General features: G+C 52.6%; 1 protein-coding gene across 1 annotated transcript; it reads right to left on the bottom strand.

Moving 5' to 3' along the window:
• Positions 1 to 41,321: 41,321 nt before the first annotated feature.
• On the bottom strand, positions 41,322 to 121,267 carry LOC140410139 (serine protease FAM111A-like). Its single transcript, XM_072498092.1, has 3 exons — positions 121,188 to 121,267; positions 106,079 to 106,206; positions 41,322 to 47,747 (listed from the first exon to the last, which is right to left on the bottom strand). The coding sequence occupies exons 2-3, from the start codon at positions 106,157 to 106,159 to the stop codon at positions 46,002 to 46,004; spliced, it is 1,827 nt and encodes a 608-aa protein (XP_072354193.1). The 5' UTR covers positions 106,160 to 106,206; positions 121,188 to 121,267; the 3' UTR covers positions 41,322 to 46,001.
• Positions 121,268 to 127,793: the final 6,526 nt, after the last annotated feature.

Genomic DNA, 127,793 nt, shown 5'->3' with positions numbered 1-127,793 from the left:
GGGATGCAGGTGGATATAGCAATGGGCAGGGTTGCAGAAAATTGAGGAGGTTACAGAGATAGGGAGGGGAGTAGGGGCTGGAGGAGGTTACATAGATAGGGAGGGTTGTAGGGGCTGGAGGAGGTTACATAGATAGGGAGGGTGTATGGGCTGGAGGAGGTTACAGAGATAGGGAGGGCTGTAGGGGCTGGAGGAGGTCACAGAGATAGGGAGGGTTGTAGGGGCTGGAGGAGGTTACATAGATAGGGAGGGTTGTAGGGGCTGGAGGAGGTCACAGAGATAGGGAGGGGTGTAGGGGCTGGAGGAGGTCACAGAGATAGGGAGGGTTGTAGGGGCTGGAGGAGGTTACAGAGATAGGGAGGGTTGTAGGGGCTGGAGGAGGTTACATAGATAGGGAGGGGTGTAGGGGCTGGAGGAGGTTACAGAGATAGGGAGGGTTGTAGGGGCTGGAGGAGGATACAGAGATAGGGAGGGTTGTAGGGGCTGGAGGAGGTCACAGAGATAGGGAGGGTTGTAGGGGCTGGAGCAGTTCACAGAGATAGGGAGGGTTGTAGGGGCTGGAGGAGGTTACAGAGAGAGGGAGGGTTGTAGGGGCTGGAGGAGGTCACAGAGATAGGGAGGGTTGTAGGGGCTGGAGGAGGTCACAGGAATAGGGGGTGTTGTAGGGGCTGGAGGAGGTTACAGAGATAGGGAGGGTTGTAGGGGCTGGAGGAGGATACAGAGATAGGGAGGGTTGTAGGGGCTGGAGGAGGTCACAGAGATAGGGAGGGTTTTAGGGGCTGGAGCAGTTCACAGAGATAGGGAGGGTTGTAGGGGCTGGAGGAGGTTACAGAGAAAGGGAGGGGGTGTAGGGGCTTGAGGGGGTTACAGAGATAGGGAGGTTTGTAGGGACTGGAACTAGGGAGCCAAATTGCAGCAGGGGTTAGCCAGCAGATTGAGAGCATTAACAATCCCAGAATAATGGACGATTGATTGAGTTGCGATTTGGATCGTCTTATGTTCCAACAGGCTTGAGGGCCGCCTCCTGTTCCTGTGTAACAGGCTGGAGAAGGGGCTGAATGGGGCCTCCTCTTGTTCCTGTGTAACAGGCTGGATAAGGTGCTGAATGGGGCCTCCTCCTGATCCTGTGTAACAGGCTGGAGAAGGGGCTGAATGGGGCCTCCTCCTGTTCCTGTGTAACAGGCTGGAGAAGGGGCTGAATGGGGCCTCCTGGTCCTGTGTAACAGGCTGGAGAAGGGGCTGAATGGCGTCTCCTCCTGTTCCTGTGTAACAGGCTGGAGAAGGGGCTGAATGGGGCCTCCTCTTCCTGTGTAACAGGCTGGAGAAGGGGCTGAATGGGGCCTCCTGTTCCTGTGTAACAGGCTGGAGAAGGGGCTGAATGGCGTCGCCTCCTGTTCCTGTGTAACAGGCTGGAGAAGGGGCTGAATGGCGTCGCCTCCTGTTCCTGTGTAACAGGCTGGAGAAGGGGCTGAATGGGGCCTCCTCCTGTTCCTGTGTAACAGGCTGGAGAAGGGGCTGAATGGGGCCTCCTCTTCCTGTGTAACAGGCTGGAGAAGGGGCTGAATGGGGCCTCCTCCTGTTCCTGTGTAACAGGCTGGAGAAGGGGCTGAATGGGGCCTCCTCTTCCTGTGTAACAGGCTGGAGAAGGGGCTGAATGGGGCCTCCTCTTGTTCCTGTGTAACAGGCTGGAGAAGGGGCTGAATGGGGCCTCCCCCTGTTCCTGTGTAACAGGCTGGAGAAGGGTCTGAATGGGGCCTCCTCCTGTTCCTGTGTAACAGGCTGGAGAAGGGGCTGAATGGGGCCTCCTCCTGTTCCTGTGTAACAGGCTGGAGAGGGTCTGAATGGGGCCTCCTCCTGTTCCTGTGTAACAGGCTGGAGAAGGGGCTGAATGGGGCCTCCTCCTGTTCCTGTGTAACAGGCTGGAGAAGGGGCTGAATGGGGCCTCCTCCTGTTCCTGTGTAACAGGCTGGAGAAGGGGCTGAATGGCGTCGCCTCCTGTTCCTGTGTAACAGGCTGGAGAAGGGGCTGAATGGGGCCTCCTCCTGTTCCTGTGTAACAGGCTGGAGAAGGGGCTGAATGGGGCCTCCTCCTGTTCCTGTGTAACAGGCTGGAGAAGGGGCTGAATGGCGTCGCCTCCTGCGCCTGTGTAACAGGCTGGAGAAGGGGCTGAATGGGGCCTTCTCCTGTTCCTGTGTAACAGGCTGGAGAAGGGGCTGAATGGGGCCTCCTCCTGTTCCTGTGTAACAGGCTGGAGAAGGGGCTGAATGGCGTCGCCTCCTGCGCCTGTGTAACAGGCTGGAGAAGGGGCTGAATGGGGCCTCCTCCTGTTCCTGTGTAACAGGCTGGAGAAGGGGCTGAATGGGGCCTCCTCCTGTTCCTGTGTAACAGGCTGGAGAAGGGGCTGAATGGCGTCGCCTCCTGCGCCTGTGTAACAGGCTGGAGAAGGGGCTGAATGGGGCCTCCTCCTGTTCCTGTGTAACAGGCTGGAGAAGGGGCTGAATGGGGCAACCTCCTTTTCATGTGAAACAGGCTGGAGAAGGGGCTGAATGGGGCCTCCTCCTGTCCCTGTGTAACAGGCTGGAGAAGGGGCTGAATGGGGCCTCCTCCTGTTCCTGAGTAATAGGCTGGAGAAGGGGCTGAATGGGGCCTCCTCCTGTTCCTGTGTAACAGGCTGGAGAAGGGGCTGAATGGGTAATCCTCCTCTTCCTGAGTAACAGGCTGGGGAAGGGGCTGAATGGGGCCTGCAAGACGTGCCAGATCATCGACATGGATACCACTATTACACGTGAGAACACCACCCACCAGGTACGCGGTACATACTCGTGCGACTCGGCCAACGTCGTCTACCTCATACGCTGCAGGAAAGGATGTCCCGAAGCGTGGTACATTGGCGAGACCATGCAGACGCTGCAACAACGAATGAACGGACATCGCGCAACAATCACCAGGCAGGAATGTTCCCTTCCAGTCGGGGAACACTTCAGCAGTCAAGGGCATTCAGCCTCTGATCTCCGGGTAAGCGTTCTCCAAGACGGCCTTCAGGACCCGCGACAACGCAGAATCGCCGAACAGAAACTTATAGCCAAGTTCCGCACACATGAGTGCGGCCTCAACTGGGACCTGGGATTCATGTCGCATTACATTCATCCCCCACCATCTGGCCTGTGAAATCCTACCAACTGTCCTGGCTTGATACAATTCACACCTCTTTAACCTGGGGTTACCCCATCTCTGGATCTGTAAAGATTTAATCACCTGCTAATGCTCGCATTCCTAGCATTGTTTGGCATCTTTGAATTTGTCTATATATGTGTTTCTGGAGCAGACCTCTTCATTCACCTGAGGAAGGAGCAGCGCTCCGAAAGCTAGTGACATCGAAACAAACCTGTTGGACTTTAACCTGGTGTTGTAAGACTTCGTACTGTTCCTGAGTAACAGGCTGGAGATGGGGCACTATGGGGCCTCCTGTTCCTGAGTAACAGGCTGGAGAAGGGGCTGAATGGGGCCTCCTCCTGTTCCTGTGTAACAGGCTGGAGAAGAGGCTGAATGGAGCCTCCTGATCCTGAGTAACAGGCTGGAGAAGGGGCTGAATGGGGCCTCCTGTTCCTGAGTAACAGGCTGGAGAAGGGGCTGAATGGGGCCTCCTCCTGTTCCTGTGTAACAGGCTGGAGAAGGGGCTGAATGGGGCCTTCTGTTCCTGAGTAACAGGCTGGAGAAGGGGCTGAATGGGGCCTCCTCCTGTTCCTGTGTAACAGGCTGGAGAAGGGGCTGAATGGGATCTCCTCCTGTTCCTGTGTAACAGGCTGGAGAAGGGGCTGAATGGAGCCTCCTCCTGTTAGTGTGTAACAGGCTGGAGAAGGGGCTGAATGGGGCCTCCTCCTGTTCCTGTGTAACAGGCTGGAGAAGGGGCTGAATGGGGCCTCCTCCTGTTCCTGTGTAACAGGCTGGAGAAGGGGCTGAATGGGGCCTCCTCCTGTTAGTGTGTAACAGGCTGGAGAAGGGGCCTCCTGTCCCTGAGTAACAGGCTGGAGAAGGGGCAGAGTAGTCACTCATCGTTTTGAAATCTGCTCGCCTTTATCCTGAGATTATGATCTCTCTTCTAGATTTCCCCACAAGAGGGAACATCCGCTCCACATCGACTTTATCAATCTCTTTATTCATAGAATCCCAGAATGCCTCCAGTGCCTGCAATGCAACTACATCTCTCCTCTCATAATGGGACTAAAACTGTCCACCAGGTCTCACCAATGCCTCGTACAGTTCAAAATCACAGAATAATACACTGCAGTGCGTTCCAGATCGTCACCACTCCCTGGGTGAATAAAGCTTTTCCTCAAATCCCCCCGAACCTCCCACCCCTCACCTTGAACCGTGTCCTCTCGTAACTAACCCTTCATCTAAGGTTCCCCTATCCCCTAAGTTACTCCCTATCCACCTTCTCCATGCCCCTCATAATCTTGTCCACCTCGGTCAGGTCGCCCCTCGGTCTTCTGTGCTCCAGCGAAAACAAGCCAAGCCTATCCAACCTCTTCATAGCTTAAATGTTCCATCCCAGGCAACATCCTGGTGAATCTCCTCTGCACCCCCTCCAGTAAAACCACATCCTTCCTAATAATGGTATCTTTGTTGTCACAAGTCGGCTGACATTAACACTGCAATTAAGTCACTGTGAAAAGCCCCTAGTCGCCACATTCCGGCGCCTGTTCGGGTACACACAGAGGGAGAATTCAGAATGTCCAATTCACCTAACGAGCACGTCTTTCGGGATTTGTGGGAGGAAACCGGAGCGCCCGGAGGAAACCCACCCAGACACAGGGAGAACATGCAGACTCCGCACAGACAGTGACCCAGGCCGGGAATCGAACCTGGGACCCTGGCGCTGTGAAGCAACAGTGCTAACCGCTGTGCTACCCTGCCGCCCTCTAATGTGACGACCGGAATTGCACACATTACTCCAGCTGTGGCCTCACCAAACTTCTATATAACTCCACCGTGACCTCCCTGCTTTTGTAGTCTGTGCCTCGTCTGATAAAGGCCTACTCCTGCTCCTAGTTCTTATATGCCCTTTTCACCACCCTATTAACCTGCTCTCCTGCCTTCAGAGATTTATAGACAAGCATGCCAAGTTTCCTTTGTTCCTCGGAACTTCCCAGTGTCAGGCCATTCAATAAATACTTCCTCATCAAATTACTCCTTCCGAAGTGTATCATCCCACTTTCAGGGTGAAATTCCATCTGCCACTTTTCTACCCATGAAGATTGAACGGACATCGTGCGACAATCACCAGGCAGGAATGTTCCCTTCCAGTCGGGGAACACTTCAGCAGTCAAGGGCATTCAGCCTCTGATCTCCGGGTAAGCGTTCTCCAAGGCGGCCTTCAGGAGGCGCGACCACGCAGAATCGCCGAGCAGAAACTTATAGCCAAGTTCCGCACACATGAGTGCGGCCTCAACCGAGACCTGGGATTCATGTCGCATTACATTCATCCCCCACCATCTGGCCTGCAAAATCCTACCAACTGTCCTGGCTTGACACAATTCACACATCTTTAACCTGGGGTTACCCCATCTCTGGATCTGTAAAGATTTAATCACCTGCTAATGCTCGCATTCCAAGCATTGTCTGGCAGCTTTAAATCTGTCTATATATGTGTTTCTGGAACAGACCTCTTCATTCACCTGAGGAAGGAGCAGCGCTCCGAAAGCGAGTGACATCAAAACAAACCTGTTGGACTTTAACCTGGTGTTGTAAGACTTTGTACTTTTCTACCCATTTGACCGTCCCATTTATATCTCCCTGTAACCTGTCGATGTGTTTACATTGTGCATTTATGTGAGCCCTGTTTCATGTATGGATCGATCTGTCTGGACTGTACCCAGAACAATACTTTTCACTGTTCCTCAGTGCATGTGACAATAAAACACATCCAAAACCAGCTATCTAATGTGGGTCATTTACGATCAGCTGATGGCGTAATGCCTGATCTGGACTAGACAATGGCTATAAGATTGATGACCAAGCCAGGGGACAAGCAGGCTTTACAGAACTTCCTTGTCACCTTTCCAAGTTCAAACCTTTTTACTGTGAGGACTGGACCGCTCCCCTCTGTGACTACACGACTGTAACACGTGATGTTAAAGCTGCAATCTCCGTGTCGTCCACAAACGTGGTCAGGGGCTGTACTTGGCGGATGCTCTTTCCAGAGCCTTCCCACCCACTCCAGACCAGGCAGATCGTGAGGGAGACATCGACAGCATGGCAATAGAGGTGCGGTCCTCTGGCAGGATCCAGGAACGCAAAGATGCCGCACAAACGGGCGTCAGGGGCGACGCAGCGGGTTGGCCCTGCTGCCTCACGGCGCCGAGGACCCGGGTTCGATCCCGGCCCTGGGTCAGTGTCCGTGTAGAGTTTGCACATTCTCCCCGCGTCTGCGCGGGTCTCGCCCCCACAACCCAAAGGATGTGCAGGGTAGGTGAACTGGCCACTCACTTGAGGTCCACCAACACCACAGAAGGAAGGAAGGCAAGAAACGGAGGGGCAACGGCAAAAAAAAAAAAAAGGGCCGCTCCCGTAAGCGACACTGCCCGAACATAACAAAGTCCGACGGAAACCTAAAACCATCAACGGAGACTGCAATTAAAGGGGCCAACCGCGCGGCCACCAGGCGGGGTGAGCGCCATCGGGTCCGAGCACGACCGTTTTGAGGTCTTGGATGGCTTTGGGCGCGAGTCGCACGTCCACCGCCGCACGTCGTGCCGACACGTGGGGTGTCACCCAGCCCACCCCTCCGCCACCCAGCCCGTCCCCGATCCTGGTCACCCCGGCAGCCACAGCTCGCTCCTCCGCCAGCCACTCGATATGGTATTGGTGGGGGTGCGGATCCCTGACGACAGCCACCCCTCCTGCCGGGGGGGGGGGGAGCTGCGGCGCGAGGCGACCATGTCCCAGACTTTGAGCAGGTGCTGGTAAAAGGCGGGCAGCCCCTGCAGAGGGGGGAACGAGGACCCTGCAGATCTGCGAACGGGAGCTGCACGTCATAATTCAGGCCGTGCACCTGGCGGAAGAAATGCGTCGCCTCCCTAAGCGGGAGACTCAGAACCTCCCTAAGCGGGAGACTCAGAACCTCAGCAGCGACCCACGGCAGCCTCCTGTCCCAGAAGAACTCGACAAGCATCCTCTGGATCTTTTTGACACAGTCAGGGGGAGGGGTGAAAGTGACCAGCCGGTACCGCAACATGGAGGCGATCAGCTGGTTTATGACGAGGAATCGACCCCTGTGGGACAGCACTCGGAGCAGTCCTGTCCAGCGTCTCAAGCGAGCGGCGACCTGGGCCTCCAGCTCCTGCCAGTTCGCCGGCCAGGCTTCCTCAGCCGGGCAAAGGTGGACTCCCAAGCAGAGGAGGCCGGACCTGCTCCAGGTGAAAGGCCTGAGCTCCTCCGGGAGGGGGTCCATCTGCCGCTGACCGACCAGGAGTCCGGAACATTTGGCCCAGTCGATCCCGGCAGAGGACGCGGCTGAGTACAGAGCCTGGCACTCTCGCAGCCTCCGCAGGTCAGCTTGAGGAGCGGGGCATCAGCGTAAGCCGAGAGGACCACCCCAATGCCCGGCCCTCCCAGAAGCAGTCCCGACAATCTCCTCCGCAGGAAAGGCACCACGCAAATAGAATAAAGTTGGCCAGACAAGGGGCAGTCCTGACGCACTCCTCGCCCAAAGAAAAGGGGGGGCTGTCAGGAACCCGTCAGCCTTAACGGGACGCTCGGCAGCAATGTACAAAATCCGGATCCGGGCGGCAAAATACATCCCGAACCCAAATGCTTGCAGAGTCCCGAATAAATATTTGTGATCCACCCTGTCGAACGCCTTCTCCTGAACAAGGGACAGGAAGGCGCTCGACACACCAGCCCTCTGGGAAAAATGGATAAGATCACGGACCGGGTGGATGTTGTCGTGGATTGTGCAGCCCGGGACCGTGAAGGACTGATCAGGGAGGATCATGTGGTCCAGCACGGTGCCAAGGTGCAAACGCATCGCCTTGGCGAAAACATTGTAATCCGTGCTGAGGAGGGAGTCCAGACGCCAGTTTGTAAGGTGGCAGAGATCCCCCCTCTTTGGCAGCAGAGTGATGCGACCATTAATTCACACGAGACGGAGAGTTGAAGTGAACAGTGGTTGTAATCGGCTAGAACTGTGCCTGCCTGCGACTGCTCTGCACTGAGTGCAGGCTGCAGATCTATATACCTCCCCCGAGGGGCGGAGCCCACAAGGGCACCAACATAATACAGTGTAATGTAGTGTCATACAATGGTGAATGGTAGCAGCAATACATTCGCCACACAGGGTAATGGTGCCTCTGCACCGTGAGGGGACATCTCCCCGGTTGTGATACTTTCCCCCAGGCACAGTCGCTCCCCCCGGAAGTCCCAGCACGCCCTGAAGAACTCCACGGCCAGCCCGTCCAGCCCTGGGGCTTTGCCCCTGGACAGGCCGTCGAGGGCGCCGTCCCGCTCCCCCAGGCTTATCGGGGTATCAAGCCTCCCGGCGCCCTCCGGGCCGACCTGCGGCTGGTCCTCCTCTGCCAGCATCCTCGCCGGACGGATCCGGAGAGAAGAGGGCGCCGCAGAAGCTGCAAATTTGGGCCCGAACCTCCTCCACATCCGAGGCGAGGGACCCGCCATCGGCCAGCAGCTAAGGGTCCGCTGACCGACTCTGAAGGCGGAGCCGCGGTCCACGGCCGTGAGGATCTGCATCCGCCACCTCACATCCGCGCCCCGGGACCCAACAAGGTCCCGCAGCGCGCCCTTCTTCTCTCCGTACACCAGCCGCAGGGCCTGGTCCCCTTCGGGCTGCGCGAGATGTGACTCCAGGGCGAGCACCTCCTTCTCCATCTCCTCGACCCTGGATTTGTCCACCCCTCGCATACTCCTGACAGAAGGTACGCGTGAGTCTTGCCCATGTCCCACCAAGGGTTGTTGAAATGGCAGTTCGCGAACCGTGACTGAGCGAGAGACAGGGCGAGCCCCACCCACACCAGACGGGTGGTCCGAGCACGGCACCTGCTGCAGAGGCTGTCGGGGCCCTTGGAATGTCGAGGCGGTCAATTCTGGTTGAATGGGTAAAAGAGTTTACAGAGGGAATGAGGATAACAAAACACTGGAACGTGAGGATACAGCATTTTAAAATAGAGATGGTTCTGGGACATGGGCCGACATTGTTGACCGAGTAGTTTCTGTTTCATTCCTCCCTGGCTTAGCACACTGGGCTAAATCGCTGGCTTTGAAAGCAGACCAAGGCAGGCCAGCAGCACGGTTCCATTCCCGTGCCAGCCTCCCCGAACAGGCGCCGGAATGTGACTAGGGGCTTTTCACAGTCACTTCATTTGAAGCCGACTTGTGACAATAAGCGATTTTCATTTCTTTCAAACCCAATATTCAGGAGGGAAACTCTGATGAATATTTGTAAGAACGAAGCAAAACCAATTCCAAACTGGGGAAACCGATGGTCACTTTCAAAGAACAAAGAACAAAGAAATGTACAGCACAGGAACAGGCCCTTCGGCCCTCCAAGCCCGTGCCGACCATGCTGCCCGACTAAACTACAATCTTCTACACTTCCTGGGTCCGTATCCCTCTATTCCCATCCGATTCATATATTTGTCAAGATGCCCCTTAAATGTCCCTATCGTCCCTGCCTCCACTACCTCCTCCGGTAGTGAGTTCCAGGCACCCACTACCCTCTGCGTAAAAAACTTGCCTCGTACATCTACTCTAAACCTTGCCCCTCTCACCTTAAACCTATGCCCCCTAGTAATTGATCCCTCTACCCTGGGGAAAAGCCTCTGACTATCCACTCTGTCTATGCCCCTCATAATTTTGTATACCTCTATCAGGTCTCCCCTCAACCTCCGTCGTTCCAGTGAGAACAAACCGAGTTTAGTCAATCGCTCCTCATAGCTAATGCCCTCCATACCAGGCAACATTCTGGTAAATCTCTTCTGCACCCTCTCTAAAGCCTCCACATCCTTCTGGTAGTGTGGCGACCAGAATTGAACACTATACTCCAAGTGTGGCCTAACTAAGCTTCTATACAGATGCAACATGACTTGCCAATTCTTATACTCAATGCCCCGGCCAATGAAGGCAAGCATGCCGTATGCCTTCTTGACTACCTTCTCCACCTGTGTTGCCCCTTTCAATGATCTGTGGACCTGTACTCCTAGATCTCTCTGACTGTCAATACTCTTGAGGGTTCTACCATTCACTGTATATTCCCTACCTGCATTAGACCTTCCAAAATGCATTACCTCACATTTGTCCGGATTAAACTCCATCTGCCATCTCTCCGCCCAAGTCTCCAGACAATCTAAATCCTGCTGTATCCTCCGACAGTCCTCATCGCTATCCGCAATTCCACCAACCTTTGTGTCGTCTGCAAACTTACTAATCAGACCAGTTACATTTTCCTCCAAATCATTTATATATACTACAAAGAGCAAAGGTCCCAGCACTGATCCCTGTGGAACACCACTGGTCACAGCCCTCCAATTAGAAAAGCATCCCTCCATTGCTACCCTCTGCCTTCTATGGCCTAGCCGGTTCTGTATCCACCTTGCCAGCTCACCCCTGATCCCGTGTGACTTCACCTTTTGTACTAGTCTACCATGAGGGACCTTGTCAAAGGCCTTACTGAAGTCCATATAGACAACATCTACTGCCCTACCTGCCCTTTCCTGAAAACTACACTGCCATTCGGCCCGTCGAGTCTGCACCCACCCATTTAAGCCCTCACTTCCACCTTACCCCCCCTAACCCAATGACCCCTCCGAACCTTTTTGGACACTAAGGGCAATTTGTCACGGCCGATCCACCTAACCTGCAGGTCGTTGGACCGTGGGAGGAAACCGGAGCACCCGGAGGAAACCCACGCAGACACGGGGAGAACGCGCAGACTCCGCACAGACAGGGACCCAAGCCGGGAATCGAACCGGGGACCCTGGAGCTGTGAAGGAACAGTGCTACTCACTGTGATACCGTGCTGCACTAAACCTTAGTCGGTAGGGTTCGAACCTGCCTGGGGCCATCGCCTTAACCACTCGGCCACGACTACACTGCGATGAAGTCACTGTGAAAATCCCCTAGTCGCCACATTCCGGCGCCTGTTCGGGTACACGGAGGGAGAATTCAGAATGTCCAAACTACCTCAGCGTACTTCTTTCGGGACTTGTGGGCGGAAAGCGGAGCGCCCGGAGGAAACCCACGCAGGCACGGGGGAGAACGTGCAGACTCCGCTCAGACAGGGACCCCAGCCGGGAATCGAACCTGGGACCCTGACGTGGTGCAGCAACAGTGCTAACCACTGTGCCGCCCCGGCACAACAGGGTCACATGATGGGTGAGCTGCACAAAGACGGGATTTGTGATCCCCTGAATATTGAAGATTCAATGCAGTCGTGGTGTTCCAGGATCCATTGGGAATGTCCGAGAAATAATTTCCTCTGGTGGGGGGAGTCCAGAGCAAGAAGGTAAAACCTTGAAATTAGGAGTGATGTCAGGCAGCTCATCTTCACACAAAGCGAAGAGGGAATCTGGAACACTACCCCCCAAATACTGAGGGTGAAGTAAAGGGTATTAACAGTTTCAGAATAAAGGCAAATTGATTGAGTTCAGATGCATAAGGAACAAATTAGAGAGGCTGAATGGGCACCTCCTGTTCCTGTGTAACAGGCTGGAGAAGGGGCTGAATGGGGCCTCCTCCTGTTCCTGTGTAACAGGCTGGAGAAGGGGCTGAATGGGGTCTCCTCCTGTTCCTGTGTAACTGGCTGGAGAAGGGGCTGAATGGGGCCTCCTCCTGTTCCTGTGTAACTGGCTGGAGAAGGGGCTGAATGGGGCCTCCTCCTGTTCCTGTGTAACGGGCTGGAGAAGGGGCTGAATGGGGCCTCCTCCTGTTCCTGTGTAACTGGCTGGAGAAGGGGCTGAATGGGGCCTCCTCCTGTTCCTGTGTAACTGGCTGGAGAAGGGGCAGAATGGGGCCTCCTCCTGTTCCTGTGTAACAGGCTGGAGAAGGGGCTGAATGGGGCCTCCTCCTGTTCCTGTGTAACGGGCTGGAGAAGGGGCTGAATGGGGCCTCCTCCTGTTCCTGTGTAACTGGCTGGAGAAGGGGCTGAATGGGGCCTCCTCCTGTTCCTGTGTAACTGGCTGGAGAAGGGGCTGAATGGGGCCTCCTCCTGTTCCTGTGTAACAGGCTGGAGAAGGGGCAGAATGGGGCCTCCTCCTGTTCCTGTGTAACAGGCTGGAGAAGGGGCTGAATGGGGCCTCCTCCTGTTCCTGTGTAACGGGCTGGAGAAGGGGCTGAATGGGGCCTCCTCCTGTTCCTGTGTAACAGGCTGGAGAAGGGGCTGAATGGGGCCTCCTCCTGTTCCTGTGTAACAGGCTGGAGAAGGGGCAGAATGGGGCCTCCTCCTGTTCCTGTGTAACAGGCTGGAGAAGGGGCTGAATGGGGCCTCCTCCTGTTCCTGTGTAACAGGCTGGAGAAGGGGCTGAATGGGGCCTCCTCCTGTTCCTGTGTAACAGTCTGGAGAAGGGGCTGAATGGGGCCTCCTCCTGTTCGTGTGTAACAGGCTGGAGAAGGGGCTGAATGGGGCCTCCTCCTGTTCTTTCGAACCAGGCCTGTGGCTCTGACAGATTTGCAATGTTACAAAATTGACTGCACGCTGAGGGCCGCAACAATTTGTACTTTTTAAAACACAAACAGCAAAAAAACTGTGTCCGCCAGGAAAAGGGACGCATAAAGTGCCGAGAAATGATTAACAACTGTGCAAAGAGCAGTGATGTTTCCTTTTCTTGAACGGAAGAGCTCCCGGGACACATTCCGGTGCCCTGTGTTTCGACCTGACAGCTGGTGAGGTCTGAACACGGGCCTGCAGCAGGGGCCTCAATTAGAACAACGCCCCCAGGCTGAGTGCTCCACTCCTGGGGATGCTAACTCTGGGCTCTAGGTTGGACAGATGTGTCCAGACAGATTTTCACAATGAATTGACAACTGATTGGGGGTTCAAACACTGCAGTGTGCTATTTGCACACAATATATCTAAAATAGCACAGAGAGAGAGAGTGTACAAACTCAGACTGAGACAGACCCACCATCTCGAGACTCCACACATTGTCAGAGTAGCTTCTGGGAACATGGTTCGAAACGTAAAGGAGGGTCGAGAGCAGAGACTTACCTTCCTGCCACAATTCAGCCCTGTTTCTCTGTCTTTCCCTCCGTCAGCTGCACAGCCGAGACAGATCAGGCCTCCACAGCCCCACACAGTGGCCAGGAGAGTTTGAACCGAACAGGAAGAAATCCCCAACAACAACAACAACAGCTTGCATTCACACGGCACCTTCAGCACAGAGAAAATGTCCCACGCTGGGGGAACGTCCAACAGCAACGAGGGACCGTGCCACCTGGAGGAAATGCGAGCCCGGAGCTTTGTCCATGACTTAACTTTTGAAGGAAAATCCGAAAGCAGGAGAGGTTTAGACAGGAAATTCCAGAATGTGAGGCCCCATCAGCGTAGGACACCGCCGCCAATGGTGGAGGGTTTCATTGCGTTGGGAGGGAGGGCTGGATTTGAGGGACAGCCGGGATCTCAGTGGGTGGACCGGGGACGCAGGAGGTGATGATAATTGAGAGGTTTGTACGGCTGCGGAAGGTTATTGTGGTTGGAAGGTTTGAAGTGTCAGTGTGTGGAGGTATTGCAACGCAGAGATGGAGTGTATGGAAATCAAGGGGCCATCAGTTCCGAATGCAATAGTGCTGGAGGGTCTGTACTGAGGGAGTGCTGCACTGTCAGAGGGACCGTACTGAGGAAGTGCTGCACTGTCAGAGGGTCAGTACTGAGGGAGTGCTGCACTGTCAGAGAGACGGTCAGTACTGAGGGAGTGCTGCACTGTCAGAGGGCCAGTACTGAGGGAGTGCTGCACTGTCAAAGGGTCATTACTGAGGGAGTGCAGCACTGTCAGAGGGTCAGTACTGAGGGAGTGCTGCGCTGTCAGAGGGTCAGTACTGAGGGATGCTGCACTGTCAGAGGATCAGTACTGAGGGAGAGCTGCACTGTCAGAGGATCAGTACTGAGGGAGTGCTGCACTGTCAAAGGGTCATTACTGAGGGAGTGCAGCACTGTCAGAGGGTCAGTACTGAGGGAGAGCTGCACTGTCAGAGGGTCAGTACTGAGGGAGTGCTGCGCTGTCAGAGGGTCACTATTGAGGATGTGCTGCACTGTCAGAGGCTCAGTACTTAGGGATGCTGCGCTGTCAGAGGGTCAGTACTGAGGGAGTGCTGCATTGTCAGAGGGTCAGTACTGAGGGAATGCTGCACTGTCAGAGGGTCAGTATTGAGGGAGAGCTGCACTGTCAGAGAGTCAGGACTGAGGGAGTGCTGCGCTGTCGGAGGTTCTGTACTGAGGGAGTGCTGCACTGTCAGAGGGTCAGTACTGAGGGAATGCTGCACTGTCAGAGGGTCAGTATTGAGGGAGAGCTGCACTTTCAGAGGCTCAGTACTGAGGGAGTGCTGCCCTGTCAGAGGGTCAGTACTGAGGGAATGCTGCACTGTCAGAGGGTCAGTATTGAGGGAGTGCTGCACTGTCGGAGGATCAGTACTGAGGGAGTGCTGCACTGTCAGAGAGTCAGTACAGAGGGCGTGCTGCACTGTCAGAGGGTCAGTACTGAGGGAGAGCTGCACTGTCAGAGGGTCAGTACTGAGGGAATGCTGCACTGTCAGAGGGTAAGTACTGAGGGAATGCTGCACTGTCAGAGGGTCAGTACTGAGGGAGTGCTGCACTGTCAGAGGGTCAGTATTGAGGGAGAGTTGCACTGTCAGAGGATCAGTACTGAGGGAGTGCTGCACTGTCAGAGGGTCAGTCCTGAGGGAGTGCTGCACTGTCAGAGGGTCAGTACTGAGGGAGTGCTGCACTGTCAGAGTGTCAGTACTGAGGGAGTGCTGCACTGTCAGAGGGTCAGTACTGAGGGAGTGCTGCACTGTCAGAGGGTCAGTACGGAGGGAGTGCTGCACTGTCAGAGGGTCAGTACTGAGGGAGTGCTGCACTGTCAGAGGGTCAGTACTGAGGGAGTGCTGTACTGTCAGAGGGTCATTACTGAGGGAGTGCTGCACTGTCAGAGGGTCAGTACTGAGGGAGTGCTGCACTGTCAGAGGGTCAGTACTGAGGGAGTGCTGCACTGTCAGAGGGTCAGTACTGAGGGACTGCTGCACTGTCAGAGGGTCAGTACTGAGGGAGTGCTGCACTGTCAGAGGGTCAGTACTGAAGGAGTCCTGCACTGTCAGAGGGCCAGTACTGAGGGAGTGCTGCACTGTCAGAGGGCCAGTACTGCGGGAGTGCTGCACTGTCAGAGGGTCAGTGCTGAGGGTGTGCTGCACTGTCAGAGGGTCAGTACTGAGGGAGTGCTGCACTGTCAGAGGGTCAGTACTGAGTGAGTGCTGCACTGTCAGAGGGCCAGTACTGCGGGAGTGCTGCACTGTCAGAGGGTCAGTGCTGAGGGTGTGCTGCACTGTCAGAGGGACAGTACTGAGGGTGTGCTGCACTGTCAGAGGGTCAGTACTGAGGGAGTGCTGCACTGTCAGAGGGTTAGTACTGAGGGGGTGCTGCACTGTGTGAGGGTCAGTACTGAGGGAGTGCTGCACTGTCAGAGGGCCAGTACTGCGGGAGTGCTGCACTGTCAGAGGGTCAGTACTGAGGGTGTGCTGCACTGTCAGAGGGTCAGTACTGAAGGAGTGCTGCACTGTCAGAGGGTTAGTACTGAGGGGGTGCTGAACTGTGTGAGGGTCAGTACTGAGGGAGTGCTGCACTGTCAGAGGGTCAGTACTGAGGGAGCGCTGCACTGTCAGAGGGTCAGTACTGAGCGAGTGCTGCACTGTCAGAGGGCCAGTACTGCGGGAGTGCTGCACTGTCAGAGGGTCAGTACTGAGGGAGTGCTGCACTGTCAGAGGGTTAGTACTGAGGGGGTGCTGCACTGTGTGAGAGTCAGTACTGAGGGAGTGCTGCACTGTCAGTGGGTCAGTACTGAGGGTGTGCTGCACTGTCAGAGGGTCAGTACTGAGGGAGTGCTGCACTGTCAGAGGGTCAGTACTGAGGGAGTGCTGCACTGTCAGAGGGCCAGTACTGCGGGAGTGCTGCACTGTCAGAGGGTCAGTACTGAGGGTGTGCTGCACTGTCAGAGGGTCAGTACTGAAGGAGTGCTGCACTGTCAGAGAGTCAGTACTGAGGGAGTGCTGCACTGTGTGAGGGTCAGTACTGAGGGAGTGCTGCACTGTCAGAGGGTCAGTACTGAGGGAGCGCTGCACTGTCAGAGGGTCAGTACTGAGGGAGTGCTGCACTGTGTGAGGGTCAGTACTGAGGGAGTGCTGCACTGTCAGAGGGTCAGTACTGAGGGAGTGCTGCACTGTCAGAGGGCCAGTACTGCGGGAGTGCTGCACTGTCAGAGGGTCAGTACTGAGGGAGTGCTGCACTGTCAGAGGGTTAGTACTGAGGGGGTGCTGCACTGTGTGAGAGTCAGTACTGAGGGAGTGCTGCACTGTCAGTGGGTCAGTACTGAGGGAGTGCTGCACTGTCAGAGGGCCAGTACTGCGGGAGTGCTGCACTGTCAGAGGGTCAGTACTGAGGGAGTGCTGCACTGTCAGAGGGTTAGTACTGAGGGGGTGCTGCACTGTGTGAGAGTCAGTACTGAGGGAGTGCTGCACTGTCAGTGGGTCAGTACTGAGGGTGTGCTGCACTGTCAGAGGGTCAGTACTGAGGGAGTGCTGCACTGTCAGAGGGTTAGTACTGAGGGGGTGCTGCACTGCGTGAGAGTCAGTACTGAGGGAGTGCTGCACTGTCAGAGGGTCAGTGCTGAGGGAGTGCTGCACTGTCAGAGGGTCAGTACTGAGGGAGTGCTGCACTGTCAGAGGGTCAGTACTGAGGGAGTGCCGCACTGTCAGAGAGTCAGTACTGAGGGAGTGCTGCACTGTCAGAGGGTCAGTACTGAGGGAGTGCTGCACTGTCAGAGGGTCAGTACTGAGGGAGTGCTGCACTGTCAGAGGGTTAGTACTGAGGGAGTGCTGCACTGTCAGAGGGTCAGTACTGAGGGTGTGCTGCACTGTCAGAGGGTCAGTACTGAGGGAGTGCTGCACTGTCAGAGGGTTAGTACTGAGGGAGTGCTGCACTGTCAGAGGGTCAGTACTGAGGGAGTGCTGCACTGTCAGAGGGTCAGTACTGAGGGAGTGCTGCACTGTCAGAGGGTCAGTACTGAGGGAGTGCTGCACTGTCAGAGGGTTAGTACTGAGGGAGTGCTGCACTGTCAGAGGGTCAGTACTGAGGGTGTGCTGCACTGTCAGAGGGTCAGTACTGAGGGACTGCTGCACTGTCAGAGGGTCAGTACTGAGGGAGTGCTGCACTGTCAGAGGGTCAGTACTGAGGGAGTGCAGCACTGTCAGAGGGTTAGTACTGAGGGGGTGCTGCACTGTCAGAGGGTCAGTACTGAGGGAATGCTGCACTGTCAGAGGGTCAGTACTGAAGGAGTCCTGCACTGTCAGAGGGCCAGTACTGAGGGAGTGCTGCACTGTCAGAGGGCCAGTAGTGCGGGAGTGCTGCACTGTCAGAGGGTCAGTGCTGAGGGTGTGCTGCACTGTCAGAGGGTCAGTACTGAGGGAGTGCTGCACTGTCAGAGGGTCAGTACTGAGTGAGTGCTGCACTGTCAGAGGGCCAGTACTGCGGGAGTGCTGCACTGTCAGAGGGTCAGTGCTGAGGGTGTGCTGCACTGTCAGAGGGACAGTACTGAGGGTGTGCTGCACTGTCAGAGGGTCAGTACTGAGGGAGTGCTGCACTGTCAGAGGGTTAGTACTGAGGGGGTGCTGCACTGTGTGAGGGTCAGTACTGAGGGAGTGCTGCACTGTCAGAGGGCCAGTACTGCGGGAGTGCTGCACTGTCAGAGGGTCAGTACTGAGGGTGTGCTGCACTGTCAGAGGGTCAGTACTGAAGGAGTGCTGCACTGTCAGAGGGTTAGTACTGAGGGGGTGCTGCACTGTGTGAGGGTCAGTACTGAGGGAGTGCTGCACTGTCAGAGGGTCAGTACTGAGGGAGCGCTGCACTGTCAGAGGGTCAGTACTGAGCGAGTGCTGCACTGTCAGAGGGCCAGTACTGCGGGAGTGCTGCACTGTCAGAGGGTCAGTACTGAGGGAGTGCTGCACTGTCAGAGGGTTAGTACTGAGGGGGTGCTGCACTGTGTGAGAGTCAGTACTGAGGGAGTGCTGCACTGTCAGTGGGTCAGTACTGAGGGTGTGCTGCACTGTCAGAGGGTCAGTACTGAGGGAGTGCTGCACTGTCAGAGGGTCAGTACTGAGGGAGTGCTGTACTGTCAGAGGGACAGTACTGAGGGTGTGCTGCACTGTCAGAGGGTCAGTACTGAGGGAGTGCTGCACTGTCAGAGGGTTAGTACTGAGGGGGTGCTGCACTGTGTGAGGGTCAGTACTGAGGGAGTGCTGCACTGTCAGAGGGCCAGTACTGCGGGAGTGCTGCACTGTCAGAGGGTCAGTACTGAGGGTGTGCTGCACTGTCAGAGGGTCAGTACTGAAGGAGTGCTGCACTGTCAGAGAGTCAGTACTGAGGGAGTGCTGCACTGTGTGAGGGTCAGTACTGAGGGAGTGCTGCACTGTCAGAGGGTCAGTACTGAGGGAGCGCTGCACTGTCAGAGGGTCAGTACTGAGGGAGTGCTGCACTGTGTGAGGGTCAGTACTGAGGGAGTGCTGCACTGTCAGAGGGTCAGTACTGAGGGAGTGCTGCACTGTCAGAGGGCCAGTACTGCGGGAGTGCTGCACTGTCAGAGGGTCAGTACTGAGGGAGTGCTGCACTGTCAGAGGGTTAGTACTGAGGGGGTGCTGCACTGTGTGAGAGTCAGTACTGAGGGAGTGCTGCACTGTCAGTGGGTCAGTACTGAGGGAGTGCTGCACTGTCAGAGGGCCAGTACTGCGGGAGTGCTGCACTGTCAGAGGGTCAGTACTGAGGGAGTGCTGCACTGTCAGAGGGTTAGTACTGAGGGGGTGCTGCACTGTGTGAGAGTCAGTACTGAGGGAGTGCTGCACTGTCAGTGGGTCAGTACTGAGGGTGTGCTGCACTGTCAGAGGGTCAGTACTGAGGGAGTGCTGCACTGTCAGAGGGTTAGTACTGAGGGGGTGCTGCACTGTGTGAGAGTCAGTACTGAGGGAGTGCTGCACTGTCAGAGGGTCAGTGCTGAGGGAGTGCTGCACTGTCAGAGGGTCAGTACTGAGGGAGTGCTGCACTGTCAGAGGGTCAGTACTGAGGGAGTGCCGCACTGTCAGAGAGTCAGTACTGAGGGAGTGCTGCACTGTCAGAGGGTCAGTACTGAGGGAGTGCTGCACTGTCAGAGGGTCAGTACTGAGGGAGTGCTGCACTGTCAGAGGGTCAGTACTGAGGGAGTGCTGCACTGTCAGAGGGTTAGTACTGAGGGAGTGCTGCACTGTCAGAGGGTCTGTACTGAGGGAGTGCTGCACTGTCAGAGGGTCAGTACTGAGGGAGTGCTGCACTGTCAGAGGGTCAGTACTGAGGGAGTGCTGCACTGTCAGAGGGTTAGTACTGAGGGAGTGCTGCACTGTCAGAGGGTCAGTACTGAGGGTGTGCTGCACTGTCAGAGGGTCAGTACTGAGGGACTGCTGCACTGTCAGAGGGTCAGTACTGAGGGAGTGCTGCACTGTCAGAGGGTCAGTACTGAGGGAGTGCTGCACTGTCAGAGGGTCAGTACTGAGGGAGTGCTGCACTGTCAGTGGGTTAGTACTGAGGGAGTGCTGCACTGTGTGAGAGTCAGTACTGAGGGAGTGCTGCACTGTGTGAGAGTCAGTACTGAGGGAGTGCTGCACTGTCAGAGGGTCAGTACTGAGGGAGTGCTGCACTGTGTGAGAGTCAGTACTGAGGGAGTGCTGCACTGTCAGTGGGTCAGTACTGAGGGAGTGCTGCACTGTCAGAGGGTCAGTACTGAGGGAGTGCAGCACTGTCAGAGGGTTAGTACTGAGGGGGTGCTGCACTGTGTGAGAGTCAGTACTGAGGGAGTGCTGCACTGTCAGTGGGTTAGTACTGAGGGAGTGCTGCACTGTCAGAGGGTCAGTACTGAGGGAGTGCTGCACTGTCAGAGGGTCAGTACTGAGGGAGTGCTGCACTGTCAGAGGGTCAGTACTGAGGGAGTGCTGCACTGTCAGAGGGTCAGTACTGAGGGAGTACTGCATTGTCAGAGGGTCAGTACTGAGGGAGTGCTGCACTGTCAGAGGGTCAATACTGAGGGAGTGCTGCACTGTCAGGGGGTCAGTACTGAGGGAGTGCTGCACTGTCAGAGTGTCAATACTGCGGAAATGCTGCACTGTCAGAGGGTCACTATTGAGGAAGTGCTGCACTGTCAGAGGGTCAGTACTGAGGGAGTGCTGCACTGTCAGAGGTTCTGTACTGAGGGAGAGCTGCAATGTCAGAGGGTCAGTACTGAGGAAGTGCTGCACTGTCAGAGGGTCAGTACTGAAGGAATGCTGCACTGTCAGAGGGTCAGTACTGAGGGAGTGCTGCACTGTCAGAGGGTCAGTACTGAGGGAGTGCTGCACTGTCAGGGTCAGTACTGAGGGAGTGCTGCACTGTCAGAGGGTCAGTACTGAGGGAGAGCTGCACTGTCAGAGGGTCAGTACTGAGGGAGTGCTGCACTGTCAGAGGGTCAGTACTGAGGGAGTGCTGCACTGTCAGAGGGTCAGTACTGAGGGAATGCTGCACTGTCAGAGGGTCAGTACTGAGGGAGTGCTGCACTGTCAGAGGGTCAGTACTGAGGGAATGCTGCACTGTCAGAGAGTCAGTACAGAGGGCGTGCTGCACTGTCAGAGGGTCAGTACTGAGGGAGTGCTGCACTGTCAGAGCGGTCAATACTGAGGGAGTGCAGCACTGTCAGAGGGGTCAGTACTGAGGGAGTGCAGCACTGTCAGTGGCGTCAGTACTGAGGGAGCGCAGAACTGTCAGAGGGGCCAATACTGAGGGAGTGCAGCACTGTCAGAGGGTCAGTACTGAGGGAGTGCTGCACTGTCAGAGGGTCAGTACTGAGGGAGTGCGGCACTGTCAGAGGGTCAGTACTGAGGGAGTGCTGCACTATCAGAGGGACCGTACTGAGGAAGTGCTGCACTGTCAGAGGGTCACTACTGAGGGAGTGCTGCACTGTCAGAGGGTCAGTACTGAGGGAGTGCTGCACTGTCAGAGGGTCAGTACTGAAGGAGTCCTGCACTGTCAGAGGGCCAGTACTGAGGGAGTGCTGCACTGTCAGAGGGCCAGTACTGCGGGAGTGCTGCACTGTCAGAGGGTCAGTGCTGAGGGTGTGCTGCACTGTCAGAGGGTCAGTACTGAGGGAGTGCTGCACTGTCAGAGGGTCAGTACTGAGGGAGTGCTGCACTGTCAGAGGGTCAGTACTGAGGGAGTGCTGCACTGTCAGAGGGTCAGTACTGAGGGAGTGCTGTACTGTCAGAGGGACAGTACTGAGGGTGTGCTGCACTGTCAGAGGGTCAGTACTGAGGGAGTGCTGCACTGTCAGAGGGTTAGTACTGAGGGGGTGCTGCACTGTGTGAGGGTCAGTACTGAGGGAGTGCTGCACTGTCAGAGGGCCAGTACTGCGGGAGTGCTGCACTGTCAGAGGGTCAGTACTGAGGGTGTGCTGCACTGTCAGAGGGTCAGTACTGAAGGAGTGCTGCACTGTCAGAGAGTCAGTACTGAGGGAGTGCTGCACTGTGTGAGGGTCAGTACTGAGGGAGTGCTGCACTGTCAGAGGGTCAGTACTGAGGGAGCGCTGCACTGTCAGAGGGTCAGTACTGAGGGAGTGCTGCACTGTGTGAGGGTCAGTACTGAGGGAGTGCTGCACTGTCAGAGGGTCAGTACTGAGGGAGTGCTGCACTGTCAGAGGGCCAGTACTGCGGGAGTGCTGCACTGTCAGAGGGTCAGTACTGAGGGAGTGCTGCACTGTCAGAGGGTTAGTACTGAGGGGTTGCTGCACTGTGTGAGAGTCAGTACTGAGGGAGTGCTGCACTGTCAGTGGGTCAGTACTGAGGGAGTGCTGCACTGTCAGAGGGCCAGTACTGCGGGAGTGCTGCACTGTCAGAGGGTCAGTACTGAGGGAGTGCTGCACTGTCAGAGGGTTAGTACTGAGGGGGTGCTGCACTGTGTGAGAGTCAGTACTGAGGGAGTGCTGCACTGTCAGTGGGTCAGTACTGAGGGTGTGCTGCACTGTCAGAGGGTCAGTACTGAGGGAGTGCTGCACTGTCAGAGGGTTAGTACTGAGGGGGTGCTGCACTGTGTGAGAGTCAGTACTGAGGGAGTGCTGCACTGTCAGAGGGTCAGTGCTGAGGGAGTGCTGCACTGTCAGAGGGTCAGTACTGAGGGAGTGCTGCACTGTCAGAGGGTCAGTACTGAGGGAGTGCCGCACTGTCAGAGAGTCAGTACTGAGGGAGTGCTGCACTGTCAGAGGGTCAGTACTGAGGGAGTGCTGCACTGTCAGAGGGTCAGTACTGAGGGAGTGCTGCACTGTCAGAGGGTTAGTACTGAGGGAGTGCTGCACTGTCAGAGGGTCAGTACTGAGGGTGTGCTGCACTGTCAGAGGGTCAGTACTGAGGGAGTGCTGCACTGTCAGAGGGTTAGTACTGAGGGAGTGCTGCACTGTCAGAGGGTCAGTACTGAGGGAGTGCTGCACTGTCAGAGGGTCAGTACTGAGGGAGTGCTGCACTGTCAGAGGGTCAGTACTGAGGGAGTGCTGCACTGTCAGAGGGTTAGTACTGAGGGAGTGCTGCACTGTCAGAGGGTCAGTACTGAGGGTGTGCTGCACTGTCAGAGGGTCAGTACTGAGGGACTGCTGCACTGTCAGAGGGTCAGTACTGAGGGAGTGCTGCACTGTCAGAGGGTCAGTACTGAGGGAGTGCAGCACTGTCAGAGGGTTAGTACTGAGGGGGTGCTGCACTGTCAGAGGGTCAGTACTGAGGGAATGCTGCACTGTCAGAGGGTCAGTACTGAAGGAGTCCTGCACTGTCAGAGGGCCAGTACTGAGGGAGTGCTGCACTGTCAGAGGGCCAGTACTGCGGGAGTGCTGCACTGTCAGAGGGTCAGTGCTGAGGGTGTGCTGCACTGTCAGAGGGTCAGTACTGAGGGAGTGCTGCACTGTCAGAGGGTCAGTACTGAGTGAGTGCTGCACTGTCAGAGGGCCAGTACTGCGGGAGTGCTGCACTGTCAGAGGGTCAGTGCTGAGGGTGTGCTGCACTGTCAGAGGGACAGTACTGAGGGTGTGCTGCACTGTCAGAGGGTCAGTACTGAGGGAGTGCTGCACTGTCAGAGGGTTAGTACTGAGGGGGTGCTGCACTGTGTGAGGGTCAGTACTGAGGGAGTGCTGCACTGTCAGAGGGCCAGTACTGCGGGAGTGCTGCACTGTCAGAGGGTCAGTACTGAGGGTGTGCTGCACTGTCAGAGGGTCAGTACTGAAGGAGTGCTGCACTGTCATAGGGTTAGTACTGAGGGGGTGCTGCACTGTGTGAGGGTCAGTACTGAGGGAGTGCTGCACTGTCAGAGGGTCAGTACTGAGGGAGCGCTGCACTGTCAGAGGGTCAGTACTGAGCGAGTGCTGCACTGTCAGAGGGCCAGTACTGCGGGAGTGCTGCACTGTCAGAGGGTCAGTACTGAGGGAGTGCTGCACTGTCAGAGGGTTAGTACTGAGGGGGTGCTGCACTGTGTGAGAGTCAGTACTGAGGGAGTGCTGCACTGTCAGTGGGTCAGTACTGAGGGTGTGCTGCACTGTCAGAGGGTCAGTACTGAGGGAGTGCTGCACTGTCAGAGGGTCAGTACTGAGGGAGTGCTGCACTGTCAGAGGGTCAGTACTGAGGGAGTGCTGTACTGTCAGAGGGACAGTACTGAGGGTGTGCTGCACTGTCAGAGGGTCAGTACTGAGGGAGTGCTGCACTGTCAGAGGGTTAGTACTGAGGGGGTGCTGCACTGTGTGAGGGTCAGTACTGAGGGAGTGCTGCACTGTCAGAGGGCCAGTACTGCGGGAGTGCTGCACTGTCAGAGGGTCAGTACTGAGGGTGTGCTGCACTGTCAGAGGGTCAGTACTGAAGGAGTGCTGCACTGTCAGAGAGTCAGTACTGAGGGAGTGCTGCACTGTGTGAGGGTCAGTACTGAGGGAGTGCTGCACTGTCAGAGGGTCAGTACTGAGGGAGCGCTGCACTGTCAGAGGGTCAGTACTGAGGGAGTGCTGCACTGTGTGAGGGTCAGTACTGAGGGAGTGCTGCACTGTCAGAGGGTCAGTACTGAGGGAGTGCTGCACTGTCAGAGGGCCAGTACTGCGGGAGTGCTGCACTGTCAGAGGGTCAGTACTGAGGGAGTGCTGCACTGTCAGAGGGTTAGTACTGAGGGGGTGCTGCACTGTGTGAGAGTCAGTACTGAGGGAGTGCTGCACTGTCAGTGGGTCAGTACTGAGGGAGTGCTGCACTGTCAGAGGGCCAGTACTGCGGGAGTGCTGCACTGTCAGAGGGTCAGTACTGAGGGAGTGCTGCACTGTCAGAGGGTTAGTACTGAGGGGGTGCTGCACTGTGTGAGAGTCAGTACTGAGGGAGTGCTGCACTGTCAGTGGGTCAGTACTGAGGGTGTGCTGCACTGTCAGAGGGTCAGTACTGAGGGAGTGCTGCACTGTCAGAGGGTTAGTACTGAGGGGGTGCTGCACTGTGTGAGAGTCAGTACTGAGGGAGTGCTGCACTGTCAGAGGGTCAGTGCTGAGGGAGTGCTGCACTGTCAGAGGGTCAGTACTGAGGGAGTGCTGCACTGTCAGAGGGTCAGTACTGAGGGAGTGCCGCACTGTCAGAGAGTCAGTACTGAGGGAGTGCTGCACTGTCAGAGGGTCAGTACTGAGGGAGTGCTGCACTGTCAGAGGGTCAGTACTGAGGGAGTGCTGCACTGTCAGAGGGTCAGTACTGAGGGAGTGCTGCACTGTCAGAGGGTTAGTACTGAGGGAGTGCTGCACTGTCAGAGGGTCAGTACTGAGGGAGTGCTGCACTGTCAGAGGGTCAGTACTGAGGGAGTGCTGCACTGTCAGAGGGTCAGTACTGAGGGAGTGCTGCACTGTCAGAGGGTTAGTACTGAGGGAGTGCTGCACTGTCAGAGGGTCAGTACTGAGGGTGTGCTGCACTGTCAGAGGGTCAGTACTGAGGGACTGCTGCACTGTCAGAGGGTCAGTACTGAGGGAGTGCTGCACTGTCAGAGGGTCAGTACTGAGGGAGAGCTGCACTGTCAGAGGGTCAGTACTGAGGGAGTGCTGCACTGTCAGAGAGTCAGTACTGAGGGGGTGCTGCACTGTGTGAGAGTCAGTACTGAGGGAGTGCTGCACTGTCAGTGGGTTAGTACTGAGGGAGTGCTGCACTGTGTGAGAGTCAGTACTGAGGGAGTGCTGCACTGTGTGAGAGTCAGTACTGAGGGAGTGCTGCACTGTCAGAGGGTCAGTACTGAGGGAGTGCTGCACTGTGTGAGAGTCAGTACTGAGGGAGTGCTGCACTGTCAGTGGGTCAGTACTGAGGGAGTGCTGCACTGTCAGAGGGTCAGTACTGAGGGAGTGCAGCACTGTCAGAGGGTTAGTACTGAGGGGGTGCTGCACTGTGTGAGAGTCAGTACTGAGGGAGTGCTGCACTGTCAGTGGGTTAGTACTGAGGGAGTGCTGCACTGTCAGAGGGTCAGTACTGAGGGAGTGCTGCACTGTCAGAGGGTCAGTACTGAGGGAGTGCTGCACTGTCAGAGGGTCAGTACTGAGGGAGTGCTGCACTGTCAGAGGGTCAGTACTGAGGGAGTACTGCATTGTCAGAGGGTCAGTACTGAGGGAGTGCTGCACTGTCAGAGGGTCAATACTGAGGGAGTGCTGCACTGTCAGGGGGTCAGTACTGAGGGAGTGCTGCACTGTCAGAGGATCAGTACTGAGGGAGTGCTGCACTGTCAAAGGGTCATTACTGAGGGAGTGCTGCACTGTCAGAGTGTCAATACTGCGGAAATGCTGCACTGTCAGAGGGTCACTATTGAGGAAGTGCTGCACTGTCAGAGGCTCAGTACAGAGGGAGTGCTGCACTGTCAGAGGTTCTGTACTGAGGGAGAGCTGCAATGTCAGAGGGTCAGTCCTGAGGAAGTGCTGCACTGTCAGAGGGTCAGTACTGAAGGAATGCTGCACTGTCAGAGGGTCAGTACTGAGGGAGTGCTGCACTGTCAGAGGGTCAGTACTGAGGGAGTGCTGCACTGTCAGGGTCAGTACTGAGGGAGTGCTGCACTGTCAGAGGGTCAGTACTGAGGGAGAGCTGCACTGTCAGAGGGTCAGTACTGAGGGAGTGCTGCACTGTCAGAGGGTCAGTACTGAGGGAGTGCTGCACTGTCAGAGGGTCAGTACTGAGGGAATGCTGCACTGTCAGAGGGTCAGTACTGAGGGAGTGCTGCACTGTCAGAGGGTCAGTACTGAAGGAGTGCTGCACTGTCAGAGGGTTAGTACTGAGGGGGTGCTGCACTGTGTGAGGGTCAGTACTGAGGGAGTGCTGCACTGTCAGAGGGTCAGTACTGAGGGAGCGCTGCACTGTCAGAGGGTCAGTACTGAGCGAGTGCTGCACTGTCAGAGGGCCAGTACTGCGGGAGTGCTGCACTGTCAGAGGGTCAGTACTGAGGGAGTGCTGCACTGTCAGAGGGTTAGTACTGAGGGGGTGCTGCACTGTGTGAGAGTCAGTACTGAGGGAGTGCTGCACTGTCAGTGGGTCAGTACTGAGGGTGTGCTGCACTGTCAGAGGGTCAGTACTGAGGGAGTGCTGCACTGTCAGAGGGTCAGTACTGAGGGAGTGCTGCACTGTCAGAGGGTCAGTACTGAGGGAGTGCTGTACTGTCAGAGGGACAGTACTGAGGGTGTGCTGCACTGTCAGAGGGTCAGTACTGAGGGAGTGCTGCACTGTCAGAGGGTTAGTACTGAGGGGGTGCTGCACTGTGTGAGGGTCAGTACTGAGGGAGTGCTGCACTGTCAGAGGGCCAGTACTGCGGGAGTGCTGCACTGTCAGAGGGTCAGTACTGAGGGTGTGCTGCACTGTCAGAGGGTCAGTACTGAAGGAGTGCTGCACTGTCAGAGAGTCAGTACTGAGGGAGTGCTGCACTGTGTGAGGGTCAGTACTGAGGGAGTGCTGCACTGTCAGAGGGTCAGTACTGAGGGAGCGCTGCACTGTCAGAGGGTCAGTACTGAGGGAGTGCTGCACTGTGTGAGGGTCAGTACTGAGGGAGTGCTGCACTGTCAGAGGGTCAGTACTGAGGGAGTGCTGCACTGTCAGAGGGCCAGTACTGCGGGAGTGCTGCACTGTCAGAGGGTCAGTACTGAGGGAGTGCTGCACTGTCAGAGGGTTAGTACTGAGGGGGTGCTGCACTGTGTGAGAGTCAGTACTGAGGGAGTGCTGCACTGTCAGTGGGTCAGTACTGAGGGAGTGCTGCACTGTCAGAGGGCCAGTACTGCGGGAGTGCTGCACTGTCAGAGGGTCAGTACTGAGGGAGTGCTGCACTGTCAGAGGGTTAGTACTGAGGGGGTGCTGCACTGTGTGAGAGTCAGTACTGAGGGAGTGCTGCACTGTCAGTGGGTCAGTACTGAGGGTGTGCTGCACTGTCAGAGGGTCAGTACTGAGGGAGTGCTGCACTGTCAGAGGGTTAGTACTGAGGGGGTGCTGCACTGTGTGAGAGTCAGTACTGAGGGAGTGCTGCACTGTCAGAGGGTCAGTGCTGAGGGAGTGCTGCACTGTCAGAGGGTCAGTACTGAGGGAGTGCTGCACTGTCAGAGGGTCAGTACTGAGGGAGTGCCGCACTGTCAGAGAGTCAGTACTGAGGGAGTGCTGCACTGTCAGAGGGTCAGTACTGAGGGAGTGCTGCACTGTCAGAGGGTCAGTACTGAGGGAGTGCTGCACTGTCAGAGGGTCAGTACTGAGGGAGTGCTGCACTGTCAGAGGGTTAGTACTGAGGGAGTGCTGCACTGTCAGAGGGTCAGTACTGAGGGAGTGCTGCACTGTCAGAGGGTCAGCACTGAGGGAGTGCTGCACTGTCAGAGGGTCAGTACTGAGGGAGTGCTGCACTGTCAGAGGGTTAGTACTGAGGGAGTGCTGCACTGTCAGAGGGTCAGTACTGAGGGTGTGCTGCACTGTCAGAGGGTCAGTACTTAGGGACTGCTGCACTGTCAGAGGGTCAGTACTGAGGGAGTGCTGCACTGTCAGAGGGTCAGTACTGAGGGAGAGCTGCACTGTCAGAGGGTCAGTACTGAGGGAGTGCTGCACTGTCAGAGAGTCAGTACTGAGGGGGTGCTGCACTGTGTGAGAGTCAGTACTGAGGGAGTGCTGCACTGTCAGTGGGTTAGTACTGAGGGAGTGCTGCACTGTGTGAGAGTCAGTACTGAGGGAGTGCTGCACTGTGTGAGAGTCAGTACTGAGGGAGTGCTGCACTGTCAGAGGGTCAGTACTGAGGGAGTGCTGCACTGTGTGAGAGTCAGTACTGAGGGAGTGCTGCACTGTCAGTGGGTCAGTACTGAGGGAGTGCTGCACTGTCAGAGGGTCAGTACTGAGGGAGTGCAGCACTGTCAGAGGGTTAGTACTGAGGGGGTGCTGCACTGTGTGAGAGTCAGTACTGAGGGAGTGCTGCACTGTCAGTGGGTTAGTACTGAGGGAGTGCTGCACTGTCAGAGGGTCAGTACTGAGGGAGTGCTGCACTGTCAGAGGGTCAGTACTGAGGGAGTGCTGCACTGTCAGAGGGTCAGTACTGAGGGAGTGCTGCACTGTCAGAGGGTCAGTACTGAGGGAGTACTGCATTGTCAGAGGGTCAGTACTGAGGGAGTGCTGCACTGTCAGAGGGTCAATACTGAGGGAGTGCTGCACTGTCAGGGGGTCAGTACTGAGGGAGTGCTGCACTGTCAGAGGATCAGTACTGAGGGAGTGCTGCACTGTCAAAGGGTCATTACTGAGGGAGTGCTGCACTGTCAGAGTGTCAATACTGCGGAAATGCTGCACTGTCAGAGGGTCACTATTGAGGAAGTGCTGCACTGTCAGAGGCTCAGTACTGAGGGAGTGCTGCACTGTCAGAGGTTCTGTACTGAGGGAGAGCTGCAATGTCAGAGGGTCAGTACTGAGGAAGTGCTGCACTGTCAGAGGGTCAGTACTGAAGGAATGCTGCACTGTCAGAGGGTCAGTACTGAGGGAGTGCTGCACTGTCAGAGGGTCAGTACTGAGGGAGTGCTGCACTGTCAGGGTCAGTACTGAGGGAGTGCTGCACTGTCAGAGGGTCAGTACTGAGGGAGAGCTGCACTGTCAGAGGGTCAGTACTGAGGGAGTGCTGCACTGTCAGAGGGTCAGTACTGAGGGAGTGCTGCACTGTCAGAGGGTCAGTACTGAGGGAATGCTGCACTGTCAGAGGGTCAGTACTGAGGGAGTGCTGCACTGTCAGAGGGTCAGTACTGAGGGAATGCTGCACTGTCAGAGAGTCAGTACAGAGGGCGTGCTGCACTGTCAGAGGGTCAGTACTGAGGGAGTGCTGCACTGTCAGAGCGGTCAATACTGAGGGAGTGCAGCACTGTCAGAGGGGTCAGTACTGAGGGAGTGCAGCACTGTCAGTGGGGTCAGTACTGAGGGAGCGCAGAACTGTCAGAGGGGCCAATACTGAGGGAGTGCAGCACTGTCAGAGGGTCAGTACTGAGGGAGTGCTGCACTGTCAGAGGGTCAGTACTGAGGGAGTGCGGCACTGTCAGAGGGTCAGTACTGAGGGAGTGCTGCACTATCAGAGGGACCGTACTGAGGAAGTGCTGCACTGTCAGAGGGTCACTACTGAGGGAGTGCTGCACTGTCAGAGGGTCAGTACTGAGGGAGTGCTGCACTGTCAGAGGGTCATTACTGCGGGAGTGCTGCACTGTCAGAGGGTCAGTACTGAGGAAGTGCTGCACTGTCAGAGGGTCACTACTGAGGGAGTGCTGCACTGTCAGAGGGTCAGTACTGAGGGAGTGCTGCACTGTCAGAGGGTCATTACTGCGGGAGTGCTGCACTGTCAGAGGGTCAGTACTGAGGGAGTGCTGCACTGTCAGAGGGTCAGTACTGAGGGAGTGCTGCACTGTCAGAGGGTCAGTACTGAGGGACTGCTGCACTGTCAGAGAGTCAGTACTGAGGGAGTGCTGCACTGTCAGAGGGTCAGTACTGAGGGAGTGCTGCACTGTCAGAGGGTCAGTACTGAGGGAGTGCTGCACTGTCAGAGGGTCAGTACTGAGGGACTGCTGCACTGTCAGAGGGTCAGTACTGAGGGACTGCTGCACTGTCAGAGGGTCAGTACTGAGGGAGTGCTGCACTGTCAGAGGGTCAGTACTGAGGGACTGCTGCACTGTCAGAGGGTCAGTACTGAAGGAGTGCTGCACTGTCAGAGGGTTAGTACTGAGGGGGTGCTGCACTGTCAGAGGGTCAGTACTGAGGGAGTGCTGCACTGTCAGAGGGTCAGTACTGAGGGAGTGCTGCACTGTCAGAGGGTCAGTACTGAAGGAGTGCTGCACTGTCAGAGGGTTAGTACTGAGGGGGTGCTGCACTGTGTGAGGGTCAGTACTGAGGGAGTGCTGCACTGTCAGAGGGTCAGTACTGAGGGAGTGCTGCACTGTCAGAGGGTCAGTACTGAAGGAATGCTGCACTGTCAGAGGGTCAGTACTGAGGGAGTGCTGCACTGTCAGAGGGTCAGTACTGAGCAAATGCTGCACTGTCAGAGGGTCAGTACTGAGGGTGTGCTGCACTGTCAGAGGGTCAGTACTGAGGGAGTGCGGCACTGTCAGAGGGTTAGTACTGAGGGGGTGCTGCACTGTGTGAGAGTCAGTACTGAGGGAGTGCTGCACTGTCAGAGGGTCAGTACTGAGGGAGTGCTGCACTGTCAGAGGGTCAGTACTGAGGGAGTGCTGCACTGTCAGAGTGTCAGTACTGAGGGAGTGCTGCACTGTCAGAGGGTCAGTACTGAGGGAGTACTGCATTGTCAGAGGGTCAGTCCTGAGGGAGTGCTGCACTGTCAGAGGGTTAATACTGAGGGAGTGCTGCACTGTCAGAGGGTCAGTACTGAGGGAGTGCTGCACTGTCAGAGGATCAGTACTGAGGGAGTGCTGCACTGTCAAAGGGTCATTACTGAGGGAGTGCTGCACTGTCAGAGCGTCAGTGCTGAGGGAGAGCTGCAAATTCAGAGTGTCAATACTGCGGAAATGCTGCACTGTCAGAGGGTGTAGAGGGTGCCATCTCTGCTACTCCACTACTGGGCCGATATCTGGGGTTTGAGTATCTGTGTGTGTCTCTCTCCAGCTGGCACTGAAACTTCAGAGGCCAGGGGATGCCGCACTGGGACACCTCCACGGAAGAGAGCACTGAATCAAGCCTGCCGTTTATCCCTAACCGGAAGCCTGAGGCTTATATCACACAGATATCCAGACCCCCACCAATGCCCAGGTGATTCTCTCTCTTGCCGGTGGTGCAACACCCACCCGGTTTCTACTTCGCTGGAGTAGCTTTCCCAAGAGAGAGAATAGGACACTGCTGTTTATTACCTAACCAGCAGCCTGTCCTGAGTGAATCGTTCAAGATGACCCTAGATTCTCGAACCCGGAATAGGTGAGGAATATCTTAACAATGACTTGGTCAGAGATCGCTGGTGAGAGATTGAAGAATTTAAACGACTCCAATTATCAGCAAATCAAGGTTTATTGCAAAACCCAGGTCAAAATCATCAAACAGAAGAAATTATAATAAAATCTTAAACTCTAACACAAACTAAGTCTATTCAGAAAGTACTATAACGGACACAACGTAAAATCTTATTGTTACACAGTTTTAGCAATGGCACAAAACACAAATCAAGTCCCCTTCCCCAGAGCCTCAACCACTATCAAGGTCAAGGGAGTTTCGCAAGCTGCTGCAGGGTACTTACAGTCACAGGCTGCAGGAGGTCAAGTCAAAGGTGGAGAGGTCAAGCCAAGAGACCCTCAATCGAAACACAGCCCCTTTTATATCCGTTTTACCTGGCCTTTTCCTGTGTTCGGCCAGCCCCCTTTGCATTGAATTGGTAAGGTTTAAAGTTCCCGCTGGTTCCGCCCCCTTTGAGCCGGTCAGAGCTGTCGACTTCCGGGTTTTCCTCCCCCTTTGCGTTGTATCGGTCCAAGTTTAAAGTTCCCGCTGGTCCCGCCCCCTTTGAGCCGGTCAGAGCTGTTCGCTTCCGGGTTTTCCTCGCAGGTCCGCTCCTTCCAGCCAGGCAGACCTGCCGCGATTTGAATTTGGCGCCGACTCCGCCCCCTCCACCCAGTGAGTTCCTGCCGGTGGCTTCTGTCAGGATTGGAGTACCTCCCCCAGGTCCGCCTCCAACTTGGTTTTTTCTACCGTTTATCTTCAAGGGGCTTTTCCAGCGCAATATACTGAGCCCAGACAGTCTGCTTTTTGGGATAACAAGGTTAAGCTCTCTTGTGAAGATTTTCAAAGTCTTCCAGCTGCTCCGGAGATGGCTGCTATTCTCACCTTGCTATGTTGATGGGGTGTTAATTGGATTCTGCTCTGGTGGAGGCCAAGTCATTTACATCTGCATGGGGCTATGACCATCCCATTGTCCTGCTTGCAGGCAGGCCCCCTGTGTATTCCCGTGCCCCTTTGTCTGTGTTTTAATCTCATCTAGTTGTCTGGCTCCTTCTTCCTTGTAGCTCCTGGGGGGGTTTGTAAATACCTATGCCCCTACTCAGCTCAGCGGACCAAGCCTGCTGGGAAATTTGGTTACGTTCCCTTGGCTGAAAAGTGTCCAGTTTACAGTCTCTGGGTTTTATCCTTGGGCAGTCCAAAAAGGGCCGAATTGCCCGAAAACCTTACAGAGGGTCAGTACTGAGGGATGCTGCACTGTCAGAGGGTCACTATTGAGGAAGTGCTGCACTGTCAGAGGGTCAGTACTGAGGGAGAGCTGCACTGTCAGAGTGTCAGTACTGAGGGATGCTGCACTGTCAGAGAGTCACTATTGAGGAAGTGCTGCACTGTCAGAGGGTCAGTACTGAGGGAGTGCTGCACTGTCAGAGGGTCAGTACTGAGGGAGTGCTGCACTGTCAGAGGGTCAGTACTGAGGAAGTGCTGCACTGTCAGAGGGTCAGTACTGAGGGAATGCTGCACTGTCAGAGGGTCAGTACTGAGGGAGTGCTGCACTGTCAGAGGGTCAGTACTGAGGGAATGCTGCACTGTCAGAGGGTCAGTACTGAGGGAGAGCTGCACTGTCAGAGGGTCAGTACTGAGGGAATGCTGCACTGCCAGTGGGTCAGTACTGAGGGAGTGCTGCACTGTCAGAGGGTCAGTACTGAGGGAGTGCTGCACTGTCAGAGGGTCAGTACTGAGGGAGTGCTGCACTGTCAGCGGGACAGTATTGAGGAAGTGCTGCTCTGTCAGAGGCTCAGTACTGAGGGAGTGCTGCACTGTGAGAGAGTCAGTACAGAGGGCGTGCTGCACTGTCAGAGGGTCAGTACTGAGGGAGTGCTGCACTGTCAGAGCGGTCAATACTGAGGGAGTGCAGCACTGTCAGTGGGGTCAGTACTGAGGGAGCGCAGAACTGTCAGAGGGGCCAATACAGAGGGAGTGCAGCACTGTCAGAGGGTCAGTACTGAGGGAGTGCTGCACTGTCAGAGGGCCAGTACTGCGGGAGTGCTGCACTGTCAGAGGGTCAGTACTGAGGGAGTGCTGCACTGTCAGAGGGCCAGTACTGAGGGAGTGCTGCACTGTCAGAGGGTCAGTACTGAGGGAGTGCTGCACTGTCAGAGAGTCAGTACAGAGGGCGTGCTGCACTGTCAGAGGGTCAGTACTGAGGGAGAGCTGCACTATCAGAGGGTCAGTACTGAGGGAGTGCAGCACTGTCAGAGGGTCAGTACTGAGGGAATGCTGCACTGTCAGAGGGTCAGTACTGAGGGAGTGCTGCACTGTCAGAGGGTCAGTATTGAGGGAGAGTTGCACTTTCAGAGGATCAGTACTGAGGGAGTGCTGCACTGTCAGAGTGTCAGTACTGAGGGAGTGCTGCACTGTCAGAGGGTCAGTACTGAGGGAGTGCTGCACTGTCAGAGGGTCAGTACTGAGGGAGTGCTGCACTGTCAGAGGGTCAGTACTGAGGGAGTGCTGCACTGTCAGAGGGTCAGTACTAAGGGAGTGCTGCACTGTCAGAGGGCCAGTACTGAGGGACTGCTGCACTGTCAGAGGGTCAGTACTGAGGGACTGCTGCACTGTCAGAGGGTCAGTACTGAGGGAGTGCTGCACTGTCAGAGAGTCAGTACTGAGGGACTGCTGCACTGTCAGAGAGTCAGTACTGAGGGACTGCTGCACTGTCAGAGGGTCAGTACTGAGGGAGTGCTGCACTGTCAGAGGGCCAGTACTGAGGGAGTGCTGCACTGTCAGAGGGCCAGTACTGCGGGAGTGCTGCACTGTCAGAGGGTCAGTGCTGAGGGTGTGCTGCACTGTCAGAGGGTCAGTACTGAGGGAGAGCTGCACTATCAGAGGGTCAGTACTGAGGGAGTGCTGCACTGTCAGAGGGTCAGTACTGAGAGAATGCTGCACTGTCAGAGGGTCAGTACTGAGGGAATGCTGCACTGTCAGAGAGTCAGTACTGCGGGAGTGCTGCACTGTCAGAGGGTCAGTGCTGAGGGTGTGCTGCACTGTCAGAGGGCCAGTACTGCGGGAATGCTGCACTGTCAGAGGGTCAGTACTGAGGGAGTGCTGCACTGTCAGAGGGTCAGTATTGAGGGAGAGTTGCACTGTCAGAGGATCAGTACTGAGGGAGTGCTGCACTGTCAGAGGGTCAGTACTGAGGGAGTGCTGCACTGTCAGAGGGTCAGTACTGAGGGAGTGCTGCACTGTCAGAGGGTCATTACTGAGGGAGTGCTGCACTGTCAGAGGGTCAGTACTGAGGGAGTGCTGCACTGTCAGAGGGTCAGTACTGAGGGAGTGCTGCACTGTCAGAGGGTCAGTACTGAGGGAGTGCTGCACTGTCAGAGGGTCAGTACTGAGGGAGTGCTGCACTGTCAGAGGGTCAGTACTGAAGGAGTCCTGCACTGTCAGAGGGTCAGTACTGAAGGAGTCCTGCACTGTCAGAGGGCCAGTACTGCGGGAGTGCTGCACTGTCAGAGGGCCAGTACTGCGGGAGTGCTGCACTGTCAGAGGGTCAGTGCTGAGGGTGTGCTGCACTGTCAGAGGGTCAGTACTGAGGGAGTGCTGCACTGTCAGAGGGTCAGTACTGAGTGAGTGCTGCACTGTCAGAGGGCCAGTACTGCGGGAGTGCTGCACTGTCAGAGGGTCAGTGCTGAGGGTGTGCTGCACTGTCAGAGGGACAGTACTGAGGGTGTGCTGCACTGTCAGAGGGTCAGTACTGAGGGAGTGCTACACTGTCAGAGGGTTAGTTCTGAGGGGGTGCTGCACTGTGTGAGGGTCAGTACTGAGGGAGTGCTGCACTGTCAGAGGGTCAGTACTGAGGGAGTGCTGCACTGTCAGAGGGTCAGTACTGAGGGAGTGCTGCACTGTCAGAGGGCCAGTACTGCGGGAGTGCTGCACTGTCAGAGGGTCAGTACTGAAGGTGTGCTGCACTGTCAGAGGGTCAGTACTGAAGGAGTGCTGCACTGTCAGAGGGTTAGTACTGAGGGGGTGCTGCACTGTCCGAGGGTCAGTACTGAGGGAGTGCTGCACTGTCAGAGGGTCAGTACTGAGGGAGTGCTGCACTGTCAGAGGGTCAGTACTGAGGGAGTGCTGCACTGTCAGAGGGCCAGTACTGTGGGAGTGCTGCACTGTCAGAGGGTCAGGACTGAGGGTGTGCTGCACTGTCAGAGGGTCAGTACTGAGGGAGTGCTGCACTGTCAGAGGGTCAGTACTAAGGGGGTGCTGCACTGTGTGAGAGTCAGTACTGAGGGAGTGCTGCACTGTCAGAGGATCAGTACTGAGGGAGTGCTGCACTGTCAGAGGGTCAGTACTGAGGGAGTGCTGCACTGTCAGAGGGTCAGTACTGAGGGAGTGCTGCACTGTCAGAGGGTCAGTACTGAGGGAGTGCTGCACTGTCAGAGGGTCAGTACTGAGGGAGTGCTGCACTGTCAGAGGGTCAGTACTGAGGGAGTGCTGCACTGTCAGAGGGTCAGTACTGAGGGAGTACTGCATTGTCAGATGGTCAGTACTGAGGGAGTGCTGCACTGTCAGAGGGTCAATACTGAGGGAGTGCTGCACTGTCAGAGGGTCAGTACTGAGGGAGTGCTGCACTGTCAGAGGGTCAGTACTGAGGGAGTGCTGCACTGTCAGAGGGTCAGTACTGAGGGAGTGCTGCACTGTCAGAGGGTCAGTACTGAGGGAGTGCTGCACTGTCAGAGGGTCAGTACTGAGGGAGAACTGCACTGTCAGAGGGTCAGTACTGAGGGAGTGCTGCACTGTCAGAGGGTCAGTACTGAGGGAGTGCTGCACTGTCAGAGGGTCAGTACTGAGGGAGTGCTGCACTGTCAGAGGGTCAGTACTGAGGGAGAACTGCACTGTCAGAGGGTCAGTACTGAGGGAGTGCTGCACTGTCAGAGGGTCAGTACTGAGGGAATGCTGCACTGTCAGAGGGTCAGTGCTGAGGGAGTGCTGCACTGTCAGGGTCAGTCCTGAGGGAGTGCTGCACTGTCAGAGAGTCAGTACTGAGGGAGTGCTGCACTGTCAGAGGGTCAGTACTGAGGGAGTGCTGCACTGTCAGAGGGTCAGTACTGAGGGAGTGCTGCACTGTCTGAGGGTCAGTACTGAGGGAGTGCTGCAGTGTGTGAGGGTCAGTACTGAGGGAGTGCTGCAGTGTGTGAGGGTCAGTTTTGAGGGCGTGCTTTGCGGGGGGCGGGGGGGAGTTGGGGGGGGGGAGAGGGGGCAGGGGGCTAACCCTGCGCATTTGACTGACAGGATCGTTCCCATGGTGAAGCACCCGCCGCCTTGAGTCCCCTCGGGCACCTGCCCAGTGGCGGTTTGGATTGGAACCGCTCCGCGCCCCGCGCACGTGCGCTAACTGCCGCTGGCGGCTGTTTTAGACGAGCATTCCGGGGGTGGGGGGGGGGGGGGGTGGTTTCATATGCCGGCTTCAGCGATTGCCGCCCGATGTGACGGGAGGCGGTCCTTCCGCTCTCTGCTTGCGCTGATAGGTTGGATGGTGGCCCGCTCCGCGCGGCTGCCCCGCCGCCATTTTGTGGACTCGTTTTCCGCGCCTTGACCACAAGAGACTGACGCTGCGCGAACGTCTGCGGGCACGTCTTTGCTTCTTGATGCGAGATCGACGGGCAGCCTTCTTGCTGCAACCTTCGCGAAACCCTGGGCTTTTGGCTCGGGCTGCACGTCGACGCCTGGAGTTCGTGTGTTAAAGTTGCTCCCCACGTTTCCACGTGCCTATTTTTCCTGGAAAGTGCTTTTGAATTATGAAGAATTCTGACGGGACAGTGACAGAGTAACGCGAGGGGGCGGGGGGGGGGGAATAAACCTCTATTACGAGTGGAATTGCCAACCCTCCAGCATTGACCTGGAGCCACCAGGGGTTGGAGGTCAATCCCCAGGTCGTTGCTGGGTGCAACCCCCCCAGAGCACGTTAAAAAAGATGGACCTTCTGTCATTCTCTTGCAACATTCCGCTCCATCAAATGGAAAAGTGGGAAAACGAGGCGTGCGGCTCAGAGCCGAGCGTCTCCCGGTGGGGCTACGCGTGCGAGGGGGGGGGGGGCAGGTCTGGTGATGACGCCTCCAGGAATACGCCAGATCGCGCAGTTGGCAGACCCAGCGGACCGGGGAGGCACATTGAGCCGCGGCTCTCGAAGCGGAATTGGGCAAGCAGCTGAAGAGGAAACAATTTGCAGTCGCTTTCGTGGCGAGCCAGCAAAGACTCGACGGGCTGAATGGCCTCCTTCTGCACCGTCAGCCTCCCGCAAACCTGTTCCGCGCCCGAGTTGGGCAGTCGAGTATTTGGAAGCAGTTTTCGGGCAGCTTATTCAGGAGCAGCAATTTGATTTTAAGTCGTTTAGATCAAATACGTTGAAAAGAGCATGTCCTGTCGTCAGGGCTCCAATCGTGCTGGAATGGTCAGGAGCCTCAAGGAATCAGCATCAGTGTCCCAGTGGCCAAAGAAAGCCACGTGGGAGACTTTAAAAGAATATTTCATGTTGACGCCCTCAAGCCCGATGCACTGACCTGGAAATGTAGTCTCCCTATCCCTGCATTGCGGAGAGAGTGTGCAACTAGGTGGTGACATGGCCTGGGAGAGGGAACTTCAACACTGAGGGCCCTGGGGCGAGGCTAGCCCGGGCTCAGTGCTGGCTGTCGAGTTTCTTTTTAAATTTTTCCAATTAAGGGGCAATTTAATCTGGCCAATCAACCTCCCCTGGGTTGTGGGGGTTGTCTTGATATGCTCTCGGCGTAGCAAAAACGGCTTCCTTGTGGTGCACTTGACAAAGGAAGGTTCAGACGTGGAGGTAACTTCAACACGTTTATTAAACTATTTACACTTCTATTTGGGTTCGCCACTACTGTTAATCCTTCTAAAGCTACTCAGACTGACTAACCAGTTGCTGCAATCCACGTGTTGGGTGTAATATTGAATCAACCCTGTGTCTCTACTCACTGACTGTCTCCACTGGAAAGAGGAAGACATGTGTGTGGTGTCCTTTATATATGGGTTGGTGTAATGCCCCCCTGTGGTCGTGTCACCTCTGTGTGTATTGTGACTGCCCATTGGTCGTGTCCTATCTCACTGTTCTATTGGTTGAGTGTCTGTGTGTCATGTCTCTAGTGCTCCCTCTAGTGTCTAGCTAGTCTACATGTATTTACATTAACCCCTTGTGTCTTTACAGTGATGCATGTCACCACAGGGGTGAGAACCGCGCAGACAGGGGGGAGCATGCGCAAACTCCCCATGGACAGTGACCCGGGGCCAGGATCGAACCCGGGTCCGTGGCGCTCTGAGGAAGCAGTGCTAACCACTGTGCCGCCGGAAGCAGAGTTTCTCGTCCACACTGAGCACGCCGAAAAGCCCGATTCAGCAAGAGTTGAGTTCCGTGGAGTTCCAATATATTTGAAGTCGATCTCGGTGAGTGTCGGGTCTGTTTTCCTGAACCGCCACAGTGCTTCTGACTGCTAGCCTGCCGCATTCTTCTGATTTAGTGTTTTCAAAAGCCCACCAGAAAACCGCAAAGGTGCCCAAAGGTGCCAAAGCAACCGGAAGTGTTCATGGATGACAAAGAGTAAGTCAGCTCCCTGGAAGAGGGTTTTTAAGGATGATGAAGGGCGTTTGGGGGAGAGGGTGTGGGGAGGTTTGAGGGCTTAGCTGGGGAGGGTGTAGGAGGGGGAGTCGAGGATAAAGAATGGAGATTGGAGGGGTTTAGAGGTTGGGTTGGGGGCGTTGCGGGAACTTTGGTGATGAGAAGGTTGGGGCAGGTTGTGAGAAAGTCGGAGTTCGTTTTTGAGGGTGGTCGGAGGGAGATTGGAGGGGGGCTTGGGGAGGTTAGTTGAGGTGTGGAAGAAGGTTGGTTGAGGGTCTGGGGATTGGTTGAGGGGGGGGGGGATTGGGGAGGTTAGAGGGGGTTTAAGTGCCATTAGATGGGGAGATTGGAATGGGGGTATTGGGGAAGTTGGGGGTGTTATTCTGGGATGGATAATATGAACTTGCCTTTCTCATTCATAACTTGTGAACAGGATATAACAGGATAATGATTGCAGTTCTGTTTAATTTATTGCTAATGAAAGCTTATTGTGAGCAGACTTTGTGGGGTGACATGGGTAGGACAAGAATCCAGAATACTCTCAGGATGAATCAGTAACCTGTTTTACACTGCACGATTCTCAATATTCTTTTCCATCGACTTCAGTCTTACCCCTTCATCTAATTACCTGTTAACCTACTCTGTCTCAATGCTTTTATGAGTTGATGAGGTATTGAAACATTTTGATTAAATTGTGTTGAATCGTAGATATTGAAAATATATTTCAGTGGGAAGCAGTAATCGGTCTCTTTAGACTTATTGATCGAGAAAACACACTTACAACTGTGAACCATTTTATCTAAGTCCTCTAGCTTTGCAAAAGTTGTGTTGCACAGACACACCCGAGGGCTCCAACGCTTCTCACTGCCAGTGAAAACCTTTGTTCTTCAATCATTCTACTCTGTTACTCAGGAGTCATTTGACCATTCTACCATGTGAGATTACTGGTGAAAGAGAATCCACTTACACCCCTTCTATGAAATCATTATATTGGAGAATATTGTGCACCCCAGCAGGACAAAGTCTTCCACAGAATTGGAAAGATCCTGTCCAATTTATCTGAGTTCCAGGTATTGAATGTTTCCCCAAATTTATGAATTTACTGTTACCATGCAATGTTCTGAACATGTCAATGAGGGCCGAGGCAGTCACTAAAATCAGTGTTATTGCCTACACAGTGTTACAAATAGCTAAATGAGATATTTTCCTGTCAAATTAACAATATTGCATGGTGCTGGTCAATTAAAATTTGTACTCAGGTTTGTTTAATGGTCACAGTGGGAACACCTATGGGGCACACGCAAGCTAACACAGTATTATATTTTATACCGGAAAAGTATATCTAGGCTGCTCTTTTTATTAATGACCCGTGTCGCATATATATTTTATTGGACGATATTTGTAAATGGATGACAACAATGGGCTTTATCATTTAACTAGGAACTTGCTGTGATTGGTAAATTGATTGGTGAATCTTGAAAGCGGGGGAAAATACATGGGGGAGGGTTAAAGCGGGGTGTGTGGTCGATGTGAGACACAAGGGACCCAGAAACAGGAGAAACACTGCGGGCCATGCTGGAATTGAACTCCATAGAGGAGAGCAGGTTAACAGATTTAATAGATGGCTTTAAAAAAATGAAGGGGTTTTGAGAGAGCAAAATTGTCACTTTCTGATCTACTCTAAGGTACGTCTGTAAAAAAGGAACACAAGATTACCATGACCCATGGTCACATTCTGGTGCCAGCACTGTGGGATGTGTTGTCTTCCAGATAAGGCCAAGACCGTGCCTTCCATCTGAGGAAGGCGTAACCCCCATGGCTATTATTTTAAAGAGAGCAGGCTGTTCTACTCCGTGACCTGGGTCTGATACTTTTCCCCATTAATCAGCATCACTAAACATAGATTATCTAGTTATGTTCATATTGATGTTGTGGGAGCTTGCTGTGCGCAAATTTGCTGAAACATCCCTAATATATTGACTGCGAAGCACTGTGCAAGCACTTGACATTTTGTATGGCACGTTCTTTTATTCATTCAGAAAAGCTTTTATTAATACAAAGTGCAGACATGTGAACTAATTATCAAACTATCGGATTAAAAATGATCATGCAAAGCAATAGTAGCAAATTACAGATTTGATACAAAGCCAATCTCCCTCTACACTGTCCCCATCAAACACTCCCAGGACAGGTACAGCATGGGGTTAGATACAGAGTAAAGCTCCCTCTACACTGTCCCCATCAAACACTCCCAGGACAGGTACAGCACGGGGTTAGATACAGAGTAAAGCTCCCTCTACACTGTCCCCATCAAACACTCCCAGGGCAGGAACAGCACGGGGTTAGATACAGAGTAAAGCCCTCTCTACACTGTCCCCATCAAACACTCCCAGGACAGGTACAGCATGGGGTTAGATACAGAGTAAAGCTCCCTCTACACTGTCCCCATCAAACACTCCCAGGACAGGTACAGCACGGGGTTAGATACAGAGTAAAGCCCTCTCTACACTGTCCCTATCAAACACTCCCAGGACAGGTACAGCACGGGGTTAGATACAGAGTAAAGCTCCCTCTACACTGTCACCATCAAACACTCCCAGGACAGGTACAGCACGGGGTTAGATACAGAGTAAAGCCCTCTCTACACTGTCCCCATCAAACACTCCCAGGACAGGTACAGCACGGGGTTAGATACAGAGTAAAGCTCCCGCTACACTGTCCCCATCAAACACTCCCAGGACAGGTACCGCACGGGGTTAGATACAGAGTAAAGCTCCCTCTACACTGTCCCCATCAAACACTCCCAGGACAGGTACAGCACGGGGTTAGATACAGAGTAAAGCTCCCGCTACACTGTCCCCATCAAACACTCCCAGGACAGGTACAGCACGGGGTTAGATACAGAGTAAAGCCCTCTCTACACTGTCCCCATCAAACACTCCCAGGACAGGTACAGCACGGGGTTAGATACAGAGTAAAGCCCTCTCTACACTGTCCCCATCAAACACTCCCAGGACAGGTATAGCACGGGGTTAGATACAGAGTAAAGCTCCCGCTACACTGTCCCCATCAAACACTCCCAGGACAGGTATAGCACGGGGTTAGATACAGAGTAAAGCCCTCTCTACACTGTCCCCATCAAACACTCCCAGGACAGGTATAGCACGGGGTTAGATACAGAGTAAAGCTCCCGCTACACTGTCCCATCAAACACTCCCAGGACAGGTACAGCACGGGGTTAGATACAGAGTAAAGCCCTCTCTACACTGTCCCCATCAAACATTCCCAGGACAGGTACAGCACGGGGTTAGATACAGAGTAAAGCTCCCTCTGCACTGTCCACATCAAACATTCCCAGGACAGGTACAGCACGGGGTTAGATACAGAGTAAAGCTCCCTCTAAACTGCCCCCATCAAACACTCCCAGGACAGGTAGAGCACAGGGTTAGATACAGAGTAAAGCTCCTCTACACTGTTCCTCCCTTCTTAAATGAGACAACAGTTCATGATTACCCACTCTTTTAATATTCTTTAAAAAATCTATAATATTTCAGTTCCTTAATTGTTATTTCACAAATTCTTCAAAACATTATATCCAGAACTAACAAGCAGGTTAGTTTTCCTCCCCCCATGAATTTGAGCGTCACTGGAAAGATCCGTATCTAATCTCCATCTCTTGAGAAGGTTGATGGTGAGGTGCCTTCTTCAACCGCTGCCATCCATGTGGTGTTGGTACAACCACAGTGCTGTGAGGGAATGAGTTCCAGGGACTTCACCCAGCCAAAGTGAAGGAACAGGCAACACGTTTTAAAGTTGCGGGGGGGGGGGGTGTTAGTTGGAGGTGGTGATGTTCCCGCAATATTGCTGCTCTTGTCCTTCTCGGGTGCAGGGGAGAGAGGGGCTGCTGAAACAACCTTGGCCAGTTTCTAAAGTGTGTCCATATTGTCAGAACTTTGTGTATTGAGTCCAGCGATGCAGGAGGCAGTGATCAAGTAGACGGCATCCGGGGCGGCGTTTGTTGTGGCTGTGTTCTTCCGACAAGTGTAGAATGTTCCATCACATCCCTGATTCGTGCCTTCCAGATGGTGAACAGGTTTTGAGCAGTCAGCCGATGAACCTCCCCTGTGGAATACCGCAATCTCTACTGTACTCTTGTGACCGCAGTGTTGATGTGGCAGACCCAGTCAAAGTCTGTTCCATGGCTGCCCCTGAGATATTGATGGGAGATGACGGGTTCATTGAAGATCACTGGGGGGGGGGGGGGGGGAGTGCTTAGCTTCCTTTAGCCGCGTGATCACAGAACAAAGAGTAGTGAGGCCGTGGAATGCCCCACCTGCTACAGTAGTGAACTCGCCAACATTGAGGGCATTTAAAAGTTTATTGGATAAACATATGGATGATAATGGCATAGTGTAGGTTAGATGGCTTTTGTTTCGGTGCAACATCGTGGGCCGAAGGGCCTGTACTGCGCTGTATTGTTCTATGTTCTATGTTCTATGTTCTATGTAGTATAAATGGTCATTCCCTTTGAAATTTTGTATTCCTGCATCTGTCCTGATGGGTGTAAAGTGAAAATCTTTGACAGTCTGTCTCTTTTTTCAGCAATACTGAAATCTAGACAGCTTGATGGCAGGTTTAATAAATGTGGAGGGACCAGAGAAGCTGAGATTATTCTCTGCAACAGGAAAAGCTAAGGAGGGATTTAATTGAGTCAATATATTTTGATCGGGTAAATAAGGGGAAAGCGTTGCCACTGGCAGGGAGACCAGGAAGCAGAAGGTACAGAGTTCAGATGATTGACAAATGAAGCAGAGTTGAGAAAGATTGACAGGACGATGGGGAATGTGGAGGGGAGCGGGGTTCATTGGATATTTGTTTCAAGGAGGTGTGGTGAGATGAGTGGTCTCTTTCTGTCAAATGAAATGAAATGAAAATCGCTTATTGTCACAAGTAGGCTTCAAATGAAGTTACTGTGAAAAGCCCCTAGTCGCCACATTCCGGCGGCTGTTCGGGGAGGCTGGTAGGGAATTGAACCGTGCTGCTGGCCTGCCTTGGTCTGCTTTCAAAGCCAGCGATTTAGCCCAGTGCGCTAAACGTGCAGAATGTATTGAGAGAGTAGTTAGTAAAGCATTTTCTTTTGCATTCTTTCTCAGGATGTGGATATTGCCGGCTCGGCCAGCATTTCAATTGCCCAACCCTAATTGCCCTCAGAAGGTGGTGGTGAGTTACATGCTTGAACTGCTACAGTCTGTGTGCTATGGCACACCCACAGTGCTGTTGGGGAGTGAGTTCCGAGGGTTTTGCCCCATCGACACTGAAGGAACAGAGGGATATTTCCAAGTCAGGATGGCGAGTGGCTTGAAGGGAAATCCCAGGTGGTGGGGTTCCCAGATATCTGCTGCCCTTGCCCTTCTAGCTGGTGGACGTCACCAGTTGCGAAGGTGCTGGCGAAGGGAGCTTGTTGAATTGCCACAGTAGATGATACACAGGGCTGCGATTGTGCATTGGTGGTGGCGAGACTGAATGTTCAAGGTAGTGGGTGAGGTGCAATCAAGCGGGGCTGCTTTGCCCTGGAGGGAGTCGAGTGTTGTTGGAGCTGCGCTCATCCAGGCAAGTAGAGGCTTATCCTTGACACTCCTGACTTGTGCCTTGTAGATGGTGGACAGGCTCAGAGGCATCCTAGCCTCTCACTTGCTCTCACCACATACTTATAATGGGTAGTCTAGTGCAACAGGACATACCCAGGGATGGTGATGAAGGTGTCTGGGCTATAAGGTATGATTTGGTACAAGTCCTTGGCTGTTAGTGAGCAGAACTTTTCGGGGTCACAAGGGGTGGTTGCGCCGGTGCCTAGGTCAATACCGGGTAGTCTGTCCAGTTTTATTCTTTTTCAACTTTTCTGCAGCTGTTTGATACAATCGAGAGGCCTTCCATAGGCCGGCCAGTTCAGAGCCAACCGCATTGCTGTGTGTCTGAAGTCAAATGTAGGCCAGGCCAGGTAAGTATGTCAGATTCCCTTCTCTAACGTACAGAAGTGAACCACGTGGGATTTTATACCAACCCGGTCGTTTCATGGGCACCATTACTCAGATTAACTTTTTGTTGCACATCTTTGGACTGTGGGAGGAAACCCACGCACACACGGGGAGGGCGTGCAGACTCCGCACAGACAGCGACTGTGATTCGATGGGCTGAATGGCCTACCGTTGAGCCATTATGATTCTATGTGGCCAAGCAATATCTTAAAGGAGTAATGAAATATGTCGAGAAACAGAAAGGAGCCGGGAAGAAATTGCAGAACTTAAAATCTGGGCACCTGGAAGCAAGCCCTCGAGTGGCGGAGTGACGGAAATCAGGAGCCGTGCAAGAGGCCAGAATTCGAGAAATGTAAAAATCCCGGGTTGGAGGTGGCTATCGAAAGGTTTACAATCACAGATAAGAGTTTTTTAACTGAATCGCTACGGCACCAGGAGTAGGTCAGTGAGCCCAAGGGGTAATAATGAGTGGGATTTGGTGTAAGTCAGCATACAAACTAGAATATTTTGTATGAGTTTACAGAGAGACGCAGGTAAGGGTGACCAACTAGGGTAACCTTGGAATAATTGAGTATGGAGGCAAAGGAGGCACCACTGTAACAAGGGTAGGAATTCAAAAACTGCCATTTTTAAGTTCGTTTGGTTGCATTCATTTACTCAGTATCCATTGGAACCCCCTGCTGGTCGTTGGCTGGGACGTTCTGCTTGTCCTGGGTTTCCTTCTGACTCGTGAAGAAAAATGACCTGTCAAATTCTCGATGATGTTTGTCCATGTGGGCTGCAATGGATGCAATGGCCAGACCAAATTCAATCACACTGTTCATCTTCGAGCCGATTTTATACATATATCCTCCAGCGTGCATTCCCACAAGTTGGCCAATGGAATCGAACACTGGAGAACCAGAGGCACCATGGAAGAAACAGGTGTTGTAGGTAATCCTGTCAGGACTTTTGATTTCCTGGAAAGAGTACTTAGTGAAAACCTGCACATAGTATCCAACGTTTCTCTGACCATGAGAGATGACAATGCAAGTGTCGGTGGATTTGCGAGCTCCATCAGGGTGACCTATAATGTAGACCACTCCATTACTGGGTGGGGGGTTTACAGTGGGTGACACAGCTGGTGGAAGTTGTGATCTCTGATCATCTCTTAGTCTCAGCACTGCATAGTCAAGATCTGAGCTGTACACTTTGAACCATGGCTTAACTTCATACCAGCCACCAGTAGGATTGTCCTCTTTGTAGGTGAAGGTCACCTGAGTAGATTTCGCTATTATGGCCTCCCACTCATTCTCAGGCGCCCCATCTCCAACGATCATCTTCACGACGTGATAACATGTCAGAATGCGGCCGCCACCGAGGTGGAAGCAAGAGGCAGCCCCTTTAATCCCGTTGTTATCCCATTTGATGAATCCAACTGCCCCACTCAATCGCACCAGCATCTCATGGACTGTAATGAGAACTCCATCACTTGTGACCTTCCCAAACTCTACCTTGAGCAGGTCCCAATTCTTTCCAATGCCTTTCTTCGTGCCTTTACGTTTTCCCAAACTTTGGTCAACCTGCTCGACCAGCTCACGGAGCAGATCGTTCCCTTCTCCTGGCACATTTTCCTCTGCCTGTTTCTCCTTGGGACTGGTATTGTCTGCCTTATTTCCTGCTTTGAATATTTTGCTGCTCAGTTTAAGTTCAAAGTGTTTATTGTAGAGCTTATTCACGGTGTGGGTGGACTGCCAAGATTTCTGCCCTTCCATCAGGTTCCATTGAAGCTTCTCAAGTTTAGGCAGGAACCTCCCATCCTTACACACAGCCTCCCGGATGGTCTCGCCTGCAAAGGCGTAAACACACAGATCATGTCCACTTCTTCTCAGAGACTCGCTCCTGATGATAGGTTTCGGTGCTGTGCCATAGTTGCCAGCTGATTTTCCAGTGCTCCTGATATAGAATGTAACACACTTTGTGCTTGATGAACTGTCAGCTCGATAGTACAACTCATTGTTTTCTCGAGAGAATATCACTTCAAAATGCGCGTTATCAGGAAGATATTTGCATGGCATTCCGAGATTAACAGAACCTTCAACTTCTTTTTTCCCAATGAAATCGAAAATCTTCCCCTCATTTTTCCCTTGCTCTTCCTTGAATGCCTCAGAAGACATCAGAACAGAATATAAATTATCATCCAGCTTCCCTCTTGCTACGTGCTGGGTGCAGCACTTTTGGAAGTTGAATGTGAACTCTTTCACGCTGTCCTCTTCACTGTGCTTTGTAACCTGGCCTGCCGGAGCAGCTTGCATTATCCTTGAACAATTTGAGCCAATCCTTACAGAGAGAGGTTCCCTTCTTTCAGTGCGAGGTTTTTTCCCCAGAGCTGGGGTTGGAGATATGTTTTCAGAGTCCACCTGGAGCGAGAACAATAGCAAAATTTTCTGGAAATATACAGGAACACAACAAAATCATTCAGCTCCTCGAACCTGTTAGACAGGAACAGGAGGCCATTCACCTCCCTCGAACCTGTTAGACAGGACAAGGAGGACATGCACCTCCCTCAAACCTGTTAGACAGGAACAGGAGGACATTCACCTCCCTCGAACCTGTTAGACAGGAACAGGAGGACATTCACCTCCCTCAAACCTGTTAGACAGGAACAGGAGGAGACCATTCACCTCCCTCGAACCTGTTAGACAGGAACAGGAGGACATTCACCTCCCTCGAACCTGTTAGACAGGAACAGGAGGACATTCACCTCCCTCGAACCTGTTAGACAGGAACAGGTGGAGACCATTCACCTCCCTTGAACCTGTTAGACAGGAACAGGAGGACATTCACCTCCCTCGAACCTGTTAGACAGGAACAGGAGGACATTCACCTCCCTCGAATCTGTTAGACAGGAACAGGAGGAGGACATTCACCTCCCTCGAACCTGTTAGACAGGAACTGGAGGACATTCACCTCCCTCGAACCGGTTAGACAGGAACAGGAGGACATTAACCTCCCTCAAACCTGTTAGACAGGAACAGGAGGCCATTAACCTCCCTCGAACCTGTTAGACAGGAACAGGAGGACATGCACCTCCCTCGAACCTGTTAGACAGGACAAGGAGGACATGCACCTCCCTCAAACCTGTTAGACAGGAACAGGAGGCCATTAACCTCCCTCAAACCTGTTAGACAGGAACAGGAGGCCATTCACCTCCCTCGAACCTGTTAGACAGGACAAGGAGGACATGCACCTCCCTCAAACCTGTTAGACAGGAACAGGAGGCCATTAACCTCCCTCGAACCTGTTAGACAGGAACAGGAGGACATTCACCTCCCTCAAACCTGTTAGACAGGAACAGGAGGACATTCACCTCCCTCGAACCTGTTAGACAGGAACAGGAGGACATTCACCTCCCTCGAACCTGTTAGACAGGAACAGGAGGACATTCACCTCCCTCGAACCTGTTAGACAGGAACAGGTGGAGACCATTCACCTCCCTTGAACCTGTTAGACAGGAACAGGAGGACATTCACCTCCCTCGAACCTGTTAGACAGGAACAGGAGGACATTCACCTCCCTCGAATCTGTTAGACAGGAACAGGAGGAGGACATTCACCTCCCTCGAACCTGTTAGACCGGAACTGGAGGACATTCACCTCCCTCGAACCGGTTAGACAGGAACAGGAGGACATTAACCTCCCTCAAACCTGTTAGACAGGAACAGGAGGCCATTAACCTCCCTCGAACCTGTTAGACAGGAACAGGAGGCCATTCACCTCCCTCGAACCTGTTAGACAGGATCAGGAGGACATTCACCTCCCTCGAACCTGTTAGACAGGAACAGGAGGCCATTCACCTCACTCGAACCTGTTAGACAGGAACAGCTGGACATTCACCTCCCTCGAACCTGTTAGACAGGAACAGGAGGACATTCACCTCCCTCGAACCTGTTAGACAGGAACAGGAGGACATTAACCTCCCTTGAACCTGTTAGACAGGAACAGGAAGAGGACATTCACCTCCCTCAAACCTGTCAGACAGGAACAGGAGGGCATTCACCTCCCTCGAACCTGTTAGACAGGAACAGGAAGACATTCACCTCCCTCAAACTTGTTAGACAGGAACAGGAGGACATTCACCTCCCTCAAACCTGTTAAACAGGAACAGGAGGCCATTCACCTCCCTCGAACCTGTTCGACAGGAACAGGAGGACATTCACCTCCCTCTAAACTGTGAGACAGGAACAGGAGGACATTCACCTCCCACGAACCTGTTAGACAGGAACAGGAGGACATTGACCTTCCTCGAACCTGTTAGACAAGAACAGGAGGACATTCCCCACCCTCGAACCTGTTAGACAGGAACAGGAGGACATTGACCTCCCTCGAACCTGTTAGACAGGAACAGGAGGCCATTCACCTTATTCGAACATGTTAGTGAGGAATAGGAGGACATTCACCTCCCTCGAACCTGTTAGACAGGAACAGGAGGCCATTCACCTCCCTCGAACCTGTTAGACAGGAACAGGAGGCCATTCACCTCCCTCGAACCTGTTAGACAGGAACAGGAGGACATTGACCTCCCTCGAACCTGTTAGACAGGAACAGGAGGCCATTCACCTTATTCGAACCTGTTAGACAGGAATAGGAGGACATTCACCTCCCTCGAACCTGTTAGACAGGAACAGGAGGCCATTCACCTCCCTCGAACCTGTTAGACAGGAACAGGAGGCCATTCACCTCCCTCGAACCTGTTAGACAGGAACAGGAGGCCATTCACCTTATTCGAACCTGTTAGACAGGAATAGGAGGACATTCACCTCCCTCGAACCTGTTAGACAGGAACAGGAGGACATTGACCTCCCTCGAACCTGTTAGACAGGAACAGGAGGCCATTCACCTTATTCGAACCTGTTATACAGGAACAGGAGGCCATTCACCTCCCTCGAACCTGTTAGACAGGAACAGGAGGCCATTCACCTCCCTCGATCCTGTTAGACAGGAATAGGAGGACATTCACCTCCCTCGAACCTGTGAGACAGGAACAGGAGGACATTCACCTTCCTCGAACCTGTTAGACAGGAACAGGGGGACATTCACCTGCCTCGAACCTGTTAGACAGGAACAGGAGGCCATTCACCTCCCTCGAACCTGTTAGACAGGAACAGGGGGACATTCACCTGCCTCGAACCTGTTAGACAGGAACAGAAGGGCATTCACCTCCCTCGAACCTGTTAGACAGGAATAGGAGGACATTCCCCTCCCTCGATCCTGTTAGACAGGAACAGGAGCCCATTCACCTCCTTCGCACCTGTTAGACAGGAACAGGGGGACATTCACCTCCCTCAAACCTGTTAGACAGGAACAGGAGGACATTCCCCTCCCTCGCACCTGTTGGACAGGCCCAGGAGGACATTCCCCTCCCTCGATCCTGTTCGACAGGAACAGGAGGACATTCACCTCCCTCGAGCCTGTTAGACAGGAACAGGAGGACGGTCACCTCCCTCAAACCTGTTAGACAGGAACAGGAGGACATTCCCCTCCCTCGCACCTGTTGGACAGGCCCAGGAGGACATTCCCCTCCCTCGATCCTGTTCGACAGGAACAGGAGGACATTCACCTCCCTCGAGCCTGTTAGACAGGATCAGGAGGATATTCACCTCCCTCGAACCTGTTAGACAGGAACAGGTGGACATTCACCTCCTTCAAACCTGTTAGACAGGAACTGGAGGACATTCACCTGCCTCGAACCTGTTAGACAGGAACTGGAGGACATTGTCCTCCCTCGAACCTGTTAGACAGGAACAGGATTACATTCACCTCCCTCGCACCTGTTAGACAGGAACAGGAGGACATTCACCTCCCTCAAACCTGTCAGTCAGGAACAGGAGGACATTCACCTTCCTCGAACTTGTAAGACAGGAATAGGAGGACATTCCCCTCCCTCGAACCTGTTAGATAGGAACAGGAGGACATTCACCTCCCTCGAACTTGTTAGACAGGAACAGGAGGACATTCACCTCCCTCAAACCTGTTATACAGGAACAGGAGGACATTAACCTCCCTCGCACCTGTTGGACAGGACCAGGAGGACATTCCCCTCCCTCGATCCTGTTAGACAGGAACAGGAGGACATTCACCTCCCTCGAACCTGTTAGACAGGAACAGGAGGACAGTCACCTCCCTCGAACCTGTTAGATAGGAACAGTAGGACATTCACCTCCATCGAACCTGTTAGACAGGAACAGGAGGCCATTTACCTCCCTCAAACCTGTTAGACAGGATCAGGGGGACATTCACCTCCCTCGTACCTGTTAGACAGGAACAGGAGGACATTCACCTCCCTCGAACCTATTAGACAGGAACAGGAAGACATTCACCTCCCTCGAACCTGTTAGACAGGAACAGGAGGACATTCACCTCCTTCGAACCTGTTAGACAGGAACAGAAGGCCATTCACCTCCATCGAACCTGTTAGCCAGGAACAGGAGGACATTCACCTCCCTCGAACCTGTTAGCCAGGAACAGGAGGACATTCAACTCCCTCGAACCTATTAGACAGGAACAGGAGGAGGACATTCACCTCTCCTTAACCTATTAGACAGGAACAGGAGGAGGACATTCACCTCCCTCTAACCTGTTCGACAGGAACCGGAGGACATTCACCTCCCTCGTACCTGTTAGACAGGAACAGGAGGAGGACATTTACTTCCCTCGAACCTGTTAGACAGGAACAGGAGGACATTCCCCTCCCTTCAACCTGTTAGACAGGAACAGGAGGACATTGACCTCCCTCGAACCTGTTAGACAGGAACAGGCGGACATTAACCTCACTCCAACCTGTTAGACAGGAACAGGAGGACATTCCCCTCCCTCGATCCAGTTAGACAGGAACAGGAGGCCATTCACCTTCCTCGAACCTGTTAGACAGGAACAGGAGGACATTCACCTCCCTCAAACCTGTTAGACAGGAACAGGAGGTCATTCACCTCCCTCGAACCTGTTAGACAGGAACAGTAGGACATTAACCTCCCTCAAATCTGTTAGACAGGAACAGGAGGACATTAACCTCACTCCAACCTGTTAGACAGGAACAGGAGGACATTCCCCTCCCTCGATCCGGTGAGACAGGAACAGGAGGCCATTCACCTTCCTCGAACCTGTTAGACAGGAACAGGAGGACATTCACCTCCCTCGAAGCTGTTAGACAGGAACAGGGGGACATTCACCTGCCTCGAACCTGTTAGACAGGAACAGGAGGACATTCACCTCCCTCGAACCTGTTAGACAGGAACAGGAGGACATTCACCTCCCTCGAACCTGTTAGACAGGAACAGAAGGACATTCACCTCCCTCAAACCTACTAGACAGGAACAGGAGGACATTCCCCTCCCTCGAACCTGTTAGACAGGAACAGGAGGACATTCCCCTCCCTTGAACCTGTTAGACAGGAACAGGAGGACATTGACCTCCCTCGATCCTGTTAGACAGGAAAAGGAGGACATTCCCCTCCCTCGATCCAGTTAGACAGGAACAGGAGGCCATTCACCTTCCTTGAACCTGTTAGAAAGGAACAGGAGGACATTCACCTCCCTCGAACCTGTTAGACAGGAACAGGAGGTCATTCACCTCCCTCGAACCTGTTAGACAGGAACAGTAGGACATTAACCTCCCTCAAATCTGTTAGACAGGAACAGGAGGACATTAACCTCACTCCAACTTGTTAGACAGGAACAGGAGGACATTCCCCTCACTCGATCCGGTTAGACAGGAACAGGAGGTCAATCACCTTCCTCGAACCTGTTAGACAGGAACAGGAGGACATTCACCTCCCTCGAACCTGTTAGACAGGAACAGGGGGACATTCACCTCCCTCGAACCTGTTAGACAGGAACAGGAGGCCATTCACCTCCCTCGAACCTGTTAGACAGGAACAGGAGGACATTCACCTCCCACGAAACTGTTAGACAGGAACAGGAGGCCATTCACCTCCCTCGAACCTGTTAGACAGGAACAGAAGGACATTCACCTCCCTCGAACCTGTTAGACAGGAACAGGAGGCCATTTACCTCCCTGAAAACAGTTAGACAGAAACAGGAGGCCGTTCACCTCCCTCGAACCTGTTAGACAGGAACAGGAGGACATTCACCTCCATCGAACCTGTTAGACAGGAACAGGAGGACATTCACCTCCCTCGAACCTGTTAGACAGGAACAGGAGGCCATTCACCTCCCTCGAACCTGTTAGACAGGATCAGGAGGACATTCACCTCCCTCGAACCTGTTAGACAGGAACAGGAGGCCATTCACCTCACTCGAACCTGTTAGACAGGAACAGCCGGACATTCACCTCCCTCGAACCTGTTAGACAGGAACAGGAGGACATTCACCTCCCTCGAACCTGTTAGACAGGAACAGGAGGACATTAACCTCCCTTGAACCTGTTAGACAGGAACAGGAAGAGGACATTCACCTCCCTCAAACCTGTCAGACAGGAACAGGAGGGCATTCACCTCCCTCGAACCTGTTAGACAGGAACAGGAAGACATTCACCTCCCTCAAACTTGTTAGACAGGAACAGGAGGACATTCACCTCCCTCAAACCTGTTAGACAGGAACAGGAGGCCATTCACCTCCCTCGAACCTGTTCGACAGGAACAGGAGGACATTCACCTCCCTCTAAACTGTGAGACAGGAACAGGAGGACATTCACCTCCCACGAACCTGTTAGACAGGAACAGGAGGACATTGACCTTCCTCGAACCTGTTAGACAAGAACAGGAGGACATTCCCCACCCTCGAACCTGTTAGACAGGAACAGGAGGACATTGACCTCCCTCGAACCTGTTAGACAGGAACAGGAGGCCATTCACCTTATTCAAACCTGTTAGACAGGAATAGGAGGACATTCACCTCCCTCGAACCTGTTAGACAGGAACAGGAGGCCATTCACCTCCCTCGAACCTGTTAGACAGGAACAGGAGGCCATTCACCTCCCTCGAACCTGTTAGACAGGAACAGGAGGACATTGACCTCCCTCGAACCTGTTAGACAGGAACAGGAGGCCATTCACCTTATTCGAACCTGTTAGACAGGAATAGGAGGACATTCACCTCCCTCGAACCTGTTAGACAGGAACAGGAGGCCATTCACCTCCCTCGAACCTGTTAGACAGGAACAGGAGGCCATTCACCTCCCTCGAACCTGTTAGACAGGAACAGGAGGCCATTCACCTTATTCGAACCTGTTAGACAGGAATAGGAGGACATTCACCTCCCTCGAACCTGTTAGACAGGAACAGGAGGACATTGACCTCCCTCGAACCTGTTAGACAGGAACAGGAGGCCATTCACCTTATTCGAACCTGTTAGACAGGAACAGGAGGCCATTCACCTCCCTCGAACCTGTTAGACAGGAACAGGAGGCCATTCACCTCCCTCGATCCTGTTAGACAGGAATAGGAGGACATTCACCTCCCTCGAACCAGTTAGACAGGAACAGGAGGACATTCACCTTCCTCGAACCTGTTAGACAGGAACAGGGGGACATTCACCTGCCTCGAACCTGTTAGACAGGAACAGGAGGCCATTCACCTCCCTCGAACCTGTTAGACAGGAACAGGGGGACATTCACCTGCCTCGAACCTGTTAGACAGGAACAGAAGGACATTCACCTCCCTCGAACCTGTTAGACAGGAATAGGAGGACATTCCCCTCCCTCGATCCTGTTAGACAGGAACAGGAGCCCATTCACCTCCTTCGCACCTGTTAGACAGGAACAGGGGGACATTCACCTCCCTCAAACCTGTTAGACAGGAACAGGAGGACATTCCCCTCCCTCGCACCTGTTGGACAGGCCCAGGAGGACATTCCCCTCCCTCGATCCTGTTCGACAGGAACAGGAGGACATTCACCTCCCTCGAGCCTGTTAGACAGGAACAGGAGGACGGTCACCTCCCTCAAACCTGTTAGACAGGAACAGGAGGACATTCCCCTCCCTCGCACCTGTTGGACAGGCCCAGGAGGACATTCCCCTCCCTCGATCCTGTTCGACAGGAACAGGAGGACATTCACCTCCCTCGAGCCTGTTAGACAGGATCAGGAGGATATTCACCTCCCTCGAACCTGTTAGACAGGAACAGGTGGACATTCACCTCATTCAAACCTGTTAGACAGGAACTGGAGGACATTCACCTGCCTCGAACCTGTTAGACAGGAACTGGAGGACATTGTCCTCCCTCGAACCTGTTAGACAGGAACAGGATTACATTCACCTCCCTCGAACCTGTTAGACAGGAACAGGAGGACATTCACCTCCCTCAAACCTGTCAGTCAGGAACAGGAGGACATTCACCTTCCTCGAACTTGTAAGACAGGAATAGGAGGACATTCCCCTCCCTCGAACCTGTTAGATAGGAACAGGAGGACATTCACCTCCCTCGAACTTGTTAGACAGGAACAGGAGGACATTCACCTCCCTCAAACCTGTTATACAGGAACAGGAGGACAATAACCTCCCTCGCACCTGTTGGACAGGACCAGGAGGACATTCCCCTCCCTCGATCCTGTTAGACAGGAACAGGAGGACATTCACCTCCCTCGAACCTGTTAGACAGGAACAGGAGGACAGTCACCTCCCTCGAACCTGTTAGATAGGAACAGTAGGACATTCACCTCCATCGAACCTGTTAGACAGGAACAGGAGGCCATTTACCTCCCTCAAACCTGTTAGACAGGATCAGGGGGACATTCACCTCCCTCGTACCTGTTAGACAGGAACAGGAGGACATTCACCTCCCTCGAACCTATTAGACAGGAACAGGAAGACATTCACCTCCCTCGAACCTGTTAGACAGGAACAGAAGGCCATTCACCTCCCTCGAACCTATTAGACAGGAACAGGAAGACATTCACCTCCCTCGAACCTGTTAGACAGGAACAGGAGGCCATTTACCTCCCTCAAACCTGTTAGACAGGATCAGGGGGACATTCACCTCCCTCGTACCTGTTAGACAGGAACAGGAGGACATTCACCTCCCTAAAACCTATTAGACAGGAACAGGAAGACATTCACCTCCCTCGAACCTGTTAGACAGGAACAGGAGGACATTCACCTCCTTCGAACCTGTTAGACAGGAACAGAAGGCCATTCACCTCCATCGAACCTGTTAGCCAGGAACAGGAGGACATTCACCTCCCTCGAACCTGTTAGCCAGGAACAGGAGGACATTCACCTCCCTCGAACCTATTAGACAGGAGCAGGAGGAGGACATTCACCTCTCCTTAACCTATTAGACAGGAACAGGAGGAGGACATTCACCTCCCTCGAACCTGTTCGACAGGAACAGGAGGACATTCACCTCCCTCGTACCTGTTAGACAGGAACAGGAGGAGGACATTCACCTCCCTCGAACCTGTTAGCCAGGAACAGGAGGACATTCACCTCCCTCGAACCTATTAGACAGGAGCAGGAGGAGGACATTCACCTCTCCTTAACCTATTAGACAGGAACAGGAGGAGGACATTCACCTCCCTCGAACCTGTTCGACAGGAACAGGAGGACATTCACCTCCCTCGTACCTGTTAGACAGGAACAGGAGGACATTCACCTCCCTCGTACCTGTTAGACAGGAACAGGAGGACATTCCCCTCCCTTCAACCTGTTAGACAGGAACAGGAGGACATTGACCTCCCTCAAACCTGTTAGACAGGAACAGGAGGACATTAACCTCACTCCAACCTGTTAGACAGGAACAGGAGGACATTCCCCTCCCTCGATCCAGTTAGACAGGAACAGGAGGCCATTCACCTTCCTCGAACCTGTTAGACAGGAACAGGAGGACATTCACCTCCCTCAAACCTGTTAGACAGGAACAGGAGGTCATTCACCTCCCTCGAACCTGTTAGACAGGAACAGTAGGACATTAACCTCCCTCAAATCTGTTAGACAGGAACAGGAGGACATTAACCTCACTCCAACCTGTTAGACAGGAACAGGAGGACATTCCCCTCCCTCGATCCGGTTAGACAGGAACAGGAGGCCATTCACCTTCCTCGAACCTGTTAGACAGGAACAGGAGGACATTCACCTCCCTCGAACCTGTTAGACAGGAACAGGGGGACATTCACCTGCCTCGAACATGTTAGACAGGAACAGGAGGACATTCACCTCCCTCGAACCTGTTAGACAGGAACAGGAGGACATTCACCTCCCTCGAACCTGTTAGACAGGAACAGAAGGACATTCACCTCCCTCAAACCTACTAGACAGGAACAGGAGGACATTCCCCTCCCTCGAACCTGTTAGACAGGAACAGGAGGACATTCCCCTCCCTTGAACCTGTTAGACAGGAACAGGAGGACATTGACCTCCCTCGAACCTGTTAGACAGGAAAAGGAGGACATTCCCCTCCCTCGATCCAGTTAGACAGGAACAGGAGGCCATTCACCTTCCTTGAACCTGTTAGAAAGGAACAGGAGGACATTCACCTCCCTCGAACCTGTTAGACAGGAACAGGAGGTCATTCACCTCCCTCGAACCTGTTAGACAGGAACAGTAGGACATTAACCTCCCTCAAATCTGTTAGACAGGAACAGGAGGACATTAACCTCACTCCAACTTGTTAGACAGGAACAGGAGGACATTCCCCTCACTCGATCCGGTTAGACAGGAACAGGAGGTCAATCACCTTCCTCGAACCTGTTAGACAGGAACAGGAGGACATTCACCTCCCTCGAACCTGTTAGACAGGAACAGGGGGACATTCACCGCCCTCGAACCTGTTAGACAGGAACAGGAGGCCATTCACCTCCCTCGAACCTGTTAGACAGGAACAGGAGGACATTCACCTCCCACGAAACTGTTAGACAGGAACAGGAGGCCATTCACCTCCCTCGAACCTGTTAGACAGGAACAGAAGGACATTCACCTCCCTCGAACCTGTTAGACAGGAACAGGAGGCCATTTACCTCCCTGAAAACAGTTAGACAGAAACAGGAGGCCGTTCACCTCCCTCGAACCTGTTAGACAGGAACAGGAGGACATTCACCTCCCTCGAACCTGTTAGACAGGAACAGGAGGAGGACATTCACCTCCCTCGAACCTGTTAGACAGGAACAGGAGGAGGACATTCACCTCCCTCGAACCTGTTAGACAGGAACAGGAGGGCATTCACCACCCTCGAACCTGTTAGAGAGGAACTGGAGGACATTCAACTCCCTCAAACCTGTTAGACAGGAACAGGAGGACATTAACCTCCCTCGAACGTGTTCGACAGGAACAGGAGGACATTCACCTCCCTCGAACCTGTTAGACAAGAACAGGAGGACATTCACCTCCCTCGAACCTGTTAGACAGGAACAGGAGGACATTCACCTCCCTCGTACCTGTTAGACAGGTTAAGTAGCATAATCACCTCCCTCGAACCTGTTAGTCAGGAACAGGAGGCCATTCACCTCCATCGAACCTGTTAGACAGGAACAGGAGGACATTCACCTCCCTCGTACCTGTTAGACAGCAACAGGAGGATATTCACCTCCCTCGAACCTGTTAGACAGTAACAGGAGGACATTAACCTCCCTCAAAACTGTTAGACAGGAACAGGAGGCCATTCACCTCCCTCGAACCTGTTAGACAGGAACAGGAGGACATTCACCTCCCTCGAACCTGTTAGACAGGAACAGGAGGACATTCACTTCCCTCGTACCTGTTAGACAGGAACAGGAGTATATTCACCTCCCTCGAACCTGTTAGTCAGGAACAGGAGGCCATTCACCTCCCTCGAACCTGTTAGACAGGAACAGGAGGACATTCACCTCCCTCGTACCTGTTAGACAGGAACAGGAGGATATTCACCTCCCTCGAACCTGTTAGACAGTAACAGGAGGACATTAACCTCCCTCAAAACTGTTAGACAGGAACAGGAGGCCATTCACCTCCCTCGAACCTGTTAGACAGGAACAGGAGGACATTCACCTCCCTCGAACCTGTTAGACAGAAACAGGAGGACATTCACCTCCCTCGTACCTGTTAGACAGGAACAGGAGTATATTCACCTCCCTCGAACCTGTTAGACAGGAACAGGATGCCATTCACCTCCCTCGTACCTGTTAGACAGGAACAGGAGGACATTGACCTCCCTCGAACCTGTTAGACAGGAACAGGAGGAATTTCACCTCCCTCCAACCTGTTAGAGAGGAACAGGAGGACATTCACCTCCCTCAAACCTGTTAGACAGGAAAAGGAGGACATTCCCCTCCCTGAAACCTGTTAGACAGGAACTGGAGGACATTCACCTCCCTCAAACCTGTTAGACAGGAGCAGGAGGACATTCACCTCCCTCGAACCTGTTAGACAGGAACAGGAAGACATTGACCTTCCTCGAACCAGTTAGACAGGAACAGGAGGAGGACATTCACTTCCCTCGAACCTGTTAGACAGGAACAGGAGGACATTGACCTTCCTCGAACCAGTTAGAAAGGAACAGGAAGACATTCACCTCCCTCAAACCTGTTAGACAGGAACAGGTGGACATTCACCTCCCTCTAAACTGTGAGACAGGAACAGGAGGACATTCACCTCCCACGAACCTGTTAGACAGGAACAGGAGGACATTGACCTTCCTCGAACCTGTTAGACAGGAACAGGAGGCCATTCACCTTATTCGAACCTGTTAGACAGGAATAGGAGGACATTCACCTCCCTCGAACCTGTTAGACAGGAATAGGGGAACATTCACCTCCCCTGAACCTGTTAGACAGGAACAGGAGGACATTCACCTCCCTCGAACCTGTTAGACAGGAACACGAGGACATTCCCCTCCCTCGAACCTGTCAGTCAGGAACAGGAGGACATTCACCTTCCTCGAAAATGTAAGACAGGAAGAGGAGGACATTCACCTCCCTCGACCCTATTAGACAGGAACAGGGGGACATACACCTCCCTCAAACCTGTTAGACAGGAACAGGAGGACATTCCCCTCCCTCGCACCTGTTGGACAGAAACTGGAGGACATTCCCCTCCCTCGATCCTGTTAGACAGGAACAGGAGGACATTCACCTCCCTCGATCCTGTTAGACAAGAACAGGAGGACAGTCACCTCCCTCGAACCTGTTAGACCGGATCAGGAGGATATTCACCTCCCTCGAATCTGTTAGACAGGAACAGGAGGACATTCACCTGCCTCGAACCTGTTAGACAGGAACTGGAGGACATTGTCCTCCCTCCAACCTGTTAGACAGGAACAGGAGGACATTCAACTCTCTCAAACCTGTTAGACAGGAACAGGAGGACATTAATCTCCCTCGCACCTGTAAGACAGGAATAGGAGGATATTCCCCTCCCTCGAACCTGTTTGATAGGAACAGGAGGACATTCACCTCCCTCAAACCTGTTAGACAGGAACAGGAGGACGTTCACCTCCCTCAAACCTGTTAGACAGGAACAGGAGGACATTAACCTCCCTCGAACCTGTTGGACAGGATCAGGAGGATATTCACCTCCCTCGAACCTGTTAGACAGGAACAGGAGGACATTCACCTCCCTCGAACCTGTTAGATAGGAACAGGAGGACATTCACCTCCATCGAACCTGTTAGACAGGAACAGGAGGCCATTCACCTCCCTCAAACCTGTTAGACAGGAACAGGAGGACTTTCACCTCCCTCGAACCTGTTAGACAGGAACAGGAAGACATTCACCTCCCTCAAATCTGTTGGACAGGAACAGGAGGACATTCACCTCCTTCGAACCTGTTAGACAGGAACAGGAGGCCATTCACCTCCAGCGAACCTGTTAGCCAGCAACAGGAGGGCATTCAGCTCCCTCGAACCTGTTAGACAGGAACAGGAGGACATTGACCTTCCTCGTACCTGTTAGAGAGGAACAGGAGGACATTCACCTCCCTCGAACCTGTTAGACAGGAACAGGAGGACATTCACCTCCCTCAAACCTGTTAGACAGGAATAGGAGGACATTCACCTCCCTCAAACCTCTTAGACAGGAACAGGAGGACATTCACTTCCCTCGAAACTGTTAGACAGGAACAGGAGGACATTGACCTCCCTCGAACCTTTTAGACAGGAACAGGAGGACATTAACCTCACTCCTACCTGATAGACAGGACCAGGAGGACATTCCCCTCCCTCGATCCAGTTAGACAGGAACAGGAGGCCGTTCACCTTCCTCGAACCTGAGACAGGAACAGGAGGACATTCACCTCCCTCGAACCTGTTAGACAGGAACAGGAGGACATTCACCTCCCTCGAACCTGTTCGACAGGAACAGTAGGACATTAACCTCCCTCAAATCTGTTATACAGGAACAGGAGGACATTAACCTCACTCCAACCTGTTAGATAGGAAAAGGAGGACATTCCCCTCCCTCGATCCGGTTAGACAGGGACAGGAGGCCATTCAACTTCCTCGAACCTGTTAGACAGGAACAGGAGGACATTCACCTCCCTCGAACCTGTTAGACAGGAACAGGAGGACATTTACCTCCCTCGAACCTGTTAGACAGGAACAGGAGGACATTCACCTCCCTCAAACCTGTTAGACAGGAACAGGAGGACATTCACCTCCCTCGAACCTGTTAGACAGGAACAGAAGGACATTCACCTCCCTCAAACCTGCTAGACAGGAACAAGAGGCCATTCACCTCCCTTGAACCTGTTAGACAGGAACAGGAGTACATTCACCTCCCTCGAACCTGTTAGACAGGAACAGGGGGACATTCACCTCCCTCAAACCTGTTAGACAGGAACAGGAGGACATTCCCCTCGCTCGCACCTGTTGGACAGGAACAGGAGGACATTCACCTCACTTGCACCTGTAAGACAGGAATAGGAGGACATTCCCCTCCCTCGAACATGTTAGACAGGAACGGGAGGACATTAAACTCCCTCGCACCTGTTGGACAGGCCCAGGAGGACATTCCCCTCCCTCGATCCTGTTAGACAGGAACAGGAGGACATTCACCTCCCTCGAACCTGTTAGACAGGAACAGGGGGACATTCACCTGCCTCAAACCTGTTAGACAGGAACAGGAGGACATTCACCTCCCTCGAATCTGTTAGACAGGAACAGGAGGACATTCACCTCCCTCGAACCTGTTAGACAGAGACAGGGGGACATTCACCTGCCTCGAACCTGTTAGACAGGAACAGGAGGACATTCACCTCCCTCGAACCTGTTAGACAGAAACAGGAGGACATTCACCTCCCTCGAACCTGTTAGACAGGAACAGAAGGACATTCACCTCCCTCAAACCTGCCAGACAGGAACAAGAGGCCATTCACCTCACTCGAACCTGTTAGACAGGAACAGGAGTACATTCACCTCCCTCGAACCTGTTAGACAGGAACAGGGGGACATTCACCTCCCTCAAACCTGTTAGACAGGTGTGGTGTTGGGTGTTCTAACACACAGAAGAGCCAACACAGTTGCATATGGTACAACACTTGTTTATTTAAACTCACTATTTACGACTTGGTCTTTGCACTCTGCACGTGGGGGGCTCCCTGCTTGTGGTGTTTCAACAGCTCTTTCATGCTTCCTTCTCCCCAGACCTACTGACCTCCAGGTGTCGTGCTCGTGCTTTTTATGTGGTTGGTGTTCTTGTCTGTGATTGGTTGTGGTGTTGTGTACTCTGATTTGCCTGTTAGTGTGTCCATCATGATGTGTGTGTTTGAATATCATGACATCCCCCCTTTTTACAAAGATATGTGCCTACGTGGTAATAAATATGATCGTGACGTGAGTGCATCTAAGAGTGTGTGTGTGTCGTGTGCAGCATGTGTCTATGACGGAACTATGTACATGGGGCGATGTCGAGTGCGTCACATGAATCCAGTTGTACCATAACATAACAGAAATGCGAACGAGAGAAGAAGAAAAAAAATTTTGAACAGTTGTCCAGTCAGACGACATCTGGAACGATAAACAACAACAGGTTATCATGTAAAATTGTCCAACTTATTAAACATATGAACTGTATTATAAGTCCATTCTAATGGGTTTGCGACGAATTCGGGTTGACCGCCTTAAGGGTGGATCAAGAACCACCGGCTGCTGTGCAGGCATGGCCATGGGTGGCGATGGAAAGGGCGTGATGTGCGGCAGCTCCACAAAGTCATCCTCGGAAGCCTGTTGAGGATCTGGCGTGTTGTGTGGCTGTGAACGTGGAAGTCGGCGAAGGGCGCGCCGATTGCGGCGACGCACGGAACCATCCGGCATGCGAACCAGGAACGAGCGGGGAGCCACTTGTCGGAGGACTTCGGCCGGTGCTGACCAGCCACCATACGGTTGATGGACGCGTACTTTGTCTCCGGAGGACAGGGGGGGCAGGTCCGTCGCTCGTGTGTCGTACCGACCTTTCTGGCGATCACGCTGCAGTTGCATGTCCCGAAGAACCGCCTCATGGTCTGTTGTCGGTGCCAGGACGGAAGGTACCGTCGTCCTGAGGGAGCGACCCATTAGTAGCTGCGCTGGCGAGAGGCCCGTGGATAACGGGGCCGATCGATAGGCCAGCAAGGCAAGGTTAAAGTCCGATCCGGCATCAGCCGCCTTGCACAGGAGCCGCTTTGCGATGTGGACACCCTTTTCAGCCTTCCCGTTCGATTGTGGATGCAGAGGGCTGGATGTCACATGAGTGAAACCATATGCTGCGGCAAAGGACGACCATTCACGGCTGGCAAAACAAGGTCCATTGTCTGACATGACAGTCCTTGGAATGCCATGGCGAGCAAACGTTTCCTTGCAGGCCCCAATGACTGCGGACGACGTCAGATCATGGAGAGGCATGACTTCCGGGTAGTTTGAGAAGTAGTCTATAATAACAATGTAATCTCTGCCGAGCGCGTGAAATAGGTCAACACCCACCTTCGCCCAGGGGGACGTCACCATCTCGTGTGGTAGAAGTGTTTCCGGAGGTTGCGCCGGCTGAAACCTCTGACAGGTTGTGCAGTTGAGCACCATGTTGGCTATGTCTTCATTAATACCCGGCCAATATACCGCCGCCCGGGCCCTTCGTCTGCATTTTTCGACACCCAAGTGGCCTTCGTGTAGTTGACGAAGAATCATCTGGCGCACACTGTGTGGAATGACGATCCTATGCGATTTCATAAGGACCCCGTCTATATTGGTGAGATCATCTCGCACATTGTAAAACTGGGGGCACTGCCCTTTTAGCCACCCTTCCGTCATGTGGCGCATCACTCGCTGCAGCAGAGGGTCAGTCGCCGTCTCTGCGCGTATGTGGGCCAGACAAGGATCATCAGCTGGCATATTTGCTGCTGTCAGAGTCACGTGTGCCTCAATTTGACGCACGAACCCCTCCGCATCTGGTGGTGTGCTCACTGCTCGGGAAAGAGTGTCCGCCACTATGAGTTCCTTCCCCGGAGTGTAGATCAGTTCAAAATCGTACCTCCTGAGTTTGAGTAAGATGCGCTGGAGGCGAGGAGTCATGTCGTTCAGGTCTTTGTTAATGATGTTGACCAGGGGGCGGTGGTCAGTTTCGACCGTGAATCGTGGCAGGCCATACACATAGTCGTGGAACTTGTCCAGTCCAGTTAACAAGCCCAGGCATTCTTTTTCGATTTGCGCGTAGCGCTGTTCGGTAGGGGTCATGGCTCGTGAGGCATACGCAACCGGGGCCCATGATGACGTGCTGTCTTTTTGCAGGAGTACCGCTCCAATACCAGATTGGCTGGCGTCTGTTGAGATCTTTGTAGGGCGAGTCGCGTCAAAGAAGGCCAGCACTGGTGCCGTGACCAGTTTGTGCTTGAGCTCCTCCCATTCCTGCTGATGCGACTGGTGCCAGTTGAATTCCGTCGATTTTTTTACGAGATGGCGCATGTTTGTTGTATGAGAAGCCAGGTTGGGAATGAACTTCCCAAGGAAGTTGACCATGCCCAGGAATCTTAAGACAGCCTTCTTGTCAGCCGGTCGTGGCATGGCTGTGATGGCGCTAACCTTGTCTGCATCGGGACGGACCCCGGACCTTGAGATGTGGTCCCCGAGGAATTTCAGCTCCGTCTGGCCGAAAGCACACTTCGCACGGTTGAGACGCAGGCCATTTTGCCGTATGCGGGTGAAGACACGTCGAAGACGATGCATGTGTTCCTGCGGAGTGGTGGACCAAATGATGATATCGTCCACATATACACGTACCCCTTCGATGCCTTCCATCATCTGCTCCATAATGCGGTGGAATACTTCAGATGCCGAAATGATGCCGAATGGCATCCGGTTGTAGCAGAATCTGCCAAAAGGGGTGTTGAATGTGCATAGTCTTCGGCTGGCCGGGTCCAGTTGGATCTGCCAGAATCCTTTGGACGCATCCAATTTAGTGAATATGTTGGCTCGCGCCATCTCGCTGGTGAGGTCTTCTCGTTTTGGGATGGGATAGTGTTCCCGCATGATGTTGTTGTTCAGATCTTTTGGATCTATACATATACGGAGCTCGCCAGAGGGCTTCTTTACACAGACCATGGAGCTGACCCATGGCGTGGGCTCCGTGACCTTGGATAGGACCCCTTGGTCCTGAAGAATCTGCAGTTGTGCCTTGAGGCGGTCTTTGAGAGGCGCAGGAACCCTGCGAGGTGCGTGAACGACAGGGATGGCGTCCGGTCTGAGTCGAATCTTGTACGTGTGTGGCAATGTCCCCATGCCTTCAAAAACCTCCTGGTTGTGAGCGAGGAGGGAATGGAGATTCGCGTGGAACTCAGCATCCGGGAAGTCGGATATCTCATCTGGAGAGAGAGACATGATGCGCTGTACCAGGTGAAGGACCTTACACGCTTGTGCGCCCAGTAACGAGTCCTTTGATGAGCCCACAACTTCGAAGGGGAGTGTGGCCGTGTACCTCTTGTGAGTCACCTGTAGCTGGCAAGATCCTACGGACGGGATAACGTTCCCGTTATAGTCAACCATCTTAAGCCGGGATGGTGTGATGAGTGGTTTGACCTTCATGGCCTGGACTGCAGAGTAAGCAATCAGGTTGGCGGATGCGCCGGTGTCCAGACGGAAGGCGACGCGCGATCGGTTGACCGTCAGGGTGGCACACCACTCATCGTCTGGATTGATGGCATTGACCTTGTTGACATCAATGACGGCAACTCTGAAGTCATCCTGGTCATCTGCATCACTTAACTGGAAGTCTTGATGCGTGGGCTGGACGGTCCTGACTCGTGTGCGAGGTTGTCGAGGATGCGCCGGATCCATGGGTTGAGCCGCACGACAGCGGGCTGCGTAGTGGCCTATCATGGCACATCTGTTGCACTGTTGGTATTTTGCAGGACATTGCCCTTTTAAGTGTAGACCTCCACACTTGCTGCACGTCATGACGTCACGGCGTTCGTTGCGCCACTGCGCATGCGCAGTGCGATCTTGCGGTGGGCGCGCCTGCGCAGTGCGTCCCTCGTTGTGGCCGTTATTCTTGGCGCGCACCTGCGCGGGAGACCGCGAAAAGCGCGGGAAGCGGCCGCTGTCGTCCGGGCCGTGGGGCGGGAAGAAATCGACGGCCTGGATGCGTTCAACGTCGTGGGCGGCCTGGCTTGCCGATTCGACGGCTGGGGACCCCCTCCGTGCCAACTCGGACGCCTGAAATCGGGCAAAACGGCAGGTCGCATTTTCATGGAGGACACAGGCTTCCACAGCAGACGCTAAGGTGAGGCTCTTTATTTTAAGAAGCTGCTGGCGTAGGCCACTGGAGGCAACGCCAAAAACAATCTGGTCCCTGATCATGGACTCTGTGGTGGTGCCGTAACCGCAGGACTGCGCTAGAATCCGGAGGTGCGTCAAAAAGGGTTGAAAAAGCTCCTCCTTACCTTGCAGGCGTTGCTGAAAGATGTATCTTTCGAAAGTTTCGTTTACTTCAGTTTGAAAGTGCTGGTCCATTTTGAGGATGACCGTGTCATATTTGGCCTGGTTTTCGCCTTCCTCGAACACCAGTGAATTAAAGACATCATTTGGGTGGGGGCCTGCGTAGAAGAGGAGCATTGCAATCTTCGAATCATCCGAGACATTCTGTTTTTCGGTGGCACGGATGTACAGGTCAAATCGCTGCCTGTAGAGCTTCCAGTTGGTGCCTAGGTTCCCCGTGACTTGCATCGGCTGCGGTTTGCCGGTGTGGTCCATGTCCAGAATGGCAGGTTGGTAGGCAGGTATCGATCCACTCCTGTACCATGTGGTGTTGGGTGTTCTAACACACAGAAGAGCCAACACAGTTGCATATGGTACAACACTTGTTTATTTAAACTCACTATTTACGACTTGGTCTTTGCACTCTGCACGTGGGGGGCTCCCTGCTTGTGGTGTTTCAACAGCTCTTTCATGCTTCCTTCTCCCCAGACCTACTGACCTCCAGGTGTCGTGCTCGTGCTTTTTATGTGGTTGGTGTTCTTGTCTGTGATTGGTTGTGGTGTTGTGTACTCTGATTTGCCTGTTAGTGTGTCCATCATGATGTGTGTGTTTGAATATCATGACAACAGGAACAGGAGGACATTCCCCTCGCTCGCACCTGTTGGACAGGAACAGGAGGACATTCACCTCCCTCGAACCTGTTAGACAGAAACAGGAGGACATTCACCTCACTCGAACCTGTTAGACAGGAACAGGAGGACATTCACCTCCCTCGAACCTGTGAGACAGGAACAGGAGGACATTCCCCTCGCTCGCACCTGTTGGACAGGAACAGGAGGACATTCACCTCCCTCGAACCTGTTAGACAGAAACAGGAGGACATTCCCCTCCCTCGAACCTGTTAGACAGGAACAGGAGGACATTAATCTCCCTCGAACTTGTTAGACAGGAACAGGAGGACATTAACCTCCCTCAAACCTGTTAGATAGGAACAGGAGGACATTCACCTCCCTCGAACTTGTTAGACAGGAACAGGAGGACATTAACCTCCCTCAAACCTGTTAGACAGGAACGGGAGGACATTAAACTCCCTCGCACCTGTTGGACAGGCCCAGGAGGACATTCCCCTCCCTCGATCCTGTTAGACAGGAACAGGAGGACATTCACCTCCCTCGAACCTGTTAGACAGGAACAAGAGGACATTCACCTCCGTCGAACCTGTTAGACAGGAACAGGAGGACATTCACCTCCCTCGATCCTGTTAGACAGGAACAGGAGGACATTCACCTCCCTCGAACCTGTTAGACAGGAACAAGAGGACATTCACCTCCGTCGAACCTGTTAGACAGGAACAGGGGGACATTCACCTCCATCGACCTGTTAGACAGGAACTGGGGGACATTCACCTGCCTCGAACCTGTTAGACAGGAACAGGGGGACATTCACCTGCCTCGAACCTGTTAGACAGGAACAGGAGAACATTCACCTCCGTCGAACCTGTTAGACAGGAACAGGAGGACATTCACCTCCCTCGAACCTGTTAGACAGGGACAGGGGACATTCACCTGCCTCGAACCTGTTAGACAGGAACAGGGGGACATTCACCTCCCTCGAACCTGTTAGACAGGAACAGGAGGACATTCACCTCCCTCGAACCTGTTAGACAGGAACAGAAGGACATTCACCTCCCTCAAACCTGCTAGACAGGAACAAGAGGCCATTCACCTCCCTCGAACCTGTCAGACAGGAACAGGAGTACATTCACCTCTCTCGAACCTGTTAGACAGGAACAGGGGGACATTCACCTCCCTCAAACCTGTTAGACAGGAACAGGAGGACATTCCCCTCGCTCGCACCTGTTGGACAGGAACAGGAGGACATTCACCTCCCTTGCACCTGTAAGACAGGAATAGGAGGATATTCCCCTCCCTCGAACCTGTTAGATAGGAACAGGACGACATTCACCTCCCTCAAACCTGTTAGACAGGAACAGGAGGACATTCACCTCCCTCAAACCTGTTAGACAGGAACGGGAGGACATTAATCTCCCTCGCACCTGTTGGACAGGCCCAGGAGGACATTCCCCTCCCTCGATCCTGTTAGACAGGAACAGGGGGACATTCACCTCCCTCGAACCTGTTAGACAGGAACAGGAGGACATTCACCTCCCTCGAACCTGTTAGATAGGAACAGGAGGACATTCACCTCCCTCGTACCTGTTAGACAGGAACAGGAGGACATTCACCTCCCTCGAACCTGTTACACAGGAACAGTAAGACATTCACCTCCCTAAAACCTGTTAGACAGGAACAGGAGGACATTCACCTCCTTCGAACCTGTTAGACAGGAACAGGGGGACATTCACCTCCCTCGAACCTGTTAGACAGGATCAGGAGGATATTCACCTCCCTCGAACCTGTTAGACAGGAACAGGAGGACATTCACCTCCCTCGAACCTGTTAGATAGGAACAGGAGGACATTCACCTCCCTCGTACCTGTTAGACAGGAACAGGAGGACATTCACCTCCCTCGAACCTGTTACACAGGAACAGTAAGACATTCACCTCCCTAAAACCTGTTAGACAGGAACAGGAGGACATTCACCTCCTTCGAACCTGTTAGACAGGAACAGGAGGCCATTCACCTCCATCGAACCTGTTAGCCAGGAACAGGAGGACATTCACCTCCCTCGAACCTGTTAGACAGGAACAGGAGGACATTGACCTTCCTCGTACCTGTTAGACAGGAACAGGAGGCCATTCACCTCCATCGAACCTGTTAGCCAGGAACAGGAGGACATTCACCTCCCTCGAACCTGTTAGACAGGAACAGGAGGCCATTCACCTCCCTCGAACCTGTTAGACAGGAACAGGAGGACATTCCCCTCCCTCGAACCAGTTAGACAGGAACAGGAGGACATTCCCCTCCCTCGAACCTGTTAGACAGGAACAGGAGGACATTCACCTCTCTCGAACCTGTTAGACAGGAACAGGAGGACATTCACCTCCCTCAAACCTGTTAGACAGGAACAGGAGGACATTCCCCTCCCTCGATCCAGTTAGACAGGAACAGGAGGCCATTCACCTTCCTCGAACCTGTTAGACAGGAACAGGAGGACATTCCCCTCCCTCGAACCAGTTAGACAGGAACAGGAGGACATTCACCTCCCTCGAACCTGTTAGACAGGAACAGTAGGACATTAACCTCCCTCAAATCTGTTAGACAGTACAGGAGGACATTAACCTCACTCCAACCTGTTAGACAGGAACAGGAGGACATTCGCCTCCCTCGAACCTGTTAGACAGGAACAGCAGGCCATTCACCTCCCTCGAACCTGTTCGACTGGAACTGGAGGACATTCACCTCCCTCGAACCTGTTAGACAGGAACAGGAGGACATTCACCTCACTCAAACCTGTTAGACAGGAACAGGAGGCCATTCACCTCCCTCTAACCTGTTAGACAGGAACAGGAGGCCATTCACCTCCCTCGAACCTGTTCGACAGGAACTGGAGGACATTCACCTCCCTCGAACCTGTTAGACAGGAACAGGAGGACATTCACCTCACTCAAACCTGTTAGACAGGTACAGGAGGACATTCACCTCCCTCGAACCTGTTAGACAGGAACAGGAGGACATTCACCTCTCTCAAACCTGTTAGACAGGAACAGGAGGCCATTCACCTCCCTCTAACCTGTTAGACAGGAACAGGAGGCCATTCTCCTCCTTCGAACCTGTTAGACAGGAACAGGAGGACATTAACCTCCCTCGAACCTGTTGGACAGGACCAGGAGGACATTCCACTCCCTCAAAACTGTTAGACAGGAACAGGAGGACATTAACCTCCCTCGAACCTGTTACACAGGAACAGGAGGATATTCACCTCCCTCGAACCCGTTAGACAGGAACAGGAGGACATTAACCTCCCTCGAACCTGTTGGACAGGACCAGGAGGACATTCCGCTCCCTCAATCCTGTTAGACAGGAACAGGAGGACATTCACCTCCCTCGAACCTGTTAGGTAGGAACAGGAGGACATTCCCCTCCCTCGAACCTGTTAGACAGGAACAGGAGGACATTGACCTTCCTCGTAACTGTTAGACAGGAACAGGAGGACATTCACCTCCCTCGAACCTGTTAGACAGGAACAGGAGGCCATTCACCTCCCTCAAACCTGTTAGACAGGATCAGGAGGACATTCACCTCCCTCGTACCTGTTAGACAGGAACAGGAGGACATTCACCTCCCTCGAACCTGTTACACAGGAACAGTAAGACATTCACCTCCCTAAAACCTGTTAGACAGGAACAGGAGGACGTTCACCTCCTTCGAACCTGTTAGACAGGAACAGGAGGCCATTCACCTCCATCGAACCTGTTAGCCAGGAACAGGAGGACATTCACCTCCCTCGAACCTGTTAGACAGGAACAGGAGGACATTGACCTTCCTCGTAACTGTTAGACAGGAACAGGAGGACATTCACCTCCCTCGAACCTGTTAGACAGGAACAGGAGGACATTCACCTCCCTCGAACCTGTTAGATAGGAACAGGAGAACATTCACCTCCATCGAACCTGTTAGACAGGAACAGGAGGCCATTCACCTCCCTCAAACCTGTTAGACAGGATCAGGAGGACATTCACCTCCCTCGAACCTGTTAGACAGGAACAGGAGGACATTGACCTTCCTCGTAACTGTTAGACAGGAACAGGAGGACATTCACCTCCCTCGAACCTGTTAGACAGGAACAGGAGGACATTCACCTCCCTCGAACCTGTTAGATAGGAACAGGAGGACATTCACCTCCATCGAACCTGTTAGACAGGAACAGGAGGCCATTCACCTCCCTCAAACCTGTTAGACAGAATCAGGAGGACATTCACCTCCCTCGTACCTGTTAGACAGGAACAGGAGGACATTCACCTCCCTCGAACCTTTTAGACAGGAACAGGAGGACATTCACCTCCCTCGAACCTGTTAGACAGGAACAGGAGGATTTTCCCCTCCCTCGATCCAGTTAGACAGGAACAGGAGGCCATTCACCTTCCTCGAACCTGTTAGACAGGAACAGGAGGACATTCACCTCCCTCGAACCAGTTAGACAGGAACAGGAGGACATTCACCTCCCTCGAACCTGTTAGACAGGAACAGTAGGACATTAACCTCCCTCAAATCTGTTAGACAGTACAGGAGGACATTAACCTCACTCCAACCTGTTAGACAGGAACAGGAGGACATTCGCCTCCCTCGAACCTGTTAGACAGGAACAGGAGGCCATTCACCTCCCTCGAACCTGTTCGACTGGAACTGGAGGACATTCACCTCCCTCGAACCTGTTAGACAGGAACAGGAGGACATTCACCTCCCTTGCACCTGTAAGACAGGAATAGGAGGATATTCCCCTCCCTCGAACCTGTTAGATAGGAACAGGACGACATTCACCTCCCTCAAACCTGTTAGACAGGAACAGGAGGACATTCACCTCCCTCAAACCTGTTAGACAGGAACGGGAGGACATTAATCTCCCTCGGACCTGTTGGACAGGCCCAGGAGGACATTCCCCTCCCTCGATCCTGTTAGACAGGAACAGGGGGACATTCACCTCCCTCGAACCTGTTAGACAGGAACAGGAGGACATTCACCTCCCTCGAACCTGTTAGATAGGAACAGGAGGACATTCACCTCCCTCGTACCTGTTAGACAGGAACAGGAGGACATTCACCTCCCTCGAACCTGTTACACAGGAACAGTAAGACATTCACCTCCCTAAAACCTGTTAGACAGGAACAGGAGGACATTCACCTCCTTCGAACCTGTTAGACAGGATCAGGAGGATATTCACCTCCCTCGAACCTGTTAGACAGGAACAGGAGGACATTCACCTCCCTCGAACCTGTTAGATAGGAACAGGAGGACATTCACCTCCCTCGTACCTGTTAGACAGGAACAGGAGGACATTCACCTCCCTCGAACCTGTTACACAGGAACAGTAAGACATTCACCTCCCTAAAACCTGTTAGACAGGAACAGGAGGACATTCACCTCCTTCGAACCTGTTAGACAGGAACAGGAGGCCATTCACCTCCATCGAACCTGTTAGCCAGGAACAGGAGGACATTCACCTCCCTCGAACCTGTTAGACAGGAACAGGAGGACATTGACCTTCCTCGTACCTGTTAGACAGGAACAGGAGGCCATTCACCTCCATCGAACCTGTTAGCCAGGAACAGGAGGACATTCACCTCCCTCGAACCTGTTAGACAGGAACAGGAGGCCATTCACCTCCCTCGAACCTGTTAGACAGGAACAGGAGGACATTCCCCTCCCTCGAACCAGTTAGACAGGAACAGGAGGACATTCCCCTCCCTCGAACCTGTTAGACAGGAACAGGAGGACATTCACCTCTCTCGAACCTGTTAGACAGGAACAGGAGGACATTCACCTCCCTCAAACCTGTTAGACAGGAACAGGAGGACATTCCCCTCCCTCGATCCAGTTAGACAGGAACAGGAGGCCATTCACCTTCCTCGAACCTGTTAGACAGGAACAGGAGGACATTCCCCTCCCTCGAACCAGTTAGACAGGAACAGGAGGACATTCACCTCCCTCGAACCTGTTAGACAGGAACAGTAGGACATTAACCTCCCTCAAATCTGTTAGACAGTACAGGAGGACATTAACCTCACTCCAACCTGTTAGACAGGAACAGGAGGACATTCGCCTCCCTCGAACCTGTTAGACAGGAACAGCAGGCCATTCACCTCCCTCGAACCTGTTCGACTGGAACTGGAGGACATTCACCTCCCTCGAACCTGTTAGACAGGAACAGGAGGACATTCACCTCACTCAAACCTGTTAGACAGGAACAGGAGGCCATTCACCTCCCTCTAACCTGTTAGACAGGAACAGGAGGCCATTCACCTCCCTCGAACCTGTTCGACAGGAACTGGAGGACATTCACCTCCCTCGAACCTGTTAGACAGGAACAGGAGGACATTCACCTCACTCAAACCTGTTAGACAGGTACAGGAGGACATTCACCTCCCTCGAACCTGTTAGACAGGAACAGGAGGACATTCACCTCTCTCAAACCTGTTAGACAGGAACAGGAGGCCATTCACCTCCCTCTAACCTGTTAGACAGGAACAGGAGGCCATTCTCCTCCTTCGAACCTGTTAGACAGGAACAGGAGGACATTAACCTCCCTCGAACCTGTTGGACAGGACCAGGAGGACATTCCACTCCCTCAAAACTGTTAGACAGGAACAGGAGGACATTAACCTCCCTCGAACCTGTTACACAGGAACAGGAGGATATTCACCTCCCTCGAACCCGTTAGACAGGAACAGGAGGACATTAACCTCCCTCGAACCTGTTGGACAGGACCAGGAGGACATTCCGCTCCCTCAATCCTGTTAGACAGGAACAGGAGGACATTCACCTCCCTCGAACCTGTTAGGTAGGAACAGGAGGACATTCCCCTCCCTCGAACCTGTTAGACAGGAACAGGAGGACATTGACCTTCCTCGTAACTGTTAGACAGGAACAGGAGGACATTCACCTCCCTCGAACCTGTTAGACAGGAACAGGAGGCCATTCACCTCCCTCAAACCTGTTAGACAGGATCAGGAGGACATTCACCTCCCTCGTACCTGTTAGACAGGAACAGGAGGACATTCACCTCCCTCGAACCTGTTACACAGGAACAGTAAGACATTCACCTCCCTAAAACCTGTTAGACAGGAACAGGAGGACGTTCACCTCCTTCGAACCTGTTAGACAGGAACAGGAGGCCATTCACCTCCATCGAACCTGTTAGCCAGGAACAGGAGGACATTCACCTCCCTCGAACCTGTTAGACAGGAACAGGAGGACATTGACCTTCCTCGTAACTGTTAGACAGGAACAGGAGGACATTCACCTCCCTCGAACCTGTTAGACAGGAACAGGAGGACATTCACCTCCCTCGAACCTGTTAGATAGGAACAGGAGAACATTCACCTCCATCGAACCTGTTAGACAGGAACAGGAGGCCATTCACCTCCCTCAAACCTGTTAGACAGGATCAGGAGGACATTCACCTCCCTCGAACCTGTTAGACAGGAACAGGAGGACATTGACCTTCCTCGTAACTGTTAGACAGGAACAGGAGGACATTCACCTCCCTCGAACCTGTTAGACAGGAACAGGAGGACATTCACCTCCCTCGAACCTGTTAGATAGGAACAGGAGGACATTCACCTCCATCGAACCTGTTAGACAGGAACAGGAGGCCATTCACCTCCCTCAAACCTGTTAGACAGGATCAGGAGGACATTCACCTCCCTCGTACCTGTTAGACAGGAACAGGAGGACATTCACCTCCCTCGAACCTTTTAGACAGGAACAGGAGGACATTCACCTCCCTCGAACCTGTTAGACAGGAACAGGAGGACTTTCCCCTCCCTCGATCCAGTTAGACAGGAACAGGAGGCCATTCACCTTCCTCGAACCTGTTAGACAGGAACAGGAGGACATTCACCTCCCTCGAACCAGTTAGACAGGAACAGGAGGACATTCACCTCCCTCGAACCTGTTAGACAGGAACAGTAGGACATTAACCTCCCTCAAATCTGTTAGACAGTACAGGAGGACATTAACCTCACTCCAACCTGTTAGACAGGAACAGGAGGACATTCGCCTCCCTCGAACCTGTTAGACAGGAACAGGAGGCCATTCACCTCCCTCGAACCTGTTCGACTGGAACTGGAGGACATTCACCTCCCTCGAACCTGTTAGACAGGAACAGGAGGACATTCACCTCACTCAAACCTGTTAGACAGGAACAGGAGGCCATTCACCTCCCTCTAACCTGTTAGACAGGAACAGGAGGCCATTCACCTCCCTCGAACCTGTTCGACAGGAACTGGAGGACATTCACCTCCCTCGAACCTGTTAGACAGGAACAGGAGGACATTCACCTCACTTAAACCTGTTAGACAGGAACAAGAGGACATTCACCTCCGTCGAACCTGTTAGACAGGAACAGGGGGACATTCACCTCCATCGACCTGTTAGACAGGAACTGGGGGACATTCACCTGCCTCGAACCTGTTAGACAGGAACAGGGGGACATTCACCTGCCTCGAACCTGTTAGACAGGAACAGGAGAACATTCACCTCCGTCGAACCTGTTAGACAGGAACAGGAGGACATTCACCTCCCTCGAACCTGTTAGACAGGGACAGGGGACATTCACCTGCCTCGAACCTGTTAGACAGGAACAGGGGGACATTCACCTCCCTCGAACCTGTTAGACAGGAACAGGAGGACATTCACCTCCCTCGAACCTGTTAGACAGGAACAGAAGGACATTCACCTCCCTCAAACCTGCTAGACAGGAACAAGAGGCCATTCACCTCCCTCGAACCTGTCAGACAGGAACAGGAGTACATTCACCTCTCTCGAACCTGTTAGACAGGAACAGGGGGACATTCACCTCCCTCAAACCTGTTAGACAGGAACAGGAGGACATTCCCCTCGCTCGCACAGTTGGACAGGAACAGGAGGACATTCACCTCCCTTGCACCTGTTAGACAGGAACAGAAGGACATTCACCTCCCTCAAACCTGCTAGACAGGAACAAGAGGCCATTCACCTCCCTCGAACCTGTCAGACAGGAACAGGAGTACATTCACCTCCCTCGAACCTGTTAGATAGGAACAGGACGACATTCACCTCCCTCAAACCTGTTAGACAGGAACAGGAGGACATTCACCTCCCTCAAACCTGTTAGACAGGAACGGGAGGACATTAATCTCCCTCGCACCTGTTGGACAGGCCCAGGAGGACATTCCCCTCCCTCGATCCTGTTAGACAGGAACAGGGGGACATTCACCTCCCTCGAACCTGTTAGACAGGATCAGGAGGATATTCACCTCCCTCGAACCTGTTAGACAGGAACAGGAGGACATTCACCTCCCTCGAACCTGTTAGATAGGAACAGGAGGCCATTCACCTCCCTCGTACCTGTTAGACAGGAACAGGAGGACATTCACCTGCCTCGAACCTGTTACACAGGAACAGTAAGACATTCACCTCCCTAAAACCTGTTAGACAGGAACAGGAGGACATTCACCTCCTTCGAACCTGTTAGACAGGAACAGGAGGCCATTCACCTCCATCGAACCTGTTAGCCAGGAACAGGAGGACATTCACCTCCCTCGAACCTGTTAGACAGGAACAGGAGGACATTGACCTTCCTCGTACCTGTTAGACAGGAACAGGAGGCCATTCACCTCCATCGAACCTGTTAGCCAGGAACAGGAGGACATTCACCTCCCTCGAACCTGTTAGACAGGAACAGGAGGACATTGACCTTCCTCGTACCTGTTAGACAGGAACAGGAGGACATTCACCTCTCTCGAACCTGTTAGACAGGAACAGGAGGACATTCACCTCCCTCAAACCTGTTAGACAGGAACAGGAGGACATTCCCCTCCCTCGATCCAGTTAGACAGGAACAGGAGGCCATTCACCTTCCTCGAACCTGTTAGACAGGAACAGGAGGACATTCCCCTCCCTCGAACCAGTTAGACAGGAACAGGAGGACATTCACCTCCCTCGAACCTGTTAGACAGGAACAGTAGGACATTAACCTCCCTCAAATCTGTTAGACAGTACAGGAGGACATTAACCTCACTCCAACCTGTTAGACAGGAACAGGAGGACATTCGCCTCCCTCGAACCTGTTAGACAGGAACAGCAGGCCATTCACCTCCCTCGAACCTGTTCGACTGGAACTGGAGGACATTCACCTCCCTCGAACCTGTTAGACAGGAACAGGAGGACATTCACCTCACTCAAACCTGTTAGACAGGAACAGGAGGCCATTCACCTCCCTCTAACCTGTTAGACAGGAACAGGAGGCCATTCACCTCCCTCGAACCTGTTCGACAGGAACTGGAGGACATTCACCTCCCTCGAACCTGTTAGACAGGAACAGGAGGACATTCACCTCACTCAAACCTGTTAGACAGGAACAGGAGGACATTCACCTCCCTCGAACCTGTTAGACAGGAACAGGAGGACATTCACCTCTCTCAAACCTGTTAGACAGGAACAGGAGGCCATTCACCTCCCTCTAACCTGTTAGACAGGAACAGGAGGCCATTCTCCTCCTTCGAACCTGTTAGACAGGAACAGGAGGACATTAACCTCCCTCAAACCTGTTGGACAGGACCAGGAGGACATTCCACTCCCTCAAAACTGTTAGACAGGAACAGGAGGACATTAACCTCCCTCGAACCTGTTACACAGGAACAGGAGGATATTCACCTCCCTCGAACCCGTTAGACAGGAACAGGAGGACATTAACCTCCCTCGAACCTGTTGGACAGGACCAGGAGGACATTCCGCTCCCTCAATCCTGTTAGACAGGAACAGGAGGACATTCCCCTCCCTCGAACCTGTTAGACAGGAACAGGAGGACATTGACCTTCCTCGTAACTGTTAGACAGGAACAGGAGGACATTCACCTCCCTCGAACCTGTTAGACAGGAACAGGAGGCCATTCACCTCCCTCAAACCTGTTAGACAGGATCAGGAGGACATTCACCTCCCTCGTACCTGTTAGACAGGAACAGGAGGACATTCACCTCCCTCGAACCTGTTACACAGGAACAGTAAGACATTCACCTCCCTAAAACCTGTTAGACAGGAACAGGAGGACGTTCACCTCCTTCGAACCTGTTAGACAGGAACAGGAGGCCATTCACCTCCATCGAACCTGTTAGCCAGGAACAGGAGGACATTCACCTCCCTCGAACCTGTTAGACAGGAACAGGAGGACATTGACCTTCCTCGTAACTGTTAGACAGGAACAGGAGGACATTCAACTCCCTCGAACCTGTTAGACAGGAACAGGAGGACATTCACCTCCCTCGAACCTGTTAGATAGGAACAGGAGAACATTCACCTCCATCGAACCTGTTAGACAGGAACAGGAGGCCATTCACCTCCCTCAAACCTGTTAGACAGGATCAGGAGGACATTCACCTCCCTCGAACCTGTTAGACAGGAACAGGAGGACATTGACCTTCCTCGTAACTGTTAGACAGGAACAGGAGGACATTCACCTCCCTCGAACCTGTTAGACAGGAACAGGAGGACATTCACCTCCCTCGAACCTATTAGATAGGAACAGGAGGACATTCACCTCCATCGAACCTGTTAGACAGGAACAGGAGGCCATTCACCTCCCTGAAACCTGTTAGACAGGATCAGGAGGACATTCACCTCCCTCGTACCTGTTAGACAGGAACAGGAGGACATTCACCTCCCTCGAACCTTTTAGACAGGAACAGGAGGACATTCACCTCCCTCGAACCTGTTAGACAGGAACAGGAGGACTTTCCCCTCCCTCGATCCAGTTAGACAGGAACAGGAGGCCATTCACCTTCCTCGAACCTGTTAGACAGGAACAGGAGGACATTCACCTCCCTCGAACCAGTTAGACAGGAACAGGAGGACATTCACCTCCCTCGAACCTGTTAGACAGGAACAGTAGGACATTAACCTCCCTCAAATCTGTTAGACAGTACAGGAGGACATTAACCTCACTCCAACCTGTTAGACAGGAACAGGAGGACATTCGCCTCCCTCGAACCTGTTAGACAGGAACAGGAGGCCATTCACCTCCCTCGAACCTGTTCGACTGGAACTGGAGGACATTCACCTCCCTCAAACCTGTTAGACAGGAACAGGAGGACATTCACCTCACTCAAACCTGTTAGACAGGAACAGGAGGCCATTCACCTCCCTCTAACCTGTTAGACAGGAACAGGAGGACATTCACCTCCCTCGAACCTGTTAGACAGGAACAGGAGGACATTCACCTCACTCAAACCTGTTAGACGTGAACTGGAGGACATTCACCTCTCTCAAACCTGTTAGACAGGATCAGGAGTATATTCACCTCCCTCGAACCTGTTAGACAGGAACAGGAGGCCATTCACCTCCCTCTAACCTGTTAGACAGGAACAGGAGGACATTCACCTCCCTCGATCCTGTTAGCCAGGAACAGTAAGACATTCACCTCCCTCGTACCTGTTAGACAGGAACAGGAGGATATTCACCTCCCTCGAACCTGTTAGACAGGAATAGGAGGACATTCACCTCCCTCGAACCTGTTAGACAGGAACAGGAGGACATTCACCTCACTCAAACCTGTTAGACGTGAACTGGAGGACATTCACCTCTCTCAAACCTGTTAGACAGGATCAGGAGTATATTCACCTCCCTCGAACCTGTTAGACAGGAACAGGAGGCCATTCACCTCCCTCTAACCTGTTAGACAGGAACAGGAGGACATTCACCTCCCTCGATCCTGTTAGCCAGGAACAGTAAGACATTCACCTCCCTCGTACCTGTTAGACAGGAACAGGAGGATATTCACCTCCCTCGAACCTGTTAGACAGGAACAGGAGGACATTCACCTCTCTCAAACCTGTTAGACAGGAACAGGAGGCCATTCACCTCCCTCTAACCTGTTAGACAGGAACAGGAGGACATTCACCTCCCTCGATCCTGTTAGACAGGAACAGGAGGACATTCACCTCCCTCGTACCTGTTAGACAGGAACAGGAGGACATTCACCTCCCTCAAACCTGTTAGACAGGAACAGGAGGCCATTCTCCTCCTTAGAACCTGTTAGACAGGAACAGGAGGCCATTCACCTCCCTCGAACCTGTTACACAGGAACAGGAGGACATTCATCTCCCTCGAACCTGTTAGACAGGAACAAGAGGACATTCACCTCCCTCTAACCTGTTAGACAGGAACAGGAGGACATTCACCTCCCTCAAACCTGTTAGACAGGAACAGGAGGCCATTCTCCTCCTTAGAACCTGTTAGACAGGAACAGGAGGACATTAACCTCCCTCGAACCTGTTGGACAGGACCAGGAGGACATTCCACTCCCTCAAAACTGTTAGACAGGAACAAGAGGACATTCACCTCCCTCGAACCTGTTACACAGGAACAGGAGGACATTCATCTCCCTCGAACCTGTTAGACAGGAACAAGAGGACATTCACCTCCCTCTAACCTGTTAGACAGGAACAGGAGGACATTCACCTCCCTCAAACCTGTTAGACAGGAACAGGAGGCCATTCTCCTCCTTAGAACCTGTTAGACAGGAACAGGAGGACATTAACCTCCCTCGAACCTGTTGGACAGGACCAGGAGGACATTCCACTCCCTCAAAACTGTTAGACAGGAACAGGAGGACATTAACCTCCCTCGAACCTGTTACACAGGAACAGGAGGATATTCACCTCCCACGAACCTGTTAGGTAGGAACAGGAGGACATTCCCCTCCCTCGAACCTGTTCGACAGGAACAGGAGGCCATTCACCTCCATCGAACCTGTTAGCCAGGAACAGGAGGACATTCACCTCCCTCGAACCTGTTAGCCAGGAACAGGAGGACATTCCGCTCCCTCGATCCTGTTAGACAGGAACAGGAGGACATTCACCTCCCACGAACCTGTTAGGTAGGAACAGGAGGACATTCCCCTCCCTCGAACCTGTTCGACAGGAACAGGAGGACATTCCCCTCCCTCGAACCTGTTAGACAGGAACAGGAGGACGTTCACCTCCTTCGAACCTGTTAGACAGGAACAGGAGGCCATTCACCTCCATCGAACCTGTTAGCCAGGAACAGGAGGACATTCACCTCCCTCGAACCTGTTAGACAGGAACAGGAGGACATTGACCTTCCTCGTAACTGTTAGACAGGAACAGGAGGACATTCACCTCCCTCGAACCTGTTAGACAGGAACAGGAGGACATTCACCTCCCTCAAACCTGTTAGACAGGAACAGGAGGACATTCCCCTCCCTCGATCCAGTTAGCCAGGAACAGGAGGACATTCACCTCCCTCGAACCGGTTAGACAGGAACAGTAGGACATTAACCTCCCTCAAATCTGTTAGACAGGAACAGGAGGACATTAACCTCACTCCAACCTGTTAGACAGGAACAGGAGGACATTCCCTTCCCTCGATCCGGTTAGACAGGATCAGGAGGCCATTCACCTTTGTAAGGTTTTCGGGCAATTCGGCCTTTTTGGAACTGCCCAAGAATAAAAACTCAGAGACTGTAAACTGACTTTTCAGCCAAGAGAACGGAACCAGTTTTCCCAGCAGGCCTGGTCCGCTGAGCTGAGTAGGGAACATAAGTATTTACAAACCCCCCCCTAGGAGCTATAAGGAAGAAGGAGCCAGACAACGAGATAAGATCAAAACACAGACCAAGGGGCACGGGAATACACAGGGGGCCTGCCTGCAAGCAGGACAATGGGATGGTCATAGCCCCATGCAGATGTAAATGACCTGGCCTCCACCAGAGCAGAATCCAATCAACACCCCATCAACATAGCAGCCATCTCCGGAGCAGATGGAAGTCTTTGAAAATCTTCAAGGGAGCTCAACCTCGTTATCTCAAAAAAACAGACTGGAGGCGGACCTAGGGGAGGTACTCCCATCTCGACAGGTCTGACCGGCTCAAAGGGGGCGGGACCAGCGGGAACTTTAAATCTTACCTTTTTCAATGCAAAAGGGGCTGGCCGATCACAGGACAAAGCCAGGTAAAACAATATAAAAGGGGCTGTGTTTTCGATTGGGGGCTCTTCGTTCTTGGCTCGACCTCTGCACCCCTGACTTGACCTCTGCAGCCTGTGACCGTAAGTATCCTGCAGCAGCTTGCGAAACTCCCTTGACTTTAATAGTGGTTGAGGCTTTGGGGAAGGGAACTTGTTTTGTGCCTTGTGATATTGTTAAAAACTGTGTAATCATAAGAATTTTCGTTGTGTCCGCTATATTACCTTTGAATAGACTTAGTGTGTATTAGAGCATAAGATTTTATTGTGTTTCTTCTGTTGATGATTTTGACCTGGGTTTTGCAATAAACCTTGATTTGATGATAATTGGAGTCGTTTAAATTCTTCAATCTTTCACCAGCGATCTCTGACCAAGTCATTGTTAAAATACTCCTCACCTTAATTCCGGGTTCAAGAATCGAGGGTCATCTTGAGCGATTCACTCAGGACAGACTGCTGGTTAGGAAATAAACAGCAGTGTCCTATTCTCTCTCTTGGGAAAGCTACTCTAGTGGAATAGGAACCGGGTGGGTGTTGTACCACCGGCAAGAGAGAGAATCACCTGGGTATTGGTAGGGGTCTGGAGATCTGTGTGATATAAGTCTCAGGCTGTCGGTTAGGAATAAACGGCAGGCTTGAATCAGTGCTCTCTTCAGTGGAAGTGTCCCAGTGCGACATCCCCTGGCCTCTGAAGTTTCAGTGCCAGCTGGAGAGAGACACACACAGATATTCAAACCCCAGATATCGGCCCAGTAGTGGAGTAGCGGAGATGGCACCCTCTACAATGGCGAGCCAGCCAGGAGCCCGGTGGTTTGGAGTATGTGACTTGGCAGAGGGGGTGAGGGAACGAAGCAAAATGGAGGAGAGAATATCCTCGTATTTGTGGCAAAAGGTCAACCTCACCAAACCTTGGGTCTCAGAATTAATCAATGCGGAGCAACCGGTAATGGCAGCGGCTGCATGGACAGAAAGCAAGGCGCACAAAAGGCACTTGGAGAAGGCAGTTTGGCTGGTTTGCCTGTCCGAGCAGGTAGTCAAGACAGAGGATAGGGTCGAAGAGTTAGAGCAGGAGTTGAGAGAAGTGAGGGCCAGCGCAGGGGACAGCGCGAGTGTAGCGGAACGACTGCGGGAAGAAATGGCAGAAATGAAACAGGAAAGCGAGTCTAACCGGTGTGAGAAGGACTATCTCCACTGCCAGATAGTGGAGGGTAAAGAAAAGGAACGGAGGCTCCAGGAACTCTATGCTCGGAGTACAGAGCAGTGTAGGAAGCTGGAGGGGAAGTTCCGGGACATCCAGGCAGCGTACCGAGTGGCTCGCGAGGAAGTAGGGGACTGTGCCCATGGGCCGTGCCAGGCACGAATAACGGAGTTGGAGGAGGCCTTGTCCAAGGTCAGGGGACAGATACACCTGGTAGGTCCAGGGGGGTCCCCAAGGGGCAAGGTGCTCCTCGCAGCGGATGATTCCCCACAGGCCAAGGGGAATAGACCGCCTCCTGAGGCACCGGGATCGTGCCCGGGTCGGCAGGCGGGGAACGGACTGCACGTTCAAGGGCAAGTCCAAGGGGGGTCGGCAGGGTACCCCCAGCTGGAGGCGTGTCCGCCTGGTTTCGTATGTGGGTCCCCATGGGATGGGGACAGGCCACTGCCTGGGATGCCGGTGACGGGGCCGGGTCAGCAGGTAGGGTTTGGACCGCCCGGTCAGGGGCAGGTCCAAGGGGGGCCAGTGGTGTATCCCCAGATAGCGGCGTCTCCTATATGGGTAGTTAGCCCGGGGACAGGGGGGCTACCCAACGAGGCAGGAGAGCTGGACAGTGGGGAGGAGGAGCAGGAACCCCAGGTAGGGCAGATGTGCCCTGTCAGGCAAAGAAGGTATGGTCCCCCGGCGGGGATGGCAAACAGGGGACCGGTTGAGGGCGACATTATCGTTCCTCATGGGGCATCCGCGCTCAGGGGGATGGTGGCCCACGTTCCCAGACTAACTCCAAAGGGGGATCCGTCGCTGCATTTTATGGAGGTGGAACAGGCTGCCAACATCAATGACTGCGACGAAGGGGAGCAAATAAAGATGTTCCTGATAACCCTAGATGCCCAGCTATGCAGGACAGTGACCTCTGGGAATGGGGGAAGACCTGACACCTGGGCGGCAGCACAGACTGCTGTTCTGGAGGCAATGGGCTTGAATCTGGGGAGCCCTTTCATGAGGGTGGGGGAAACCAAGCAGCAACCAGGGGAATCTCCCACCATGTTCGCAGACAGACTGTGGACTGTCTATATGGAGGCATGCGGGATTCAAGCGGATAGACGGAATTTAGGGGAAAGAACCGCCCACTGGCTGAAGACCCTAGTTGCCAATTGTCTCCCTAACGTTAGGGCAAAAGCCGAACACTGGTTCGACCCGCAGACCCCGGCCCTTAACGAGGAAGAGGTCCTCAGGAAACTTACCCTCGCATATCGTAATGGGGAGAGGGGTGAGGACAAGCCCCTTAAGGGTAAAGTGCACGAAATCGTGCCAGCAGCCCCTAAGAGAGAGTGGAAGCATGAGGAATACTTATGCTACGGGTATGGGAAGGCCGGGCATTTCAAGAGGGAATGTAAAAACCCTAGCAAGGAGGAGAGGGCTCCCGCAGTAGAGAGTCAGACCCCGGCGGCAGGAGCAGCTGCCCCGGAAACCTTCGAGGTAAAGAAACTTTTAGCCTTTTTGCAGAGCCTAGCAGCTGGGTCGGGACAGGTGGCAATGGCAACGGGCCAGGGCCTGCCCGCACCCACACCACAAGAACCCGTATGACTACCCAGGGAGCAGCCTCAAGAAAAAGGGAGCGCAGGGGTAGTTCTAGCCCCAGACCCTGGTCCGGTCCAGGTGCAGGGTCCCATTCTGGAGGCTGCCTCAGCAGCTATTTGCAGTTTAAATCCCTTAAGGTGGGACCCATGCGAACGCCACATCAGTCAATTTAAATTGTTCCACCCCATAAGGACAAGAAAGAGCAAGGTGGGGGGAAGACTGGGGGTGGTAGTGGAGAAACCCCCCGTAGAATTAACGACGGTGGGGGAGGTCCCTGACTCCACGGTCACACAACCGGTGACAAGGTGCTGTCCCGAAGGGGCAGTCCCAAAGAGACCGACAGTGCTGCAAGCACCCAGCCCAGGGACAGTAACGATTCCCAAGCCCTTACCTGTGGGTCAGGTGGCCTGCCTTAGTATAGAGGCTAAGGAGGCGGAGGAAGTGGAGGTATCACCTTGGGCTTGGGAACCAGACAGGGGACGAAGGAGCAATCGGGTCTCCAAGCCCCCTCTAAGATGGTCCCCATCACACCTCCCTAGAACCCGGTCCCGCAGTAAGGGGGCCCGAGTAGAAGGGAGCGCTGAGGGATCACCGAACCCTGTTGGGGAAGGAGAGGCAAGGGGCAGCCCGAACCCCCGGGAGGGGACGGTCTGGCCCGAGCCGTTGGACCAAACAGGTGAACTGCCCCAGTTTAGTGGGGCACAGTTTTAATTTGGCCACCCGGAGACGGGTGGCATTGTATATATCATATTCCTTTTTCTTTCCCCCTGCTAGTTCTAATTAGTGTGTAGTTGTGTGTGAAGTATTTAGGATCGTGGGAACACAGAAGCGCCTGGTGCAATGGTAAAATGATGAAGCACCAGGCACTAGGACCCTGGGGAGCCGGGCTGTAAACACAGAATCACAGACAGGCTGCGGCAACTTCAAAGCGGGAGCTGCTGCTGCCGCCGGATAGCGGCAGGCACTAGGACCCTGGGGAGCCGGGCTGTAAACACAGAATCACAGACAGGCTGCGGCAACTTCAAAGCGGGAGCTGCTGCTGCCACTGGATAGAACCCATGCACTTTAAGGTAGGTAGGGCTGTAGAGGCAAGAATGTGTTTTGTTTTTTACAGATGGGGCACCCGACGATGTGGAGTTTGAGGATCTTGGCGATGGTGGGACCGGGAGAACTCCGCAGAGGCGAGACAGAAGAGTCCTTCGACTGACCGGGTTAGGGTGACTGAGGGCAGGCGGGTGTGTTTAACCTGTGAGGGGGACGTTCCTTTGGGGAGATGGTGGTGGCTCAGGAAGCTGAGCCTGGACATGAGGGATCGGTCCTCGGACTGGGAACGCCTGGACACCAACACCTAACGGACCATCACGGGGTCACCGGGTAGGATCACCGTTTGCGGGGATAAGGGGTGGGCTTCTGACCAGGGCATTTGTTTGTGTTCATGGGGATCTACCAAGACATGTCCACAAGGGGCATTAATCACTTTTGTAAGGTGGTGGCAGAACCCAGGGAACGGGATAAATTGACCGCAGTGGGGAGGGATGTGTAACGCCCAGGGAAGGGATGACTGTAGAAGCTACCGAACTGCTGGTTCAGGTAAAGCGACCCCTGCCCACAGCCCAACCGATCGACCCTCACAACTGTCCGATCACCACCAGGGGGGGCCTGAGAATGGTTTAGTGTTTGCCCCCACAAAGGAAATGTTGTACAGGGGGTACATTATGCTGTCGCCTCAGTTGGACTAAACCTCTCAGCTGCAGGTATCGACGATGGAGGATAAATGAAGAGCCTTCAACGGGAAGAAGCGAAGTGCAGCCAAGAAAGGAGGATCCTTGGTGAAATAAAGAGATGCAATTGTAAATAGTTGTATGGATTCGCGGGTTTCAGTTACTTGATTGTGATATATGTACAGGGACCCTTACGTTTGGGGTTCCGGTGAAATGTGTACTTGATTGTGATATATGTACAGGGACCCTTACGTTTGGGGTTCCGGTGAAATGTGTATATGTTACTGTCTGCTTGAATTAAGTATGGTCTTGTCTTTCCCTTTCATTGAAACCAGGGGTAGCCTAGATTAAGGGAACTGTCTTGGGAATTGTAATTTCGCATGTTGTTGGGGGGGGCCTACAGTCCACACAAGAGGAAATGATTGCCCTTCACCTGTGTCGATACGGTCCAAGCAGGTAGGGACGTATCGAAGGGGCATCTGTAAGGTTTTCGGGCAATTCGGCCTTTTTGGAACTGCCCAAGAATAAAAACTCAGAGACTGTAAACTGACTTTTCAGCCAAGAGAACGGAACCAGTTTTCCCAGCAGGCCTGGTCCGCTGAGCTGAGTAGGGAACATAAGTATTTACAAACCCCCCCCTAGGAGCTACAAGGAAGAAGGAGCCAGACAACGAGATAAGATCAAAACACAGACCAAGGGGCACGGGAATACACAGGGGGCCTGCCTGCAAGCAGGACAATGGGATGGTCATAGCCCCATGCAGATATAAATGACCTGGCCTCCACCAGAGCAGAATCCAATCAACACCCCATCAACATAGCAGCCATCTCCGGAGCAGATGGAAGTCTTTGAAAATCTTCAAGGGAGCTCAACCTCGTTATCTCAAAAAAACAGACTGGAGGCGGACCTAGGGGAGGTACTCCCATCTCGACAGGTCTGACCGGCTCAAAGGGGGCGGGACCAGCGGGAACTTTAAATCTTACCTTTTTCAATGCAAAAGGGGCTGGCCGATCACAGGACAAAGCCAGGTAAAACAATATAAAAGGGGCTGTGTTTTCGATTGGGGGCTCTTCGTTCTTGGCTCGACCTCTGCACCCCTGACTTGACCTCTGCAGCCTGTGACCGTAAGTATCCTGCAGCAGCTTGCGAAACTCCCTTGACTTTAATAGTGGTTGAGGCTTTGGGGAAGGGAACTTGTTTTGTGCCTTGTGATATTGTTAAAAACTGTGTAATCATAAGAATTTTCGTTGTGTCCGCTATATTACCTTTGAATAGACTTAGTGTGTATTAGAGCATAAGATTTTATTGTGTTTCTTCTGTTGATGATTTTGACCTGGGTTTTGCAATAAACCTTGATTTGATGATAATTGGAGTCGTTTAAATTCTTCAATCTTTCACCAGCGATCTCTGACCAAGTCATTGTTAAAATACTCCTCACCTTAATTCCGGGTTCAAGAATCGAGGGTCATCTTGAGCGATTCACTCAGGACAGACTGCTGGTTAGGAAATAAACAGCAGTGTCCTATTCTCTCTCTTGGGAAAGCTACTCTAGTGGAATAGGAACCGGGTGGGTGTTGTACCACCGGCAAGAGAGAGAATCACCTGGGTATTGGTAGGGGTCTGGAGATCTGTGTGATATAAGTCTCAGGCTGTCGGTTAGGAATAAACGGCAGGCTTGAATCAGTGCTCTCTTCAGTGGAAGTGTCCCAGTGCGACATCCCCTGGCCTCTGAAGTTTCAGTGCCAGCTGGAGAGAGACACACACAGATATTCAAACCCCAGATATCGGCCCAGTAGTGGAGTAGCGGAGATGGCACCCTCTACACCTTCCTCGAACATGTTAGACAGGAACGGGAGGACATTCACCTCCCTCGAAACTGTTAGACAGGAACAGGGGGACATTCACCTGCCTCGAACCTGTTAGACAGGAACAGGAGGACATTCACCTCCCTCGAACCTGTTAGACAGGAACAGGAGGACATTCACCTCCCTCGAACCTGTTAGACAGGAACAGAAGGACATTCACCTCCCTCAAACCTGTTAGACAGGAACAGGAGGACATTCACCTCCCTCGAACCTGTTAGACAGGAACAGTAGGACATTCACCTCCCTCGAACCTGTTGGACAGGAACAGGAGGACATTCACCTCCCTCGAACATGTTAGACAGGAACGGGAGGACATTCACCTCCCTCGAACCTGTCAGACAGGAACAGGAGGACATTCACCTCCCTCAAACCTGTTAGACAGGAACAGGAGGCCATTCACCTCCCGCGAACCTGTTGGACAGGAATAGGAGTACATTCACCTCCCTCGAACCTGTTAGACAGGAACAGGAGGACATTCACCTCCCTCAAACCTGTTAGATAGGAACAGGAGGACATTCACCTCCCTCAAACCTGTTAGACAGGAACGGGAGGACATTAATCTCCCTCGCACCTGTTGGACAGGCCCAGGAGGACATTCCCCTCCCTCGATCCTGTTAGACAGGAACAGGAGGACATTCACCTCCCTCGAACCTGTTAGACAGGATCAGGAGGATATTCACCTCCCTCGAACCTGTTAGACAGGAACAGGAGGACATTCACCTCCCTCGAACCTGTTAGACAGGAACAGGAGGACATTCACCTCCCTCGAACCTGTTACACAGGAACAGTAAGACATTCACCTCCCTAAAACCTGTTAGACAGGAACAGGAGGACATTCACCTCCTTCGAACCTGTTAGACAGGAACAGGAGGCCATTCACCTCCATCGAACCTGTTAGCCAGGAACAGGAGGACATTCACCTCCCTCGAACCTGTTAGACAGGAACAGGAGGACATTGACCTTCCTCGTACCTGTTAGACAGGAACAGGAGGCCATTCACCTCCATCGAACCTGTTAGCCAGGAACAGGAGGACATTCACCTCCCTCGAACCTGTTAGACAGGAACAGGAGGACATTGACCTTCCTCGTACCTGTTAGACAGGAACAGCAGGACATTCACCTCTCTCGAACCTGTTAGACAGGAACAGGAGGACATTCACCTCCCTCAAACCTGTTAGACAGGAACAGGAGGACATTCCCCTCCCTCGATCCAGTTAGACAGGAACAGGAGGCCATTCACCTTCCTCGAACCTGTTAGACAGGAACAGGAGGACATTCCCCTCCCTCGAACCAGTTAGACAGGAACAGGAGGACATTCACCTCCCTCGAACCTGTTAGACAGGAACAGTAGGACATTAACCTCCCTCAAATCTGTTAGACAGTACAGGAGGACATTAACCTCACTCCAACCTGTTAGACAGGAACAGGAGGACATTCGCCTCCCTCGAACCTGTTAGACAGGAACAGCAGGCCATTCACCTCCCTCGAACCTGTTCGACTGGAACTGGAGGACATTCACCTCCCTCGAACCTGTTAGACAGGAACAGGAGGACATTCACCTCACTCAAACCTGTTAGACAGGAACAGGAGGCCATTCACCTCCCTCTAACCTGTTAGACAGGAACAGGAGGCCATTCACCTCCCTCGAACCTGTTCGACAGGAACTGGAGGACATTCACCTCCCTCGAACCTGTTAGACAGGAACAGGAGGACATTCACCTCACTCAAACCTGTTAGACAGGAACAGGAGGACATTCACCTCCCTCGAACCTGTTAGACAGGAACAGGAGGAAATTCACCTCTCTCAAACCTGTTAGACAGGAACAGGAGGCCATTCACCTCCCTCTAACCTGTTAGACAGGAACAGGAGGCCATTCTCCTCCTTCGAACCTGTTAGACAGGAACAGGAGGACATTAACCTCCCTCGAACCTGTTGGACAGGACCAGGAGGACATTCCACTCCCTCAAAACTGTTAGACAGGAACAGGAGGACATTAACCTCCCTCGAACCTGTTACACAGGAACAGGAGGGCATTCACCTCCCTCGAACCCGTTAGACAGGAACAGGAGGACATTAACCTCCCTCGAACCTGTTGGACAGGAACAGGAGGACATTCACCTCCCTCGAACCTGTTAGACAGGACCAGGAGGACATTCCGCTCCCTCAATCCTGTTAGACAGGAACAGGAGGACATTCACCTCCCTCGAACCTGTTAGGTAGGAACAGGAGGACATTCCCCTCCCTCGAACCTGTTAGACAGGAACAGGAGGACATTCACCTCCCTCGAACCTGTTAGACAGGAACAGGAGGCCATTCACCTCCCTCAAACCTGTTAGACATGATCAGGAGGACATTCACCTCCCTCGAACCTGTTAGACAGGAACAGGAGGACATTCACCTCCCTCGAACCTGTTAGACAGGAACAGGAGGCCATTCACCTCCCTCAAACCTGTTAGACATGATCAGGAGGACATTCACCTCCCTCGAACCTGTTAGGTAGGAACAGGAGGACATTCACCTCCCTCGAACCTGTTAGACAGGAACAGGAGGACATTCACCTCCCTCGAACCTGTTAGACAGGAACAGGAGGCCATTCACCTCCCTCAAACCTGTTAGACATGATCAGGAGGACATTCACCTCCCTCGAACCTGTTAGACAGGAACAGGAGGACATTCACCTCCATCGAACCTGTTAGCCAGGAACAGGAGGACATTCCCCTCCCTCGTAACTGTTAGACAGGAACAGGAGGACATTCACCTCCCTCGAACCTGTTAGACAGGATCAGGAGGCCATTCACCTCCATCGAACCTGTTAGACAGGAACAGGAGGCCATTCACCTCCCTCGTACCTGTTAGACAGGAACAGGAGGACATTGACCTTCCTCGTAACTGTTAGACAGGAACAGGAGGACATTCACCTCCCTCGAACCTGTTAGACAGGAACAGGAGGACATTCACCTCCCTCGAACCTGTTAGATAGGAACAGGAGGACATTCACCTCCATCGAACCTGTTAGACAGGAACAGGAGGACATTCACCTCCCTCGAACCTGTTAGACAGGAACAGGAGGACATTCACCTCCCTCGAACCTGTTAGATAGGAACAGGAGGACATTCACCTCCATCGAACCTGTTAGACAGGAACAGGAGGCCATTCACCTCCCTCAAACCTGTTAGACAGGATCAGGAGGACATTCACCTCCCTCGTACCTGTTAGACAGGAACAGGAGGACATTCACCTCCCTCGAACCTTTTAGACAGGAACAGGAGGACATTCACCTCCCTCGAACCTGTTAGACAGGAACAGGAGGACTTTCCCCTCCCTCGATCCAGTTAGACAGGAACAGGAGGCCATTCACCTTCCTCGAACCTGTTAGACAGGAACAGGAGGACATTCACCTCCCTAGAACCAGTTAGACAGGAACAGGAGGACATTCACCTCCCTCGAACCTGTTAGACAGGAACAGTAGGACATTAACCTCCCTCAAATCTGTTAGACAGTACAGGAGGACATTAACCTCACTCCAACCTGTTAGACAGGAACAGGAGGACATTCGCCTCCCTCGAACCTGTTCGACTGGAACTGGAGGACATTCACCTCCCTCGAACCTGTTAGACAGGAACTGGAGGACATTCACCTCCCTCGAACCTGTTAGACAGGAACAGGAGGACATTCACCTCACTCAAACCTGTTAGACAGGAACTGGAGGACATTCACCTCTCTCAAACCTGTTAGACAGGAACAGGAGGCCATTCACCTCACTCCAACCTGTTAGACAGGAACAGGAGGCCATTCACCTCACTCCAACCTGTTAGACAGGAACAGGAGGCCATTCACCTCCCTCTAACCTGTTAGACAGGATCAGGAGGACATTCACCTCCCTCGAACCTGTTGGACAGGAACAGGAGGACATTAACCTCCCTCGAACCTGTTGGACAGGAACAGGAGGACATTCCGTTCCCTCGATCCTGTTAGACAGGAACAGGAGGACATTCCCCTCCCTCGAACCTGTTCGACAGGAACAGGAGGACATTCACCTCCTTCGAACCTGTTAGACAGGAACAGGAGGACGTTCACCTCCTTCGAACCTGTTAGACAGGAACAGGAGGCCATTCACCTCCATCGAACCTGTTAGCCAGGAACAGGAGGACATTCACCTCCCTCGAACCTGTTAGACAGGAACAGTAGGACATTCACCTCCTTCGAACCTGTTAGACAGGAACAGGAGGCCATTCACCTCCATCGAACCTGTTAGCCAGGAACAGGAGGACATTAACCTCCCTCGAACCTGTTGGACAGGAACAGGAGGACATTCCCCTCCCTCGATCCGGTTAGACAGGATCAGGAGGCCATTCACCTTCCTCGAACATGTTAGACAGGAACGGGAGGACATTCACCTCCCTCGAAACTGTTAGACAGGAACAGGGGGACATTCACCTGCCTCGAACCTGTTAGACAGGAACAGGAGGACATTCACCTCCCTCGAACCTGTTAGACAGGAACAGGAGGACATTCACCTCCCTCGAACCTGTTAGACAGGAACAGAAGGACATTCACCTCCCTCAAACCTGTTGGACAGGAATAGGAGTACATTCACCTCCCTCGAACCTGTTAGACAGGAACAGGAGGACATTCACCTCCCTCGAACCTGTTAGACAGGAACAGGAGGACATTCACCTCCCTTGTACCTGTTAGACAGGAACAGGAGGACATTCACCTCCCTCGATCCTGTTAGCCAGGAACAGGAGTACATTCACCTCCCTCGAACCTGTTAGACAGGAACAGGAGGACATTCACCTCCCTCGAACCTGTTAGACAGGAACAGGAGGACATTCACCTCCCTCGCACCTGTTAGACAGGAACAGGGGGACATTCACCTCCCTCGAACCTGTTAGACAGGAACAGGAGGACATTAACCTCCCTCGAACCTGTTAGACAGGAACAGGTGGACATTCACCTCCCTCGAACCTGTTAGACAGGAACAGGAGGACATTCACCTCCCTCGAACCTGTTAGACAGGAACAGGAGGACATTCACCTCCCTCGAACCTGTTAGACAGGAACAGGAGGACATTAACCTCCCTCGAACCTGTTAGACAGGAACAGGAGGACATTCACCTCCCTCGAACCTGTTAGACAGGAACAGGAGGACATTCACCTCCCTCGAACCTGTTAGACAGGAACAGGAGGACATTCACCTCCCTCGAACCTGTTAGACAGGAACAGGAGGCCATTCACCTCCCTCGAACCTGTTCGACAGGAACAGGAGGACATTAACCTCACTCCAACCTGTTAGACAGGACCAAGAGGACATTCCACTCACTCAAAACTGTTAGACAGGTACAGGAGGACATTAACCTCCCTCGAACCTGTTACACAGGAACAGGAGGATATTCACCTCCCTCAAACCCGTTAGACAGGAACAGGAGGACATTAACCTCCCTCGAACCTGTTGGACAGGACCAGGAGGACATTCCCCTCCCTCGATCCTGTTAGACAGGAACAGGAGGACATTCACCTCCCTCGAACCTGTTAGATAGGAACAGGAGGACATTCCCCTCCCTCGAACCTGTTAGACAGGAACAGGAGGACATTCACCACCCTCAAACCTGTTAGACAGGAACAGGAGGACATTCACCTCCCTCGAACCAGTTAGACAGGAACAGGAGGACATTCCCCTCCCTCGTACCGGTTAGACAGGAACAGGAGGACATTCACCTCCCTCGAACCTGTTAGACAGGAACAGGTGGCCATTCACCTCCCTCGAACCTGTTAGACAGGAACAGGAGGCCATTCACGTCCCTCGAACCTGTTAGACAGGAACAGGAGGCCATTCACCTTCCTCGATCCTGTTAGACAGGAACAGGAAGACATTCACCTCCCTCAAACTTGTTAGACAAGAACAGGAGGACATTCGCCTCCCTCGAACCTGTTAGACAGGAACAGGAGGACATTCACCTCCCTCGAACCTGTTTGACAGGAACAGGATGACATTCACCTCCCTCGAACCTGTTAGACAGGCACAGGAGGACATTCACCTCCCTCAAACCTGTTAGACAGGAACAGGAGGACATTCACCTCCCTTGTACCTGTTAGACAGGAACAGGAGGACATTCACCTCCCTCGATCCTGTTAGCCAGGAACAGGAGTACATTCGCCTCCCTCGAACCTGTTAGACAGGAACAGGAGGACATTCACCTCCCTCGAACCTGTTTGACAGGAACAGGATGACATTCACCTCCCTCGAACCTGTTAGACAGGAACAGGAGGACATTCACCTCCCTCGAACCTGTTAGATAGGAACAGGAGGACATTCCCCTCCCTCGAACCTGTTAGACAGGAACAGGAGGACATTCACCACCCTCAAACCTGTTAGACAGGAACAGGAGGACATTCACCTCCCTCGAACCTGTTAGACAGGAACAGGAGGACATTCCCCTCCCTCGTACCGGTTAGACAGGAACAGGAGGACATTCACCTCCCTCGAACCTGTTAGACAGGAACAGGTGGCCATTCACCTCCCTCGAACCTGTTCGACAGGAACAGGAGGCCATTCACGTCCCTCGAACCTGTTAGACAGGAACAGGAGGCCATTCACCTTCCTCGATCCTGTTAGACAGGAACAGGAGGACATTCACCTCCCTCGTACCTGTTAGACAGGAACAGGAAGACATTCACCTCCCTCAAACTTGTTAGACAAGAACAGGAGGACATTCGCCTCCCTCGAACCTGTTAGACAGGAACAGGAGGACATTCACCTCCCTCGAACCTGTTAGACAGGAACAGGAGGACATTCACCTCCCTCGAACCTGTTAGACAGGAACAGGAGGACATTCACCTCCCTTGTACCTGTTAGACAGGAACAGGAGGACATTCACCTCCCTCGATCCTGTTAGCCAGGAACAGGAGTACATTCACCTCCCTCGAACCTGTTAGACAGGAACAGGAGGACATTCACCTCCCTCGAACCTGTTAGACAGGAACAGGAGGACATTCACCTCCCTCGAACCTGTTAGACAGGAACAGGAGGACATTCACCTCCCTCGAACCTGTTAGACAGGAACAGGCGGACATTAACCTCCCTCGAACCTGTTAGACAGGAACAGGAGGACGTTCACCTCCCTCGAACCTGTTAGACAGGAACAGGAGGACATTCACCTCCCTTGTACCTGTTAGACAGGAACAGGAGGACATTCACCTCCCTCGATCCTGTTAGCCAGGAACAGGAGTACATTCACCTCCCTCGAACCTGTTAGACAGGAACAGGAGGACATTCACCTCCCTCGAACCTGTTAGACAGGAACAGGAGGACATTCACCTCCCTCGAACCTGTTAGACAGGAACAGGAGGACATTCACCTCCCTCGAACCTGTTAGACAGGAACAGGCGGACATTAACCTCCCTCGAACCTGTTAGACAGGAACAGGAGGACGTTCACCTCCCTCGAACCTGTTAGACAGGAACAGGAGGACATTCACCTCCCTCGAACCTGTTAGACAGGAACAGGAGGCCATTCACCTTCCTCGAACCTGTTAGACAGGAACAGGAGGCCATTCACCTCCCTCGAACCTGTTCGACAGGAACAGGAGGACATTAACCTCACTCCAACCTGTTAGACAGGACCAGGAGGACATTCCACTCCCTCAAAACTGTTAGACAGGAACAGGAGGACATTAACCTCCCTCGAACCTGTTACACAGGAACAGGAGGATATTCACCTCCCTCAAACCCATTAGACAGGAACAGGAGGACATTAACCTCCCTCGAACCTGTTGGACAGGAACAGGAGGACATTCCGTTCCCTCGATCCTGTTAGACAGGAACAGGAGGACATTCACCTCCCTCGAACCTGTTAGACAGGAACAGGAGGACATTAACCTCCCTCGAACCTGTTGGACAGGACCAGGAGGACATTCCACTCCCTCGATCCTGTTAGAAAGGAACAGGAGGACATTCACCTCCCTCGAACCTGTTAGACAGGAACAGGAGGACATTCACCTCCCTCGAACCTGTTTGACAGGAACAGGATGACATTCACCTGCCTCAAACCTGTTAGACAGGACCAGGAGGACATTCCCCTCCCTCGTACCGGTTAGACAGGAACAGGAGGACATTCACCTCCCTCGAACCTGTTAGACAGGAACAGGTGGCCATTCACCTCCCTCGAACCTGTTCGACAGGAACAGGAGGCCATTCACGTCCCTCGAACCTGTTAGACAGGAACAGGAGTCCATTCACCTTCCTCGATCCTGTTAGACAGGAACAGGAAGACATTCACCTCCCTCAAACTTGTTAGACAAGAACAGGAGGACATTCGCCTCCCTCGAACCTGTTAGACAGGAACAGGAGGACATTCACCTCCCTCGACCTGTTTGACAGGAACAGGATGACATTCACCTCTCTCGAACCTGTTAGACAGGAACTGGAGGCCATTCACCTCGCACAAACCTGTTAGACAGGAACAGGAGGACATTCACCTCACCCGAACCTGTTAGACAGGAACTGGAAGCCATTTACCTCCCTCGAACCTGTTAGACAGGAACAGGAGGACATTCACCTCCCTCGAACCTGTTCGACAGGAACAGGAGGACATTCACCTCCCTCGAACCTGTTAGACAGGAACAGGAGGACATTCACCTCCCTCGAACCTGTTAGACAGGAACTGGAAGTGGACATTCACCTCACTCGAACCTGTTAGTCAGGAACAGGAGGACATTCACCTCCCTCGAACCTGTTAGACAGGAACAGGAGGACATTCACCTCCCTCGAACCTGTTAGACAGGAACAGGAGGCCATTCACCTCCCTCGCACCTGTTAGACAGGAACAGGAGCCCATTCACCTCCCTTGAACCTGTTAGACAGGAACAGGAGGCCATTCACCTCCCTTGAACCTGTTAGACAGGAACAGGAGGCCATTCACCTCCCTCGAACCTGTTAGACAGGAACAGGTGTGTCATGATATTCAGGTAAACATCTGTGGGAGACAGAGAGAGAGGCATGTGTGGAGTGGGAGAGAGAGAGATGAGTGTGTGTGGAGTGGGAGAGAGATTGAGAATCATAGGGCGGGATTCTCTGATCCTGAGGCTAAGTGTTGACGCCGTGATAAACGCTGTCGTGTTTCCCGATGGCGTCAACATGACCCCAGGAGCAGCGATTCTGACCCGGACAGGGGGCCAGCAACGCACCGGAGCGACCCACGTCGGCTACGCGGGTCTGCGCATACCCGGTGCGACCGGCGTGATTGTGGGCAGGCGCGCTGGTTCCCTTCTCCCCACCGGCCCCAGATGCGACATGGCGCAGGGCTACAGGGGCACTGAACCAAAAGATGCCCCTAGCCCGAGAGGGCGACCCGCCGATCGGTGGGCCCCGATTGTGGGCCGGGCCACAGCGGAGGCCCCCCCCCCGGGTTCAGACCGCACCCAAACCGAGGCCCCGCCGGGTAAGACCACACATGGATGGCACTGGCGGGACTTGGATTTTTTTACGTTCGCACGGCCCATCCTGGGTGTAGAATCGCCGGGGGGTGGGGGGGGGGGGGGACCGCGTAAAGCTGCTGCCGACTGCGCCAATGGACGGGCCGGCGTTGTCGCGCGATTCGCGCCCGGCTCGGTGTTTCTCCGGCCCGGCCTGGGCTGAGAGAATCCCGCCCGTAGTATTTACAGTGCCGGAGGAGGCTATTTGGCCCTTCGAATCTGCGCAAGCCAGATAACCTGTTCATTGTGTTGAGGTTGGAGAGAGAGAGAGAGCCTGATGATTGTGTTGGGGGCAGGGGGTGGGGGGGGCGGGGGGGGGGGGGGTGGGGGCTATGCAGAGAGTGTGTTGGGGTAAGGGGGTGGGGAGAGCGAGAGGGAGAGGAGAACCTGATGATGGTGGGGTGGGGTGCGGAGAGAACATGGCGATTGCATGAAGTGGCGGGGGGAGAGCCCAACGATTTTGGGTGTTGGGGGTAAGAACCCAATTTTAGTATTGGGTGGGGGGGAGCGATGACCAGGATCGAGAATCCTGAAGGTTTCCTGCCTGCTGCTCGGGTTTGGGATTATCTAATCTGGGCTTTCGAGGAATTTGTATTGGGAAGATAAAGATCCATTTGGTATGGTCCACGTAGGTACCAATGACACAGGTAGAACAAGGTCTAGGTTTTGCTGAGGGAGTATGAACAACTGGGGGTTAAATGAAAAAGCAGGACCAAAACGGTAATAACATCTGGATTAATACCTGAGCCTCGAGCTAATTGGCATAGGATTAATAAGATTAAGGAGGTAATTATGTGGCTCAAAGATTGATGTGGGAGAAATGGGTTTGAATTGATGGGGTATTGTTACTAGTGCTGGGGAAGTTGGGACGGTCTTCATCTGAATCATGCTGGGACATGATTCTGGGCGAATCTCATAACTAGAGCTATGGATAGGTGTCATCTGAGAGTACGTTTAAGAAATGGGTGTTTATAAATGGGTGTGTACATAAATATCTGTAGTGAGAGTACCTGTAAGAAATGGGTGTTTATTACTGCAGTGATGTCAGAGAGTGGGTGGAGCTGGGCTGTCTGTCAGCTTTTTACTTTCGTTTTAGGCTGTTTGCTGCAGGGTGCGTTTTAGTTTCGTTTTCAGAGCTGGATAGCTGCAGTCACAGCCAGAAGGTGTATGAATCTCTCTCTGTAATTTAAAGACTGTAAATCGATCCTTTGGTGATTTAAGACTAATAACTGCTCTCAGTTGTGACTTTAACCTGATGTGCTTCTGTTAAAGGTTTTGTTTTTAAGTCTTCTGGATGTTAAAAGGACAGCTTACGGATTACTTGGTGTTGTATTCTTTGGGGGCTGTATTTGAGTTGATGGTTGCTAAGATGTTCACTATGTTTTAAAAAGGTTAACTTGAGTCCATAGAATAAACATTGTTTTGCTTTAAAAAATACTTTTCCATTTCTGCTGTCCCACACCAGTAGTGTGGGCCGTGTGCTCCCCATACCACAATCTAGAAAAAGTTGTGGGTCAGGTGAACTCTATGATACACTTTGGGGTTCTCTAAACCCTGACCCATAACATAGGGCTTTGACCTAAATAGTGGGGGGTAGGGTTCTGATGTATGGAGAATTAGAAAATCAAAGTTAAAGGAGAAGGAGGTGGTGGCATAGTGGTATTGATTGATTGATTGATCTATATTGTCACATGTACCGAAGTACAGTGAAACGTATTTTTCTGCAGCCAAGGGAGCGTACACCGTCCGTACATAGTAGACAAAAGAATAATCGACGGAGTACATTGACAATGGTGCATCAAAAAATAGTGATTGGTTACAATGCGGAACAAGGCCAGACAAGAGCAGCATAGGGCGTTGTGAATAGTGTTCTGACAGGGAACAGATCAGTCCAAGGGGGAGTCGTTGAGGAGTCTGGTAGCTGTGGGGAAGAAGCTGTTCTAATGTCTGGATGTGCGAGTCTTCAGACTTCTATATCTTCTGCCTGATGGAAGGGTCTGGAAGAAGGCAATGCCTGGGTGGGAGGGGTCTCTGACAATGCTGTCTGCCTTCCTGAGGTAGCGGGAGGTGTAGACAGAATCAATGGGAGGATGGCAAGCTTGTGCGATGAGTTTGGCTGAGTTCATCGCAGTCTGCAGTTTCTTGCGATCTTGGGCCGAGCAGTTGCCACGTAAATGCAGCCGGATAGGATGCTCTCTATGGCACATCTGAGGAACTTTGTAAGAGTCGATGCAGTCATGCTGAATTTCTTTAACTTCCGTAGGAAGCAGAGACGTTATTGGGCTTTCTTGACTGTGGCATCAACGTGAGTAGACCAGAACAAACTGTTGGTAATGGTGACCCCAGGAACTTAAAGCTTTTGACCATCTCCACATTGATGCAGTCAGGGGTGTGTGTCGCTGGTTTAGTAATCCAGAGACCCAGGATAATGATCTGGGGACCCGGGTTCAAATCCCACCACGGTAGGTGTTGGAATTTAAACTCAATTAAAAATCTGGAATTAAAAAGTCTAATTATTATTAAATATTGGAAAAACCCATCTGGTTCGCTATAGTAGAACAGAGAGTATAGAAGGTGGTAGGAATCTAACTTCAGGCAGAGCAAAAAAGGTGACAAATACGAGAAGGGAGGTGGTCAATGCAGGACTGAGGGTGAGGGGGGTTGTACCTAAATGCGCTCAGTATACGGAACAAGGTAAATGAGCTTGTTGCGCACATTGAAATTGGCGGGTACGATGTTGTGGGCATCGCAGAGACGTGGCTGCAAGGGGATCAGGGCTGGGATCTAAATATCCAAGGAAATGTGTCCTATCGACAGGACAGACAGATGGGCAAAAGCTACGGGGTTGCATTGTTAGTTAAGAATGATATTAAATCGATAGCAAGATACTATATAGTGTCATATGGGAGTGTCCCTTTAAGAAAGTTTTTTGTCTTAATACATGGCTTCAGTGATGTCATTTTGTGGGTCGAACTGGGCAGTGGCTGTGTGAGCTGCTTTTACTTTCGCTTTTAGTTTTGACTACTGTGGACTACAGACAGATACAATAGGCCCGTCTTTCTCAATTTTCATGTTAATATCTGTTCCAATAAAAATCACTTTGGTGGTGGCTTTGGTGATATAATTGCTTGCCGAAAGGAATTTGAATCTGCTGGTTAAAAACCGGGGGTGGGATTCTCCGGCAATTGGCGGGGCGACCAGAAACGGTGCAGTGGAGTGGCGGGAACCACTCCGGCGTTGGGCTGCACCTTCAGGGGCTAGGACGGCGCCGGAGCGGTTTGGTCCCCGCCAGCCGGCGTGGAAGGCCTTTGGCGCCGCGCCAGCCGGGGCCGAAGGGACTCCCCCACGGCACAGGCCCGCCCATGGATCGGTGGGCCCTGACGACGGGCCAAGCCACCGTGGGGGCACCCCCTGGGGCCAGATCCGGGGGCCACGGAGCTGGGTCCCGCCGGTAGGGATCTACCTTGATTTACGTCGGCGGGACCAGGCAAAAACAGGTGGGAACTCGGCCCGTCGCGGGCCGGAGAATCGCCGGGGAGGCCGCCGACCGGCACGATTCCCGCCCCGCCAAATCTCCGGCGCCGGAGAATTAGGCAGCTGGTAGGGGCGGGATTAACGCTTCCCCCTTGCAATTGCTGCCATTGCTGTTCCGCTGCCTTCCCTGCTCGGTTCCCCTTCAAATCAACCCTGGCCAGCTCTTCACTCATGTCCCGGCGGGGGGTCGGAAAATCCCGCCCCGAATCAGAATTACAGGGACCAAGATCAGTCTTAGTCAAGTGAGAAAACAGTTTGCTGAGCCACGCCTTTGAATAGGGGTTTTTGGTATTGGACTTTGTTTTTGAATTGGAACAGTTAAGGGGGAATTCATTAAGTGTTATACATAGATCACTGCAGCTGGGTGGTGTCTTTATGTTTGTAATTGATAAAAAGTCATGCTGTGTGTGTTTATATTAATGTTAACTAAGTTCTTAGAATAAAGCTTGTTTTGATTCAAGTGTCTAGGAAGACTGTTGAATCACACCTGAAGAGAAGGCTCTTGTGCTCAATCTAGCTAAATTCAACATAAAGGTTGTAGGTCAGGTGGACTCAATAATATATTTTGGAGTTTCAAAGCCCTGGCCCATAACAATAGGACCAGAATTGTGTGGGTAGAGGTGAAGAATCACAAAGGTAAAAAGACCCTGATGGGAGTTATGTACAGCACGCCCCCCCCCCCCCCCTTCCCCAGCAGTAGTCAGAATGTGGGGCAGAAAATAAATCAGGAATTAGAAAAGACATGTAAAAAAGGCAATAATGGGGGACTTCAATATGCAGGTGGACTGGGAAATCAGGTTGGTAAATTTGTGGAATGTCTAAGTGATGTTTTTTTTGGAGCAGCTTGTGACAGGGCCTACGAGGGAACAGGCAATTCTGGATTTGGTGATGTGTATTGAGGCAGACTTGATTAGGGAACTTAAGGTGAAGGAACCCTTAGATAGCAGTGACCACAATATGATAGAATTTACCCTGCAGTATGAGAGGGAGAAACTGGAATCAGGGTCGAAATTCTCCGGAAACAGCGCGATGTCCGCCGACTGGCGCCCAAACCGGCGCAAATCAGTCGGGCATCGCGCCGCCCCAAAGGTGCGGAATGCTCCGCATCTTGGGGGGGGCCGAGCTCCAACCTTAAGGGGCTAGGCCCACGCCGGACGAATTTCCGCCCCGCCAGCTGGCGGAAAAGGCCTTTGGTGCCCCGCCTGCCGGCGCGGAAATGACATCTCCGGGCGGCGCATGCGCGGGATGCGTTAGCGGCCGCTGACGGCATTCCCGCGCCTGCATAGTGGAGAGTCTCTTCCGCATCCGCCATGGTGGGGGGTCGGAGAATCTCGCCCCAGATGTAAAAATTAAATAAATGCAACTACAAAGACATGAGTGAAGAGCTGGCCAGGGTTGATTTGAAGGGGAACCGAGCAGGGAAGGCAGCGGAACAGCAATGGCAGGGTTTTTTTTGGAGGTTATTTGGGAGGCAGAACAGAAATTGATCCCAAGGAAGAGGAAACATGCTAAGGAAAGGACAAGGCATCCGTGACTGATGAGGGAAGTTAAGGACAGCATAAAAACAAAAAAAACATGCAAAGTGGCGAGTATTAGTGGGAAGCCAGAGGATTGGGAAGCCTTTAAAAGTGAGCAGAGAACAACTAAAAAGCAATAAGGAGGGAGAAGATGAAATGTGAGTGTAAGCTAGCTAGTAATATAAAAGAAGATAGGAAGAGTTTTTTTCACTATAAGGCAAGAGAGAGGCAAGAATAGACATTGGACCACTGGAAAATGTGGCTGGAGAAGTAGTAATAGGAAACAAAGAAATGGTAGAGGAACTGAATAGTTACTTTGCATCCGTCTTCATGGTGGAAGAAACCAGAGCTCCAGGAGAACCAGGGGCAGAGGTGAGTGCAGTGACCATGACTAAGGAGAAGGTTCTGGGGGAACTTTAAGGTCTGAAGGCGGATACGTCACATGGACCGGATCGACTACACCCCAGGGTCCTAAAGGAGTATCTGAAGAGATTGTGGAGACATTGGTCGTGATGTTTCAGGAATCACCTGAAGCAGGGAAAGTCTCAGAGGACTGGAAAATGGTTAATGTTGAAGAAGGGAGGGAGGCAGAAGGCGGTAAATTATAGACCAGTTAGTCTGACTTCAGTCATTGGTAAGATTTTAGGGTCCATTACTAAATATGAGATTAGGGCGGCACGGTGATGCAGTGGTTACCACAGCTGCCTCACGCCGCCAAGGACCCGGGTTCGATCCCGGCCCTGGGTCACTGTCCGTGCGGAGTTTGCACATTCTCCCCGTGTCTGCGTGGGTCTCACCCCCACAACCCAAGGATGTGCAGGGTAGGTGGATTGGCCACGCTAAATTGCCCCCCAATTGGGAAAAAAAAAAGGAAATGGACACTTTAAATGTCTAAAAAAAAATTAAAGATGAGATTGCAGAGTACTTGGAAGTGTATGATACAATATGACTGAGTCAGCACGGCTTCGTCAAGGCGAGGTCATATCTGACAGATCTGTTAGAGTTCTTTGAGGAAGTAGCAAGGAAGTGAAACCAGAGAGAACCAGTGGACGTGATTTATTTAGATTTCCAGAAGGCCTTTGACAAAGTGGCGAATAGGAGGCTGTCATATAAGTTAGGAGCCCATGGTGCTAAGGGTAAAATCCTGGCATGAATAGAGGATTGGCTGACTGGCAGAGAGTGGGGATAAAGGGGTCTTTTTAAGGATGGCTGGGACCACAACATTTCACAATATACATTAACTATCTGGAAGAAAGAACTGACGGCATTGTTGCTGAGTTTGCAGATGGTATACAGATATGCAGAGGGACAGGTCGTGTTGACGAAGCAAGGGGGCTGTATAAGGACTTGGACAGGCGAGGAGAGTGGGCAAAGAAGTGGCAGATGGGATACAATGTGGAAAAGTGTGAGGTTGTGCACTTTGGTAGGAAGAATAGAGGCGCAGACTATTTTCTAAATGGGGAAATGCTTAAGAAATCAGAAGCACAAAGGGACTTGGGAGTCCTTGTTCACGATTCTCTTGAGGTTAATGTGCAGGTTCAGTCGGCAGTTCGGAAGGCAAACGCAATGTTAGCATTCATGTCGAGAGGGCTAGAATACAAGACCAGGGACGTACTTCTGAGGCTGTCTAAGGCTCTGGTCAGACCCCATTTGGAGTATTGTGAGCCGTTTTGGGCCCAGTATCTAAGGAAGGATGTGCTGGCCTTGGAAAGGGTCCAGAGGAGGTTCACAAGAATGGTCCCTGGAATGAAGAACTTGTCGTATGAGGAATGGTTGAGGACACTGGGTCTGTACTCGTTGGCGGTCAGAAGGATGAGGGGGGATCTTATTGAAACTTACAGGACACTGCGAGGCCTGGATAGAGTGGACATGGAGAGGATGTTTCCACTTGTAGGAACAATTAGAAGCAGAGGACACCATCTCAGACTAAAGGGACGATCCTTTAAAACAGAGATGAGGAGGAATTTCTTCAGCCAGAGGGTGGTGAATCTGTGGAACTCTTTGCCGCGGAAGGGTGTGGAGGCCAAATCACTGAGTATCTCTAAGACAAAGATAGATAGGTTCTTGACCAATAAGGGGATCAGGGGTTACGGGGAGAAGGCAGGAGAATGGGAATTAGAAAATATCAGCCATGATTGAATGGCGGAGCAGACTCGATGGGCCGAGTGGCCTAATTCTGCTCCTATGTTTTATGGTCTTATGATTGTGGATGGTGGGTTTGCAGTGGTGGTGGTGGGGGTGGGAGGTGCGATGGAGTTGACCTTCAGGCCTAAGCAGAACTCAGTCCTGTCTTTTTTTCAGCAAGGTTCTGTTACTGCCACAACATCATATTCCCATATTGCTGTTTGCATATGGCGCTCACTAACCTTTTTCATGTAGCGATCCATGCTCTCCTTTCCCAGTGGTTTCAAAGGTGTTCTGGAATTCCTACGTTGTTTAAAAGGCATGGTTCCTTTTCAATGGTGATCACGGGACTATCAAGACTGCAATAACCCTGAAATATATTGATTAATAAGCGTGAGTAACATGTAGCCCATTCCACTGAAATCTGGCAGCGACAGATGAATTAGTAATTGGCATGGACCTGATAGGAATGAACGCAGGAATAGGATGAGGCCCCATTCAGCCCCTTCTCCAGCCTGTTACACTGGAAAAGGAGGAGGCCCCATTCAGCCCCTTCTCCAGCCTATTACACAGGAACAGGAGGAGGCCCCATTCAGCCCCCTCTCCAGCCTATTACACAGCAACAGGAGGAGGCTCCATTCAGCCCCTTCTCCAGCCTGTTACACAGGAACAGGAGGAGGCCCCATTCAGCCCCTTCTCCAGCCTGTTACACATGAACAGGAGGAAGCCCCATTCAGCCCCTTCTCCAGCCTGTTACACAGCAACAGGAGGAGGCCCCATTCAGCCCCTTCTCCAGCCTGTTACACAGGAGTAGGCCCCATTCAGCCCCTTCTCCAGCCTGTTAGACAGGAACAGGAGGAGACCCCATTCAGCCCCTTCTCCAGCCTGTTACACAGGAACAGGTGGTCCCATTCAGCGCCTTCTCCAGCCTGTTACGCAGGAACAGGAGGAGGCCCTGTTATAACCTGCCTACTGATGATTAAGAACAAACAAAGAACAAAGAAATGTACAGCACAGGAACAGGCCCTTCGGCCCTCCAAGCCCCTTAAATGTCCCTACTTCCACTACCTCCTCCGGTAGTGAGTTCCAGGCACCCACTACCCTCTGCGTAAAAAACTTGCCTCGTACATCTACTCTAAACCTTGCCCCTCTCACCTTAAACCTATGCCCCCTAGTAATTGACTAGGTAAGGTTTTTAAATACACTACTCACCTCCAAGAAGGCCCCTGCGCACCGCTGCCGTCGAAATCCAAAGGGCTGCTCCTGTAAAGGTAAGTGGTTTTAAAGTAAGTACTCACCTCCCAGAGGGCCCCTGCGCACCGCTGCCGCCAAAATCCAAAGGGCTGCTCCTGTAAAGGTAAGTGGTTTTAAACTCACTACTCACCTCCCAGAAGGCCCCTGCGCACCGCTGCCGCCGAAATCCAAAGGGCTGCTCCTGTAAAGGTAAGTGGTTTTAAACTCACTACTCACCTCCCAGAAGGCCCCTGCGCACCGCTGCCGCCGAAATCCAAAGGGCTGCTCCTGTAAAGGTAAGAGCTTTTAAACTAACTACTCACCTCCCAGAAGGCCCCTGCGCACCGCTGCCGCCGAAATCCAAAGGGCTGCTCCTGTAAAGGTAAGTGGTTTTAAACTCACTACTCACCTCCAAGAAGGCCCCTGCGCACCGCTGCCGCCGAAATCCAAAGGGCTGCTCCTGTAAAGGTAAGTGGTTTTAAACTCACTACTCACCTCCAAGAAGGCCCCTGCGCACCGCTGCCGCCGAAATCCAAAGGGCTGCTCCTGTAAAGGTAAGTGGTTTTAAACTCACTACTCACCTCCAAGAAGGCCCCTGCGCACCGCTCCCGCCGAAATCCAAAGGGCTGCTCCTGTAAAGGTAAGTGCTTTTAAAGTCGCTACTCACCTCCCAGAAGGCCCCTGCGCACCGCTGCCGCCGAAATCCAAAGGGCTGCTCCTGTAAAGGTAAGAGCTTTTAAACTCACTACTCACCTCCAAGAAGGCCCCTGCGCACCGCTGCCGCCGAAATCCAAAGGGCTGCTCCTGTAAAGGTAAGTGCTTTTAAACTCACTACTCACCTCCAAGAAGGCCCCTGCGCACCGCTGCCCCCGAAATCCAAAGGGCTGCTCCTGTAAAGGTAAGAGCTTTTAAACTCACTACTCACCTCCCAGAAGGCCCCTGCGCACCGCTGCCGCCGAAATCCAAAGGGCTGCTCCTGTAAAGGTAAGGTTTTTAAATACACTACTCACCTCCAAGAAGGCCCCTGCGCACCGCTGCCGCCGAAATCCAAAGGGCTGCTCCTGTAAAGGTAAGAGCTTTTAAACTCACTACTCACCTCCAAGAAGGCCCCTGCGCACCGCTGCCGCCGAAATCCAAAGGGCTGCTCCTGTAAAGGTAAGGTTTTTAAATACACTACTCACCTCCAAGAAGGCCCCTGCGCACCGCTGCCGCCGAAATCCAAAGGGATTGGCTGGGGACTAATGACTATCCCACAATCCTATGGGAGTATGAACTTCCCCAATGAGGGGGCGGAGAAACTCCTACTATAAATAAGCTGGCCAGTCCAGGAACCAGGAGGAAGGAGAAGGTAGCAAGGGAAGTTACTGCTACTGGTATGTATATATTATAGTAAATAAACGTTATTATTTTGTATCCTTAAAACTCGTGCTGGATTCTTCGTGGCCCTTACAAAACTGGCGACGAAGGTTAAAGTGAATAGCTGTCTACACTGCTGAAGCCACCTCCCTGGATTTTTGTTGGATACAGATTGGAAGTTGTTTTCTATTATACCATGCCTCTGTACGGACGTTTGGATGTTTTTGATGCTGCGCTGGAAAGCTGGAACCAGTACACGCAACGGATGCGTTACTCTTTCCGGGCAAACAATATCACTGAAAACGTGCGCCAGGTGGTCATATTGCTCACCGCCTGCGGGCCGCATACGTTTGGGGTGATTAGGAGCCTTACGTACCCAGCCGCGCTGGACACCAAAACGTTTGACGAACTTGTGAATATAGTGGGGCAACACTTTAACCCAACCCCGTCCACGATAGTCCAGCGTTACCGGTTTAATACCACTGAGAGGACCCCTGGAGAATCCCTTGCCGATTTTTTTTTTTAATCCAGGCTACGCGGGATTGCGGAATACTGTGACTATGGTGAGACCTTGTCAGAAATGTTACGCGACCGTTTGGTTTGCGGTATTAACAATGTGGCCACCCAGAGAAAGTTGTTAGCGGAGCCAACATTGACTTTTCAACAGGCAATACAAATAGTCTTGTCCCGAGAGAGCGCAGAGTGAGGAGTACAGGAGCTACAGGGAATGGAAGTGCATGCTTTCCGCCCAAAAACGTCCCCCCACACTCCTGCGGTACCTTGGGCGAGGCAACGACCAGACCGACGCCAGTGGCCATCGGACATTCCTCCCCGATGGGAGCCTTCTCCAGAGCCAATGGATGAGGAGCCATGTCCGTGTCAGACTTGTAGGCGCCAACCCCGTCGCGGACGGAGGTCCTGGGGACGCCAGAGGCGCCGTCGTTCTGACCGAAACTGGGACCAGCCCAGGGGCCGTAACTGGGACCAGCCCAGAGGCCGTACCTTCCATGTGGATGAACCTGCGGCGACCACTCCTGAGGACGTGGAGACGGAGGACGACTGCCTGCAGCTGCATTGTGTGGCAGCTCCCCGTGTGGCCCCCATTAAGGTGACAGTACGGGTCAATGGTCACCCGCTGGAGATGGAGTTGGATACTGGCGCAGCAGTCTCCGTGATCGCCCAGAGGACATTCGACCGCATCAAGCAGGGTATACAGACCCTTACATTAACTAACTCACAGGCCAGGTTGGCCACCTACACGGGGGAACCACTGGACATTGCAGGAACTACAATGACCCCTGTTGTCTATGGACGCCAGGAGGGGCGTTTCCCACTTATCGTAGTGCGTGGCCATGGGCCCAGCCTGTTGGGTCGGGACTGGTTGCGCCATTTGCGGTTGCAGTGGCAGCACATCCTCCAAACAGTTTCTGGAGGGTTGACTGAGGTGCTAGGGCGATACCCAGATGTATTCCAGCCCGGTTTGGGGAAAATAAAAGGGGCCGTAGCCCGTATCCAAGTTGAACCAGGAGCCACGCCGCGCTATTTCCGGGCGCGCCCAGTGCCTTACGCTTTGCTCGAGAAGGTAGAAGGGGAGCTCACTCGTTTGGAGAGTTTGGGTATTATCAGGCCCGTCCGTTTTGCTGACTGGGCAGCACCAATTGTACCAGTAATGAAGCCAGATGCCACAGTTCGCTTGTGTGGCGACTATAAACTTACAGTGAATACAGTTTCCCGACTCGACCGATACCCAATACCTCGCATAGAGGATCTCTACGCGAAACTTGCAGGCGGACTCTCATTCACAAAATTAGATATGAGTCACGCCTACCTGCAGTTGGAGCTGGACCCTGCCTCCCGACCATATGTAACAATTAACACACACCGGGGCCTGTATGAATATACACGGTTGCCCTTTGGAGTATCCTCTGCCTGCGCAATTTTTCAACGTGTTATGGAGGGCATTTTGAGAGGTTTACCACGTGTGGCTGTCTACCTAGATGACGTGTTGATTACAGGGACGTTGGAGCAAGAGCATTTGGAAAATCTGGAGGCTGTCCTTAGACGCCTTTCGGAGGCTGGAGTCTGTTTACGTCACACAGTGCGTATTTCAGGCAAAAGATGTAGTCTACCTAGGTTATCGGGTGGACCGCGAGGGTCTGCACCCCGTCGCAGAGAAGGTGCGTGCAATTCAACATGCCCCCACCCCGACTGACACTTCGCATCTTCGTTCTTTTCTCGGTCTCGTAAACTATTACGGGAAGTTCCTCCCCAATCTGGCAACTCCGCTGGCCCCCTTACACCTTCTGCTAAAGAAAAATCACACCTGGGTTTGGGGTCAGCCGCAAGAAACCGCTTTCTGGCGGGTAAAGCAACAATTGTCGTCGTCTGGGTTACTAACCCACTATGATCCGGGAAAGCCTTTGCTCGTCACATGTGATGCATCCCCGTATGGTATTGGGGCTGTCCTGTCCCACAAGATGGAGAACGGGGCCGAGCGGCCGATAGCTTTCGCCTCCCGCACATTGACTGCAGCGGAGAAAAAGTACGCGCAGATCGAGAAGGAGGGCCTGATAGTGGTTTTCACGGTGAAACGCTTCCACCAGTACGTGTATGGCCGCCATTTCACTATCGTGACTGATGATAAGCCTCTGCTGGGACTCTTCAGAGAGGATAAGTCAATACCGCCCATTGCTTCTGCACGGATCCAGCGCTGGGCTTTGTTGCTCGCTGCATATGAGTATTCTCTGGAGCACAAACCAGGTACACAGATAGCAAATGCCGACGCACTGAGCCGATTGCCTTTATCGACCGGCCCCATGTCGACCCCCACGACCGGTGAGGTGGTCGCAACCCTAAATGTTATGGACACCTTGCCTGTCACGGCATCACAGATCCGTGAGTGGACCCAGACGGAGCAACTCCTGTCAAAGGTTCGGCACATAGTCCTGTATGGTGGGCAGCATAGACAGCTCCCAGGCGAGTTGCGGGCATTTTCCTCCAAGTTGTCAGAATTCAGCGTGGAAGACGGCATCCTCTTGTGGGGGACGCGTGTGATTGTCCCGGAAAAAGGCCAGGAGCTGATATTATCAGACTTGCACAATGGGCATCCGGGTGTGACCAAAATGAAAATGTTGGCCCGGAGTTATGTCTGGTGGCCAGGCCTCGACGCCGACATTAGAAGATGGCCCAAAACTGCTCCATTTGCCAGGAGCATCAGAAGCTTCCACCGGCCGCACCCCTACATCACTGGGAATGGCCAGGGCGGCCTTGGGCACGCTTACATGCAGATTTCGCAGGCCCTTTTCAGGGATCCATGTTCCTTCTACTAATTGACGCCCAGTCCAAATGGCTAGAGGTGCATAAGATGCAGGGGACAACGTCCGGCGCAACAATTGAAAAAATGCGTTTATCATTTAGTACGCATGGCCTCCCCGAGGTGCTGGTCACGGATAATGGCACTCCATTCACGAGTGAGGAGTTTGCTAGGTTTACAAAGATGAACGGCATCCGCCATATCCGCACTGCCCCTTACCACCCGGCTTCAAATGGGCTGGCAGAGCGCGCAGTGCAAACATTCAAAAGAGGCCTAATGAAGCAGTCTTCCGGATCAATGGACACGAGACTGGCTCGGTTTTTGTTTACGTACAGGACCACCCCCCATACAGTGACTGGGGTAGCTCCCGCAGAACTCCTAATGGGCCGGAGACTTCGCACCCGCCTTAGTATGGTCTTCCCAGACATTGGCGCAAAAGTACGCCACACACAAGAACGGCAGGGACCGGGATTGTCTCGGCATCGTCCGATTCGGCAGTTTGCGCCCGGTGACCCAGTATTCATGCGGAATTTTGCTGGTGGTGCCCAATGGGTTCCTGGTGTAATCTTTTGCCAAACGGGCCCTATATCGTACCAAGTGCAAGCCCAGGGTCGTCTCCAGCGAAAACACGTAGACCACGTCCGGTCCAGAAGATCAACCCCGCAAAAGATTCCCCGCCCCCGGAGCTCAGTTCAACAGCGGCAAAGACCAGAAACAAGGGAAGGTAGTCTTTCAAATCTTCCACTGGTGCCTCACTCGAAGCCTGCGCAGGTCGTTACGGGACCAAATGGGGATAGAGACGCTGACATGACGGAGGCAGCAGACTCTGACTCCGAGATGGAGACACAGGATGAATCAAAGGGGGAATCCTCGGGTTCACAGGCCGTGGATGTACAACCGTGCCATTCGTCACGGAAGCGCCGGTCTCCGTCTCGTTATACTCCGCCTGATCCAGCGCCGCGTGCAAATAGCGTCCGGCCTGCGGCCAAACGAGTTCGACGCCTTCCTTCGCCAGGGCCTATGGTGGATTCCTTGGACTTTGCGGGGGAGGGATGTTATAACCTGCCTACTGATGATTGGCTGGGGACTAATGACTATCCCACAATCCTATGGGAGTATGAACTTCCCCAATGAGGGGGACGGAGAAACTCCTACTATAAATAAGCTGGCCAGTCCAGGAACCAGGAGGAAGGAGAAGGTAGCAAGGGAAGTTACTGCTACTGTTATGTATATAATATAGTAAATAAACGTTATTATTTTGTATCCTTAAAACTCGTGCTGGATTCTTCGGGGCCCTTACAAAAGGCCCCATTCAGCCCCTTCTCCAGACTGTTACACAGGAACAGGAGGAGGCCCCATTCAGCCCCTTCTCCTGCCTGTTACACAGGAACAGGAGGAGGCCCCATTCAGCTCCTTTTCCAGCCTGTTACCCAGGAACAGTAGGAGGCCCCATTCAGCCCCTTCTCCTGCCTGTTACACAGGAACAGGAGGAGGCCCCATTCAGTCCCTTCTCCAGCCTGTTAGACAGGAACAGGAGGAGACCCCATTCAGCCCCTCATCCAGCCTGTTACACAGGAACAGGGGGAGGCCCCATTCAGCCCCTTCTCCAGCCTGTTAGACAGGAACAGGAGGAGACCCCATTCAGACCCTTCTCCAGCCTGTTACACAGGAACAGGAGGAGACCCCATTCAGCCCCTTCTCCTGCCTGTCACACAGGAACAGGAGGAGGCCCCATTCAGCCCCTTCTCCTGCCTGTCACACAGGAACAGGAGGAGGATGCTACATATTAAGAGGAGGAACCATTTCAGTCTCGAGGGTCAGTTACATCGGAGCTCAAATAGCAGCATTCAGTCCTTGGACTTTATTCTGCCATTTGGTGAGATCGTGGCTCATCAGCATCTTAATTCTATCTGTCTTTTCTTGTTTCGTAACCTGTACTCAATTCTACCCAATCAACTTTAGTTTTGATACAATAAATGGACTCAACAGCTTTTTGGGAGAGAACGTTCCAGATCTCCACTCCACTTTGTGTAAAGAGGTGCTTTCTGACATCACCACTGAATGTCCTGAATCTAATTTTAAAGGCCCCCCTCCCTTGTTCTGGTCTGCCCCTGTAGCCATCTGGGATGGCCACTTCCAACTAGGCACAGGGAAACCCGCAAAGACTGATGGGTAAAATGGACAAGCCAGGCTCAGAGCCTGAAATGCATATTCGTAAGCAAGAAATCCAGACGGTATCGAAACTCCGACCAATTAGCTTTTTAATGGGGCCGATTAGCATTTGATGGCCCACCTTCCCCAAAACAAAGGACTGGTACTCGAGCGACCGGGACAGTCCCAGACATTTCGGAGCCACTCCCTGTTCAAGGGAAACGCAAACAACGGGGTCAATGACCGCTTGAGACACGCCCAGCCATCCAGATCCCCGCCCACTTATTGGCTAAGGAATCGAACGGAGTGATCAGGAATCACCCAATTAGTAAGGCCCAAATCGAAGGACCGGCCGAAAGAGCGCGGAAACCCCCCCGAGAATAAGAAGAAGAGTTCGCCACATGTACATCCTCTCTTGGACCTGCCGCCCTGGCTACGTCCGTCTCCAATCGCAGCGACACCAGAAGCGAGTTCAAGTTCAACGCCCGCTACCAGACGGATGAGCCTAGCGGAGCAGCAGTTACTCCTTCGGTCTCGATAGATCCTGAATCGGACAGCGGCCACTGTTCCTCTGGCCTAAGCCGGGTGCCTGAAGTTAAGTACAGGTTGTCTTAGTCGATAGGTGTAGTTTAACTAGTAGTGTTTATGTTGCCTGACTAATTGTGTGTAAATAAAGTACCCTTGACCTTGAACTAACTAACTGGTGTTTGGCTCTTTGATCGATAGCCGGTTGAAACTTGTGGTGGTATCATTGATACCTGGCGACTCTGAGCATTAGGACATAGATAACACAGAAGGAAGGGCAAATTCACTGACTGCCCTAATTGGAACAGAGCCACGGAAAGGACAGAGTAAAAGTGTAAGAGAAGAAAAGGCACCCCTCACCCCCCCCCCCCCCCCCCAATCGTTTCATCCTCTCTTAAATTATCTTCACCTACCTCGTTCAGCCCAACCTTTGATCTATATGAGATAAGCTAGCATAATGGTTATGTTAGTGCAGGTCTCTCAATTCCTAGTTCACTAAGTTACTGGAGACAAAGGGCGCGATTTACCGGCCATGTTCCTCCATATTTAGGACAGTACGCGGCCAGCATTTCCTGTGAGAGGTCTCTTCCGGGGATTTCCGAAGCTCGTTACGCCCCGTGAGATCTGACGAGATCTCGCAAGATGTCTTGTTTGTGAGACTTGCACAGTTAAGTGAGCATAACTACTCACTTAATTATGCCTGCGCCAGATTGAACGGGCCCCCGGGATCTACCGGTTCGCCGAGGAGACCCCAGCCGGTCACTGTTTAGCACTGGTCCCCACAAGCCGCACTTGGGGAGGGGGGGGGGTAAATCTGTGGTGTCCCAGGCGATTGAATCATCATAGAATCATAGAATTTACAGTGCAGAAGGAGGCCATTCAGCCCATCGAGTCTGCACCGGCCCTTGGAAAGAGCACGCCACTCTAGCACACACCTACTCCACCCCATCCCCTTAACCCAGTAATACCAATTAACCTTTTTGGACACTAAGGGCAATTTAGCGTGGCCAATCCATCTAATCCGCACATCTTTGGACTGTGGGAGGAAACTGGAGCACCCGGAGGAAACCCACGCAGACACGGAGAACGTGCAGACTCTGCACAGACAGTGACCCCAGCCTGGAATCGAACCTGGGACCCCTGGAGCTGTGAAGCAACTGTGCTAGCCACTGTGCTACCGTGCTGCCCACGGGGCAGGGTGGCACCCTGGCACTGCCATTCTGGCATCCTGGCCAGGGTGCCCAGGTAGCATTTTACCCACTTCAGGGATCGGCCCGGGGGTGCCCTGCCCAAACGAGGTGGGGTGCGGGGGTGCTCGCGGACCCCCCCCCTCCCCCACCAACAGGCGAGTTGGGGTTCCGGGGGGGGGAACACATCAATGGTGCCCCGATCTCTTGCTGCACCGAGCAGTGGTGCGGAGCTGCCCAGTGAATGAAATGCGACTGAGTGCAGCCTCGGCAGGGCACTCCACGTTGAGGCCCGGAGAAAATAACAGACCCCGCTCATCCCACCCAGAACGGGACTCTTTTTACCATTGGATTGGGCTTGAAATTTCATCACCGGGCTTAGAGTAAGCCCTTGGAGCAGAGCTGAGGACGGCCTTGCACTTAGCCCGCACTTTCATCACTTCTTTGGGTCTGAGGGCTATTTCAAAGTTTTCGGATCATACAAAACTTGTCGTATTATAACATGTGAGGAGGAGAACGTAGAACTTGAAACAGACGTAGACAATTTGGTGGAAGTGGGCAGATAGGTGGCAGATGAAGTTCAGTGTGGAGAATTGTGAGGTGCTACATTATAGTAAGAAGAACATGGTCGGGGAACGCAGGTGGTGAGGGTCAAGAATAAATGGGACGAGGAGCTGGGGGTAAGATAGAGTCTAGAGTGAGGCGATGCGAAGGATAAACTTGACCTTGTGCGCGAGGATGAGCTTGATTCAATTCAAGGTGCAGAGGACCTGTGCGAGGATTAGTGGATTCTTCCCGGCGGTGGCACACGAGTGTGAGAAGTGTGAATGAGGGCCAGTGAATCATGTTCTGGGGGGGGTGAGAGGTTGTGGAGATACTGGGAGGTGGTATTCGGGACGCTATCGAACATTTGGGGGGGGGGGATGAGATCATGCTGACCTCAGTGGCGATCTTTGGGGTATGGGAAATGACGGAGCTGATAGAGGGGAGGAGGGCCGATGTTGCGGCCTTCACCTCCCTAATTGCCCGGCGGAGGATATTGTTGGATTGGCAGTCCGATGCCATCGCGGATGGCAGCCTGGCTGGGGGACCTGTATGACCTCCTTTGGCTGGAAAAGATCACGGGTATGCAGTATTTCGGAAAGATAGGGTGAAAAGGGAAAGAAGATGGCGTAGTCCTGATGGTGAGGACAGGGCTGTAATGAGAAATGATATAAGCACTGAAGATCAAGATGTGGAATCAGACTGGGTAGAAATAAGAAATAACAAAGTGAAGAAGTCCTTGGTAGGAGTAATCAGGTCCCCAAACAATAGTTCCACAGTGGGGCACACTATAAACCAGGAAATATTGCAAGAAAGGTACGGCAATGCAATAATAATGGGTGATTTTGGGACTTCCGGGTGCGGCGATGACCAGCTAAGTCGCACGTTTCGGCACCTCCCGTTTTAACGGACTTTTGGGCTCTTATCGGGAGCCCCAACGGCAATTTTCGAAGACGAAACCCACTGTGAGGCGACATAGAAGGGAGTCCCCCATGGATGTGAATGGACAGAAGAGATAATAGCGGCCAGATTGCGGAGGATCCTCTGGAGCAGCGGCAAAGAAGGGAAGCGAGAAGCAAGATGGCGGTGGAGGGAGGCCAGTTGGTATGGGGCCTGGAACAGCAGGAGTTCCTCCGGCGATGTGTGGAGGAGCTGAAGAAGGAGGTGCTGGCGCCGATGCTGCAGGCAATTGAGGGGTCAAAGGAGGCGCAGAAGACCCAAGAGATGGAGCTCCGTGGAGTGAAGGCAAAAGCTGCCGAGAATGAGGACGAGATACAGGGCTTGGTGGTGAAGACGGAGACGCACGAGGCACTGCATAAGAGGTGTATGGGGAGACTGGAAGCCCTGGAAAATAGCTCGAGGAGGAAGAACTTAAGAATCTTGGGTCTTCCCGAAGGGGCAGAGGGACGGACGTTGGGGCGTATGTGAGCACGATGCTTCATACCTTAATGGTAGCTGAGGCCCCGACGGGCCCCCTGGAAGTGGAGGGAGCGTAGCGAGTCCTTGTGAGGAGACCAAAGGCAGGAGAAATACCTCGAGCAATAGTGGTGAGGTTCCACCGCTACAAGGACAGGGAGATGGTCCTGAGATGGGCGAAAAAGACACGGAGCAGCAGGTGGGAGAACGCGGTGATCCGCGTGTATCAGGATTGGAGTGCGGAGGTGGCGAGAAGGAGGGCGAGTTTCAATCGGGCCAAGGCGGTGCTCCACAAGAGGAAAGTGAAGTTCGGAATGTTGCAGCCGGCAAGACTGTGGGTTACATACCAGGGTAAACACCACTACTTCGAGACGGCAGAAGAGGCGTGGACACTTATTGAAGAGGAGAAGTTGGACTAGATTGGAGAAAGAGTGTTTGAAATGAAGTAGTGAGGTGGTGGTAAGGGACTGTGAATCAGATGGGGGAAAATTCTCTTTCCCCTCGAAGGGGGGACACACGTAGAAATGTGGGCGCCGGTGGGGAAGGGGAGGGGGAAGGAGAGAGGGAGCTGCGCCATCAGGGGCGGGGCCGAGAGGGAAGCGCGGGCTTTGTTCCCGCGCTATGGAAATTGTGGCGGGAAAAGGGGGCGCAGGAAGGAGGGGGCCTCACATAATGGGAGGCTAAGGATAAACGGGGGAAGCCGAGGTCAGCCAGAGTTTGCTGACTTCCGGAAGCAATATGGGGGGAGCAACTAAGCTAGAGAGGGATCTAGCCGGGGGGGGGGGGGGGGGGTTAACTGGGTTGCTGCTGCTAAGGGGAAGGGGGAGCTGTTACGGGATGGGATGGGAGGCACCATCGGGGGGATAAGCGGGTGCGTGGGAACCAGGTGAGGAGCTGGTCTAAAAAAGGGGATAGCTAGTCGACGAGTGGGGGGGGGGTAAAGAGCCCCCCAACCCGGTTGATCACGTGGAAGAAGAAGAAGGGTCGATTTGAACTTGGGGGGCTTAACTTTATAGTCCCCAGGGGCTTCCTGCCTTTCGGGGCGGACCCTGTACCTGGTTCTAGGTGATTGGACTTGGTTCCAATCGCTTGGTTCGATTTCTCCAATACTGGAGCAGTTCCCTGATCGATGGGCGGTCTTGAGGTGTCCGTTAACCTCTTTTGTGTTGGCTCCTGCTGGCGCCGGGGAGTCTGGCTTAGCTTTGTTTGTCCCAAATGTTGCTATTGTTCCCGGGGATTGCTTATTAGTATGTAGATAGCTGCTACATTATTATGCTGATGGTCGCTGGTATCGATGCTGTCTGGGCTTTTGCAGAGTTAAATACACAGCAAACCGGCACCTGCTGGTTTCTGCCTGTTGGCTGAATTTCCCATCAGCCTTTGCCGTTCGCCATTTTAAATCGGGACTTGGCCAACTCAGGTGGCTACAGCTCCAAGGGTCACTCCTCCTGAGTGTACACCACCGTGCTGCCCCCTCTGCTGGGTCTGACCTGCCGGTTGGACAGGGCATACTGAAGAGAATCTTTAATTTATGGGGATCTTAACCTGTCGAACTACGCCAAGTTTGGGGGAAGCTTAGTTGATGAATCAAGTCCTGGCGCAATACGACAAGTTGTAAGTTTTGTAATATTTTTGGACTTTGCCAAGTTGTTCGATTCCTTGTATTATTCGACTGTGTAAAGTTGAAGGAATTTATATCATCTCTGCTATTCGGTTATCAGTAGCACTTTGCGAATACTGGAACTCAGCAGAAATTTGCAGTATAAACTCCTCGGGTGCCAAAAGGAATTGTTTTATTTGTAGTCGCTTGATTACAATTTGAAAGTCATTTAAAAGGCAATTCGTAGACAATTCGAAGCTTTCAGAGAATTGCAGACATTATCTTTCTTTGCTTAGGCAGACAGCTCGAAAGTAACTTTTAAAAGGTCAAAGTCTGGCAATGAAACATGAAGAGAGAGAGAGAGCTATTCTTCAGCTAAACTCAAACTCAAAGTCAAAAGTGGACTAACATCACTGACACAGACTGGTAGACTGACAGAACCCCCAAAAGACATCTCTAAAATGGACACTATAAAGGACAAAACTGACTAAACTAACAGAAAGACAACAGAAAGACATCTTCGCACAACACACCCCCCCCAAAGACAATACACCCAAAGACAATACTAAAATGGCGGGCGGAAACTTTTCAGTTATACACTTTCATATCTGTCTTGAGTCATCTAATCACACCCCAGAGCTGGTGATGCTGGCACAAGCCCCCAGATATTGGTAAGGAGGGCTTTGCAGGGTCGAAGGGACTGGGTTTGCCATGGGCATTCCCAGTGACTAGGCCGATGCCAAGTAGTCTGTCCAGTGTTATCCTTTTGCATCGAGTTTGGTACAAAGGAGCGGCTTGCTTGGCCAATTCAGAGCCAACCACATTGCTGTCGGCCTGGAGTCACTTGCAGACCAGACCAGTTGAAGGACGTTAGTGAATCAGATTGGATGTTTTCATGACAATCAGTGGTTACCGAGGCTACCTTACAATTTCAGATTTATTTTAAAATTCATTAATTGAAACCAGTGCCGTAGTGGGATTTGAACCGAGATTCCAGGGATTACTCATCCAATAACTTTACCACCACACCCCAACCTCTCCTTGAAGGCAGGCTGATCACCAAACTACTGGTGGATTGTTGTACAAACCCCTCTGGTTCATTGTAATCCTTACCCAGTCTATTCTATATGGAACTCCAGACTTACAGCGGTGCGGCTGATTGTTAATTGCTGTCTGTAATGGCCCAGGAAGACATTCAGTTCCATCTCATGGGTAATAGAATTGGAAAAAAAATGCTTACCTTGGTGCCGTGAATGAATAAAATAACAGCCTATTTTATACAAACTATCCCCATAATATAGCCCTTTTAAATCCCAGCATAGTTGATTATAACGCTGGGCCACAAAATACGTTACCAAACAAGAGAAACTGGATGTGGTGATGAATTTGCTCTCGAGTCATAGATGTTTATAGCACGGGAACAGGCCCTTCGGCCCAGCTTGTCAATGCCGCCCAGTTTCTGTCACTAAGCCAGCCCCACTTGCCCGCATTTGTCCCATATCCCTCTATACCCACCCTGTTCATGTAACCGTCTGACTGCTTTTTAAAGGTCAAAATTGCTCGTTCCAGATGCTCAGCACCCTCTGTGTGAAAAAAATATGATTCGTTGGAACGCTGCCAAGTTCCAAATGCATGCCGTCTGGGATTGTGAGTCAATGTGAAACTCATTTAGACTGTCAGCCTGAGTCAATGTGAAACTTACATTTCTCTCTCTAACTTTCCCCTGTCATAGTTTAATTCCTCGCTGACCTCGGCCATGGTATTTCACCCCGAGCGATGCCCTCCTATTGGCGATCGCGACCCTCCACCTGTATTTTACTATGAGCCAAAATCCGAGGCAGCACCATTAGGATTCGGGAGGGGAAAGAGTGGGGCTCAACGATCAAAACCCAAATTTCTCTCTCATCCGTTCTCTGAATTCCGAAAACCCCAACAAAGCCAACCTCGGGTGAATGAAAGAATAAACAACCGGGGCTTAACCAGCTTTAAGATAAAAGGAGAGGCGCAAAATATTTTCAGTAACTTACAGAAAGTGCCTGCAGCTGAAAGGCGGGAAAGGATCAAACTCTTCCTGTGTACCAGTTTGGGTCTGAGCGATTGGTTGCTGATGTCAGTGCATGCGCAGTGCACTCCGAGTCAGTGAACTGTGACACGCCCCAACGCTCCCCGAGAGAACAGGAACCACCATTTGCTGGCATCTAACCTCATGCTTTGAAAGCAGGCACATCTTACCAGTGCAAGATCCCACGCGTCAGACAGCAGCTGAAACTTTCCCACTGGTGTCTGTGTACAAATAAATCGGGATGGCCTTTCCTTTGAATCCCACAATCACGCAGCTCATGAGGAGGCCATTCAGCCCCTCGAGTCTGCTCTGCCGTTCGGACTCATCCACCCCAACTCCACTCTTCAAACCGCTCCCTATCTCCCTCCAATTGCCGTAGCGCTCAAAGTCGCTCAATGGGAATCTTCGACCGATACTCGCTGACTGAACGTCCACGGCCCTCTCGGGCGGAGAATTCCAAAGTTTTATAAGCCCACGAAGGAGTCCACACTGAGTAGTTCAAAGAAACTTTGCTTAGTTACAATAACTATTCCATACATCACACGGTAGATCCCAACTTGCCTAACTGGCCGGCTCATTATATGGTACAACTATACATTGGGCGCGATTCAACAAAGTCTCATAGCGAGCGCGTTTAACCGCGTGTTCCCCGCCGATTACAACACCAAGAAACACTTGGCTATGCCATGGCACTCGTGTTCAATAAGGGGCCTCAACAGGGGACGCGTGGTCGAGGCCGCACAAAGCCCCGTTTTGTACATTGAGGAGCTCACTCGCTGGCACTACTCAGTACAGTGAGAGGAATGGTGTCCCGAACTCCGAGGCATCCCCGACACGACCAACGACCCTCTCCTCTCACCCCCTCCCCCCCTGCCCGCAAGCCCCAACATTCTATGGTAGGGTTCCCAGCCCGTCCCCCACAGCACCCTCAACACCCGCGCAGGACACCCCCTGCCTGATCGGCAGCGCCCAAAACATGCCACCTTGGCAGTGCTGACCTGGCACCCTGGTGTGCCCCTGCCAGTTGGTAGTGGCACCTTGGCAGTGCCAGGGTTCCCTGGTGGCACCAGCTGTGCCAAGGTACCACCTGATCCCCTGGGAGACCCCCACAGGTGCCGTTCCGTCTGGTCCCCATTTGTGAAGACCAGTTTTTTTTCCAAAAAATATACTTTATTCATAAAATCTATCATAAACATTACAGAACATTTCGAATTGTCTTGACTGTACATTTCCATCAGAGTTACACATTCCCTTGACTTTCTTCCATTCAATTTTGATAACATTACACATATCGCTCTTTACGTTACAATCGCTCTTTACGTTACAATTCCTTCTTAAACATTTACGTTGTCATGTTTGTTTTATACATTGGAGTGTTGGTGGCCCAGACCGAGGGGGGTTTACACTGTTACCCGCCCCTCGGGGTACATTTGCTGGAAAGACCTTACACAGTGGTATTTCCCCATTGCGCCTTGGCGGCAGCTGCCCCAAGCTTGAGTGCGTCCCTCAGCACGTAGTCCCGGACCTTGGAATGTGACAGTCTGCAACACTCGGTCGAGGACAATTCTTTGCACTGGAAGATCAGCAAGTTTCGGGCAGACCAAAGAGCGTCTTTCACCGAGTTGATGACCTTCTAGCAGCAGTTGATATTTGTCTCGGTGTGTGTCCCTGGAAACAGTCCGTAGAGCACAGAGTCCTGTGTCACAGATCTACTCGGGATGAACCTTGACAAATACCACTGCATCTCTCTCCAGACCTTCTTTGCAAAGGCACATTCCACAAGGAGGTGGGTGACCGTCTCATTTCCCCCACAGCCACTCCGAGGGCAGCGTGCGACGGCGCTGGGCCTTCGGGTGTACATGAAGAATCTGACGGGGAGGGCCCTTCTCACCACCAGCCAAGCTCGGTCTTGGTGCTTGTTTGTCAGTTCTGGTGATGAGGCGTTCTGCCAGATGACTCTGGCAGTCTGCTCAGGGAACCGTCCAACGTCCTCCACGGTCTGCTTTTCCCTGAGGGCCTCGAGGACATTACGTGCTGACCACTGCTTCATTGCCTTGTGGTCAAAGGTGTTTTTCTTCAAAAACGTTTCCACGAGGGACAGGTGGTACTGCACGGTCCAACTACTTGGAGCGTTCCGCGGCAATGAGGCCAGGCCCATCCTTCGTAACACCGGGGACAGGTAGAACCTCAGTATGTAGTGACACTTGGTGTTTGCGTACCGGGGGTCCACACCCATTTGTGAAGACCAGTACTGAACATCGCTCGCCCAAGGTCTCCGATGCAAGAGGACAGATCCCAACGCCTCGGTTACCTCAGGAATCACGTCAAAGTGAGACTAGCTGTTTCGCTCTAATATGCAGATTTACTGATATGTGAGAGCACGCTAGATATCACGAGGCATCGCGAGCCAGGTAGATCCCAGGAGAGGCGTCTCCTGGCTTTTATGGGCCACGCTGCGACGAGCTGTTCTTCTGGCGCAGTGTATCTGTTGGATCGTGCCATTGTTTAGAGGCCTCCTGCGCCCTTAACGGGGGGGAGCTCACATTCCGCAAAGTTCACAGGGGAGTTAATTGTTCCCACACCTTAAGACCCTTGCAAGTTATAACACAAAGATTCCACTGAGTGAAGAAACGTTTCCTCATCTCAGTCCCAAAATGGCCGCCCCTCATCCTGACCAGGTCCTCCTCGTTCCTGACCTCTGAACCAAGGGAAACGGACCTCTCAACATCTAGCCTGTAAAATTGTTATGAATGAAATTAAATTAAATGAAAATGCATTTCAATGAGATAACGTCTTACTCTCGTAAACTCCAGAGGACTTGGTCCCATTCCTATAGGATAACGCTCTCACTGAGGAATCAATTTTGTGCACCTCCCACGTCTATGTGAGTGAGTTGAACCCTTCAGGACCCCATTGTCACCGGACACAGGTGCTGACGAGATGGGGGGGGGGGGGGGCAGCCACACACCCAAGGTGCTGTGAGCACGCAGGAGAAATGATGTAACTCATTGCTGCTAGCCCAGGATATCCTGGCAGCAATGATAAGTCCCATCGACATGGAGACATAACTGATGTGTCCCGTGACTGTGAAGACGCACTACCAGTGGACTGGAAAGGTTGTGTATAGCACGGGGAAGAGGCCCTGGACTGAGGCACCTGCCTTTATCGTGTGGAGACACAAAGCTTTCACTTCAGAATGACAAAAATACTGTTCATCGTAACAAGGAGCCACCGACAGGGGACATGATTGGGAATTTATTTACGCCAGGCAACATTATGTACAAGTGATTAACACTCACGCCCATGGGGTAAAATGACATTTCCTGAACCTTCCTGATCATGCCGCTACATTTTGTTGCTCCTTGGACATGCACAGTGGAGGTGTAGGCAGCCTGATGACTGCTACGCCCTGTCTGTTTTGGCAAGGCGTCCTGTAGAGGGCCAAGATGAGGCCTGCTTTTGGTCTCCTGCTGTGCGGCAGGTGCACCCTCCTCAGCCTGTGGGAGCCGGAGCTGCTGGGGGAATTTGGGTCGGCCAGACTACTGGAGCCACCTGTGTAGATAGCCCCAGGAACAACTGTCCCTCCTCCCTACAGGTAGCCGACGGTCTGTGTTTGGAGTGATCAGACGGTTGCCTCATCGCTCATTGCAGCACAGGCAAGATCATCTATCCTCGTTCTGCACTGGATGGCTGATCTGTTGTGAGCAGACCACTGCTGCCAGTGTCCCCCAAGCTGGATTGGTGGTGTTGCTACTGCTCCATGGCGTCCAAAAGGCGTTCCAGGGATGTGCCATGGAATTAGGGGGCTGCTGTCTTCTTGCATTTTTTCCTTCCCACTACCGCACTTGGTGCAATTTTGGGATGAGTCTGCCCTTTGTATCCTCTTCACAACTCTCGTTCCAATCTACCTTTCCATCATCAGCAAATTTAACTATAATACACTCAATTGCTTCATCCAATTCATTAATATTGATTTTCAATAATTGAGTCAACAACTTTGATACTTATGGCAATGTATGAGTTACAGTTTGCCAATCTGGATTGGATTGGATTTGTTTATTGTCACGTGTACCGAGGTACAGTGAAAAGTATTTTTCTGCGAGCAGCTCAACAGATCATTAAGTACATGGGAAGAAAAGGGAAGAAAAGAAAATACATAGTAGGGCAACACAACATATACAATGTAACTACATAAGCACTGGCATCGGGTGAAGCACACAGGGTGTAGTGTTAATGAGGTCAGTCCATAAGAGGGTCATTTAGGAATCTGGTGACAGTGTGGAAGAAGCTGTTTTTGAGTCTGTTCGTGCGTGTTCTCAGACTTCTGTATCTCCTGCCCGATGGAAGAAGTTGGAAGAGTGAGTAAGCCGGGTGGGAGGGATCTTTGATTATGCTGCCCACTTTCCCCAGGCAGCGGGAGGTGTAGATGGAGTCAATGGATGGGAGGCAGGTTCGTGTGATAGACTGGGCGGTGTTCACGACTCTCTGAAGTTTCTTGCGGTCCTGGGCCGAGCAGTTGCCATACCAGGCTGTGATGCAGCCCGATAGGATGCTTTCTATGGTGCATCTGTAAAAGTTGGTAAGGGTGAATGTGGACATGCCGAATTTCCTTAGTTTCCTGAGGAAGTATAGGCGCTGTTGTGCTTTCTTGGTGGTAGCGTCGACGTGGGTGGACCAGGACAGATTTTTGGAGATGTGCACCCCTAGGAATTTGAAACTGCTAACCATCTCCACCTCGGCCCCGTTGATGCTGACAGGGGTGTGTACAGTACTTTGCTTCCTGAAGTCAATGACCAGCTCTTTAGTTTTGCTGGCATTGAGGGAGAGATTGTTGTCGCTGCACCACTCCACTAGGTTCTCTATCTCCCTCCTGTATTCGGACTCATCATTATTCGAGATCCGGCCCATTATGGTCGTATCGTCAGCAAACTTGTAGATGGAGTTGGGACCAAGTTTTACCATGCAGTCGTGTGTGTACAGGGAGTAGAGTAGGGGGCTAAGTACGCAGCCTTGCTGGGCCCTGGTGTTGAGGACTATTGTGGAGGAGGTGTTGTTGTTCATTCTTACTGATTGTGGTCTGTTGGTCAGAAAATCGAGGATCCAGTTGCAGAGTGGGCAGCCAAGTCCTAGGTTTTGGAACTCCCAGATATGTTCTTGTTAGCCACTCCTTTGTCCATGCTAAAATATTATCTGCAATGCTATGAGCTCTTATTTCATGTAATAACATTTTATGTCTCACCTTATCGAATGGCTTTTTAAAAATCCAGATACAATACAATAAATTCCCATTTATCCACCCTGCTTGCTACATCTTCGAAGAACTGGGATTTAAATTTGTCAAACACATTTCCTTTTCATAAAACTATGTTGGCTCTGCCTGATTGTATTCTGATTTTCAGAATTTCCTGCCACTACTTCCAGAATAAGGGATTCTAGCATTTTTCCAATGACCGTTATTAGGCTAATTGACTTATAGGGGGGGGGGCTTATCCAGCCGTTCGCTTGTCCCAACACCAGTGTAACCCCAACCACGGGTTTCCCAGTGGTGTGGGGTGGCTTCAATTGGAAATCCTATTGACAGCAGGAAATCCCGCCGCCAGCGAACAGCGTGGCCACATTCTCCGTCTCGCTGGTGGCGGTAGCAGAAGGAGCCCGCAACGGAGTATCCATGTCTTAGTCTCTTCATTTCAGTAGCCCTCCTTTCTTGAAGTTTTTCAATCCACGGGGGCCTTTCCAGAACTGGGACATTTTGGAAATTCACAGCCAATGCACCCACTCTCTGCGGCCACATCATTTAAGACCCTAGAAACGCAGGTAGTCAGATAGATCAGGGAGGGGTTGCCAACGGTTAGTCCTATTCATTTTCCTTATACATTTTTCTACCATTTATGGGCTGCTTTTTGTGTCTTCTGTGAAGACGGATATAAAATACTTGTCAAAATACAAAGTCTCATCCATTTCTGAGTTTCCCATCTTTTATTCCCCTATTTCATCCTTTAAGGGAATCAAAATGTGTTTTACCTAATCTCTTTTGATTTACTTTTGATATATGCTCTACTGTCTGTTTTTATATATCTTCTAATTACTCCCTCTTTACATTAGAGGGACATTGTACACGTTTACTTTCAATTAATAATAATAATCACTTATTGTCACAATTAGGCTTCAATGAAGCCCCTAGTCGCCACGTTCCGGCGCCTGTTCGGGGAGGCCGGTACGGGAATTGAACCCGCGCTGCTGGCGTTCTTCTGCATTGCAAGCCAGCTGTTTAGCCCACTGCGCTGAACCAGCCCCAATTTGCTGCCACCCTTAATTTCCAAAGTTAGCAATGGATAGTACACCCTCAGCCCAGTTTGTCCTTCTGAATGGAATACCTCGGTTGTTGAGACTTCTGAAGTACCTGCCGTCTCTTGTCCTGCTTCTCTACGGTCTTTTTAACTTATTTTTTTAAGAGTCTACTTTGGGCAAAACGTGCCTTTGCATTCGCCTTTGTCTATGCTGAAGGTTTCAGACCCAGGCTTCTGACCCTGAAACTCAATGTGTTCTGAACCCCAGCCTGGATTGGTCCAAG

Source organism: Scyliorhinus torazame, chromosome 4, assembly GCF_047496885.1.
Source record: "Scyliorhinus torazame isolate Kashiwa2021f chromosome 4, sScyTor2.1, whole genome shotgun sequence".
Lineage (NCBI taxonomy): Eukaryota > Metazoa > Chordata > Chondrichthyes > Carcharhiniformes > Scyliorhinidae > Scyliorhinus > Scyliorhinus torazame.
Note: the sequence above shows the minus strand (reverse complement) of the source record. Positions and strands in the feature narration are given on the sequence as shown.

What these genes read in the sequence shown, in the direction of transcription:
- LOC140410139 (XM_072498092.1), bottom strand. Translation starts at nt 106,159, where the DNA reads ATGCCTTTTAAACAACGTAGGAATTCCAGAACACCTTTGAAACCACTG. An exon ending in TGGATCGCTACATGAAAAAG is followed by an intron (nt 47,748 to 106,078) that starts GTTAGTGAGCGC and finishes TTCTCGCTCCAG; the next exon opens with GTGGACTCTGAAAACATATC.